A 144,179-nucleotide genomic window follows, 5' to 3' on the forward strand; every position below is an offset into this window, starting at 1 on the left:
CGAGGTCCAGTTGCTACAACTCTTGTTTCCCTTTGCAACCCACCAGACTCCGTGAGGCCTGGTGACCAAGGAACTCACCGTCTGGGGGAGGGAGTTAGGAAGGAGGGTTGGGAGGGCTGGAAACTTTGTTTCGTAGAGAACTATTTTTGTTTGTATTAACCGTCCCCTGCCGCTGCAGGGGGTTGATGGTGTATAATCCGACCGAGTAAAGAGTCTGCTCACTGCTGCCTCCTGGGCCTGTTTTCTTTGTGTTCGTCTACACCCCAGCTCACAGAGCACCTTGGAGTGTTCACCATGAGGGCCACCACTTCCCCCGGCTTTCTGTGAGCGAGATCAGGCAGCCCTCCTCCCAGCAGTGCGGCTAAGCCCTTCTTAGGGGGGACCCACACGTTAGCAGCTTCCACAGACGGGTGCCTCCCTCCTTTCCCTTGGGGGAAAAAAAAAGCAAAGTTTATTGGCACTTTCCCTCAGCTGTCTTTGAATTTAAAGACACATGGGGGACACTGGTGTCATTGCTAAGAGGTCCAAGGGGGGGGGGACTGATGATTTATAAATCGGGATGGAGGGGTCTCTCAGACCTGTGGGACCCCCCAGCCTCAGGCCCAGTGTCTGCTGCTGTAGCCTCCTTCCAGCACTTGGGGCTGGAATCCAGAGCCCACCCCCCTCTCCTTCCCCTTTCCCTCCCAAAGACTGCACAGGGGGTGGCCAAGGAGACCCAGGGGCAGCCTGGGAGTTGTGAGAGGACACTGAAGAATGGGGCCCATCCGCTGAGGCCCTGTGCCGTGGGAGCGTCCCCTACATCTCTCCCGCCCTTGGGTGCTCATACTTTGCCCTGCTGACTATCGAGAAGGTCCACATTTCTCCTAAAGATTCCCGGTGCCATGGGTCGGTTCTGGCTCCCAGCTGCTGCTGCAGCAACCACCCCCACCCCCGCCCCCGCCCACAGTCGCCTTCTGGAATCTGCAGCCACTCTTTCCAGGCTGGGAAGTTTAGACCTGCCTCCCCTCCCCCCACCCTCAAGTCCCCAGAGCAAGGCTAAGACCCAGCTCAACAGAACTTGGCCTTGAGGACAACAAGATTACAATGCAGCACGGGAGGGGGCGCTACAACTGGGTATGAAACAGGATTCAAGGCTTGTCGAGGCCAAAGCCCAATGCTGCCGGCTTCTCTCAGCTCCCAACCCCAGCACCAGGGGTCAGCTCCCAACCCTTAAAAGAAGTGCCTTCTGTCAGGCCCCCCGTGGCTTCTTCACCTTCTTCCTTACCGTCAGAACCCCAGTGAAAAGAAGACATCCCAGGGCTCCCTGTGTATAGGAGTGGGCTTGTGACACAGTTCTGGCCACTGAAATGTAAGTAGGAGGGATGGATGGGGCTTCTAGAAAGTTCCTTAAAAACCCTTCCCCTCCCTACTCCCTACCAAGCTTTAGTTGGCGGGTTTGGGGCTCTGGCCCTGCTCTCTTGCCCCTCCCCCTGGTGCTGAGGCTGTGGAAGTGACAGGCGCCCCCACTCCCCGAACCCCGCCCCCCACCCCTCCCCCACCGCCGCTGGTCTGGCAACCCCAGCAGTGAGGGCATCCTTCGCAGGATGGTGGAGCTGAGGAACCAGCAGAGGCAAGCACACCAGGTCTACTTGCCAACCTCTGTACTTCTTCATGTGTGAGAAAACAATAAATCTTGATGTGATTAAAACACTTGAATTAAGGTTTTCTGTCTGGTGCAGAGTTTCCAGTTCTTATCCCACTGGCTCTCCTCACCGGCATCTGGGCCCCCACCCCCTCGGCCCCCGAGTCCGCTGAGGACGGAGAGACTGACGCCCTTCCTCTCTCGGCTGTGGCCTGCCACCCCCCCGCCCCAGCACTGCCCATGAGGAGGACGAGGGTTTACAGCATTCGCCTGCAGTGTCCCGGCCGTCTCAAGCCACCTTCAGCCTGGTGTGGGCGGGCCAGAGCAAACCCACCGCTAGACACAGTACCCGGTGGCTACAATTTGGAAACAAGGGTCGCCTTCCTCCACCTCCTCACGATGTTAAATACAAAGGCATCACAGTAATATACGCCCAAACACACACACAAACACACCCCTTAGGTCCGGTCCCCACGTGAGAAGCAGAGCCTGAGACAGGGGTTCGGATATGCATTTGGTGAGGTAGTGAGGGAATTAGGGTGTGGGGCGTGGGGAAGGCCCAGCACCGATGTCCCCCATCAGCCTGGTCCACTGCGGGGACTTTGGAGCATAAATCACATTGTGAAGCAAGGGGCGTCTTCAGGTCCCGCAGTCATTGGCCTCCTGCTGCCTGGGGGGGGGGGGGGGCTACAGTCAGCCCTGCAGTACAGAAGGTAGGTGGCTGCGAGCTGTGAATAGGCCAACACAGCAATGCGGGGGGTGGGGGCCCCCAGGAAGGGTCTCTGGGCTGAGCACCAACAACTCTGCACGTGCACACACACGCTTTCCCCTTTGTGTCACCCTGGGCGTGTCCCTGGAAGGGTCCTGAGGGGTCTAGGAGGAAAGGGGCCTCTGCGGGCAACGCTCTGTCCTCCCCGACCTCTCTCGGCCAGACCAGTGCTGTGTTCGCCCCCCTGGGGCTGGTCTGAGTGAGGCCGGGGAGGTGGACGGCGTGTACATCAGAGCAGCAGCCCCAGTCCCTGAGGACGCCACTCAGACCCTGACCTTGGCTGGAGGGTGGACAGAGAGATGCCGGTGGCCATGTGGAAAACTCTGACATTTTCCAGGCAGCGGGGAGAAGGGGAAACAAGGTTAGCTGGACCCAAAGTCATAGCCCAGCCTCTCTTAAACAGTGCGTCCTGTCCCCGAGCTCAGGTTCGGAGCCCTGCCTCTAGAGGTCAAGAGGCCAAGGTCCCCATTCCGCAGCTTGGATAACGGCGTCCGTCATCGGTCATCGCCCGCTCCCGAGCATAAGCGAATGCCCCTCCTCGCCCTAGCACGGGTTTCCCACCCTCGATGCCTTTGACATGAGGACCAGAAACTTCTGGGAAGGCGGCTGCTTCCCGGGCCTTGGGTCACAAGATTCCAGGAGAAGCTCCTTCTCTGGGGTGAAAACCAAAAGTGCTTCTAGGCATTGTGGATCGGGAGCCAAACAGGCCCAGGTGGAGAACCACGGCCCCAGGCAGAAGGGACTGTCATACCCACTTTACAGACGGGGAAGAGGAGGTCCACCAAGGGAGGCTAGGAGAGAAGCAACTGGCCTGAAACCACACTCGCTGAGCCGGGGGGCAGGAGAGGAGTCGTCAGCCTGACTCCGGAGCCCAGCAGCCCAGGCAGGGGGGCAGCTGTCCAGGGTTGGGGTGAGGGGTGGGGAGGGCCCTGCAGCTGCTTCTGCTTCTGCTCCTGCCTGCTTTGTCCTTCAACCCTGTGCCCCACGCAGTCCCTATAGCAGGCTCCAGGCAGGCAGAGCAAGGAGCCCTGGGGAGCTGGGCTTCATCTGAATAGCTCTGCTGTCACGGGAAATGTCTCCCCCCGCCCCAGCCGCCCCTCTGCGGCAGCCTCAGCTCGCCCCCTGCCCCCACCCGCCCCCCTCTAAATAAGCAGGACTGCTGCGTTAGCATATCTGGCCTCCCCTGCCATGCGTCACACTTACGAGGCATTTATGGGCGCCTGGGGATCAGCCTTCGGCATCTCCAGGCAGGCCCGGGTGGGCAGGGCTCAAAGGGGGTCACCCCACGCCTGCACCCCTGCCCTAGGCCCCACAGATCTGGCTAGGCCGGCCCCCCTCAGCGGCCCCAGAGGGACGCCAGCACATCTCAGCACATCTCAGGCGGGAAGAGTTCAGGGCAAAAGCCCAGGGAAGGAAAGCTTTACTTGTTTATTTTTCCTTTTCAAAACACAAATCAGACCGTAGGGAAGTTAGCAAATACAGAGAAGCGAAATAACAATAATTTTGGAATTAAAATCACCCACAATCCTCCGTTCGGAGCTAATAACAGTTAATATCTTCTGATACCCATTTCTAGTACTTTTCCTTAAAGCAAACGTACGTGGACAGTTTGTGGGGGGGCAACTGTAAAGCCCATCGAAGTCGGGCCTGACATTCCTTATTTCCCGAATCCCGGCCGGGAAGCTGGGAAGTGGGCTTTGTTAGCATGACCAGGTGACTGAGGACAACGCGAGCATCCCAGAAGTGTCCTGCTCAGAGAGCTCAGGCACAGCACAAAACCCAGCTCCGGGGAGTTTAGGCAGAAGAGATTATTTGAAGGCACGTGTCCTGTGGGCCCAGAGGCTTCCAGGGACCCTGCCCGAGCCCCAGGTCTGCCTCCAGCTGGGTCCTCACCAGGTACGCCCGGCCTTGTGCCCAGCATTTCCCATTCCACCCAGGGAGATGGTCTCTCCTCCTCCGCAAGAAGAAAGGCACAAAGAAACGATGACCATCCGGCACAGAGAGGGTAAGGCAAGCGGCCCAGAGCCACACAGCCAGGAAGAAACAGCGCCTGGGATGCAAATCCAGACTCTCTGGTGCAGAACCAAGATTTTCACCCTGAACTACACATGGCCACCTTTACCCTCTATTTTATTTGTCCTTTTAAAACAATAATGGCCTGGCCTTGAATATTAAAGGGGGTGTTTGGCAGTGAAAAAGAAATGCAGGGGCGCCTGGGTGGCTCAGTGGGTTAAGCCTCTGCCTTCAACTTGGTCACGGTCTCAGGGTCCTGGGATTGAGCCCCACATCGGGCTCTCTGCTCATCGAGGAGCCTGCTTCCCTCTCTCTCTCTGCCTGCCTCTCTGCCTACTTGTGATCTCTCTCTCTCTCTCTCTGTCAAGTAAGTAAATAAAATCTTTAAAAAAAAAAAAAAAAAAAGCACGGCAAAGCACGGCAAAGCACGTCCTTTCATTCTTTGCTTCCACCTGCTGCCTCTTCCCAGCCAGAACCCGGGTGATCTCGGGCAGGTTCCTCACTCTCTCTGCTGTGCAATGGGGGTGTTACACTAGTAAAACCAGTACCAGCGTCTCAGGCCATTGGGAGGAATTCAGCAAGTTGAGACCGTGCTTAGAACAGCGCATGGCACCAAGCGCTGGCTGCTGTCCTTGCCCAGGTCCCCTCTCTCCCCCCTGACCCCAACAGACCTGCGAGGGGTGCGTCACTCCCCCCTTCTCCCGCTCTCTACTTGTATCTGAGTGCCTCCAGTGCTGGGCCCCGGGGCCCGTGAATCAGGCCGACACCCTGGCCCCGGCCCCAGCTCTGGCTCGGGCACAGCGACAACCCCCCTGTCCTCACTGCCATGTCCAGGACCAAGGCACTGAGTACGCAGGGGAGGGTCCCGCTCAGGGGCCCAGGGTCTGGTCTACGAACCAGCAGACTGTGAGGGCTGACGGTGCAGGCAAAGGTCAGGAAGGGACCCTGGAGATAGAGATGGGGAAGGGCTCTCATCCCGATTCCCCCAGGGACAAAGAAAGTCCGGGATGAGCCTGAAACCTCTTGTGTCACGAGGTACGGAGGGGCTCCGAAGAGGAAGAGGACCGATGCCCGGGGGTCACTGGAGTGGAATGAGGAGAATGACAGCGGCGGAGTTTACACACCGTTGCTTCTGTTTTAAGGAAATCCTCAGACCCCGGTCATATCAACAAGAGGAGTTGGGGGGGCGGTCAGTGAGGAGCTCTCCCTCAGAGAATGTTAGGATGACACGTTCAGGAGACGGCCACTGGAAAGTCACTGTTTCCCAGCCAGCAGGGGGACGGCGACGTGGGCAGGGACATCCGTGGCTGCTAAGGGCAGCGGGTGGAAGGATCGTAAGCAACAGGCCTCTCACGGCCTCAGGGCTTCAGCCTCCAGATTATGGGTCAGCCACAAAGAAGGCAGCTGCTGGCACCGTCTTAACCAAGTGGCCAAAGTCAGCATCACCAACAAGGCGAATGAATGCTTTGTGCCTCCCAGGCCAATGCCGCAGGAAGGATAAACCACCACCGTACGTTCTCGCCAAAAATATTTAACCCAATGGGGCGCCTGGGTGGCTCAGTCGGTTGAGTGTCTGCCTTTGGCTCAGGTCATGATCCTGGGGTCCTGGGATCGAGTCCCGCAACGGGCTCCCTGCTCAGTGGGGAGTCTGCTTCTCCTCTCACTCTCTCTCTCAAATAAATGAATTTTTAAAAAATAAAAATACATATTTAACCCGATGCTAATCACAAGGGAACAATCGGACAAATCTAGATTCTGGGGCATTCTAAAAGCTACCTGGCGCTTACTTGTCAAAAATGTCCGTACCATGACAGACTGACACAAAATAAAATTTACAAAGGAGTGGAACGTTTTACACACAGGAGGCTGAAGAGACCCGGCAGCTAAATGCAATGTGTGATCCTCGATTGGATTCAGAATTAAAGTCTTTTTTAAAAATGCAGCAATAAAGGACATTTTAGGATAACGGCAGAAATTTGAACACAAATTAGATAATTACCTCCAATTTTGATAACAGTACTGTTTTTTTTTTGGGTTTTTTTTAAGATTTTATTTATTTATTTGACAGACAGATCACAAGTAGGCAGAAAGGCAGGCAGAGAGAGGAGGAAGCAGGCTCCCCGCGGAGAAGGGAGCGCGATGTGGGGCTCGATCCCAGGACTCTGGGATCATGACCTGAGCCGAAAGCAGAGGCTTTAACCCACTGAGCCACCCCGGTGCCCCTGATAACAGTACTGTTACTGTGTTTTAAAAAGTCCTTATTCCTTGGAAATATGTTCTCCTGTATTTAGAAGTGAGATATCATGATTATCACAACACACTTTGACATTGTTGTGCGAAAACCAAAAGCAGAGACAGTTGAACAGAACAAGGAAGCATAACGTGGTAAGGTTTCGGAAACTGTGGAACCCGGGTACTTTACATCTTCATTGAATTTAGATCTTCGTTGCACTATTTTAATTTTCTTTTACATTTAAAAATTTCAGGACAAGAAGTTGGATGAAAATGATAAAAAAAACTTTTTTTTAAAAGATCTTATTTATTTATTTGACAGATAGAGAGACAGCCGGAGAGGGAACACAAGTAGGGGGAGTGGGAGAGAGAGAAGCAGGCTTCCCCCCAAGCAGGGAGCCTGATGCGGGGCTCAATCCCAGGATCCTCGGATCATGACCAGAGCCGAAGGCAGACGCTTAACAACTGAGCCACCCAGGCTCCCCGAAAAATGATAAAATTTTTAAAACAAATTTGTTAATAAAGGTGCATTTGTGAGAAGTGGGGAATACAACTGTATCCCTTCCTCATGCCATACATTAAAATAAACTCAAGAGGTTAAAGGCGAAGTAACCATTTTGAAAGCTTTAGGAGACTGATAAATTCAACCACATTACAATAAAAATCTTCTATACCATAAAAGACAAGAGGAAAAAAGCACAAGCTGTGATCGAGACAAGATACTGGAAACGCATGACAGAGATAATGGATTAACATGGAAAATACAAGAATTTCTAACAACAACAACAACAAAAATCAAGGGAGAAAACGAGCAGCCCAAGAGAACGAGGAGGGGAGGGCCAGAGCCCGAAAACCCCGGAGGAGGGAAAGAAAATGGTCAGCAAACCCGAGACCACCCCGGTGGCAATGCAGGAAATACAGATTTTACCCCCATCAGATGAGCAAAGAAGCTTTTTAAAAATTCTGGCAGCACCGAATGTTTGTGAGGACGTGGGGCAGCGAGATTTCCCATGCACTGCGGGCGGGAGTGTCCATCAGCGGACGATTTAGTCTAATGTGCCTTCGCCCGGCAGTCCCTCCGCTCCGCGTGGCCGGAGAAAATCCAGCACCGGGGACCAGCGCGCGCGTGCCGGAGTGACCCCTGCAGTACTGGACAGTGAGCGAGTAGCGGGAAAACCGGCCGCGCGCCACAGGAGCCCGGCTAGCGGCTTGCAGGGCAGCCCCGCCCTGGGAGAGCAGCCCGAGGTGGCCGTGGGTGACCGGGAGGGGCCCCTCAGCCGCGGCACGACTGACCTTTCGCACCGGATCGTTCCGCCTCGAGGGGTGTCTCTGCGCACCAGGCGGCGTCACTGCTGCTCGCTTGGCTCGCGACAGACGCAAGTGGCGCCCACCCATCCCCAAATTGCAACTCCCCCCCGCCCCCGCCTGAGAACCCATCAATCGGAGCTGTGTGCATCCCCACGGAGAGACCCTAAAAGACGGTTCAAATCACAGGAGAGAGGCAGCACCGTATCCTTCATAAAAACGCTGAAACATACAAAACACATGCATCTCCGTTACCCAGATGAGGCTCGGGTGGGGGGCAGGTGGCCCAAAATCCCCCGCTAGAGCCAGAGTAGGGCCGCAAGCCCCGTGGCAACGCACGTGTGTGCCACTCCGGTAAGTCAGGCCCTAGGTTTATAAACGGGATTTTTTCCCCGTGCCCTTGGCCATCTTCCCCGATGACGCAATGCATCCACGGTCAGCCCCAGCGCTGCTCGATGCCTCTCTACCTCTGGGGACACGGGCAGGGGCCCTTGTCCATAAAGGGCCCCAGGTCAAACCGGCTTTGAGAATGGCCGTTGCAGATGGGCGGTTTCCGCCCCTTTCCCCTAGACCCTCGCACAAATAACATTCATCGCTGCGCACCACCGCGCAGGGGGCGTCTCTGAGAGAAAACCTGCTCCCTCACCTGCGAGCTCCTCCCGGCTCTGCCCGGCTCGTTGCCTCTTGCTCTGCGTGCGCCGAGGCCGCAGGGCGGCAGCGCGGGTCACTGTCCCCACCGCCCACCCGGAGCTGGAGCCGAGCTGAGGGGCAGATCCCGAGGCCTGTCCCCTCCGCGGGCCCCAGGGAGCCTGGAGCGGGCCGACAGCGCCGCCCTGCCGGTGGCAAGTCGCTTCGCATTCGGGCAGCTGGTGCGCACCTGGCACGCGCACCTGGCACGCGCACCTGGCACGCGCACCTGGCACGCGCACCTGGCACGCGCACCTGGCACGCGCACCTGGCACGCGCACCTGGCACGGCGGGGATCCCTGCTGTTCCTGAAGTGGAGCCCACATGGTGCGATCCTGGCTGGGGAGGGCTGCTCGTGTCCCCTGTAGCACAGCTGCCCCTCTGGCCATCCACGCTGCGAGCCCCGGCAGTGCCCCCCCCACTCTGGGGGTCCTGGGTGGGAAGGCCCCAAGACCTGGTGGCTGTGGCCACAGGGGACCCCAAGAGCCCTGGGGGCGATGAGCACCTGTGCAGGGCGGCCACAGCCTGGAGCCCACCTCAGGGAAGTGGCTCACAGGGAGTGAGGAAAATATTGCTAACACAGCCTTTCTCAAAAGCTCTGGGACAATGCCGTTTGTAAGACAGAATGACCAGAAGAACTGGTGTTTCCTTTAAAATACAGTTAGTTTGGGGGCGCCTGGGTGGCTCAGTCGGTTAAGCAGCTGCCTTTGGCTCAGGTCATGATCCCAGGATCCTGGGATCGAGTCCCACATCCGTCTCCTTGCTCGCCCAGGAGCCTGCTTCTCTCTTTCCTTCTGCCTGCCACTCGGCCTGCTTGTGATCCCTCTCTCTCTGTCAAATAAACAAAATCTTAAAAAAAGTTTTATAAAAATAATTCACACTCACTGTACAACAAATAGAAAAATGAAAAAAAAAACCGTATATCTGAAATAAACTTGCATTTACTCCCTGGAATAGTTAGGGCACAGAGGGTTTCTAGGGCGGTGGGACCATCCTGTGTGACACTGGAATGGCCTACGGGTATCGTGACACGATCGTCCAGACCCATGGAATGCAGGTGAGTGAGCCCTAATGCAAACCATAGACTCAGGGACCACAGCAAATGTGCCCTCCGGAGACTGGAGGCGGTGGGGAGGCCGGTGTGTGGGGAGAAGGGTCTTCGGACAAAACTCTGTACCTTCCTCTCCTCTTGATGTGAACCTAAAATGCTCTATCAAATAAAACATTCTAAAAACCCCAAGTACCTAGTCCTTGTTAAACATACTGACAAATGTCTTTTTAGGGTTTTCTTTCCCCTATTAAAAAAATCTGTGTGTTGTATGTACACATGCATGCACACACACAGACACACAGAGAAGGAAGATATAACCGCCCCTTACCACGATATTATGAAGCTTTTCCAGGTCAAGAAAAACGACTGAAGGGCTGCTTGGGTGGCTCCATCGTTAAGCTTCTGCCTTCGGCTCAGGTCATGATCCCAGGGTCCTGGGATCGAGCCCCACATCGGGCACCCTGCTCAGCGGGGAGCCTGCTTCTCCCTCTCTCTCTGCCTGCCACTCCCTCTGCTTGTGTTCCCTCTCTCGCTGTGTCTCTTTCTGTCAAGTAAATTATATAAAAAAAAAAAGAAGAAGAAGAAGAAGAAGAAAACGACTGAAAACTGTACTGGGGTCTGTCACCATGCCCCGGAGGTGCCATCATTAGCCACGCCCCTGCTGATGGTTTTAACGTGGTGGCTCCTGCCGAGGGCCACTCTCTAAGCCCCGAGATGACCTGGGAGGAGAGTGCCGGCTATGGGGGTTCCGATCAAGGCATTTACGTTGCTTGAAAACCTTCCATGGCTCCCTACTGCCCTTAGGGTAAGGCTCGGCTGCTCTCAGCCTTCCCTTCCTCCCTGAGCTGGAATGCTGCTGACTGTGCACAGCATAACGCCGTGTGTCTTCTTTCTAGCTCATTCTTTTTTGGGGAAAAGCACTGACTTGGGGGGGGGGGGACTTGGGCCCACATTTAGGTCACGCGGGTTCTGTGTCGGGAATTCCAGTGCAGCTCAGCTCAGTGGTTCTGATTCGGGGACATTCATGAGGTGGTCGTCAGGGCATCGGCTAGGGCTGTACCATCCGAAGGCCTGACTGGGGCTGGAGGGTCCACTTCCAAGATGGCGCCCTCGCTGCGCATGTTGACGCTGCTGGCTGCTGGCACAAGGAGTTTCCTCCCCACGAGGACCTCTCCCCATGGAGATTCTTGAGAGTCCTCACAGCAAGGAGCTGGTTTCCCCCGGAGCAGAAGATCCAAGAGAAAGCAGGCTCCCCTGCAGCCCCGTGTTCCCACCGCACCCAACTGCTCCCACAGTCAGCCCTCCTCAGCACAGGAGGGACTAGCCACTCTGCTACTGGGAGGGACCAGGGCTTTCCGTGTCTGGGAGTTCAGTGAAGCAGAATTCCTGTCAAAAATCAACCTCAGGGGGCGCCTGGGTGGCTCAGTGGGTTAAAGCCTCTGCCTTCAGCTCGGGTCATGGTCTCAGGATCCTGGGATCGAGCCCCGCATCGGGCTCTCTGCTCAGCACGGATCTTGCTTCTCTCTCTCGCTGCCTGCCTCTCTGCCTACTTGTGATCTCTGTCTGTCAAATAAATAAATAAAAAATCTTTAAAAAAAAAATCAACATCAGGTATTATCTCCTGGACTTGGCCTTATATGGCCGCGGCGGTCGTGTTCAAGCCTCGGGCTGGAGCTCGGAGTCCACAGGCGCGGGTGGTTAGGGGAGGAGGAGGAGGGAGGGGAAGTGGGAGAGCGAGGGCAAGCTGAAGCCGTGAGGTGGACTGGAGCCCCTGTCGCCTGCCCGCGTCGCCGGAGACGGGGGTTGTCCCCCAGGAGAAGCTGGGTCCCTCTGTCTTGGAGCCGGACAGTCTCCCGGCCCAGGTGCTGGAGAAGCTGACCAGAGGCTGCGGCTCTTCTCGCCCCGGGTGTCACGCGGCGTCTCCCGCGCCCCATCCGAAAGCGACCCTGCAGCGAGTTCTGCCCACCCAAGGCGACAAGGTGCGGACTGCCGTGGGACGATGTTTGTGTCCCCCTCGCCCCCGTTCCCACGTCGACATTCTGCCCCCCAAGCGATGGTGACAGGAGGTGGCGCCTGTGGCAGGTGATTAGGTCCTGCGGATAGAACCTCACGAGTGGCGTCTGGGTCCTCATGAGAGAGGCCCCAGAGAGCTCCCTCGCACCTTCCACCATGTGAGGACACGGTGGGACAAGGCTGTCACCAGACACCTGGGACTCCCGGCCTCTGGAGCAGGGCGAGGACGTTCGGGAGGGGCCGGAACCTGGGATTTCGTTACAGCAGCCCGAACGCGCGGGCACAGAAACCCACCACGCGCTTAGCCTCTTCCTCCCCTGAACCCCGGGGATGGGGGCCTGATTTTGGAACCTACTGGTGAAAAGAATCAGAGAAAGAACTCAAACCCCAATTTCCACGTTCAGGTCGAGTGAAGGCCCTGGAGGCTGCCGGTGGCCAGGGTGGAGCTAAGGCCGCGCTGCTCCCGTCCAGTCAAGACCGAGTCCCTCTCAGGCCCGTCCGTGTGCGTGGGCTCAGCCTGGCCCTCGGTCCTGCGGGCACCTACCGTAGGGGTCATGAGCAAGGGCTTTCCGGTCACCGGACCGTAGCTCCGCTAGTTCTCAGCTCCAGCACCCCCGGCAAGTCCCCGCAGGGACAACGGCGGCTCGGATGTCAGCGCTTGGTGGGAAAACTCCAGCGATCACGAAGGGGAGTGCACGCGCCCAGCGGACTTGGCCGTGCGTGGCTTCGATCCCACGTGGAGCCCCGGCGCCAGGGTCCCCTCGCCTAAACAACAGCCACGCGGCCTTCCCGGCCAGACCAGTGCCAGACTGGCTGCCTTCTCGAGGCTTCGTTGGCCACGCGGACTCCCTCCGGATCTCCTCCCTTCTAACGGCCCAGAGTCCCCGGAGCGGTTTCCCGTTCTCCTTCCCCCCACCCCGGCCCCCACCCTGCTGTCCTCGGGAACCTCCTTCTGAGCGAAAGCGAAGGCCCCCTGATGGCCTTTCGTGGTGGGCTTGGCCCTGCCTGGGGCTCCTGGGGGAGACAACGCGTTGAGGGAGGCAGACTGACCCCCACGGGCCCGAGGACTGCTCCTCGCTCCTGACCGCTAGGAGCCAGGCTGCTCCGCGGAATCACCTGTGACGGAGTTTAAGACTTTCAAAAAACAGAAAGGAACAAAACAGGCAGTGAGCGCTGGGCCCCAGACCCGTTCTGTGACAAACCCTCGGGCAGAGCCCAGGAGTGGAACTCTTCCAGAGCTCCCTGGGTGACTCCCAAGTGGGTCCCCAGGTTGAAAATGACACGATAGAACACTGAAATTAAAAAAATAAACGCAAATTAAAAAATAGAAAGTGACACGTTAACACCTCTTTGCGGGAACGCGACTGCAGCACAAAGGTGGCCCCATCCACCAGCACGGCCCAGCTTGAGCGCCGGGGAGCAGGGCCCACGCGGACCGCCCGGCGGGCCTCCAGCACCCCATCTGTCTACGGATACCATTTATGCCCCTTGACGTGGCAGATGCCTCCCTACAGGGCAGGGTGGGTGACAGACGGGTCCCCCGAGTACACAAAGTGCTGCCGCGCGAGGCACAACGCGTAAATTCTGCGTAAGCCGAAGCTCAGTTTCAGCTTCCTCCCTGAATTATTTATTCCTCAAACAATGAATGGCGACCCCTGGGAGGTGGCGGGGACTGCGTGGGCGTCGGGCAGGAGGGCCTTTAAACATCCCTGCCACAGATGCGGCGGTAATGAATTCCATGGACGAAATGGCCGTCCCCCTGGTCTCTCACCCCTGCCCCCATCACTTCACCCTCCCAGGGACTTGCTCCGGCATCTGGAACGAGCAAACGCCCTTCGCTAGGAGCGTGGCCGAGTCCCACACCGCGCCTGCAGCCACTGCTCGTAGGAAGCGCGTCCCACTTCTGTGGCCGCCGGCAGTCACCCCGACTTGGACGTCTGCACCCGTTGTGCCTCTGGGAGCTCCGCTCGCGCCCGCCTGGCCTCCCCCACCCTCCCCAGCCTCCGCCTGGAGGTGAGCGGCTTCTTCGGTCGGGCCAAGCTCCCAAATAGGACTGGCCACCCGGGCTGGTGGTGACACACCTCGTGACCTCACAGATGAGACTGCATCACCCCAAGAGCTTGGAAGGGGTAGCAGGGGGGCTAGAGAACAGACCTGAATAAAGCAAATCCCCGCCACACGCTTCCTGCAGACAGACCACGTGGCTGCTGAGCGGCCGAGCCCGCTGCTGAGCGCACGGACCCTGAATCCCACCTAATTCAGGCCAGTTTTCTGGTTTCAATTTCACCAGTTTCTCTTAAAATGGAAGTTTTCACAAAGAGGGCTACTGTTTACCACATCCCAGCTGTGAACTCAGAGCATGGAAAGAGTCAAAGCTGCAGCAAAAAATTATCATCTGCGCAACTAATTTTAGAAAATAGTTTAGTACAGTTTTGTTATAAAATCCATTTATAGGAGGTTACTCATATGTACTTATCACATTCGCTCCTGGTGATACATGAAAACATAGAACCAAATAAACCAGCACATAAATCCAAGGAAAATTATATACAGAGCAGCAAAACAAGTTTTAAGCGGAACATCCTCCTGGTGAAAAATGACTAGTGGAGACAGGACGTGTTCTTAGCGCCGTGGCTAAGGACGGAGCAGACGGCCGTACTCCTCCCTCTGCAAGGAGGGCAACTACCACTCACCCACACTGCTGGGGACGGCCGCATGTGAAACGCTTTAGGCCAACATTTTCTTACCAACTGGAAAAACAAGCAGTTTTAAGTGCAGCGTCAGGTGGGCTGTGTTCGTGGGGCAAGGCTGGCAGGACACAGGCTCCGACGGGAGAGCGCGGGGAACCAGCAGATGGACACGGTGTGGGAGGACAGGCTCAGCGGGAAGGACCATGGTCCGGGCATGGCAGCAGAGTCCATGGCCTGGGAATGGGGAACTCCCTAAAGGGAGTTTAGACCCTTTAAACTGCTACCACCAAGAATTTGCTCAAGAGGAGTTAATAGGAAAGTCAGTCAAAAACAAAGACGTTTCTGGCCAAAGGCACAAGCAGGAAGCTCACAGGGGCCTCGGCTGGACAGGGTGCGGCTCGCCCTGCACTCACGCTGGCCGAAGACCCGCCCTCTGCGGGCACACAGGGAGCAGGGCGACCGTGGGGCTGGAGCGTGTGCTCCCTGAGGGCCGGGGGTGTCCACTCGACGTCACCAGGTGTCTGGACCCCCGTGGGGGCGATGTGGGTAATGAAGAAGCAGAATGTTTAAACTGTTGGCAAACATTTAAAGCTTTTAATAACAAGCTTCAGTAGAATTTGACACAAATCCCTCTGCCTAAAAGCAGACGGCAAAATTTCAAACGGTGCACACTGATCTTCGCGGTCTGTTGCCCTCCCCAAATCAGCTCACGGGCAGCACAGCCTTCCCCACAAACCACTAGTTCCGACAAGCACCACCTGTGGCTACGACATACTCTGTCTGTGTTTGGAAAGCTGGACTTCTCCACGAGAGACCACCCGCCCCGCACCCCGTGCACGTACTCAAACGTCCCCTTCCCCAGGGCACCACGTTCCACAGCACAAGCCCCTCTAACAGATGACCCTACAACAGTGGCGTCTTTCCCTCAAGGTAGCACAGTCTCCAAAGATCACAGGAAACCTGTCAACTCTCTTCCTGGCTCTCAACTTCCCATGTCTGCACTTCCCTTCAGCCCTCTCCCTGGAAGGGCTGTTTCTTTCCCGCCTACAGTATTTTATCTGGCAGGCCCTCCTGGATCCTAAGCTGCCAGGTCAGTGACCAGGTCCCTTCGGGAGACGTTCTAACATGCAGCTCCCCAGGCTCCCCCGCGGGACTCCGGACCCGGCAACCAGGGGACCTGTCACCCACCAGCTACGGGACACCCACACTACGCTGGGGGCATCTGAATGGTGGGTCAAGAATTATTCTTTTGTTTTGTCTTCATCTTTTTCAAGGGGAACTCGAATTTCAGCTGGAAAACCATGTGTTGCCTGGAGTAGGCGGCTGGCCTCGGCAGGGCGGGGTACGACCCTGGGCCAAGGAGCCTCATCGGAAAATGTCCAACGTCTGCAGAACTGCACCTAACACGACTCAGCTGCCCACAGGTTCCCCCAGGAGATGACACTTATTTTCTGAACCAGAACCGGAGCCGTCTGACCCCCCGCTTGAACTCGGCCCCCTCCAGAACCTGCGCTGCGCAACATCTGAAAGGGCCCGTCCTCCTCCTCCTGCCTTTTTTTGTTTTTGTTTTTTTGTGAATATAAAGTCTGCTCTGTTGAAAGTGACCAACATTTTAAGCAGGAGAAAGAAAAGCGGTCTACTAGATTAAATTTTAAAACGATTTGTTATTTGCTATACAAATATACATTTCAACTTCTACAACACCTGCCCCGTCTGACCCCTTATCTTAGGACAAGGGATCAACATCCGAAGTCTCCGACTTCAAGGACAATACTGCAGACACACAAAGGCCCTCAAAAGTGTCTGCAACTGACAGCTACGGCAGATGACCGCGAGGCTCGGGGGTCAGGGTGCACTCTCCATGTTTCCCAATGGCACACAAACTCCTTTAAGGAAAAAAAAAAAATCATCTCATCTGGACAGTCCCGTGAGCTGGTCTTCTTAAGTCTGCAACAACACGGCGGCTGACAGTCTGTGCCACGTGGCTTTACCATAAAAGCCTTCTTCTCTTTGAGCTGCCGTCCTCCTTCTCCAGTCCCCTCTTGTCCCAGCCAGGGTTCCTCTTCGAGTGGTGGCTCTCCGGGCTCCACTTCTCCTGGTCGCCCTCACTGAAAGCCCGCGTCTCTCTCCTGGAGCTGAGCCCTCCTTCCCAGTCACATCTTTTACTCTCGGAGACCTCGGTCCCAGCAGCTGGAGGTTCACAGTGCGCCTGAGGTTTGTGGTTGTTCAGAGCCGCCCCCCTGGCAGCGGACTGCTGCGCGCCTCCCAGATCCTGGGGACTCCCGGGGAAGCCCGGCTCCCCCGAGGGCGGTGTCGCCCCAGGATGCTGGGGGCTCGAGGGCTGCGGATCCCTGAGGCACGGCCCTTTGGCTTCGGGGTCCAGGCCCAGCCTCCTAAGCAGTCGTGGGTCCCGAAGCCGGTCCTGAATAAGGGGCCGTTCGGGGTCCTTTGCCGTGATGGTACCAGCAGACTCCTTGGAGTCCGAGGGCATGTGGTAGAGGGAAGTGAAGGACGTCTTGGCGAGCTCGCTGTCCAGCCTGCTGCTGGGCAAGCCCCCCAGGGGTCTGGACGCCTCCGGGGCGACGGCGGGGGGGTGCGTCGCGCTTCTCTGCAGCACGGGTTTCAGCTTCAGGATCTTGGCTGCGTCGTGCCTGTAGTTCCTGTCGCACGTCTTGATGATGGCGCCCCGCTTCTGGGCGTCCTGGATCAGGTGGTTCCAGTGCTGGTTCTCCTGGAAACAGAGAAGGGGGAACGTTCACACGCCCAGAACACTCAGAGGCTTGGGAACTGTGAGTTCCTGCTCTTGTTTCTGAGTAGCAACAAATACGCTTCACGAACAGATTCTCAAGAATCCATGAAAGAAAAAGCAAGTTCAAATACAGAATCATGAAGCCATGTTACCAGAAAAGAGCACCGGTCACCGCCTGGGACAAAGAATGTCCGCCGTTTCACCACGTGGCTCTCGGGGGCCACAGGTGCCTAGCGGTTCGTGTGCTGGATGGAGCAGACACAGGACAGCTCTGTCACCCCAGAAGTTCCCCCAGACACTTGACCTAGAGTCCTGCCTCTCTCGAAAGGCTAACACTGCGGAGCAGGAAGGATTGGTTTCAGAGAGCCCTAACTTTTGGGTGTGTGTGTGTGTGACTATTCTAGAAAGAGTCCCATAGCCTTCACTGAATTCCCAAAGGCCTCCCAGACTCCAAAGGGCTAAACCGTCTTCATCCACGGAGACAACTATTCCACAGAATTCTCCCACGGTCTGGCCTCTTTTCTGGAGGAACTTAAGTCGTGAAAGCATGCCTAAGGAGAAGGAAACCCCAGCTGCACTCATCTCTCCTCCTTCCCGTTAGTCTCCTCAGCAATAACCTGCTTTACAACCATCAGAACGGGGGCCTCTTCAGAAAGAAGACAACAGCGGCGCTCGTGGGGCCTCCTGCCCTATTCAAAAAACTGGGTGAGGGTAGCAGTACTTACTTGCAGCATGACCTTGGTCAAGTTAACCTCTCTGAGCCTGTTTCCTCATCTGTAAAATGGGCATAATGTTTTATTTAACTAACTCTAAAATGCACACTGTTTTCACATTCTACCATTTCCTGATTTGGGGCACCTCCCGGCCAGGCAGCACTTTCTGAGTAGCTAATCCTGGAGGAATTCATGGCGATGCAACAGCAACTCCTTGACTTTCAGTCAATAAACCACTTAAAGAATGGGTCCCAGCGCGCCTAAAAACCTACGCACAGCACCTTCTGGTGAGACAAGAAAGTACCAACACTAATGACTGGGAGAACGGAGACCAGGAATTGGAAGAGAAGCCCGGAGACCATGGGGGGCACCCTTGGGAAATGCGGAGTCCCCAACGCTTCTGACTGCGCAGGGAACAGTCTGTGGCGGGAACAGGGGCACGTGTGACTGTGACCTGGGGAACGATTCTGGAGCGCTAGACTCGGAAAGTGAAGTCCTTTCAGGGATCCTGCGGCCTACTCATCTTGTTTGTACTTTCTCTTTTCTGTGTGAACAGGGGGCGATAGGATAAAAGCCTGTCTTGTCAAAACAAGCCTAGAAGAGTTCTTTCAATAAATATAAAAATTCTACATGAAAATAAAGTATCACAGCTTAATAGCAGTACATAAAATAATGATTCCTCTCATAATGGCTTCTTGGATCGGATGGACTGGGATCCTATGAGGGCAAAAGGCTCGCATACAATGCACACGCAGAGGCCTGGGGAGCACCAGTCCGTCCACGGGAGCACTCCCGGGCCTGGGGCTCGGACCTCTTCCTCACTCTGGAGCGCACCAGAGTGTCTCCCCTGGAGGCTGAAACGTGGATGTGGAGTGAAGCAGACGGCCGTGCTGCTATTTTTGCCAAGTCTACAGCACCTCAACTTGGTGTTTAATCCGATCCTAGGATCACAAAAACAGTTTTGGCAACGGGCTGTTACCCTTGGTTTCTCAGAGAAAATCAAGTGCCTTCACCACTGATTCCGTTTCTATAAGGGAAAGTGGGGTAAGAATTAAAAAAAAAAACAAAAATGAAACAAAACAAAACACCACCCAAGGGATACACTGGGTGTTCCTACTGCTCTCCCTGTGCCTTCCTGTGCCACTGGCTTCCGAGGGTGCAGACGCCCCAGCTCCCTGCCTGCTCCTGGGGGCTCCCCCGCCCCGACTCTGTCCTGCACAGTCACGACTTGCGCATCCCCAGTCTCTCCACGGGGTGCAATGTGGCTGCCAGGGCACAAGCAGACTCCTGGGTGCCTGAGGGGGCAGTGAAAACAGGGGTGCCCAGGAAGGCTCCTTCAATCAGGGTGTCCCTAGGAGACACACAGCTCTAACCACCTTTTAACTCTCAGGTTAAAATATTACCAAAATTCAACTGTGTAAAAAAAGGAATTCTAATAGGTTCATCAACTGATAAGAAACCATTTTTTAACACTTAGATCCTCATGGTACAAGGAAAAACAATTCTACAAAAAGTCGGACCAGGGGTCCAATTTTCTCCAATGGATTCATTTAACAATGATGTAAAGATTTATTTTTAATAGTTTTATTTATTTTATAATGTCAATATTTGTAATATATTCAAAACAAAATCTTAAACAATACTTAAACTTACCGTAACAAATTTCTGATATCAACTTAAAAATAGGTGGTACGCAGCTTTTAAAGATTCCTTCAAGGGGGCACACAACAGAAACGGAAGACCACAGATGTAGGGAAAAACTGAATGAGAAAGACTGTGTTTGAATGCCCTCTGGTGGTATAAACCGGAAAACTAGCGGAAAAAATCTAACGCGTTAGCTCCACTCCTCTCCTAACATAACCACTGACTTTGTCAAATACGAAAATGAGAAGAATTCAAAGTTAACGACCCCTAATGAGGCAAGCAGCAAACACCGGCGCTGCTTAGCTGTGCTATCACCAACGGAGGCCGCACTCTCGGTCGGGTGTGAACCCGCCCCGCCTGCCCCCACCCAAGCGACGAAGAGCAGGCAGCACGCTCCAGTGCCAAGACAGAAAAGACCCAAGCTCCCTCGGGCTGGCGTTAAGCTGGGCCAGTACCAGCCACAGTAGCTGAGTGTCCGCTAAGTGCCAGCAACTGCGCTAGCACTTTTCACATATGGGTGGCTTTACAGAGCTCAACAGTCCTAGGACGGAGACGTATTTTTTTTTCAAATTGTGGAGAGTGTGGGCCCTGGACTGGGAAAGGGTTAGTGGCTTCCAACTACGAACGCTCCCAGGCAGCAGCCGCTGAAGGACGGGACAAGCCGGGGGAGCAGCTCATTCCTCTGTGACCCAGCATCAATTCCGCATTGATGGAAAATAGGAACAAAAGCTCAACCCAGTATCCGTCACGCTGGGCGACCTCTGGAGCACTCTGCTCCCAGAATGCACCTACCATGAGGGTCCTTAAGTGTCCGAGGATGAAGAGGCTGTACTTGGCTCGTGTGATGGTGACGTTCAGTCTCTGCAAACTCGCCAGAAACCTAAGCGACAAAAGCAAAGTTACTTCCTGCCGCAGAGTGACTTAGCGTGAGTGCGGGGACACAGACCCTGCCTCAGACGGCTGTCCTGGGGCTCCTTCTCCTCCTTTAACAGTGCATCGCTTTCTTCCTCTTCCCAACACAGGGTCCCCGGCAAAGCAGCCATTCCCATTAACACCTGGAAACAAAAGGCCTGCAGCTTTCCTTCAAAGGATGCATCTGTCTGCCCATCTCGTATTCTGCCTTGGAGGAGATACTGGGAAGTTTAACGGTGGCATTCTTAAGCTTTAGAGACGTCCTAAAAACACGCTACGAGTCAGTTATTCGGAATCTGTGTGAGGATCAGCAAAATGCCGTGGAGGCAGAGCAGAAGCACGCACGTATCAGGAAAATGTACCACCAGATCTGAGGAGGGCTCGGAGATAACAGAACTGCTGTGTGAAGAAGGCGACCGTTCTGCTTCACGGGACGCCCCAGACATGCCAGCGCCCCACCTGTCCATGCAGACGCTCTCCAAACAGGGGCGGAGGGAACTCACGTCGCTATTTCCTTTAAGAGCAAGGCAACACATTTCTAATCTGCAAATTTCACCCATTCCTCAAGAGCAGGAAAAAGCAGCCACACGAGGGTCAGGGCTCTGAAACTTGGGAGTTTCCTGTCACTTGCTATAGTGTCCTTGGCATCGTCAGTGAGTAAACTGACAGGAGTTAAGGTTTACAAACTTAGCAACGCACAAAAACACAGGGAAGATGAAAAGCCACTCCGTGACAGATCATGGAGAGGACAGGCAGACTACCCCGAGCCAACAGCTGGTCGCTCTTAGGAGGTCAAAGAACAGACTGCCCTTGGAGGCAGGTGACAGACAAGGTCCAAGAGAAGCAGACGTGGCAGTGGATCAACTCCACAAGTGAAACAAGAAAGTTTCATGATGCAATACAAGTTTTTAACAAAGGAAAATACCGCAGCTAATGGCATTCCCCAGCAGCCATCGGAAACAGATCTGACTCGAGATTACAGACAAGTGAAGAGCCAGCGACACTCACCCAATTGAGCCCTGCACGGTATTTGCTCTGACGCACGTGACAATGACACAATCCTTCTGCCGGCCCTGGAACCCATCCACGGTATCTACTTCTGCGGGCCTATTTACAGAACACAAACATGCTTATCGGAAACCGCTAAAATAATTACTAAACACGCATATTTACACAGTGGCATTTTTCAGCTTTTTTCACCCTATCTTTTAGCAATATGTAATTCACGTAACCTACACGTCACCACTCTCGAGTAGAACATTTGGTGGTTTTTCATACATCTGCTGGGCCATGCAAACATCACCACTGGGTACTTTTGCATTTCCTTCGCCTGGACCTACTAGCAGTTAGTCTCGATTTTTCCCTCTTTCCAGGCCTGGCATCCACGACAGACAGACTTCCTGTCTGGGAATGTCGTATGAATGGAACCATACATATGTGGCCTTTCCTGCTTGGCTTCTTTCACTGAGACCATGTTCAGGGTTCCACCCTGCTGTGAAACGGCCCTGCACTCCTCTTAGGACTGCGTACTTGACTCACAGACGCCCCATGGTTTATTTACACACTTAACAACGGATGGATATCTGGGCTGGTTTCCCTTTGTTACCGTTACGAACAACATTGCTGCAACATTCACGTCTGAGCTTCTGTGCAAACATTTTTTCAGTTCTTTCAGGGATATACCTCAAAGATACAGGTACTCTAGGCTTCACTTTTTTTTTTTTTTTTTTTTTTTTTTTTTGAGAAAGAGAGAAAGCACACATGTGGATGATGGGGCAGTGGGAGGGAGAGAAAAGAATCCCAAACAGGCTCCAAGCCCAGCACAGAGCCTGACACGTGGCTTGATCCCACAGCCCCGAGATCAGGCCCAGCCCAAGCTGAAATCAGGAGGACACTTGACAGAGCCACCCAGGTGCCCCTATGCTTTACTCTTTGAGGAACTGCCAAAGTGTTCTCCACCGTGATCTACCATTTTAAATTCTCACCAGCAATGCACAAAGGATTCTAATTTCTCAACATCCTTGCCCAAACTGGTCACTGTGTGGCTTTTTATTAGTCGTTCAGATGGGTGAAATGGCATCTCACTGTGCTTTTGATTTCCATCTCCCTAATGACAAACGATGTGGAACATATTTTCATGGACTTGTTGACCATTTGTTTACAACCTACTTTTGAGAAATGCTATTCAAATCCTATGCCCACTAAAAAAAGTAGACTATTTAACTTTTTGAGTTGCGTGAGTTCTTTATATTCAGATGCATGATTTGCAAGTACAGATTTTCCTTGACCTAGGATGGCGTTACATCCCAATAAACCCACTGCGAGTTAAAAACATTCTAAGCTGAAAACGTAATTTATTACACTTAACCTACCGAACACTGGCTTGGCCTGGCAGACCTCAGACAGGCTCTGAATGCTTACATCAGCCTACGGTTCGGCAAAGCCTGTTTGTAAGTCACGTAACTTGCTCTGGAACCAGGACAGAATGGCTGTCAGTGTTATCAGATGCACCCTCTTGACTGCGGTGCTGACTGGGAGCTGCGGCCGCTGCTGCCCACCACCACGAGAGAGGATGGTGCTGCCTACCACCAGCTGGGGAAAAGATCCAGATTTGAAATTTGAGGTAGAGCTTCTACTGAATGTGTACTGCTTTGCCACCATCATAAAGTTGGAAAATTCTAAGTCAAACCATGGTTAATCAGGAACTAACCATCTATTTTCCCATTCTGGGGGCTGTCTTCTCCCTTTTTTGATGGTGTACTTTGATATACACAAGTTTCTAAATTTTTACGACGCCCAATTTATCTATTTTTCCTTTGGCAACTTGTGCTTGGGAGTCATGCTGAGAAACTGCTGTCTCATCTGAGGTCAGACAGGTTTATAGCTTTGAATTTTATAATTTTACGCTTAGATTCAGTGCTCTAACCCACTCTTGAGTTCATACACTGTATGCTGTGGGAAAAGAGTCAAAATTCATTCTCACAGCATCTGGGTGGCTCAGCCAGTTAAGCTTCCCACTCTTGATCTCGGCATGATCAGGTCATGATCTCAGGGTGGTGAGATGGAGCCCGCGGCTGGTTCTGTGCTGGGCGTGGAGCCTCCTTCAGATTCTCCTTCTCCGTCTCCCTCTGGCCCTCCTTCACCCCACTTGCACTCTATTAAAAAAAAATTCATTCTCTTGAATATGGAAATCTGGTTGGCCCAGCACCATTTAAAAAAAGACTATTCTTTCCCGACTGAATGGTCTTGGCACCCTTGTTGGAAAGCAAGTGGTCATTAATGAACGGGTTTCTTTCTGAACTTGCAATTCCAGTCTACTGGTTTATAGGCCTATCCTTAGGACAGTTACCAGTCCTGACAACCAGCTCTGCCAGTAAGTTCAGAAAGAGCAAAGTGTGAACCCTCCAACATTTAGTTCTTTTTCAAGATATTTGGGGTGTCTTGCATTTCCACATGAATTTTAGGTTAAGCTTGTCCATTTCTGTAAAACAGGCAGCTGGGTTCTGCCAGAGACAACGCTGACTCTGTAAGATCAATCACTCTGGGGAGTGCTGCCCCCTTAACACCAGGAAGTCTTCTGAACCACAGACACAGACTGTCTTTCCATTCACCTCGGTGTTCTTTAACTTCCTTCAAACAACGTTTTGTATTTTTTTTTTTTTGATGTGTAAGTTTTATACACCTTTACTACATTCATTCCTATTTTGTTCTTTTTGATGCCATTATAAACAATTGTTTTTTAAGTTTTCTTTTCAGATTGCTCGTTACTACTGTAATACAAATACAACTAATTTCTGTATACTGATCTTGCATCCTTCAAGTTGGCTGAATTCATTAAAAATGAATAGTTTATGTGGTTTTTTGATATAAAAGGTCCTGCCAACTATGAGAAAGGGTAGTTTGACTTCTTTTATAATACGGATGCCTTTAATTTCTTTTCTTGCTCAATTATCCTGCTTAGAACCTCTAATACAGTGCTGCCCAGCAGTGGTGAGAGCAGGTGTCGTTCCTGATCCTGGGGGGACAGGACTCAGCCTCACCCTCAAGTATGTTAACTGGGGATTTCTCATAGATGCCTTTTACTAGGATGAGGAAGTTCTTTTCTATTCCTAGTCTGTTGAATGTTTTCATCACGAAAGGGTGTTGGATTTAAGTCAAATGCTCTTCCTACATCTACTCAGATGACCATGTGGGTTTTCTCCCATTATTCTATTAATAACGGTGTGTCACACGATTGATTTTTTTGTATATTGAACCAAACTTGCATTCCTGAGATAATCCCACTATGGTCTTGATGTATAATCCTTTTAATATGCTGCTGAATTCAGTTCCCAACATTTTGCTGAGGATTTTTAACATCCATATTCATAAGGGATACTGGCCTGTAGTTTCTCTCTTCTCGTGTTGTCTTTCCATGGCTCTGGTATGGTAATATTGGCCTCATAAAAGGAGTTAGAAAGTCTTCCCTCCTCTTCTATGTTTTGGAAAAGTTTGAGAAGGACTGGTGTTAATTCTGACCTTAATGTTTGGTAGAATTCACCAGTGAGGCCTGGTCCTGGATTTTCCTTTGTTGGAAAGTGTTTGATTACTAACGCCATCTCTTTACTTTGTACAGGTCTGTTCAAATTTTCTATTTTTTCTAGAGCCAATTTTGGTAGGTTGTGTGTTCCTAGGTTAAGAAATTTTTGAATTAATGGACTTCCAATAATTAATCTTTAATTTTATTGTTGAGGTAAGGAGGAGACAAAAACATGATCTTCACCCTATACATAAAGGCATGAAAAGGATTAAATACTTTATTCTAAGTGAAAGTGTTACTTTGTGAATCTTACTAGAATGAGAATTCAGATTAACAAGTCACGGAACTAAAGGAAAAGGCCTGGAGGGTTTCTCCGTCGGTTCCACTGCCAATGGTGGTGAGGACATTGCAACCAGCAGGAGGTACTCTGGCTACGGCTGGTCTGCAGGGCCGGAGTGTGAGTGTTCCCTACCCAGCACGACCAAAGCCTTGAGTCTCCTCCTGCTGTATTACCAAGACCATTTCCTAGAGTAAGGTTTCCTTTTATCCCCTCCTTCTTCTTTTTAATTCAACAGAAAAACTGGAAATATCTGTAAAAATATAGATGCCTCACCCTTTTCTATCAAATTCTTTGTCCAAATCCTTCTGAATCATCGTCTTCTGAGCCTTGTAATGGGTTATTATGCCAATGTTCCGGAAAGTAACATCCCTCCTTTTGTCTTTAATAAGTTTAATTATTTCCATTACCAGTTTTATTTCTTGAACATTTACATATGAGCTAAATAAGATGAAAAAACAAAACAAAACACATCAAAACTAATAGCAGTCCAACTGCTAGCTTCAGTCCTACTTTCTTTTCCGTTACAGTGAAGGGCAGGCAGGTTAAATTTCACCTTTATTCAGTCATCAGTGGCTCAAAGAAGCTGTTATAATGACCATTAGTACTGCATACTTGCAGACCTATAACCACCCAGTGAAACGGAAGACGTAAGAAAAAAAAGATTCTGAAATCAACCGAAGGTTACTCACCGATCTCTTCATTTGTTGTAACAGGGACAGCAACAGTAAAAACAAAAGCGTTTATGATAACGAAGATATGAATGATCAACAGCTAAAACTAAGAAATTTACTATCTTCCACACACTGAAAAAAGTGCTTTAGTCGTATTATCTTCCTTAATTCCCCACCGCTGGCTGCGTAAACCATGCACCACACAGCCGAGGTGATGCCGTCCACACAGACTGAACGAGACACGGCCCCTAGAGAACAACATGGAATCAGGCAGTGGGCTTGCCTCCTTACTGGCCTCGTCCTGCTCTCCCTACCCACCTCCTGAACTACACAGACCCCTCCACTACCGCTCTAGGAGCTACATGCACTGCACCTGAGGCCACCTTACTGGTCTCACTTCAAGGGCCTTTAATACCCACAATCTTAACTTCCGACTTAGTCTATAGAAAATCCTGTTGGGGCGCCTGGGTGGCTCAGTCATTAAGCATCAGCCTTCAGCTCAGGTCACGATCCCAGGGTCCTGGGATCGAGCCCTGTGTTGGGCTCCCTGCTCTGCGGGAAGCCTGCTTCTCCCTCTCCTACTCCCTCTCTCACTATCCTGTCAGATAAATAAATAAATAAATAAAATCTAAAAAAAAAAAAACAAAAAACCAACCCCCAGCCCCCCACCATTAGCCGGCTAGCTCTTCCATCCCTGAAGTCTAATTTACTTTCCTTGGTCACCTCTCAGGGCAACCGTCCTCTGTGGCCCTCACCCCCACAATGCTTATGATCAACTGCTTCTCTGTATCCCTAACTTCTTCACTCAACGTCTTCTCCCCCCACCTCGGTAGCTCAACTAACACGTAACCCCTTCCTGAGGATGCCACCTGCTCTACAGAGCGCTCAGTGACACCTGTATTTCCCTGTACTCCATGCTAGGACCCGTGCTAACCACTTCTTTGCATCCCTCACAAACCACATGAATATGTTCCCTTATTCACAATTCCACACATCAGGCACTGTCTACCCTCTGTCTCCCACCTTAATTCAAATGGATCTACACTGATCCTCACACCACGTAACCCAGCTGGAATAAGTAATAACCCTGGAGATTCCCAGCTGTGTCTGCGTCTCCTCTTAGATCACAAGAGCCATGCACAACAACCGTATGTTTTACGACAGCTGTGATCTTAGCATGTGTTTACTCAAGTGCTGACCATGCTAGGGATTATGATCCCCATTACATGATTAAGAAGAACTAAAAGGCCGAAATATATAGAGAAAGATATTAGTAATTTAGGGTAATAAAGGAAAAGCTAGTAGCCTAGCTACAGAATGCCTGTGCCCTGGCACAAGGCAAAGAGATGTATGGAAAATGTTTTCCACGTAAATATGAACAAAAATAACAACTCTGAGATCATCCCTGGGGATTGAAGAGAGGAGAACATACTCATTATCCCGTCTTTCTGAACCGTCTCCAACATCGAACACCAGGTAAGGTTGAAATGGCCAGTCTGATGAACACCGACTGGTTTCAGTCTGTCTACAAAAAAAGCAGCCACCATTCAGAATACAAGTTATAAGAAAATATTTTATTTTTATTAATATTTTTTTGTTAGGGAGGGAGCTGGGGATAAGAAATACCTACCTTATTTTATCAAAATGTGTTTTGATAAAAGGTAAAAAAGATTGTATTTCTGTTCTAGGCCAGGAAGAGTGATCTACGCAATTAAAGATAACTGTAATTAAAAAGTCACCCCTAATACAGTTAAGTGAAAAAGGCCAGCCAGAGAATATAGACAGACCCTGACTTAGGATGATTCAACCTACCATTATGTGACTTAACTATGGTGCAAAAGCAATACATTTTGGTGGAAACTGTACTTGGAATTTTGAATTTGGGTCTTGTCCGGGGCTTGCAACATGTAGTACAATCCTCTCACAAGACGCTGGGCAGCAGCGAGGCACCACTCCTGGTCAGCCCCACGGTCACGAGGGTAACCAACTTCTACACTAACAACCATTCTATTTGTCACTGTCAGTACAGTATTTGATAAGTTATATGGTAAGTTATATATAGGTTATGTAACCAACAATTATAAAGCAGGCTTTGTGTTGGAGGATTTTTACCTAACTATAGGCCAATGTAAGTGTTCTGAGTACACTTAAGTAGGCCAGGCTATGCCGTGTTCGGTAGGTTACGTGTATTAGATGCACTTTTGATTTGTGATACATTTATTGGGACATAACTCCGTCGTAAGTCAAAGATCCGTACTATGCTGAGTATGGTGTCATTCTTTTTTTCAAAAATTTAAAAACCAAAAAAGTAAAAAAAGATATGCATAGTACAAGGACTAGAAATAGATATACCAAAATGTTACTAGTGATTATTTCTGGGCAGCACAAATAAGGGCAATCTTCCCCTCTTCTTTTTTATCTGCATTTGCTAAAATCAACATGGCTTTTGTAACTAGAAAAAAGTACTAAACCTCTGATTTATGCTTTTTAGGACAAGACGTAAGAACACAGTAAAACAGCTATTCTTCCTAAGCAGCTAAGCCCACAAATAAGCTACAAAGCCACGAGCGGAACTCACCTACTCGTCTTCAAGCTTCTGTTGTAAACATAGCTGGAGGGGAAGAGACAGATGTCTGGGTGCATCCGGTACTGAACGGTGAGCTGCAGGACCGGCAGCCGGCCGACCACGCTGTGCTCCACGCTGTCTTCCAGCAGCTTGTAGAAGCGCGCCATCATTGACTGGTCATAGCCGTACTCCTGAGCTTTCTGGAAAGGGCGAGAACAACGATCTCCAAGCATTTGTTCATACCTTCCCCACTACTGTAAAAACAGTGACTGAGCGTTAATATGTATGCCCAACAAGCAGATTCAGAGAAAGATGTTTTCTGACTTCAGGCCTTCAAGAGCCATAGAGCTCGACTAACAGTTTATTTAAGAAAACCCATATACTGCTTATGGGGCACCTGGGTGGCTCAGTGGTTTAAGCCTCTGCCTTCAGCTCAGGTCATGATCTCAGGGTCCTGGGATCGAGCCTCACGTCTGGCTCTCTGCTCAGCAGGGAGCCTGCTTCCCCCTCTTTCTGCCTGCTTCTCTGCCTACTTGTGATCTCTCTCTCTGTGAAATAAATAAAATCTTAAAAAAAAAAAAAAAAAGAAAACCCATATACTGCTTATGAGAAAAATGTGATCTCAGGCACCTGGCTGGCTTGTGAGCATGTGAGCCTTTATCTCAGGGTTGTGAGTTCAAGCCCCATGTTTGGAATGGAGCCTACTTACTTTAAGAAAAAAAAAAAAAAAAAGAAAGGAAAAGATGTGATCTTGTAATGCCCACAACTAAAGCTATTTCGATGCTAACAGAGGTCACCTGAAAGAATCAATAATAAAAGAAAGAACTGCAACACAGATTTCAACAATTATATCTAAGGTGTTCTCTCACAAACAGAAATACTGGTTGTCATTGTACACAAGTCTTATAAAGACCAGTCTCCCCATGTATCCATCTGTCCGTCCATCCAACATAACACTGAGCACCTAAAAGTTGGGGTGCCGAGACTGCTAAGGTAAATTAGATCAAATGTCACCGAATTTGTATTTCAGTGGAGGAGAAAGACAAGTGACGATAATTACTAAGTTGATTTCATAAACCTATTAATGAGTTAAGACCTGAAAAATTAGTGACCTAAGAGACAAATGAAGAGAACAGTTTGTTTGTTTGTTTTTAAGATTTTTATTTATTTGACAGACAGATCGCAAGCAGGCAGAGAGGCAGGCAGAGAGAGAGGAAAGGAAGCAGGCTCCCTGCTGAGCAGAGAGCCCGATGCGGGGCTCGATCCCAGGACCCTGAGATCATGACCTGAGCCAAAGGCAGAGGCTTTAACCCACTGAGCCACCCAGGCGCCCCGAAGAGAACAGTTTTAATGTTGTTATAGCTGTGCCCTGGGACATACTTTTCAATGTCAACATCATAGAAATACTCAAAAAGTACTGTGTCTTACATAACCTAGAAACAAACGTGCACTGAAGAATGCACTAAGACAATGGAGATGGGATTGCCACACGTGATGCTGAAGCTGTGCACGTGAGGTTCAAAAACCTACTTCACAAATTAGGGGAGCGGGGGAAACGGCATTACTTTTTAAATCATAGGTTATTTCTATACGTGATTTTAAATAGGTCTGTGTAACTAAATAAAATGTTAGTAGTAGACATTCAACAGTTTCATCTACATCACCAGAAGCTGATCTACTCGTTAAGTTGGCCAAACGTATTTTGAATCTCTCTGGAGAAAAAGAAAAAGTAACAGTTCCACTTGTAGAAAAAAACTGAGTACATCCTATAAGATGATGCGGATTTCTATGTTCTAACATGGAAGAATATTCCTGATCTATTTACAGACTGGGAAAAAAGACAACTGGCACGGAATGCTTCTGCCCCCTTTAAAGCAAACCCTATATACATACGACTGCCACACACAGACCTTCCAGCCACCTGACATACCACATCTTAGCAACTTATGTACTGTCTGTTACCCCCTCCATGCAAGCTCCGTAAGGGCAGGGACTCTTGTCTGTTCTCTTCACTGTTTTAACACCAGCGCCTAAAACAGTGCCTGAATTAGGCTGGCACTCGATGACTACTGATGGGAAGAAAGAAATAAACACACAACAAATGCCCAGCAAAATCTGTTAAAATACTCAACTAAGTTGTTCCCAGTAATTCTTAGAAACAGGTGGACAGAAAAGCATGTTGAGAAAATTAACTTTGTAATTGTAATTTTCTAAATTTTTCTCAATAAGCCCATATTATTTCTATAATAATAATAATAATAAAAAGCCCAAGCAGATTTTTCTCACTTTTGCTGTTTTTAATCACCAAAGCAGTGAAGTTGGGGCCCATCAACAATCCGTTTTCACTACATGCTGAGTCCCTTCAAGAAGTTCAATCAGTAAATTTGCAAAACACCATGTTATTTAAAAGAAATGCAGTATGGGGGCGCCTGGGTGGCTCAGTGGGTTAAAGCCTCTGCCTTCTGCTCAGGTCATGATCCCAGGATCCCACGATCGAGCCCCGCAACGGGCTGTCTGCTCCGCGGGGAGCCTGCTTACCCCCTCTCTCTGCCTGCCTCTCTGCCTACTTGTGATCTCTGTCTGTCAAATAAATAAAATATTAAAAAAAAAAAAAAAGAAATGCAGTGTGAGTTGGTTCTTGATTATTCTCCATGAACGAAATCACTGACAGCTCTTTCTACTGACACAGGTTTTCACTCAGAGATGGGTGGGCTTCTAGTCCCAGTGTGAACACGTACGTGTGCTCAGATGTCAAAGAGCTGCACTATCATTTTCAATAATCCAAAGTCAAAACACAGTAATGACAGGAAAAGAACACAAAACGAAAAACAAACTAACCCACTGGCTTTCATTCCACAACTGAACAGAAATGCTCTGAAATGATCTGTTCTCTGGGGTCATTTATGTAACCACTATTCTGTACCAACAATCCACGGATTAGTGAAATATTCAACTATTATTACATTCAAAGCCATGGTCTACACCTATTCAGATTACAAACCCTCTACAAACGTCCTGATTCTGGTGTGCATTTCTAGGAGCTCTCTGTGGTGAGGGAGCAGCAGAGAGGGGCGGGCATATTTCAGGTGTGGACTGTTTCCTCCCACAAATGGGGTTTATGGCCCCTTTTCTCTTCCTGACACCGTACTTTCAGAGGACAGGAGAAGCACTTTTTTTTTTTGGTATGATAGGACACAAAATTCTAACACTGGAAATGTACCCTTAAGAATACATTTAAAGTACTCTTTATAATGTTTTCAAATTTGCATACATTTAAATATAAATCAGGAGGTTAGGAAACTTCTTCTAAAATTTTTCTTCTATTATTGTTTTGGTGTGTATGTTACTAAAATGGATTGGATACAGCCCTTAAAACAGCTGCACACTGCCTTTCCCCAAGAATGAGGAGGCCACACACTGAACACGGTCATTCTTGCCTTCGCCTTCTGGTCTTGGGCACACACCCTGCTCGCGTCACATGTGCACAGAAGCACAATAGGGAACAAAGGGACATTTTTACAGACTCTTACTCTTAAAATTCAAACAGTGGTTCTCTTTTCTTAGCCATTCCCTTCTTTTCCTTCCAAGTAAGAGATGATGATCCAAGAAAGACCCCTCCAAACACAGTAACAAAGAAGGCCCTTCCACTTTAAAACAATATGAACATGACACTAACTTACCATAGAAATGACCGTGGGAGGGAGCTGTTTCGGATCTCCCACGAGGATGAGCTTGTTACAACGATGGATGAGTGGAGTGAGGGTCTCAACTTCACAAGACTGCCCGGCCTTGGGAATAAAGTACAGCATGAGGAGGTGTTCTTAGTCATCTTTGCCATTTCTTTACTGTGTGCACTTTATCTAATTCATAGAAGTTCTAACATTCAGAAAAGTATCACTTTCTCTTTCTGCACTGAGTATCAAAATTAAGGATTTTTGAGTGTACTTATTGTGAAGAGCATCAGATGATTAAAATAACTTAAAAAAATAAGAAAAATAAAATTTAAAAAAGTGGGATTTTTTTGGTGAGTTTTTTTTTTGTTTGTTTTTTGGGGGGGGTTTTTTTTGGTTAGAAAGTAAAACAACAAAGAAACAAACACTCTCAACAGTCAACTAAGAACCACCACCACAGGGGCCTGTGAAGTCGGCACCAGTCAGGCACCATGACCACTTGGGAACCAGCCACCAGCTGGAAGGCATGTAATGCCCCAGTTCTATGTTCTTTGTTCCTTCTGGGCACATGCCCAAGGGATCTGCATGGCTGTGAGTCCCCCTCTCCCTGCCACCCCCTTTCTTCCTTGTCCCCCACAGGCCTCATCATCTGCAAGACTCAAGTTTCTCTTCAATGCCATTTTCTTCAATTATTTCATCACTTCCATGGTTTCTGTTCTTTCGTTTGGTGAAAACGGATCTTGGATTGATCCTCTGTATCTCATTTTCTGCGTCTTTTGTCTTCTGGCTCTACATTCTGGCAAACAGTAGGTACCCAACAAATGCTTGCTCAATGAATGAACTACGGATAAAGGATGTTAGCTGAAAATATTGTGGCTCAGAGCTGTCCAAAGTTATATTAAAACTGCTTCAAAAGGGAACCAGAGCTATTCCAAGCAGAAGCGAGATACTCCTTGGGAACGATCTGTTGGAACAGTCAGGGATTCCAGAATCCCAATTCTGGAAAAGCCGTTTTAACTGTGAGGGGCTGTCAGCAACACATTTCAACATATGAGACTACACACACACAGGACAGCAGGTAAACACTAGCCGCACAAGGAACCTGCTCTCCCTAGCTCAGTAGCAGCAAAGACTCAGCCCTCATAGCACCATCCAACTTGTACCACTGAGCGCCAACTGACCTCATCCACAATGACACAACTGAAGGGGACACCCCCTTGCCCACGAAAAGCAGACTCAAGCAGTAAGCCACCACTCGTGCTCAGTGTGCAGCAGATGACATGGGACTCCAAGATGATGATACTCTGTGTTTTTTGTGGGCGCCCTTGAACCTAAGATAACAAATAAAGAAGAATCAATATTTCACTGTATATAAATTCTTGCTTATGGTAGGCCTGTTTTTACTGTAAAACATCCACCATTTATTATACGATAAAAATATTTAGTGAGCACAGAGGTCCCAGGAACCTCAAACCTAGAAAACGGCACAAACACTCAAGATAATCAGAAACCACCAGAGACAACAACACTGTGCACTGCAGTGCAATCTAAGCTCAGAACAGGAGTTAAAGCTCATTAGGAAAAATTTATTCAGGCTTGATTTGGTCAAAGCAAATTATAATTCTTACAGCAGATGTACGTGGGCAGGTACAGAATGCCTACGTAGAGATAGTTGTGAAGCAATTATCGGAGTTAAACTAGGGTCAGAACTCAGCTTGAACACACATTTTTCTGTCAGTTTTTAAGTACACAACATTATTCCTTCTTTTACAAAGGCTTGTACCAACACCGCCGCCTGTGAGGAAGAGGAGGTCTGAGCTCGTGTGGGAAGAAAGCCCTCCTCGGTCCGCCACCACCGCACAGATCGTGCCATGGTGTGGGGCAGTGCGTGCCCCATTTAGGGTCCAAGCTGCTGACCCAGTGCTCTCATCAGACTCGTGAGCCCATTCCGGCTTCTGAACAGGGGCTCATCCCTGTGCATCTGGTCAACCACAGACGTGCACTGCCAACCACGTGTGGAAACGTCAGGGAGATGGTGGCAACCGTGGCCCTCCCAGGGGCACACGTGAACGCACTGTCACACACCTCTCCTCTCGGCCACCTTTTGAGGAAAAGTGCCAAGTACAGTGAATTCCGTGGGCCACAGAACACGGTGACAAGCAGCAAACCCACAGTATATGCAAAAACAGACTTCAATAAATACAGACTTCAGCCTTAAATTTGGGAAGTAATTTTGGGCTCAGTTTACAATTTAATAAAAATCTTTCCACATAACTTTTTATTTAAATGAACCAACAGCTAATGGAAATATGAATTAAGTTCAACTGTTACTTATTTAGCTCTACCAGGAAGGGAAATACATTCAAGAGAAAAATTTCAGCTTAAAAATACTAGTAATGGGGCACCTGGCTGGCTCAGTGGGTTAAAGCCTCTGCCTGCGGCTCAGGTCATGGTCCCAGGGCCCTGGGATCGAGCCCCGCATCAGGCTCTCTGCTCAGCAGGGAGCCTGCTTCCTCCTCTCTCTCTGCCTGCCTCCCTGCCTACTTGTGATCTCTGTCTGTCAAATAAATAAAATCTATTTTAACAAAAATACTAATAACATCAGGCTCCTGGGTGGCTCAACTGGTTGTGCAACTGCTTTAGGCTTAGGTCATGACCTCGGAGTCCCGGGATTGAGTCCCACATCGGGCTCCCTGCTCAGTGGAGAGTCTGTTTCTCCCTCTGACCCTCTCCCCTCTTATGCTGTCTCTCACTCGCTCTCTCTCTGAAAGAAATAAAATCTTTAAAAAAAAAAAAAAATACTAATCATGTCACCAGTTGCTAGAACCTGCTCTCCCTGACCCCCACTGGTTTATTAGGGCTGCAATCTGGTTATGACAATATATATCTGGCTCATCCTTGCTTTGATCAATCAAAATCTTGTTCATTTTTTTTTTATTTTTTAAGATTTTATTTTTAAGGGTGCCTGGGTGGCTCAGTGGGCTAAGCCTCTGCCTTTGGCTCAGGTCATGATCTCAGGGTCCTGGGATTGAGTCCCACATGTGTCTCTCTGCTCTGCGGGGAGTCTGCTTCCCTTGCTCTCTCTGCCTGCCTCTCTGCCTACTTGTGATCTCTCTGTCAAATAAATAAATAAAATCTTTAAAAAAAATTTTTATTTTTAAATAAGTTCTATGCCCAACGTGGGGCTCAAACTCACAAACTCACAACGTGGAGTCACACGCTCCACTGACTGAGCCAGCCAGCTGCCCCTTGGTGGTATTTTTACATCCAAAGAATACTGGGGCAGGAGTTACACACACTATAGGATTCTTATGATCAAAAACAAATATAAGTTAATACTTCCAGTCAAGAACTGTAGAACACTTGTTTGTACTCTCTTTTGCCAAATCCCCAGCCAGTGTCACTCTACTTGAATCCAGACACGATTTTCCTTTTTTTCCCCCCTTCTTTTTTTGGTGTCCCTGGGTGGGCACTAATTTTATTTTCTTTTTAACATGGAAAACATCTTCAAATCTACTTTTGCTAATTATTCATCTATGACAGTTATCATAACCGCCTTTGCAGTGGCTCGGCGTGGAGAGCACCTAACAACGGAGTTTAATGCTTACCCAGACCTAGAAAAGGAAGATTACTCTGTATAACTGCCTCTTTCTTAGAAATCTTAGTGAGGATAAGAATTATTAGGCTAAAGCAAAAAAAGCAAATGTACATGTAATTGCATCATTTTCTCTACTTTAACATTTAAGGAAGTTTTTCATAATAAATTGTTTTTGGTAAAGATTTTATTTATACACTTGACAGAGATCACAAGTAGGCAGAGCAGCAGGCAAAGAAGAGAGGGGGAAGCAGGCTCCCTGCTGAGCAGAGAGCCTGATATGGGGCTCGATCCCAGGACCCTGAGACCATGACCTGAGCCAAAGGCAGAGGCTTAACCCACTGAGCCACCCAGGTGCCCCATGATAAATAAATTTTTAAATGTAATTGAGAAAAGCCCATCAGTTGTGTGAAATAATTCATAATAAAGAGAAAGAGAGAAAAACCTGGAAAATGCTGCACGTGAACCACTTACCTCTTTAATTTTAGAAGCTAGTTCTTGCCTCTCTTTTGAAACTTTTGCAATTTTTTCATCTAATTCTTGCCTCTGGAAAAAGTGAGAATGCAATCATTAAAGTTAAAAAGAGCATTTTCAAATGCTTTCCAGCTGACTGTCTTGCCTTTCAGGTGACACTAATCTGCCCAAGAGAGGCTCGCTCTTCACCCAGTTCCTCTCTCTTCCCCGGAAGTCCTGACACTCGGGCTGTGCCTCGGGCCACACTGGCTCACACTGGCCCACATGCACACCATCCAGCCAGGCAGCCTGCAGAGACCCTCCACGGACACCAGCCCTCACACGAACACAGGTCCTAGGTAGGAGAGCAACCAGAGTCCCAAATGGAAGCCCCAACAGCACTGCCCTTGTGACCAGCAGTCCCTGCTGCCTCCAGCGCCTGTGTGCCTTACGCACGCCCATGTAGCTTATCCAAGCCCTGCTCTTTTGGTCCGAGTGGCCCAACATGGCCCTAGCCCAGGACCCGGAAAGCACTCCCCCCGCAGACCCTAACGAAGACACGCACCCCAGGTCCTGCGTCTCTGTCCACACTCTGCCTTGACCTCCCTGTGTGGCCCCTGGAGAAGGGACGTGTACTTCCTGCAGGACTGAGCGTAATGAATGTATCTACTCAGTTTCTCTAGGGTCTGGCACCCTGAGCTCTACTTAAGCATAGTCTGAGAACAAGCCTTAACACTGTGTGAGACGCTGTTCTGCCCAGTCTGTCCCGTGTGTGCTACTTCTGTCTGCTGAGCAGTCTAATCCCTGGGGCTCACTCCTCCATTAATTTCTGGGTGGTTCAAACAGGTTATTCATCAGAACCCAGTCATTCCTCTAGCCATAGTGATGGGCATATAACACAGGCCTGGTAAACTATGGCTCACATTCCCTTTAAACAGGGATCAGACCTGTGTGCACACCCAGGGACTAATCAGACAACCGCCATGGAATTGACACATGGATCGTGGGGAAAGCAGCCCCTTCTCTTCCTATGGGTTTTCTTTCCTTCTTTCTTTCTTAAGATTTATTTGAGAGAGAGAGAGAAACAGTGTGGGCAGTGGGGGAGTGGGGAGGCAGAGGGAGGAGGAGAGAAAAACAGACTCCCCGGTGAGCACAGAGCCTGACATGGGGCTCGATCCCACAAACCAAAATCAAGAGTCGGATACTTAGCTGACTGAGCTACCCAGGTGCCCCTCCCATGGGTTTTTCTAAGCTGGGGTGGTGGTACCCACAAATGCTGGCACTTGTCTTCTGCAAAATGAGAAATGCTTGACACACAGAATAATAAAGGCATGAAAAAATGGCATCTGAGCCTCTGCATCAGCCATGCTGAAGCTAATCCCTCCCAGAGTTCCTAGGTATATGAGTGAGTGAATTCCCTTTTTGTCTAACTTGGTTTTAACTTGCAACTGAAACATATCTAATAAATTCACTACAGCTTTAATACAAGCCAGACAACAGCAAACTACAGCCTGTGGGCCAAATTCAGCTCACCATCTGTTTTTATAAATAAAGTTTTATTGGAACACAGCCACATCCATTTGTTTATGTATTATCTATCACTACTTTTATGTTACAACAGAGCTGAGTAGCTGAAACAGAGACCATATGGCCTGCAAAGTTTAAATTATTTCTACCTTTCCTTTCTAGAGAGCTTTTTAATCCCTAATATAAGGCATATCGCTTTTGTATACATCTTTATACACAAATTATGCTATTCCACAATAAAACAATGGTATCAAATACTCATCACTAGCTTCTGTACTTATCAGCTATTTAAAAATACTCATCAAGAAATGTTTAGGTACCTGCATTTCCCTTCCACCTCGGCATAAAGCACGCTGGCGGGACAGTTCATCTAGTTGATGATCTAGAAATTCCTTTCTTCTATGCATTTCCTGAACATGAGAAGGTAAGTCTTTTTCTAAAAAAAATAGAATGATAAGACAATTCTCATAAATATACACATATGCATACGCAATGAGAAGAAAAACTAGTTCGCAAAGCAAGGCTATTTCGAGTTTCTCCAAATTACCTTTAATGCCCAACACATTACTGATCACATAAAAGGAAACAGAAGTAACGTTAGTTTGTGCCTTAATGGTACTTACTCATTCTGTGGTTAACTTGGCTATCCAAACTGAATTTTAGGACCTCATTATTAATAGACTTTTCTGGACCAAGACGTACTAAATTTATATCTCCACAGTTTCCTGTTGATAAAAAAATCGTACTTAGAGATTAATAAGGACACTGCCAATTTCCACACATAGTATCTATTTCTCAGCAAGCATATTAACAATCAGGGAAGGGAACCAACATTAATTATCAAGAACTCCACACCTGAAACTACACTAGAGGCTTCACACACATTAGATATTCACAATCACCCTACTGGGGGAGTACTTACCATTTCCACCTAATAAAAGTTATACAGGTTGCATAAACAAGACATTACGAAGTTGAGATTCAGTTATACCAACATTTCTCAAACTATGTTCTGAACACTATTCCATAGTAAAGTACATTTGGGGAAGGGGAGTTAAATAAGACAGATTTCTTAACCACAGGATATATCAGGTATATAAAGACTTTCATTTATGAATACATACTTGAATTCCCAAGACAGAATCATATTTTACTATCAAATCCTTTTCTATGGAGCAGTCACAACAAAGTTTCTGAAACTCTATTCCACATCGTGCTGCTACTCCAGAATCTAAGGGACACGAGGGGCTGGAAATTGTGGAATAGATAATTGCAAACAGTGGAAATGTCATAGAAGTGGCAGCTAACCACACCTTTATTTTAGGTCGCCATATTTGCTATGTTATTTAAGCTAAACATCTCTCACTCCCTCCATCACTGGGCTAAATTACAGCAATCAGCACTTATCCCAGTCTGACAGATCACATACTTATTTGCTTATTGTCGATCTCCTTCCCCAGAATAGGGTTTTGTTGTGGTCACTGGCTATGACAGTGGCTGGCAGGGAAGTACAATCAATGTGTACTGAATGAATGAATGACTTACTAAGCAGCTGTCTACAACATATTTTTGTTTCTAGTTCAGCTCAATCTTCTAAATTTGAAGCCACCTTCTCTGGTCAACATTTACTTGAAGGTTTCCAAACTGCTAACTTACTTGTGTTTCCACGAGAAAGGTAAACAAAATTACCTGGACACTCACCCCCTATAAATATCTAGAAATGCTCCATAAATTAAAACAGACTCCTTTAAACTGCAGGGTAAGCTCACAGAAATGGAAGAGAAATTCCTAGCGGCCAAAAACAAAGAGAAAGCTCAAAACCAGAGTTGAAAGCCCACAGGCTGCTGAGGCTTCCCCCCAGGGGAACAGGATGAGTCAGGGCTGGCACTGTCTAGGTGCTCAGAATTTTTTTTTTTTTTTACTGTACATTCAATAAAATGCAGATACTTCAAAATCTTTAGTCCTACAGAGTTTGACAAATGTCTACACTGGCAAAACTACCATTCCAGTGAAGACACAGGAACTCTATAATGGAGGCCTGGATTTTAAAACCCAATGGAAAGGGAAAGGGCCTGGGAAGAGGTGGGAGGATAAAAAGGAAATGAATCTATCTGTGCCTGGGCTTAGCTGGGAAAAACTAAATTCTCTTCCAGGACTTTCCAACCCTAGTCCCATGCCACATGTGGATTTAGGGACTAAATATAGAATTCAGGGAATGACAAGGATGACCCAATCAAAATACAATTGAGAGTTTTAAAATGAGAATACAATGAGCAACTTTATGCCAATATACTTAAAAACCTAAGAGGAGGGGCGCCTGGGTGGCTCAGTGCGTTAAGGCCTCTGCCTTCGGCTCGGGTCATGATCCCAGGGTCCTGGGATCAAGCCCCGCATCGGGCTCTCTGCTCTGCGGAGAGCCTGCTTCCCCCTCCCTCTCTGCCTACTTGTGATCTCTTTCTCTCTGTCAAATAAACAAATAAAATCTAAAAAAAAAACAAAAAACAAAAAACAAAACCTAAGAGGAGTGTTGATTTTTCTTGAAAAACAACAAATTAGCCAAACTCACTAAAATACAGATACCCAAATAGAAATTTAACAGTTAAGACATTCAGACAGTAGATTAAAACTTACCCATCTGTCAATAAACAAAGAGCAACAAACAAAACAACACCAAAAACAAATTAATCTTCAAGGAATAGATGATCTCGGTCATATATAAAACATTGCAAAGAATAAACAAAAAATTACCCCCAATTCCATTTTCAAAGTCAGTCTTATAAAAACTAGACAAAGATATGACAAAGAAAAATCACAGGCTGGCCTTATTCATGAATACTAATTTTAAAATACTAAATTAAACATTAATAATCTAGCAACGTGTTAAGAAATAATAATACATGACCAAGTTGGCCTTATTCTAGGAATCAAAGATATTTTAACATTAGAAAAACACTGCCATTTACCCCATTAACAAAGTCAAGAAAAAGATTTCATTATCATTTAAATGCAGGCAACAAGAAAAATGCATGCAATAAAACTCAACAGCCCTTCATGACAGAAACCAATGACAAGGGAACTTCTTTATCCCGAGGAGGGTAAACACCAAAGCCCAGAAATCAACAGCATCCTTAATGGCGAGATGTCCAAGGCATTTCTCTCAGGACGCCCAGGACAGCTGGAAGTAGTGGAAAGAAAATGCGGTACGAAAGACCCAAGTTCTCTTCTCCGGCCAGAAGACAGCAATTTTTCTCTAACGAAATGGAAGCTCCAACCCGACGCCCGGCTGGCCTGTCCTGATCCCGGCCCAGCTGCGCGGGCAGCACACGCCTGAGCGCTCACCTTCCCTCAGCCCGCAGGGAAAGGCACGTTCAATCCACAGCACTGCGGAGGCCTGGGGGCTGCTCCTGGGCGTGTGAACTGCTATGCCCACTTCTGAGGAGAATTTGGCACTATCTCGAAAACCGAAGATGCAGGAAATCCTTCAGGCCAACATTTTCACTCCGAGGTCTACCTGTGGTAGGCCAGCGTGTTTATAAACTCTGGACCCAGCACGTGAAGTACACTTGACGTCAAAACCCAATACAGAACTCACATGCCTCCCCAAGGAAAGAGCAGAGTCCCCGCGCCCTCACTGCCTGAAGCTCCCGGGGGAGGGCGGCAAACCAATGCGCAAACCCCTGCCTTTGTGGGGCTTATCACATTCCAGCCTTACCGCATGGAGGATCTCTCTTGCTTCCGGTCCTTTTTGTTGATAGAAACTTCTGCTAGAGTTCCCTACACCCTACCAGTACTTCCCATGGCTAACCCCTAACCGCTCTTCTCCAGGCCTCGTCTTAGACATCATCTCCCCCAGGAGCCTTCCCTAACCCTCCCACGACTGAACCAAGCACCACTCTCAGGTGTCTGAACGTAGCCACATCTCCCTGCTCTTCCGGAAAGTCCAGCTTTATACTCTAACTCCTCACTGATCCACTTCCTCACTAGCGTCTCTTGGAAGGTTTCACTGCTGAAACCTCAGTACCTAGCACAGGGCCTTGGCAGAGAGTCAACGCTCAAGAAAATTTGCTAAATGAATTGAGGAGTATGTATGGGCCACAGCCCCAAGCAGAAGTTATTATCAGAACTGGCTTGCCCTCCGGCATTCAAAGCTGCCAACACTAAACGCTGAGAACAAAACCAAAAACAAATGAAAAGCCATGTAAGTATCATACCCAAAGGATTCTTCTTGTCTTTACATTTTTCTTTAAATTCGAGGATGATTTTTTTCATAAGTTCATCAACAGCCGCGTTGGAAGGCGCACACACAAGGACACGGTTTTGTTTGATTTTGGCATTGGAGTTTTCATCTGAATGCCCCTTCCTCTGGTTCTACAATTTGACACACACACGCCAAACAGACAGACAGACAAAAGATACTGATGAGCTCTATTACAGAGTTTTCCAGTTTTCTTCTACTTCCATGTACGTTCGAGAGTTCCCCTTATAAACACTTAAAAATAAGTAACAGCACCTACAGCTTACACTGACATTGAGATGGCTCTAGCAGGACATTTTATCACGGCTTCTCTGAGCCTCACCTCACTATCCACTTACTTTACTGCATACTCAATCCAACCAAAATGTAGCCCTGGAATACATTCCAGACAGTTCTAACATTCCAGACCATTCTAACCCTTCAGATCAGTGTCACACAGGACAGCATTTTCTGTTTGGTTTTGTTATCTTTTATACCCTTCTCTCCTTCTGCTACCTCTTTCTTGGACACAGTTCCACAAAGTATCGAAAAGCTACACAGAAGTGCAGGCGGAGAGACCTGTAGTAGTTATTCACATGTGTCAGTTAATTCGCATGAAGCGATGCTCTCAGCTAACAGCACTGACGCCCTCACATGCTCTACCTCTGTCAGGAGGCGGTACAGGAGGCCAACAATAGTTTTCGATTTTCCTGTTCCAGGTGGTCCATGTATCAGACAGATCTTGGCAACCGACGGGGAATGCTTGACCATGGCATATGCAGTTTCTATGGCCTTCTTCTGGTCTTCGTTGAAATCTCTTAAGTAGGTGATCTATGTAAAAGACATTAGTGACAGTGAGTTGCTCTTCCTGGAGTGGCCCAGGAGAGGAAGAAGAGAAAAACTCCATTTGAATTTCTTCTAGCCTTTATCAGACAGAAGCTTTGGTTATGATCAGGCAAGACCCCAAATGATCTTTAATCGACAGAACCAATTTCACTACTATAAAGAAAGTTATTTGTGAGTGTCTGTAGGCTTCAGCCCATCTACAACGACTACAACTGCATTTTTATTTGTGATTCTTACAAAGAGGATCACAATAAACTGTTCTGTATGTTTCTACTATTTATTCTTTACTTAGACAGTAAAAAAAACATTCCAAGATTTTCTTTCCTAACATTCCAAGATTTTGGATCAGATCTAAGTTTAAATCTCAGCTTCACTCGTAAGCTAGGTCTCCAAACTCCTAACCCCTCTGAGCCTATGCCTTTCTCATCCATTCAATCCGACACTCCTGGGAGGATGAAAAGTGAATGATACTGCACGGAAAACCCTCGCACACACCACAGTCCAAATGCCACTACTTTCCTCTTCCTTCCTTGGAACGAACATACACAGCTCTGACAGGGAGAACATGTGCCCAAGTGAAATGGCAACTTCACCCGTCAATTCTCCATCGATCCTTCAAATGCAAAAATAACTCTATTAACCTACTGCCTCCTCTGAATTGTCACCACCTAACAAGCATTTAAGTAGGATGCTCATTTCACATTTTAGGGCTCCTCTCTAACCATATTTTCAATTCTTTATTGCACTATGCCTTTTTCCTGAGGTAAGCTGAGTAACAAAACACAGACTTTGCCACATCAAAGAAAATGAAGCGCCACATGCTGTTGCTGTGCGTGCACAGGGACGCAGCTCTGTCCCACACGTACGGGAATGTGCGATGAAGAAACACAACATGAGGCTGTCACATTCTCACACAGAATTTTCAGACTTTTCATTCTCGTTTAACCATGACTCACAATTCTCTCAGACGTTGTAGTTAGTAAATCTTTCGTACAGAAGTCCATAGGGTTTGGATTCAGAACAGCTCTGGCCAGTTGGTTCCGTCCACTCAACAAAGACATGGCTTTCAACTTCCTTTGCGTAGTTACCAGAGAACTGATTACGATGCATTTCACGAACTCATTTAAATTGACTGGCAAATTATCTTGAGTCTGGATGGAAAGGGAACACTCAGATTTCCCATTGCGCACTATTATCAAGAAGGAGAAAAAGCAATTTCAGTTACCAGTGAATAATACTGTCCAGCTAAAACAAGGTTATTCAGAATTATGTATTTTATAATTCATGTCTTTTGTATGACATATTGTTCAAGTAATTCACTCAAATGCTTACTGAATGCTTCCTAAGAACCAAGCAATTCTTTCCTAGAAGAGGGAAGCAGATAACCAAGCACACATGTCAGCAGTGAGGAGAAGCGTGAAGAAAGAAGAGAAAATGGGGCGCCTGGGGGGCTCAGTGGGTTAAGCCTCTGCCTTCGGCTCAGGACATGATCTCAGGGTCCTGGGATGGAGCCCCGCATCAGGCTCTCTGCTCAGCAGGGAGCCTGCTTCCTCCTCCCCCTCTGCCTGCCTCTCTGCCTACTTATGCTCTCTTGCTCTCTCTGTCAAATAAATAGATAAAATCTTAAAAAAAAAAGAAAGAAAGAAAGAAAGAAAAGCAGAGAAAGGGGATGACAACGTGATGAGGATGTGTAGTTACCATCACGGGCAAGTTATCTTCCTGGTAAGACGGCGCCTGAGCAGAAACTTGAAATAAATGAGAAAACCACGCCCTTATCCGGGGAGAGGGTATTTCATGAAGCAAGGGTGTGACTGGAGTATTCTAGGACAGGGACAAGCCTCACACGGCGGGGTGGTGGGGGGGGGTCGGGGGGGGAGGTGGGGTGCGGCGGAAGCAGGGAGACGAGTGCTGTGAGAGTCAGAGAAGAGAATGGGGCTCCATTTTACAGGGCTCTGCAGACCACGATACCAACTGAATGTTACCTCAAGTCAGGTAGAAAGCCCCAGGGCAGTGCTGTACCAGGGAGGGACACGCTTGAAGTCACACATTAACAGAATCACTCTCACTGTGGGGGACGATGGCATTGCAAGGGGCAAAGCACAGAAGCAAACAAGCCACCAGGAGGCAGTGCAGGGGACGGCTGCGCGGACCAGGATGCAGGAGCAGACACGAGGCTTGGATCCTGGATACTTGCGAAGAGTCAACATGATTTCCTGATGAATTACACGCAGGGTGTGACACAAAGAAAGGATCAAGGATGCCTGGGGTTTTGGGTCTGAGCAACTAGAAAAACGCAGGCCCCACTTGCTGACATGGGAAAAACAGAAGGAACAGTAGACGTCGGGCAGAAAATCAAGTGCTTCCTTTGGTTTTTTTGTCTAACAGATTTGCAAATGGAGAGGTCAGACAGTTGGATGCTTGAGCAGCTAGGAGGAAAATACTCAGAAATAGAAATCTGGCGCATGTCGTCATTTGCAAGAGTCAAAAGCACTTACTGAGCTATGTACCCCTCTGGCTACTCGCCCAGATGCAAATCTACGGAGAGCTGGGCTGGACCACACTCGAGGTGCGGCACGCCCGTTACAGTGCGACATGACGCTGAACTCCAAGAAGCTTTGTTTTTAAGACTAGTTGCAAAAAGGCGAAGGAATAACAAACTCATGTTCTCGTGACATAATTGAGACTAAGAAAGCATCAATGTTAAAAAGGCCGCTTGGCATACAATGAAGAATGTGGGCGACCCTGGGGTCAAGCAAACGCAGGTTTCATTTCCGGGCCGACCACACGATCCTGAGCATGTCCCTGGGTGAGCACGGAAGCCCTGAGCCTTCCTTTCCTGCTGAGCAGAGAATACACAACTCTTACTGCTTTGGAAGGCTTTGAGGAAGGCGATAAGAGAGCAGAGGAAGGACAGGACATGCGGCCGGGCACACAGCAGGTGCTGACCTTACTTCTATGATGCTACTCCCCAGAAAACAGTCCCTACAGCACCGGGGATGGGAGCAATGGAGACAGCAAAACCTTCAAGTTGCCTTGCAGTGACTTACGTGTTTGCTCTTCTCACTGATACTTAGCCACGACACCAAGGTTGTGATTTAAGATACAAAAAACAGCTGGTTTGCAAACTGTTGTTTAATAACAAACCCAACGACAGATGAAGGAGTGTGTCAGAAAGAGAGGACATTACAAAAGAAAGCTTTTAAATCACAAGTCTAGCCCAGTAAGTACTGGGCCTTTCCCAGGTAAGTCTAGAAAAACTAAACAAGGACTCTGGATGGCAAGTACCCTGGCAAATACATGTCTCGAATACGCATAACAAGTATGTGGCTGGTAAAGCACAGTTCCGAGGGAAATTAAAAGATGAGCTTATATCTCACAGATTCCTCTTCACAGTCTCGTCATCTACTTACTGACTGAAGTGCGGCGAAACTTGTGAACATAAGCGCAATGGTAATCACGGAGCTCTTCCACGTAATTTCTCTCTGTATCTTTATTCTCTCCGTTTTGTCTTTCAGGAATCAAAAACACCAAATCATTTTCCTTTGGATGAAGTTGTTTAGCGAGTTCACATTCCTCAAGATGAACTATGAAACGATAAGAAGTTGGCATTGATTCTAACAGAAGTATTTTATTTTATTTATTTATTTTTTTTTTTTTGACAGACAGATCACAAGTAGGCAGAGAGGCAGGCAGAGAGAGAAGGGAGGAAGCAGGCTCTCTGCTGAGCAGAGAGCCCGATGCGGGGCTCGATCCCAGGACGCTGGGATCATGACCTGAGCCGAAGGCAGCGGCCTTAACCCACTGAGCCACCCAGGCGCCCCTAACAGAAGTATTTTAAATGAGATTAACTTAAAGGATACCAAACCCTTGTACTAAGTTCAACCAAGTATACAGCATAAGACGTTGTAATACACTTCAAAGTAATACTCTGAGTCAGTCAACATTCTCAAATACAGATTATACAGTATTATAAAATGCTTCTTAACAATGGCTAAAAAGGGGACGCATGGGTGGCTCAGTGGGTTAAGCCTTTGCCTTCAGCTCAGGTCATGATCTCAGGGTCTTGGGATCGAGGCCCCAATCTGGCTCTCTGCTCAGCGGGGAGCCTGCTTCCCCCTCTTTCTCTGCCTGCCTTTCTGCCTACTTGTGATCTCTCTGTCAAATAAATAAATAAAATCTTTACCAAAAAATGGCTAAAAAGCCAAAATAAAATCATAATATTCAAAAGTAGCTAGTAAATTTCCTTTCCTTAAAGTTTTAGTTTTTAACCAAGAAATTCTTTTTTGTTCCTCACTTTCAAAATCCCAGAAGAATACCCCAAAACAGATCCAAGGACATATAAGAAATTTGAGCCTACCTGTGGCATTTCAAACAAGGGGGAAAGGCTAGTCGTAAACTACTGGGGCTGGGAAAACAGCGAGTATTACAACAAAAAAGCTGAGCACCAACCACCAGATCCGGTAACAGTATAGTGAACTAAAACATGAGGCACTGGATTTATGTAGACAGAACCAGTAACTTCAGACAAGATTTTAAAATGTAGCATGTATGGAGCGCCTGGGTGGCTCCGACTCAGGTGATGACCTCAGGGGTCCTGGGATGGAGCCCCGCATCCGGCTCCCTGCTTAGTGGGGAGCCTGCTTCTCCCTCTCCCTCTGCCCCTCCCCCTGCTCATGCACGCGCCCTCTTTCTCAAAATAAATAAAATCTTTTTAAAACAAAATTTGGCAGGCAAGAAAGATCTATGTGAAGATATCAGAGAGCAATTACAACAGTGAAGAACTACTACGCTGAGATGCAGAAGAATGTGGAAATCCAGTGGAGGCAGCCCTGTCATTTCCCCCTAGAGACATGTGAACCGTCCTTGGAGTGATAGTCAAGAGGCCAGGCCATACCTGGGACGGCCTTGTTGGACTAAAAAAACAAAAACTGGAGTCCAGGGCCTGTATAGAGTGGGAGTGGGGACCCAGGCACCTCTATATGCTTCACACTGGGACTATGAAGGAGGCCTCAGAACTACGCCCGAGGATGAGGAAGCAGCAAACCTGCTTGACATGGGCGAGAGCCCAGCTTCCAAACACCTGGGCACTTTAGAAAAGCCCAATCCCAGGGCGCCTGGGTGGCTCAGTGGGTTAAGCCTCTGCCTTCGGCTCGGGTCATGATCCCAGGGTCCTGGGATCAAGCCCTGCATCGGGCTCTCTGCTCGGCGAGGAGCCTGTTTCCCCCCACCTCTCTGCCTATTTGTGATCTCTCTCTCTCTCCCTCTCTCTCTGTCAAATAAATAAATAAATAAATAATCTTAAAAAAAAAAAAGAAAAGCCCCATCCCTTAAACTAGATCTAGATGATCCCACATCACAGGTACCCCCAGAAGTCTGGCAGAAACAAAGGAAAATCCTCTTTGGAGGAAGACAGTATTGTCCCAGGCCTCAAATTAGTTGTTTGTTGTTTTTTTTTTTAAGATTTTATTTATTTATTTGACAGACAGAGATCACAAGTAGGCAGAGAGGCAGGCAGAGAGAGAGAGGAGGAAGCAGGCTCCCCGCGGAGTAGAGAGCTCGATGCGGGGCTGGATCCCAGGACCCTGGGATCATGACCTGAGCAGAAGGCAGAGGCTTAACCCACTGAGCCACCCAGGCGCCCCTCAAATTAGTTTTATAAGTAACTTTCCAAATGACCAACACTCGCCAGAGATAAGCAAGGCACACGGAGAGAAGAAACCCACCAACTGGTGGGATTCATAAACAACCAAGGACTGTCCCGGCAGCTATAGATTATATCTCACACAGTTTAAAAGGTTTTGCCTCACCTACCGAGACACTCAAAAGAGCTACTAAAACTATAGATTTTGGGCGCCTGGGTGGCTCAGTGGGTTAAAGCCTCTGCCTTCGGCTCAGGTCATGATTCCAGGGTCCTGGGATCGAGCCCCGCATCGGGCTCTCTGCTCCGCAGGGAGCTTGCTTCCTCCTCTCTCTCTGCCTGCCTCTCTGCCTACTTGTGATCGCTGTCTGTCAAATAAATAAATAAAAATCTTAAAAAAAAAAAAAAACTATAGATTTTGATAACTCAAGGGTGCATGTCTTAAGTTTTTAATCTTACTGTTCTAAAATAGCAAAAGATATATAAATTGAGATACAATTTCCAAACAAGAAGAAAAAGTAAAATTTTAAAATGAGAAAAAAAGTAGAAGTATTCAACCGAAACAAAAGGTAATACATGTAATAGACGATTAGGTTCACTTACTTCTATTGTGTTTCATTTTATGGTGTGATTTCAAAAATTCACCTGTGGTAATTTAACAGTTCCAAGTCTCATATGTGTGTAAAAAGTATACTCTAGTTCTATCAGTTTTTTTTTTTTTAAGATTTTATTTATTTATTTGACAGAGAGAGATCACCAGAGAGCATGAGCAGGGAAACAGCAGAGGGAGAGGGAGACGCCGCACGCTCCGGAGCCCGACACGGAACTCAATCCCACGACCTGAGTCAAAGGCAGGCGCTTAACTGGCTGAGCTATCCAGGCGCCCCTTAGTTTTTTCTTTATATATTCTGTTAGGTATGTAGACATTGAGAATTGTCATCTTTTCTGCTGAACTAAACTCATGCAAAATTTCCTTTGTACGTAAGGTTTCTTCTTGTCTTAAAATCTATTTAGTCTGATATTAACAAAGCTAAACATCTTTTTTTTTTTAAAGATTTGAGAGAGAGAGAGAGAGAGAGAAAGAAAGTGTGTGCACATATGGGTGACTACCTGCTGAGTGCGGAGCCAGACATGGGGCTGACCCTGTGATCCTGACGTCACAACCTGAGCCGACCTCAAGAGCAGGATGTCCAACCAACTGAGCCACCCAGGCACCCCTAAACACATCCTCTTTTAATAGGGTTTGTGTGAGTGTCCTTCTCCAAACTTTTATTTTTTCAACCTTTCTGTATTCTTATGTTTACATGGTATTACTTGTTCATACATATAGCGTATTACTGTATCAATCATATTATTCTTGAAATACCGTTTTCTTCTACAGGATTCTAAGATTACTTAGAAAATTGCAAGTTCAGATACGGGATAAAAGAATACAGATGATACTAGTCATATCAGACAGTAAGTCAGCTCTCAAAGACTTGTAAGGGTACTATCTAAAGGGCTTAAATTATACTGGATAAAGTATATTTAAGTCCATGAATTTATGAAATTAAAAAGAAAAAAGCATATTGGTCAACACCAGTGCTTGCAGTGAATTAACTCAGGTTAATTCACTTTTTTAAAACTGGTCAAGAGTCAAGTACTTTTCTACCTTTCTTTATAAAGCACACTACAGAGTAACCAAATAATATACAGAAATTCCCTTATGGAATTATTCCAACTAATAAATGAAGAAATGATCAAATAAAAATATCACCATTTTGTACCTTTAATAAACTTATTTAGGTATTAAGCATCCACAGCTACAAATATTACTAAAAGAGAAATTAGAGATCACTCACCTCCTGATAAAGGAATATATACCACCATCTATGAGACAGTTTTGCCAAAAATTATAAATCAAACTTGAATTGGATCATATCTCTGGATACAACTATCAATTTCTAAGAAATGCAGAGGAGAGAAAAACATACCACCAAACACCAAGGGGACACAATCAACAAGTACAGACAGTAATTCTAAAGGATCAACAACTCAGAATGAGAAAATGACAGTTCAAAAAGACATCAACTAGTGTTAATGTGTGGACCTAACTTGGACCTTATTTTAAACTGGCTGAGAAAAATTGTTATTTATAATGAAAATGGAAATTTGAACACTGACTAGCTATCTGACATTAAGGGATAACTTAATATTTTAGCAATAAAATGTTATCTTATTATAAAATCTTAGAGGTCTGTATCTTTTAGATATTCACTGAATTGCAGATGACGCTCCAGCCCCACAAAAATCAAACCAAAGAAGATCTGTGAAACCTCTCCAGAGACTCTAAAACAGACTGAAAATAAACCTATTTTGAAAATAACTGGATATAATTCTTATTCACAAATTAGAAAATTATTAGAAAGATGTCAATTCTCGGGGCGCCTGGGTGGCTCCGTGGGTTAGAGCCTCTGCCTTAGGCTCGGGTCATGGTCTCAGGGTCCTGGGATCGAGCCCCACATCGGGCTCTCTGCTCAGCCGGGAGCCTGCTTCCTCCTCTCTCTCTGCCTGCCTCTCTGACTACTTGTAATCTCTATCAAATAAGTAAATAAAATCTTTAAAAAAAAAAAAAGAAAGATGTCAATTCTCAAAAAAAAGATGTCAATTCTTGCCCAATTTCCCCATTTTTTCCTCTAAAATTTATATGGGAACTCAGATAGACAAGAAGAGCCAAAGCACTCTTAAGGCAAAACCAGGTAGAAGGAACTATTCAGTGGCCTTTAAAACTCATTATAAAGCTGGACTAAGTAACTAGGCAATGTGATGTGGGCACAAGGGTAGGCAAATGATCCAATGAAGAACGGAGTCCAGAAAAGAAATCCATGAGTAAAATGGACACTAGATTTACGGCAAATATGGCACTGCAGAGCATGGAGAGGATGGTTTTTTCAATAAATAATATTGGGATAACCACAACTCCATTTGGAAAAGAAAATGAGACATGACATTCATGTGTAAAAATAAATTCCAGGTTGACAAAACAATGAACTCTCTAGAAAAGGGGCTGAAAACTTTTTCTGTGAAAACTTCTTTGCAAGCCACATACAGGGTCTGCTGCATATTCATCATCTTTTTTTCAAAGTTCTTTGGGGCACCTGGGTGGCTAAGTCGGTTAAAGCATCCCAGGGTCCTGGGATCAAGTCCTGCGTCGTATTCCCTGCTTGACAGGGAGTCTGCATCTCTCTCTCCCTCTGCCCCTCCCTGGCTCATGCCTGCTTCTCTCTCTCTCTCTCTCTCTGCCTGCCTCTCTGCCTACTTATGATCTCTCTCTCTCAAATAAATAAATAAAATCTTAAAAAAATGTATCTTTAAAAACATAAAAACCTTACTCTAGGGCAGTACTAAAACAGGATATGGGGTAGATCTGCAAGCTGGAGTTTGCGGACACCTGTTCTAGATGTTAAGATAATACATTTATGATCTGCAGCAGGGAAAGGTTTCTTTTTTTTTTTTTTTTAAGATTTTATTTATTTGCCAGAGAGAGAGAGAGTACACACAAGCAGGCAGAGAGGCAGGCAGAGGCAGCGAGAGAAGCAGGCTCCCTGCGGAGCAAGGAGCCCGATGCGGGACTCGATCCCAGGACCCTGGGATCATGACCCGAGCCGAAGGCAGCGGCTTAACCAACTGAGCCACCCAGGCGTCCCTCAGGGAAAGGTTTCTTAAATGAGGCACTGAACACTAACCATTAAAAAAAAAAATAAGAGAGGGGCATCTGGGTGGCTCACTCAGTCCACTGAGTGTCCAACTACTGATCCAGCTCAGGTCTTGATCTCAGGGTTGTGAGTTAAAAAAAAAAAAAAGAAAGAAAGAAAGAAAGATGCATTTGCTATGTTAAAAATGAATTCTAGGGGCATCTGTGTGGCTCAGTGGGTTAAGTCTCTCTGCATTCGGCTCAGGTCATGATCTCAGGGTCCTGGGATCAAGCCCCACATTGGGCTCTCTGCTCAGTGGGGAGCCTGCTCCTCCCTCCCCCTCTGCCTGCTGCTCTGCCTACTTGTGATCTCTCTCTGTCAAATAAATAAATAAAATTCTTAAAAAATAAAAAATAAATTCTAGAGGTGCCTGGCTGGCTTGTTTGGGGGAGCATGCAACTCTTGATCTTGGGGTCATGAGTTTGAGCCCCACACTGGGTGTACAGATGACTTACATAAGTAAATAAAATTCTTAATAGGAATAAATCTTTTAAAGACATCAGTGAGAGTCAAAATGCAAGCCAAACTGAGAGAATGGCGTGTATCCAGATCATATAAGGAACTCCTACAAATCAGTAAGAAAGAGGTAACAGAAAATTAACAATAACTTTGAACAGGCACTTCCCGAAAGAGATTGCTGAACCATCTACTAAATCATAAAAAGGTGCTCACTCTCACTGGAAACAAGGGTATGACAAAATAAAACCACAAAAGGCCATCAATACAAACATGGCACAATGGGTAAAACTAACATGGCAGTCAATAAAAATGTGCTGGTGAAGACCTGGAACCATGTGACTTCTCGCACACTGTCGGTGGGGTGTGATGCTGAACAGGCCGGGCGTGACCCAGTCAGCCTGAACACACACATACCCACAGACTCCACGATCCACCTCTGGACAGGACTCAACAAAATGCCCTCATACCAACACTGAGACAGGAACATCACAGTGGCACTGTTCATGAAATGCTGTGTCACAGACTTAACATAGCACACCCAAGGCTGCTGTCCTTAGAAAGGTCTGCATATAATGGTGGCCCCTGGCATGTGGGATCCTCAATCCTGGGATTATCATTTGCTAATGAGAATGGCTCGCTGTGCCTCAAGTGTTTGCAAAAAGAATAAGGTCTGGGTGGCTCAGTTGGTTGGGTGACCGCCTTCAGTTCAGGTCATGGTCCAGGAATCTCGGGATCGAGTCCCGCAACGGGCTCCCAGCTCCATGGGGGGTCTGATTCTACCTCTGACCTTCTCCCCTCTCATGCTTTCTCTCACTCTCTCTTTCAAATAAATAAATAAAATCTTTTAAAAAAAGAAACAAAAAAAGAATATGGTCTATGCCAAACGCCTGCTATCCTTCTGAAGTCAGGAATTTAGGCCGGGCAGAGGGTGTTTTGGGCACTGAATCTCCAACAAGCTTCCCTAGTAGGTAACATTCTGCAAGCCATGCATTGTGCAGCTCATTACTAGGAAGTAAAGTACAATGCATGTGACTCTACTGGGAGAGGACTCTCAGGCTTACTCCTGGTGTCGTCCGCCCTTCATCCCAATGTGCTTCTCGCCTTGCTGATTCTGCTTTGTAGCCTCTTACCATAACAGTCACAACCATGAGCATGAGTATATGTTAATTCCTGTGAGCTGTCCTAGTGAATCATTGAACGTTGTGATGCCACACAAAACTGATCAAGTTTACACACAGGTTAAATGAAAGAAGTTAAAGGGTAGATACTATGATCAAGATAATGCCAGATAAATTCGTGATTTAAATATTTAAAAGAAATACAAAACTACTACGAGAAATACCAGACTCAGGCCTGGGTGGCTCGGTGGGTTGAGTGTCTGCCTCTGGTTCTGGTCAGGATCCCAGGGTCCTGGGACTGAGCCCCACACTGAGCTCCCTGCTCAGCAGGGAGTCTGTTTCTCCCTCTGCCCCATCACCACCCCCACCCCAGTGCTCGGGAACACTCTTTCTCTCTCACAAAAATAAATTTTAAAAATCTTAAAAAACAACAAAAAACAGAAACAACAAAAACCCAAAGTCAGAACCATAAAGAAATTAGTACAGTTTTAAACATGTGTAGAAACTATGCCTCAAAATCAGTAACAAACTACGAAAAGCAATTTACAACGCACATACATTAAGAAGAAATCAACATCCCTAACAAAAAAAAGGTGGGGGGGGGCGCGCCTGGGTGGTTCAGTAGGTTGAGTGATCAACTTTGGATTTTGGCTTAGGTCCTGATCTCAGGGTCATGGGATGGAGCCCTGCAGAGAAGGGAGTCTGCTTCTGTCCCTCTTCTGCTCCTCCTGCCCCTCCCCTCACTCTTGCACTCTCTCTCAAAATAAATAAAATCTTTACCAAAAAAAAAAAAAAAAAAAAAAGGGAAGGAGGAGGAGGGGCAGAGGGCATGAACAATTATCCCCACATTCCCCTCACTAAGAATACTCATGATCAAAAAAGATTTGGGAACAAAATTACAACCTCAGATGAGATACACTTTACATACATAAAACTGGAAAACAAAGTTGAAGCTAGCAAATGAGGGAGATGTAGGCAGAGTCAATATGGAACAAGTCTTAAAATATGCCCGCTGTTTGACCTAGTGTTCGTAACAGGGAAAACTATAAACAATGTACATGTCTAACTAGATAGGACTGGTTAAGTGATCTGTAGAATATACTTAAAATGGAATAACCACAAATATTAAATATATTGTTATTTAGTAACTCTGAAAAGACATGATATATTAAATAAAATTAAGTAAAATGTAAGTTTCATGAAGGCAGGAATCTTTTTTTTTTTTTTAAAGATTTATTTATTTATTTATTTGACAGACAGAGATCACAAGTAGGCAGAGAGGCAGGCAGAGAGAGAGGAGGAAGCAGGCTCCTCACTCAGCAGAGAGCCCGATCCCGGGACTCCAGGATCATGACCTGAGCCAAAGGCAGAGGCTTTAACTGACTGAGCCACCCAGGCACCCCTGAAGGCAGGAATCTTATGTTTTCTTCATAGCTATACACCTAGCATCTAAAATCATATCCTATTAGGTACTATAAAGATAATAAGCATTTACTGAATGAATGAAAAATGTCATTAACATATAGGTAAAATGACCCTACTACATTCACATATATACAATTCACACTGGTGAGTAGACAGTCTTGCAGTAAGATACACACTACTATTTTCATAGGACTATCTTGGAATGATTGGAAATGGTGATATTTATTTTTCTGCTGACTAATATTATTTCAGTGTCCTACAATGAACATATAGTACCTTTCCCCCAAAATATACACACATGTGCTTTTTATCTTAACTGCCTCTATGGCGCAGGACGGATTGGGGGTGAGTGGGGGAGGCAAAAGAGGATTTATACTTTTTGTTTTAAAGAGTTCTGAATGTTTGGCTGATTAATAACTAATGCCTAAGTGTGATATGTGTTTCAGACCAATGATGAAATGAGAAAATAGACAGGAAGATTTACTCAGAATCTATAAACACTATTATTTGGGGACGCCCTCCCCCAACCAATCTCATCAAGCTCCCTTCACTCACCATCTCTTCCATGTCCAGCTTCCACTCTGGCCTGTGCTACTCTAACTACAGAATGGTTAAAAACATGAATTTTATATTCATAACTGTCCCAGTAATTATTCTAATTATGACTTCTTTTTTCCTTGAAGATTTTATTTATTCATTTGACACAGAGAGACAGTGAGACAGGGAACACAGGCAGAGGGAGTGGGAGAGGGAGAAGCAAGCTCCCCGCTGAGCAGGGAGTCCAATGTGGGGCTCAATCCCGGGACCCTGGGATCATGACCTGAGGCAAAGGCAGCCGCTTAACGACTGAGCCACCCAGGCGCCCCTCTAATTAAGACTTAAAACATTCCTTTTAAGAGGTTACAAATTTAGCTTAGGAAACCTATGTCCCAGAAAATTCAAATGACGATGAGGTTTCCTCAAACAGAAATCTCCAATTATTATATATTTCAAATTACAGAAGAAAGAACTTACCCACAAACTCCCAGTATTTTTTATAATCAGCAGGAAATTTTCGTAAATGCAACTGATAGAATTTCTCTTTGTTTGGAGAGCTGATCCACTCCTGTGCCACCTATACAAAGTAAAAAGGCATATTAAGAGAGCAAACACATTCTGGAAAGCCAATTCTAAACAGCAAAACTTCCCCAAACAAGTAACAAATAAAGCCCAGAACCTAAAATCCTAAGTGGCAGAGCATGAAAAATTCATTTGTGACTTCTGGTTTCCAGTTTGGCATGTAAGGAACTTAGAAGTCACTACTTGATCCTAATGAGTAAAAAGCAAGCTAAAAACTCAACCCTTCCCATCATCACAAGTGACAGGAGCACAAAGCTCAGGGCCAGGAGAGGAAACACTGAACTGGAACTGATGGGCTGCTGCAGGCTCAGTGTGGACAGCTCTGAGAGATGACTACTCTAGGGGGAACACGTCTTAAGGGGGACCCCCACACTTTGTTGAGTTCTACCTCTAAGGAGCCCTTCTGGCCCTCACAGCGAGTAATGGAGAAAATCCATTCATGCTTCCAGCACAAGGAGGAGGAAATAAACCATTTTGAAATATACCAGAACATTTCGATCTTAACGAGGCATGATCTTGGAGAAAGTCTCTTATTACCAGAATAGAACTATTTGAGGGAAGAAAAATAACCAACTACAGTCCTTTCTGGCCATCCTGTCCCCCCTAGGGAGGTGGGGGGAACTGAGAAGCATGTGTATGGTTCATAGTCCAGGGGCCAAACCTCCCCCAGAAGACTGAGAGGCTATCACAGGATTACAGAAAGGACCCCCTCCTCCACAACTCACCACCACATTACCAAAGGCCTACTTACTGCTGACTCTCCCTTTCACCTACATCATGTCCACCTTACAACAAAAACTGTAAGGCACACTCAGCAAAGGCCAGAAACAGAGACTGAATAAGCATCAGAATCAGAGGTAGATACGGCAAGAATGTTGAAATTACCAGACCAGGAAATTTTTTAAAAACTGTAATTAATATACTATGTTTAATGGAAAAAGTAGAGCATGCAAGAAATGATAATGGGGGCGGCCTGGGTGGCTCAATCATTTAAGCAACCAATTCTTGATTTCAGCTCAGGTCATGATCTCACAGTTGTGAGATCAAGTCCTGCCTTGGGCTCCATGCTGGCCATGGAGCTTGCTTAAGATTCTCTCTCTCTACCTCCCTCACTCTATTAAAAAAAAAAAGAATAGATGATAATGTAAATTCTAAGAATCAAAAGAAATGACAGAGATCAGAAAACACTGACAGAGATGAAGGATGATGTCTCTGGTGGGTTCATCAGGAGACTGGACACAGCTGAGGCGAGAACCGCTGAGCTTGAGGATCTGGCAACAGGAACCATCAAAGCTGCGAGGCAAGGAGAACAAAGACCGGGGGACGAGAACAGAACACCCGAGAACTGCGGGCAAGGGCCAAAGAAATGGGACAACCAGGAGCAGGAGCGAAAGGAACAGAAGCAAGACCTGAAGCGATCATGACTGAGAGTCTCCCCCAAATTAACGTCTGACACCAAATCACAGATCCAGAAAGCTAAGAGGACACCAAGCAGAACAAATGCCAAAAACTATACACAGGCGTATCATACTCATACTTCAGAAACCTGAAATAGCAAAGATAAAAAAAATCGTGAAAGAAATCAGTGGAGAAAAAATCCTACCTACTGAGCAGAAAAGGTAAGAATAAGAATTACATCGAACTTCTCAGAAACCATGTAAACAGGAAGAAAGTGGAGCCAATATTTAAACTGCTGAGAGGAAAAAACCTACCATCCTAAAACCCTGAACCCTACAAAATTATTCACCGAAAGTGAAGGAGAAATAAAGGCTTTCTCAAAGAAAAATGGAGGGTATTTGTCACCATTAAATTTATCTTGCAAGAAATGTTAGGAAAGATCTTGAGAAAGGAAAGCATATTGGTCAGAAACTGGGATCTACAGAAACAAAGAGCATCAGAGAATAAGTGAGGGTGAAATTAAAACCTTTATGTTTCCTATTCTTAACTAATCTAATAGTTTATTCAAAATAATAGCAATGATTTATTCAATTATGTATGTTTACGTGTGTATATATGTGTATGTATGTTTACACATAAGTGAAACAAACGCCAGTAATGATGCAAGGGATGGGAGGGAAGAATTGGTAATATTCTGTTATTACAATGTACTTACACACCCATGAAGTGTTACCTCAAAGTGGACTCGGATTAGTTGTAAATACATATTGCAGGCTCTAGGGCAACCACTAAAAAACGTAAAGAATAATTGATATGCTAAGGAGAGAGAGAAAATGGCATTATATAAAATGCTCAGTTAAAACCACAATGGCAGGCGCGCCTGGATGGCTCAGTTTTTCAGCATCTGCCTTCAGCTCAGGTCATGATCCCAGCATCCTGGGATCCTGCATGGGGATGGGGGGGCCTCCCTGCTCAGTGGGAAGCCTGCTTCTCCCTCTGCCATTCCTTCTGCTTGTGTTCCCTCTCCTGCTGTCCCTCTCTCTGTCAAATAAATAAAAATCTTTAAAAAAAAACAAAAAACAAAAAACCACAATGGCAGGGAGGCACACGGGTGGCTCAGTTAAGTGCCCAACTCTTGACTTCAGCTCAGGTGATAATCTCAGGGTTGTGAGACTGAGTCCCACCTTGGGCTGCACGTGGAGCGTGCTTAAGATTCTCTCTCCCTCTGCCCCTCCCCACCCCTGCTCATGCGCATGCTTATTCTACAAAAAGGAAAATACGGTAGAAATTAATCCACTTATATCAATAGTCGCCTTAAATGACAATGATTAAATACACCAAATAAAAGATAAATTGTCAGAGTGAATCAGAAAACAAGACCCAACTCTATGCTGTCTACAAGAAACTGACTTTAAAAGTAAAGACACATTAAGGATTAAAGTAAAGGGATGGAGGAGCACCCGGGCGGCTGTCGGTTAAGCATCCAACTCTTGGTTTCAGCTCAGGTTGTTAATCTCAGGGTTGTGAGATCGAGCCCCACATCAGGCTCTGTGCTCAGCACAGACTACTTAAGATTCCCCCTCTGCCTATCCCCCACCCCATTTTGTGTGCTCTCAATAAATGAATCTTAAAAAAAATTTTTTTTAAAGTAAAGAGACAGAGAAAGATAACCATGCTAACAGTAATAGAAAGGAAATCACAGCACACAAGGCAATTTCCATGTACTTCTTTTTTTTTTTTTTTAAGATTTATTTATTTATTTATTTGACAGACAGAGATCACAAGTAGGCAAAGAGGCAGGCAGAGAGAGAGGAGGAAGCAGGCTCCCCGCTGAGCAGGGAGCCCGATGTGGGGCTTGATCCCAGGACCCCGGGATCATGACCTGAGCCAAAGGCAGAGGCTTTAACCCACTGAGCCACCCAGGCGCCCCTCTATGTACTTCTTAGCACCACTGCACCTGCTAGTAGATGCCATTTCTAGTGGAAAAAACCAATATTCAAATAACATGCCCAAAGCAATATCGCTAGTAACTGGTCAGATAGGATTTTTAAAAAAACTTATTGTCTACATTTTCTAACAAACACTTGAAGAACAAAGAGAGAAAAGAAGCGAAAGAGGGAGGAGCTATATGAACTTCCAGCAGAGCAGATCTCAAGGCAAGGAAAGTTCTCAGGGATGAAGGGGGGCATCATGTGAGGGACAAATAAGTCACCACTCCAAGATACATGGGTCCATACTCTTAAGAAGACACAATAAGCCTTCATATGTGTGTGCCTAGCAGAAGAAAATCAAATAAGTGAGGCAAAAACTGACAGAACTGCAAGAAAAAAATTATCTATTTTTACACTCTTTTATCAGAAATGGACAGATCTAACAGGCAGAAAATTAGGAAAGACAGCTGAACTCAAAAGCACCACCAATCAACCAGATACAAATGAAATCTATAGACTACTCCACAACAGTAGCAGATCATACATTCTTTTCAAGCTCACGTGGCAAAACAGACCACATCCACTTTAACAAATTTAAAAGGACAGAAATCATACGCTGTCTGTTCCAGACTATAACAGAATTAAACTAGAACTCAACAACAGAGATAACTGGAAAAGCCCAACGTATCTGGAGATTAAACAACGCATTGTTGAGTAACACACGGTCAAAGAAATTCAAAAGAAATTTGAAAAATATATTGAACTAACTGAAAATGAAAAACACAACTTGTGAAAAGCAGACGCAGTGCTTAAAGGAAGTTTATCCACACTGAATGCATATATTAGAAAAGAAGAAAGATCTAAAATCAGTAATCTAAGCTTCCACCTTACGAAACTAGAAAAGAAAAGCAAATTAAATTTAAAGCAAGCATAAAAAGAGAAATAATAAAAGAGCAGAAATCAATGAAATTGAAAACAGGAAATCAGTAAGAAAAATCAATGAAACCAAAAGCTGGTTCTTTGAAAAGATCATAAAAATGATGAGCCTCTAGCCAGGCTAAGGGAAAAAAAGACACAAATATCCAGTATCAGAAATGAAAGAAGAGATATCACTATAGATCCCACAGACACAAAAATGATAACAAAGAAATATTATGAATAACCCTATCACCACACATTTGACAACCTAGGTAAAACGGACCTATTCCTATAAAGAAATAATCTGCCAAAATTCACACAAGAAATAGATAACATGAACAGGCCAACATCTACTAAAGAAATTCAATCAATAAAAAAAGGAACCTTCTGAAACAGAAAATACCCAGGCCAGCTGACTTCACTGGTGAATTCTACCAAATTTTTGAGGAAGAAATTATAGTAATTCTCTATGATCTCTTCTGGAATACAGAAGCAGTAGAGTAGTCCCTAACTCATTCTATGAGACCAACACTTTACCCGAATACTAAACCAGACAGACATTACGGGGGAAAAAAAACCATAGCTCAGTATCTCCAACAGAAAAGTAAAAATCCCCACCAAAACATTAGCAAATGGAATCCAACAATGTATAAAAAAGAATTACACAGTACAACAACAAAATGCAATCAATCCCAGGCATGTAAGACTGGTTCAACATTTGAAAATCAATTAATGTAATCCATACCACCAAGAGACTAGCAATGCTGTAGGATATAAGCTAAAGTACAAAAATATTTCATATGTACTAATAATAAATAAGTGGAGTCTGAAATATATAAACATGCACATTAGCACTCCCCAAAATGAAATATTTAAACATAAATCTAACAAAATACATGTAGGAGCTATATGAGAAAAACCACAAAACTCTGATGAAAAATATCAAAGAACTAAATAAACAAAGATATTCCATGTTCAAAGGTCATAAGAGTCAATATTGTCCAAATGTGAAAAATTCTTCCCAACTTGTGTAAATTCAATGCAATCCCAATAAAAATCCCAGCAAATTACCAACAGATTTTTAAGTTTATATGTAGAGGCAAAACATCCAGAATAGCTAACACAATACTGAAGAACAAAGGACCCAATTTCAAATTTTACCATAAAGCTACAGTAATCAAGATGTGTGGCACTGATGAGCCAATAACCAAGGAGATCAATGCAACAGAACAGAGAGCCCAGAAACAGACCTGCATAAATGATGTGACCCTAGTCAACGGGTCAAAGGAGCAAAAAACAATACAACAGAGCAAAGACGATCTCTTTCAACAAACAATGCTAAACATCTGGGCACCCACAAAAATGAAAGTAGACACAGATATTACACCCTTCAAAAATTATCTTAAAATAGATCAGAGATCTAAATGTAAAATGCTAAACTATAAAGCTCTAGAAGGTAGCACAGGAGCAAACCTAGAGAATTTGGGGTATGGTGACGACTTTTCAGATGTAACATCAAAGGCATGACCCATGAGAGAACGAACTGATGAGCTGGACTTCATTAAAATGTTCTGCTCTGAGGAAGACAATGTCAAGAGAATGAGACGAGAAGCCACAGACCTGGAGAAAATATTTGCAAGAGATACACCTGATAAAGGACTATTACCCCAAATTTATAAAGAACCCTTAAAACTTAATAAGAAAATCACCCAAAAACGGGCAAAAGACATGAAGAGACACCTCCCCAAAGAGGATATACAATGGCAAGTAAACACTGGAAAAGATGTCCACAATCCTATGCGATCAGAGACTGAAGATCAAAATGAGATGCCACTAAATGTCTATTAGAATGGCCAAAATCCAAAACCCTGATACCACCAAAGGCCGAGGAGGACACGGAGCAATGCAAACTCCCGTTACTGGTAGAGATGCAAAGTGTGTGCCTTAAGCCACTCTGGAAGGCAGTTTCTTCTTTTTTTTAAGATTTTATTTATTTATCTGACAGACAGAGATCAGAAGTAGGCAGAGAGGCAGGCAGAGAGAGAGCTGGGGTGGGGGCGGGAAGCAGGCTCCCTCCTGAGCAGAGAGCCCGATGCGGGGCTCGATCCCAGGACCCTGGGATCATGACCTGAGCCGAAGGCAGAGACTTCAACCCACTGAGCCCCCCAGGTGCCCCTGGAAGGCAGTTTCTTAAAGAACCTATAATACACCTTTATGCAGCAACTGCACGTGACATTTACCTAAATGGACTGAAAACTTATACACATTAAAAACCCGCACATGTTTATAGAAGCTTTAGTCCTAACTGTCAAAACCTGGAAGTGACCAAGACACTGTTCAGTAGGTGAGCAGATAAACTGAAGTACATTTAGACAAGGGCTATGTTACCCAGCACTAAAAAGAAGTGACCTGTTAAGCCATGAAAAGATCTGGAGGAAACTTTAAATGTGTATTAAATGAAAGATGGGCAGCCTGGGTGGCTCAGTCAGTTGAGCTTCTGACTCTTAAAGTTTCAGCTCAGGTCATGATCTCAGGGTCATGGGACTGAGCAGCACGTTAGGCTCCATGTGGGCACAGAGCCTGCTTAAGAGTGTCTTCCTCTCCCCCTCTTCCCTACCCTCCACTCACGTGCATGCATGTTCTCTCTCTCAAAATAAATCTTTTTTTAAAAAGGCACAGTAAGTGAAAGAAGCCAGTCTGATGAGTGGAGGATTCCAACTCCATGGCATTGTGGAAAGGCAAAACTATGGGAAGAGTGAAAAGGGGGGCGGGCAGTGATTAGGGAGGAGGGAGAGAGGAACATGCAGAGCACAGATTTTTAGGGCAGGTAACTATTCCATACGATACTATAATGGCAGACACAGGACATCACACGTTTGTCAAAACCTGCAGACCAAGAGTGAACCCTAATGGAAATCAATGAGTCAATGCAGATTTGTCAATTCTAACAAATGTACCAGTCCAGCACCAGATGTTGATAACAGGGGAGGGCATGCATGTACGTAGAGACAGGAATATATGAGAACTCTGTACTTTCTGCTCTGTTTTGCTGTAAACCAATTAACTACTCTAAAAATAGTTTAATGAAAATAGTTACTTTATGGCAGTTATGAGTAAAGCTGCTATAAACATGTGCAGGTTTTTAATTTCCAAAGCAACCTTAGGAGCCAGAAATAAAGAGGATCTCTGATCATCAGGCTACTAGAGGCCAAACCTCCTGAGAGATCACGGAGAAACTCAAGAAAGTACTAATGAATATACTCCACATACCATATATACACGGGTTTGTACATTTGATGAAGTTACAATTTTATCTGTTTCATAACCTTCCGGACTTGGAAAATTGAAACATCACGAATGGCATGTGCTAATATTTTCACACTAAGTGAAATAGTAGTCAAAGGTACAAGTAAGTGAATGCTTGTGGTCCATCAAAGCAGTATTAAGTTCGTAAGAAATCACCTAGGGAGGACAAATAATCATGCATATAGTTAGAAACTAAGCTCCCTGGGTAGAACATTTACAACACACTGAACAGAAACTAACACTTATAGAACATTTACAACACACTGAACAGAAACTAACGCTGGCTCTTCAAATTATCACAGAACAATGGAAATGCTGTAATATCATCCAACACACTGTAACTTCAAAAACATACCGTGTCCCTTTTCTTTACACTGGGTGGGGGGGGCGACATGGCCAGTCAGGCCCTGTCCTCAGAGGACATACCAGTCTTTTTTCCAATAAATATAGAGAATGGAATTACTCTATAAAACTGTAGGTTTCTAAAAACTTGGTAATTTTTCAGATCAAATATTCTAATATTACATTTTTATAAAAATGTTACCACTACATACGTTTTCTTTGATTATAATGAGATGGTTAAGATAATTCTCTTGATTTAAAAAAATCCCACTAAGTAAAAAAAGTAAAAAAAAAAAGTAACAGCTATTTCACTGCAGAAAAGGAGTTTGTGCAATGGTGGCTCCCAATAACGAATGCTGCTCTTGCCTTACAGGTTACAAGAAGATAGAACCAAACCCAAAACCTACAAAGCAACTGCCATTCATACTCGTACATCCTGTCTTCCCTTTCTTTACGGAGTCAAAGGCAAACCCATTAATTTTGTTCTGAATCCCTCTTTTCCTCCTTAAGACTCAATTTCTGAAGTTATCCACTGTCTTACATCGATTTCTTCCTGCCCGTTGCTTCTTCCTATCAGCATACACCTTGACCTACTTCTTAGAAAACAAAAAACCAACCCAAACCATGTGGAGACCGGGGGGGGGGGGTGGTAATGTAGGAACTCTGTGCTTTGTCCTCACTTTTGCTGTAAATCTGAAAATGCTTTATAAAATAGTTTATTAAGAAAAAAAAAAAAGAACCACCATGAAGCAAACAAAACAAACCCTTCTTTAATTCCCGAATCACCATTCAACTACTGCCCCATTTTTCTGCTCCCCTTCCTTTTCCCAAAACAGTCCTGCTATTCCCGTCTCTTCTACCTGGCTTCGGTCCTAACCAACCCACCAAAATGGCTCATCCAGGTGGCATACTCCACTTTCAAAGATTACTTCCTTGCCCTCTTTTTGCCTCCTTGCTTTTGATGTCAGGTCAACAGAATTCATCAAAACCTCCAGTGCAAGATGTACTCCCATCAACAGTCTACACAAGGCCTCTCTTCCTCTACCCCCAAGCCCCCCAAGGCCCCAACTTCCACCCTACACACTCACTGGGTGTCTAGAACTAGCATCACTAAAAAAATCCAGTGCAGTGTGTGTTTCCCCAAAGGACACTGTGGTGTAAACCTGCCTACTTGTTTTCAGTCAGTACTTAAAGAGTCTGTTGCCACTGACTGCAGTTAGAACTGCCCTATTTTATTCAACCAACCTAGTCGGTTCCCACTCTGTAAACAATCCTTTTAATAACATCTTTAGGCTACAGATCCCCAGGGACGGACATGTGCATGTTCTAATGCGTACACCTCAGTCTGAAACTAAGAGGTCAGCTGGGATCACAAACTTCGGCTCACCACTGTTAATGGCCTTTTCTTCTCTGTGAGTTCGAGCAGCACTACGTATGTTCACCATTTAGTCTTCCCTTTGATGGATGGCTCGTTTCAGTTTTTGTCCATCTTCTATTGATTTCCCCGTCTTTTTTTTTAATTTTTTTAAAAAATTTATTTATTTGTTAGAGAGCGAGCGAGCGAGCATAGGCAGACAGAGTGGTAGGCAGAGGCAGAGGGAGAAGCAGGCTCCCTGCCGAGCAAGGAGCCCGATGTGGGACTCAATCCCAGGACTCTGGGATCATGACCTGAGCTGAAGGCACCCGCTTAACCAACTGAGCCACCCAGGCGTCCCGATTTCCCCGTCTTTTTTGTTGATTTACAAAAGCTTTTTGTATATTCTAGCTGTCTCTTGTCACTTTTGGAATATTTTAACTCTTCTTCCTACCTGTTAACTATGAATATGGGGTCCTTCACTGAAAAATTCTTAACTTTGACAGGGTAAATCCCAAATTTTTCATCTTGTGCTTAATACTTCTTGGGTTTTGGGGTGCCTGGGTGGCTCAGTGGGTTAAGGCTTCTGCCTTCAGCTCGGGTGGGATCGAGCCCCGCATCGGGCTCTCTGCTCAACAGCGAGCCTGCTTCCTCCTCTCTCTCTCTGCCTGCCTCTCTGCCTACTTGTGGTCGCTGTCAAATAAATAAATAAAATCTTCAAAAAAAAAATACTTTTTGGGTTTTTAGGACTTCAGTCACCTAAACCAACATGTGTTTTCTGATATTGTTTATTCTCTCATGTAATTCTTTCAAATACACGTGTTAGTTGAAGGTTATGTGCTGTAAGACAGTAATGTAGACTAATTTTTTCCCACTAGAGTAGGCCAATTTTCCCAGTACTATCTAACGATTTATCCTTTCCCTGCTGACTTGTGGCAGTCTAGCATTCTTATCCTAGGTTGTCATATAGGCCAGGGGGCGGGAGCCGGGTGGGGGAGAGACAGGTCTCAGGAGCCAAAGGATCTCTGTTCCATTTCAGTGAGTTGTCTGCCTATTCCCGTGCCCTCCTATTACAACGCTTTGAAATATGTCTTCATATTGAATAAGGTGAGTGTCCCCTCTCCCCATCACGCTGTTCTTTTTCAAAATGACTATTAAAATATTTTATTCTTCACATAAATTTTAAAATGCTTATAAAGCTCTTCAAAAAAGTCCTGCTTGGGGGCACCTAGGTGGCTCAGTTGGTTAAGCATCTTCCTTCAGCTCAGGTCATGGTCCCAGGACCCTGGGACAGAGCCCCAAGTTGGGCTCCCTGCTCAGTAGGGAGTCTGCTTCTCCCTCTGCTTTTGTCCCTCCCTGCAGCTTGTTTTTTAAAAAATCCTGCTGGAATTTTAACTCAAACTATATCAACTGTATAGATTCCAAGAGAAGTCATATTTTCACAATGTTAAATTGTCTCCTCCATGAACATGGTACCTCTCTTCATTTATTCACTCTTTCTTAATGGCCTTTAAAATAGAGTTAAGACTCTTAATTGTTCTCCATAAATACCTCATGCATTCGCTGCTAAGCTCTTAACATGTTTGCAGTTTGGGTTTGATTATAACTGATACTTCTTTCATACATTCTAGCTAGTTATTACAGCTATAAAGGAACATCTTTTCTGCACATCAACCTTGTACCCAACTATTGATTCTACCGGAGTTTCTATGTAGATAGCGCTACCATCTGCAAATGATCAGGATTATGATTCTTCCGATTATTCACTGCTGTTTTCCTTACCTTCCTAACTGTATTACGGAATATTAGCTGGAGTAGCTGTCATCGTCCACAACCACCACTCTGTCAATTGCTGCTTTGAATATTTTGAGATTAAACCATTGCGTCCATACATGCTCATGGTCGGTTCTATGTTTTTGGGTTATAGTTCCTTCTGTGAGTACCTACTGTCTTTGTGTTTCTGAATTATTTCACGTTTAATTTTGATTGTAAAACTGCAGTCCTGCTTTCTTTTGTTCATGTTCTTCTGTTACCATCTTTTTCCATCCTTTCATTATAACTTTTCTAGCTCTTTTTAACGCATGCCGCTGGCAGAGAGTGCTACTACTGGAACTTGCCTCTTCAGTACATTCCAGCAAGACTAGTACATCAAGGTCTTGCTGCAACTGTTATGGTATATGTGTGCTTAGTTATATTCTCTTGGCACACTAAGAGCCCTCTCAATCCAAACTCTTAAATCCTACTTTATTTCTGGGAAATTTTCAGTTTTATCATCTCAGCTCATTTTTTCCCTCCTGAGATCCTTATTACACACAGAACTGTACTGTACCCAACCTTTATCTTTTCTATTTCCCACTTCCATCCTTTCCTTATTCCTCAGGTTGTGTATATTTATTATTTATGCCACTTTGAATTCTTGATTTCAACTATTATCTCTTTCAGCCACACTATCTTCTCTGCATTGTTAGTTTCTCCTGCTTCACGTTTCATGTTCTCTCCTTTATCTCTGAAAATACTTAACATGCTTAGAACTAAAATCTTTTTCTGTCTGCTCCACTACTTTTGCTTTATCTTCTCTGTATTTTTCAGTTTGCTACTTTTCCCTTATAGTGACTATACTCCAAGGAGACTCATCTCTCCCCCTGTTGAATTCATACTAGGCACATCAGTTGGAAAGGTACATGGGGGAGGGGAGGAGGGGAAAGGGCTAAATCCCAGCACCACTCTAGCTTCTGTGCCTCTGCTTATGAATGGGGTAGGGAGTGATGGGAGCACACCTCATGGAATGAGCATGGTAATATTATTATCAGCAAATCTACCCCAGCACTTACGTTTTTCAAACTCTGACTCCCTTGGTTACAATAACCTAGCCCTAGGGATGAGAACTTTCAAGAACCGAGGAATTCAAAGACTCTTACTGTCCGCCATGCCTCATATGGGCTGGGCTATAGAACAACCCTAATGCTACCTACTACTTCTGGTGGAGATGAGCTAGCTGCAATTTTTCTGCTCTGCACTACATGGTAACATCAAAGCAGTGTTCCAGCCCAGCAAGATGAGAGGAAGGAAAAAGGGTAAACTAAAAAATCCACTCTAACTCCCATCTGTGGCAGTTCTTCCAGTCTGGTCTATCATTTCCTTCCCACTCTGAGACCCACATCACGTCCTACCTGCCCCTAGGCTTTCCCACAATATATATTCGTCTAACACATTCAACTACATCCCTCTGGCTTCTATAATGTCACTTCTAGAAGAGACAGCCATTAGCCCAATGCATGTGATGCCCAGTAAACAGCATCATCACCTAACCAGATGCTTAAGCCAAAAGCCTCAGAATCATCTTCTCTTTCCTTAATTCCAACATCCATTCCATCAATACATCTCCAAAATTTACCCACAATGAATTCACTTCTCTTTACTTCCACAGCTGCCACCGAAATCAAACTACCATCATCTTTCTCCCAGGCTACTGTAACAGCCCCTTAACACATCTACAGCATCTATGCTTGCCTTTCCAGATTATTCTCCATGGAGCAGCCATGATGGGTAAAAAACTGCAATCTACTGCATATTGCTACTCCCCACCCTAACACCAACTAAACATCTTCCAGCACTTTCTCACTGAACTGAGGATGAAACCCCAACCCAGTTTCCAGGGCCATATACCATCTGGCTCCTGCCTACTTCTCCAATCTTATTGTATTTCCCTTTTCCCCTCAGTTCCTTCACTCCAGCCACACCAGCCTAATCTCTCTGCTCATACATGCTCAGTTAGTTCCCATCTCAAAGCATCATGTTCCTGACATGCCCCTCCACCCGGCACAGAATGCTCTTCTTCAGCTCCCTGCCAGGTCTCAAGAGCAGCTTCCCAATGTCATTTATATCAACCTGTTTTGCTTCCTTTCAGAACAAATTACAATCTGAGATGAGCTAAAGAAATGAAGCAATTTCCCTATAGGGGATTTAGGTACTGACAATCAAAGTTAAGACCCAAGAAGAGCACTTTCTTCCTACCTGCTCCCTATCCTACAACCTACAATGAGCCTGGTGACAGGAGAGAACTGCAGACAAGGACAGCAAATACAAACATTAAGATAAAAGAGCATTTGCCACAACCCCCCAAAAAAGGGGAACCTGCCAAAATGGCATACATATATCTAATACTTTTATGCGTTAAATGTAAGGATTAAAAAACAAATGTATCTTCTATAGGGCACATCAGTATAATAAAAGACTCATATTGCTAGAAGTTGAATTTGCTCTCATTTGTCTTTTGCACCAAGTGTTAATTTACATAATGTCATTTCACCTGCAGTAAGACATAGTGACTAAATATGCTTTATGTCCTAAATAAGATACCAAATAGCATTCTATGAAGTCAAATTTCATCAGAATGAGGATGATGAGCCTTGGTCCAGGGCTGTGGTTGACGCCACATTCTGTGGCTCATTAGAATAAAAATTAAAAGTAATCAAGGCATCTTAATACCACCAATAACTGTTGGCCTGAATAAACACAAGAAATTCTTTAATTTCCACAGTGCAATAAAAAGGATCATTTTAGCACAGTAGGAGTTTCAGGTATTCCTAAGCATCTCTTTTAACCCATCACTATTTAAATTCATCCCCCCCCCCTCTTTTTTACAGTATTTTCACAAACTGAGATGTATTTCACACAATATAAATTTCACCATTTTAAAGTGTACCCTTTTAGTGGTTTTTAGTATATTCACTATTTCATGGAGCTATCACCATTACTTAAATTCCAGAACACTTGCATCACCTCAAAATAAACCCTATACCTATCGGGAGTCTCCTTCCCTCCTCCACCCAACCCCTGGTAACCAATAATCTATTTTCCGTCTTTATGGATTTACCTATTCTAGACATTTCATATAAATGGAATCTTATAATACATGGCCATCTGTATCTGACTTCTTTCACTTACCAATATATTTTCTTTTTAATTGAAGTATACCGGACATGTAATATTAGTTGCAGGTGTCAGCATAATAGTAACAATAACAATATATATTATATAATATTACATTATAATATATAATAATTTTTCAAGGTTCATCAACGAACATGTAAAAGTAGCAGATAATGGCTTCCTCCTTTTTAGAACTGAATAGCATTTCATTGTATGGACATTAATACATTTTGTCCATTCTTCAGCTAACGGATACCTGGGTTATTTCCCCTTTTTGGCTACTATGAATAATGTTCCTATCTGCTTTTCAGTGTCCTGTTCTTAACTGTGAGTAGATCACCCCAAATCATTAGCTATCTGAAGAGTTAATGTAAAGGGTCTGTATACACTAAAATAAACAGGCAAAAAGCAACTGGGGGAACAGGAACCACGCAAAGAGAACTTTTTAACTAACTTTAAAACTATCATTAACAAATTGCAGACAATAAAAAAATGCCATGCCCATGAAAAGAATAGGATCCTATAAAATAGAATCCTTAGAGACCAAGAGTCCCATGAAACTAAAAGTATGTTTAAAAAATTCAACAGGTGAGAAAGCCTCCAATAAAGTAGAAAAAGAAAAGTGAGATGGAAAGTAGAAAAAATGAGAAAATTAAAGACATTTTAAGACATGAAAGGTGTCAAAACTTTATCATCCACACATCCTTTTCTCAGAAGCTGGAAGGCTGTACCTTCCTAATACGATGGAAAAACTAAGAAAGAGAACTAGGGGCACAAGAGAAAGAGCCTACACAGGAAAGAAGGAAACGCAAGGCCCAGGATGAGGATGGTGAGTCCTCTGGGATAACCACCATAAACCAAGAATATGAAACTTACAGATTACTTCATGTACCTGATCATTAGAGGTTTAAACATTCAAGAGAGTCTGAATCTAGTTTAGTTTTAAGTATACAGAAAGTTAAATGAGATAATAAACCCAGAGAAAACCAAGAGTTGAGAAGGAAAGGAAAAGTAGTTACAGCATACTGTATGACTCAGCTGTAGAAAAGGATACCTTTTATAAAGTCAAAACAACAACAAACACTGACCTAAAAATCATAAAACAGCTCTGTAATGAGGATGAGGGACCAGGAAGGATGTGTGCGAATGCAAGGTTCGAAGAAGGGTACTTCCTATAGCAACAGAAAATGCCTAGAACTGAAAAATTAAGATGTCACACGAGTGACATGTTTTAGAAATATGGAAGTAGAAAGCAGACATCAAAAGGATCCATTGAGAATAAAAAACGGTTACTGAGGGGATGAGGGGTGCGTGCCATTTTTTTTACAAAAGTTATTTAACTATTTCAAACTTTGTATACGTAAAGAGTGCCTGGGTGGCTCAGTCAGTTAAGTGTCTGCTTTCAGCTCAGGTCATGATCTCAGGGTCTGGGGATCAAGCCCAATGTCAGGCTTCCTGCTCAGTGGGAAGCCTGCTTCCCCCTCTCCCTCAACCACCCCTTCTACCAGCTTGTGCTCTTTCTCAAATAATAAAAAATAAAACATAAAAAATAAACTCTTGTGTATATATAAATGGAACTTGTGCCTATTCTGTTTTGAAAAGGCTAGAGCTACAAAAATGTCCTGAAAGGAAGAAATCATATCAGGGAATATAGGATTGCTCTTAATTTATGGAGGAGTAAATAAAAGATACATCTGTCCTAAATTTAAGGGCTCTGAATGGCTTCTCGGCAAATTTTCCAGGAAGCATAAAGATTAAAGAAAAAATTACTTTCAAAATGAATAAAATTTATTTTCCCAAGCATATTTAACTACATATATTGTTCACTGAGCTAAGAATTTTTCTATGGGAAGAAAATAATTCTCCTAATACTACATCAGTATTTCACTTTGCTATTATGGAGATATTAAAGATCCTTTGTCAATTAGTTGTTTCTAATGCTTTTGAAATACTCTTAAACTAAATCTTAAAACAATGGCTAAAATTGAGGGCATAAATTGATATAAAATGTATTTTAAGGATGCTCTGATTCAAGTTTTGTAACAAATATTCACAATTTCCTTGATGATCTTACGTAGCATACTTGCCCCTTCGTGTGATACATTCCCTTTTCCTTCAACACACTAAGCGGGATCCCCCCCTTAGTATCCGCCCTCAACTTGCCTGGAATATACTTCCCATGCTAGATTCCTTCTGGTCCCAGTGTAAACACTATTTCTTGTTGAACCTTTCTGTCAGAAATGCCCTATGCCCTTTGTGCTAGATCACACTAGGGCCCTTCTCCTAATCTGAAATGACCACACTCAGAAGGCAGAGGCCTGTAATAAAACTTGACACATATTGGCCACCCAAATATCTTGCGGGGGAATGAGTACACAAATATTTACCTCAGTGTTCTTGGTTATGTTTTTAAGAAATTCAGGTTGTTACACACTCATTTTTATTTTTTTAAAGTAATTTGAAAAAGTAAAAATGTAACTTCTCACCCCAACCTGCTCTGTTTTCAAAAGGCAGTTGGATGCTTACACTTGAAAGAATCATTCGCTGTTTTTCTGAGATTAAAATTTAACTGGGAATCTTGTATTTTACTTGGCAATCCTCACCAGGGGGAGTAAGGAAGACAGAAGAACCAGAATATGCATTGAGACAGGAGAGGCAATTCAAGGGAGAGAGCAATTGCCAGGATGAGTGAGAAACTGGGAAGACAGATATATAAAGACAAATTTAGGATTTACTGCTTTGTGTTGTTCAGTGTAATTTACCCCATGCCATCTCCTCAAGAAAACTTCAGTAAAGGTCTGTTATTACTTAAAAATAAGTGGAGAAGGGAGACCATCTCCTCTGAGAAGTCTTCCCTTACCTCTGTATCAAAAAACACTCCTGTGCTACCTCTGGACTTGGTTCATTAGCACTCTGAATTGTGTCTGGAGGCCCCAGAAGGGCAGAGGTTAAGAAAGCACTTCCTCTGTATCACCAGCAACTAGAACAGCATCTGGCATAAATGTCCGTTCAACATATAATCTCAAAGCTCCATCTAAATCAAAACTAGGTCAGTTATTTTAACTGTACTCTAATCCCTACCAAAATAAAAAAAGAAGCAACTTCAAAGTCTCGGCAAGTATACATTAAAATATACTTACTGTTTCAAAAGTATTCAATATCATCAAAGGGAAAAAAACATTAAAATAATCGCCACTATCTTGAAATCTGATAGGCACAGGTCTTGAGATGGACTGACAGAGGCTTGCTGGGGGCCCGCACTGATCAAAGTTCACAAACATCTCATATTTCCATTTTAAGACCTCTTTGACAAAGGTGTCAGAGATGGACTGTGATGACAAAAGAATGTTGACTGGAGTGGAAGCTGAGAAGGATTTGCTTTCACCAAACGTCAGTTTGTAACCTTGCCTGTTGGAATTATTTGGAGTCTGAGGATGAAGAACATTGCACAGACTCTTCACTTCACCCGCCGGCTTTGGAGACAACACGGAGGCTGGCTGCGGGGCTTTCGAAACAGCCTGTGTCCCACTTGACTTATTTTTTAGAGCTGGTGGAAGTGCAGAGGTACTTTCCAAAGACTTGGAAAGATTAGCAATTCGTGAAGTACTACTTGAGCTAAAAATCTTAGCAGTGGTAGGTCTCGAAGGCTTAGATGCTGAAAGAGGCAAGCCAGGTTTACGAAACACATTTTCATCTGCTGCTTTGGCTTCACAGTGTTTTGCGCAGTATTCACCCTGGTCTTTCGGTGTTTCAACACAATCTTTGTACTTACATTTTGTGCTACTCCAAGATTCCAACTGAGGCCGACTTACAGAATCTTCTTCCGCCGGTGCCGTATCTTTGCCACGAATTACTTCAATGAGTTTCTCGTTACCGTTCTCCATCTGTGAACACAAATCCATATCTTCAGGATTGTGCTGTGTCAGAAATATATTCTCATCTTCTGTATCACTGTTGGAGTCCAGCTCTCCGTCTTTCAAAGTTGCCAACTCTAAACGAGGTACTGTTGGGTCACCTCCACCTAAGGGGTCGGCTGAAGCAGAGACAGTTATTTCATTCGTTGGTATTCTTCCGTTTAACACAACAGAAGCGCACGGGCTCAAGAGGCAAGTATCATCTGTCACTTGAGAGACATACTTTGTTTTCACGGGTTCTGGTTCTGAAGACACACATTTTATTGACTGTTTCCCAGTGGTGTTAGCAACCACTTCAGTTCCTCCTTTGTAACTATAATTTGAACCATCTGATTCTGGGACAAGTATGTCAGAATTCTGTGCTGGACACGGCCTTGCTCTTGTAGTATCTTTACTTTCCGAAAGTCCTCGTCTATTTTGTTGTGACTTGGATCTCATCTGCCTTCGCAACTGAAGATCTTGACTTGTCAGCAGTTTCTTATTATTTTTGACAGAGAGAGTCTGAGGGGAAATTAGCTTAGTCTTTTTCCTAGTATCAACCACTCCAACAGTTTTGCCATGGTCGCGTAACTGAACTAAATACTCTAGAGATCGCTGAGACAACTCAAATGCCCTACGAGGAGCCTTCTTTAGACCGAGTTTCTCAACCTTTGAAGTTGGTTCAGGGCACTGGCGAAATTTCTTTGGTGGAACTATAGCAGGAGTTGTCCTACAACTTATGTAATTTGAACTTTTATTCTGCCCTTTCTTGGTATCTGAATGCGTTTTCTTAGGAGTTTTAGAAAGTGGGACTCTCCTAATGGGTTTGGAATAAGTACGAAGCTTTGGAGAAGACTTCTTTAGTGAAACTGTAGTGTCTTTGTCTCTCTGAACACTTGAACTGGGACTTGTCCTTAGGTCCTCACTTTTAAAATCATTTTCAGTCAGACTTCTCTCATTAAGAGTATCAGGCTGGTCCTCATTTCTATCAGAAGGTGAAGGTCTTGGACGATCTTCAGCCATAGGTTTTTCAAATCGTTTTCGCTTACGTTTTTTTACTTCAATTTCACGAAATTCCCCAACAGAAATATTGCTCTGCGGTTCTGTGTGTTTTTCAATGCCCTCTGCTACTTTCTTAATAACCTCTTCAGATACATAATCTGTTTCATAACCCCAATCATTTGTGGTATCAGCTATGTCAGCTGAACAAGAATTTTTCTCTTTCTCTTGAACTGAATTCTTGTCTGGTTCCTGATCTTGCCAAACAGAAAACACTTCACATGGACTTTCAAACTCAAAAAACTGAGAATCCGATTCCTCAAACTGCAAAAGGGACTTTGTCTCTTCTTCCTTTATTAGCTTCTTTTCCACATTCGCACTAGCTATTGAAGTATGCTGCTCCAGACATTCTTTCTTGATGCCTATTTTATCTTGCTTAATATGTCTCTCAAAACCCAGAATTTCATCATCATCGTCATCATCATCAGAATCTGAAATAATAATAATCTGGCCCCGGCAGGCTTCCCCAGTATTATTCTGGTCAGTCAGGAAACACCTTCTGTCATCTTTCACTCTTCTTTGTAGCTGGGATGAGCTTTTTTGAGTTGAATCGGATGGGAACTTAATAACACTGGCCTGAGCTATTAAAGATAACTTGTGGAGGTCTCTGTCTACCTGAGAATCTGTTAAGGTGTCAGACTGAGGACTCAGGCCAAGAGCCTGTTCTCTCAAGTGAGAAGACAACTGACTAGTGTTCTTGCCAATTTCCTTATCTCTTGATTCAAGAACAGTCAGAGAATCTTTGAAGGGAGAAGGTTTCTTCACAAAAGTGTTGGTCACTTCCGTAAATGAGACCAAATCTTTGTCATCGTGACCTTCCTTTATTTGATAGCTGTTTTCATGGGAAGAGAAAATATCTAACTCTTCACTCTTCAGTGGTTTCTTTTTCAGCAATAAACTGTTTTGAGATTTTTGTTCCCCATTTTTATCATCCAGAATGCCATGAGGGTCTAAAGAGAGATTGTGCATGAAGCCATCCCCTTTCTGACCTCCTGAATCTCTCCTTGAATAGAAACTGTCAATGTTAGACACAGCCAGGTTTTCCTCTAGATTACCAGTGTTACTGACCAAAGTACCTTTCCTGTGTTGCTTCTTTATTACGTGTGATAACTTAGCACAGATTTCATCTTTATGTGCCTTAGTTTTTGATTTTGAGCTTTTGCCAAGAGCATCATCCTTGAAAGAGAAATCCTCAGTTGATGTGGATGCCTTCTCCAGAGACTCAGTGCTAGAGCTGGTTAACAAACGTGTTGACATTATTATTCCTCTGTCACATCCCCTTTCTGGACCATTCCTTGAAGTACAATTCTCTTTCACAGACTTCTGCTTCCCTGTACTTTTTTTAACTTGATCTTGAGCTCTTTCAGTGAAAAGGTTTTTACTACTCTTCTTTATGCATGACTCGGCTGGGACATGATCTTCCAGTTTCCAGTCTTTTATAAAATTTTGCTCATTATCCTTTTCTATAGTGTTACTTGCTTTGACCAATATATTCTCTTGCATCTGATATGTCTCCGCTTTCATTGGTTCTTTAGGAAATGTTGGGCTGGAGCTTTCCAGACAGGGCAGGTCTTTATGAGACTTCCTATCCATTTGTTCATTTTCTTCTTTACTGTAAGATGCCGGAGAGCTTTTACATGCAGGACTCAGATCCACAAAAGTGTTACATTGAGGTACTTTGACTTTTATGTTTTTAATAATTTGCTTTAAACAAGTTTGTAATTCATGGGTTTCCTGAGTAGTCAACTGCCAACCTAGAGATAAATTTCCACGTAGAAATAAGTTGAGCTTATCCCAGAATCGCTTACATAGAGTTTGCTGCCCAAGCTGATAACCTTCTTTAAGGAGACTTCTAATCAGCTGCACACAAGCCAACTGTACAGAATTCGATGGCATTGAATGCAGTGACAGAGATGATATCATTGATGTTCCTTTGGAGCAATTTCCAGACGACTTCTCAGAACTCCGCGCAAAGGCAGTGGTAGGAAGCTTGGCACATTTTACAACGGCTTCTACCCATTGCTGGGAACTAACCCACAGCAGATGCAGACATTTTTTATGTCTATGCAGCTCAATCACGGACACCAGAATTAGAAGAAAAAATTCAGTAACTTTGTCACACACAGCATCTGTTTGGTTGAGGACATCTTTGACTTCGGAGTGCAGATGATGAATAACCTCCACTATATACGCCACACCCAAATCCTTGAGATCCATGAGGGACTGAACAAAAGGGATGAACCACAGAAACGTGCTGTTATGAACACGCATGTCTTGACCAATATCTGACTGAAGCACACTGGCTAGTGTTTCCATCTCTTCATACATGTTAGGACAATAGTCTGGGCAAATGGCTGATCTCCACCCCGAATCCTAAAATGAAAGAAATGCAGACGTTAGATAAGCAAACAGAATTCATGACGGATTTAATACCCAGCTATAAACAAGAAAATATATCGCCTAGTTTTCCCACTTTGGTTCACATATACACACATGCCCCCCCAAAATGGAAAACACAGTTCCATGGTGAGGTCAAGGGTTCATGAGTACCCCTCCATGCACTCTGGTCTTCTTCCCATTAGCAGGTTTTGATGGCAGTCATGTCACTTATCTCCCTCATCCGGTAACCTTTCCACCCTTCCTAACTGCCCTTCATTTTTCAAAGTATCACCCTGTAGTGAGAGTCCATTTTCCCCACCTACATCTGTTCAGTCAGAAACCCCTCACGCAGCAGTGGATTCAGAACAGCTATGTATCGTAAGATCAGTAATTCAACTAATTATGTACAACATCGCCTACACAATACAAAGGCAATACGGGATCATCTGAATTCTCAAAATGCTTTATACCTTTTTGGTCTTTTCGGGATTGTAATTGTATACAATCTGGCTGCAAGTCACCATATCATCCAAATATGATTCCGGTTCTAACTTGGTCCTTAAAGAGTAAGAATATATAGGAATTACTGAAATGAAGAAAAAAAGGAAAAAACCCTATTGCAAGTCAGCTACAACAGACTTCCTTGTTGAGATTATATGACCGAACGAACCTCACGGAGCTGTTCCGTATATTCTGGATCTCTTTATTGTAGCTCACATTGTTGATAATGGTTTGAAATGCCTCAATAGGATCGATACGTTGACCCCAAACCTTGGATCCGAGGCGATCCAGAATCACCATGAAACAGTGTAATGCTGGCCAGAAAGGGTCCACACTATCATCTGAAACACAACGGAGTGATTGCTGGATTACAAAACCATCAGAAAAAGATGCTAAAACGTATGAGAATGAAGCATTCTTTATCTGGGAAGCAACAAATTTAAAATAAAGTGCTGCCAAACACAGGTTTTTAAAAGCCTGATAAACTTTAAAGTTAATTTTGAATTTTTTGCAAGCCATATATATACACTGCTAAGAAATTTTTAAATGGGGAACAAACTGAGATAGTCTAGGTAAACTCACCTCTCTCACCCTGTTTGCATACCTGAAGCAATTCTTCCTACCGAGCAAAGCGCATGATACAAGAAATTCTGGTTTAGCAGGATCTGAATTGTGTGTGCCATGTGACCGCTGTAGACACACCCTTCATCCATCCATATCTCAATGTGGCTTTGCTACCTACTTTTTTTTTCTTTTTTAATTTCTTTTCAGCGTAACAGTATTCATTGTTTTTTCACCACACCCAGTGCTCCATGCAATCCGTGCCCTCCCTAATACCCACCACCTGGTTCCCCCAACCTCCCACCCCCCACCCCGCCCCTTCAAAACCCTCAGGTTGTTTTTCAGAGTCCAGAGTCTCTCGTGGTTCACCTCCCCTTCCAATTTCCCTCAACTCCCTTCTCCTCTCCATCTACCCTTATCCTCCATATTATTTGTTGTTACCTACTTTTCATCCCAATGGCAGGAATTCCCATTACTGAGAAGCTCTTGCCACCAGTCCTTTCCTTCTTCTCTATCAGATATGCAGTGGCAAAAGACCGCCCCACTCAAAGGCTTTCAACTGCTCTTTAATGTCTTCCAAGAATTCAAAGTCCTCTGTCATGTCCTTACTTTTAAGACCCTACTCTACTGTTTCTTTCAGCTTCATTTTTCAGATTTCCATAATCATACCTTATCTACAGCAAAAACAGCCGGCTTTTTCCCAAGTAAGAACCAGAATGCCTTCACTATTAGCACCACCATCAGAATCGTCCTTCCTCAAGCCCAGCTCAAATGCTCCTACTACATCAAACGTTCCCTGGTCCCTTCCTCCTCTTTAGCATTCTTCTGACACAGGTGCTCCCTCTCTATCTCACTGATAGCTTATCTGGTCACCTAGAACTTTCTGCTTTATTTCCCTCAGGACTCTTAAACTCTACCTGCTTCCTTTCCTGCAGCTGACACAATGTCTCATGTCCAGTAAGCTCTCAAGTAAGGAACAAAGTCATCAGTTGAAGACCATTATGAAAGGCTTCTTAAAGAGAGGACTCCCATTGTGAAGAAGGGTAGGGGAGCTGGATTAACGGAAGACAGAATTGTATGGGAAAGGCACAAAAGAATGAACTACAAATGTAGGAAATATTGGTAAATGAAATAGTAATAACTTTAAGAATAATGTAGCAAGGGGCGTCTGGGTGGCTCAGTGGATTGAGCCTCTGCCTTCGGCTCAGGTCATGATCTCAGGGTCCTGGGATCGAGCCCCACGTCAGGCTCTCTGCTCCACGGGGAGCCTGCTTCTCCCTCTCTCTCTGCCTGCCTCTCTGCCTACTTGTGATCTCTCTGCCTGTCAAATAAATAAATAAAATCTTAAAAAAAAAAAAAAAGATTAGAAACATTCAGTACAGATCTTTCCTCATCAGCTTGACACAACCATAAGCACAAGAAAATGAGGGTATAATAATAAATATTACTACAAGTTTTACACTCTGTTTTCTAGACTATCTGAACAGCACTGTCCAAGAGTGCTTTCTGTGCTGATGGAAATGTCCTTGACCCACACTGAGCAATACAGTAGCTACCGGGTATATGCGGCTACTGAGCACTGGAAACACACCTTGTGGGACTGCAAAACTGAATTCTCTATTTAACTGTAATTAGCTTAAGTTTAAATAGCCACATGTGGCTAACAGTTACCATACTGGAAAGTGGAATCCCAGAGAACCAAAGTGAAAGGAAGAACCAGGAAAAAGGAAGACAGTGAGACAGGGAAGGCTTTCTCCACAATTTTAACTACCATGTCATTAGAAATGTATCTGCTCGGGGCGCCTGGGTGGCTCAGTGGGTTGAGCCTCTGCCTTTGGCTTGGGTCATGATCTCAGGGTCCTAAGATTGAGCCCCGCATCAGGTTCTCTGCTCAGTAGGGAGCCTGCTTCTCCCTCTCTCTCTGCCTGTCTCTCTGTCTACTTGTGAGCTCTGTCAAATAAATAAAATCTTTAAAAAATATATATATATATGTGTGTGTGTGTGTGTGTGTGTGTGTGTGTATATCTGCTAGTCTTGACTCTAGCACTAACTGGGCATTTCAACATGAAACAGTAAATTAACTTTCCTGGGCTTCAGTCTCCACTTTTATGAAGGTAAGGTACTGAAATTTAAACTCTAAAGGCCCCTTCCAATTTAAAAATCTGAATCTGTGACTTAACCATACAAACATTCACTCTTCTTTTGTCCACACCATACACCCAAATTCTTGCAATGACACTAACATTTTACATCCCAGTATTCAAAAGCATTTCGCAAATAAAGGTTATTACCATCTGCTTGCCTCTCCATGGTGTGAAGTATTGACTGCATGAAATCATTCTGTTTGTCTGAGCCTAGCAACAGTGAGTCCATGGCCTGCTCCTCCAGAATGGTCAGCAACATGCAAATACCTGTAAGATCATTGACAGTCTTCTTGATTTGATTAAAAAACACAGCGCTCATGCCTTCTCTGGCTTAGTTGGCAAAAGAGTAACAAGGTGGTAAAATGAAGCAAACCAGTATCCAGTTCCTCAAACACTTAAGTCTGAGATAGTCATACCCAACTGCTCCCAAGTAACAGGACTTTAGACTGACTTGAAAGTAAAAGGAGGAAATGGTACAAACCTGGTTAGAAAACAATTCCTAAGATGACTACCACACAATTTTTATTTCCTCAAATCTAAGGTGCCTTCAATTTTAAGATCGCCATATCCTGAGTACTCATCACTATCAAATATGACATACGACTGTAAGACTCAGAGTAAGTAAGTAGGGTAGAACTATTCTGGGTCAGTGTAAAACTGAAAACCAAAGCTATTATCTCTTTCAACCAGGAAATATTTTACAGATGGGAAAGTCTCTTTAAAATATATCAAACCCCGGCAAGCTCTATTATTATTATAAGTTTCATTATTCTTATTCCTAATACAGAGATGATAGTGATGATAGAACATCTACCCCATAACTGTTACAAGGACTAAATCAACAGGGCATCAAAAGTAAAAAAATAAATAAATAAATAAAATAAAGTAAAATATATCAAACCCCATTAAAATCAACTGCTATAATAATGTTTCGTTATATGCAGTATCGTTTTAAATAAAAGATTTGCCATACTTGAACATATACCTCTTACAAAGATGGTTTCTAGGATAAAGAGTGTTTAAGAACAGGATGTGTAATGACTCAGTTAATTTTAACAACAGAACAAAAATTGGGAACCACGAAATCCTTGATCAGATCACCAAGAAATCACTTCCTTTGCAGGATACTCATTAAGAATTATAGAAAAACAGCGTTGTATTTGTGTAAAACAATACTTACCTAACCAATAGTTTTTGTAGTTGGTGGTATCATACATGTGTGAGGGCAGAAGAATCAGTTTACCCTTCTCGAGGATAGAAGAAGTATAAATGTCTGGACTTTCCAAAAGCCCCAACTCAATGACTTTAAAAAGGCAAGTCAAAACCTCCTGCAAGTCATAATAATCATCTCTGTCCACTTTTCCCAAATTTCTTGCGGTCAGGATAGCCCAACGCCGAACCTAAGAGCATAACATGTTCACTACTTCATTCAACAGATAATTGTCTACACGAAGCAAGAACCTAATTAAGAAAATAGGATTCTCTACAGATTTTTAAAGACCTGAGATATTAATACATGCAATGCTTGGACCTTATTTTATCCTGATTTGAACAAACTAACCCTAAAAAACCATTTCTGAGATAATCATTTCCATTAATTTAAATAACGATCAGAAATATATTAAGGGTGCCTGGGTGGCTCAGTCAGTTATACGAGATCAAGCCCCATATCAGACTCCCTGCAGGGAGCCCGCTTCTCCATCGCCCTCTGCAGCTTGCCCTGCTTGCACTCTCTCAAGTAACAAATAAAAATTTTTCATTAAGGGCGCCTGGGTGGCTCAGTGGGTTGAGCCGCTGCCTTCGGCTCAGGTCATAATCTCAGGGTCCTGGGATCGAGTCCCGCATCGGGCTCTCTGCTCAGCAGGGAGCCTGCTTCCCCCTCTCTCTGCCTGCCTCTCTGTCTACTTGTAATCTCTGTCTGTCAAATAAATAAATAAAATCTTTAAAAAAACAAAAAACACCAGTTCCCCAACTCATCACAATTCATTTAAAAAAAATTTTTTTTTTCATTAAAAAAAAAAAAAAAAAAACCAGGGCGCCTGGGTGGCTCAGTGGGTTAAGCCGCTGCCTTTGGCTCAGGTCATGATCTCAGGGTCCTAGGATCGAGCCCCGCAACGGGCTCTCTGCTTGGGGGGAGCCTGCTTCCCTCCTCCCCGCCGCCTGCCTCTCTGCGTACTTGTGATCCCTCTGTCAAATAAATAAATAAAATCTTTAAAAAATATATATATTAAGGAATTATTTTAGGAGTCGTGATTTTTTAAAAAGTCCTTGTCTTTAGAGAGATACTGAAGTATCAGAAATTATAACGTGAAGAAAGTGGACAACACCGTGACTAGCTGATCCAAACTACCACAACCACGAAGGGCAAATGCTATGGCGTGCGTCCGCACAGGACACTCTGAGAAGGACATCACATCACTTTTACGGAGCACCCCAGCTGGGAATACACAGCCTGACTCGAACAACAAGGAAACAGCAGACAGACCCAAAACGAAGAGCATTCTATTTTTTAAAAGGGGCGGCGGCAGGGATGACGGCAACTTCAGAAATGTCACAAAAGACGAAGGCTGGGGGAACAGCAACCCAGATGAAGGGAGATTCAAGGAACCTAACTGCGTGTAAGAGCTGATCCCAGACCAGATACCGGGGCACAGCGCAGACACACTACGAACAACACTGGAATGCACGGTACGACAGGGAGACGGACATGACCAGGTCAGTGCAAGATTCACTGAAGCCTGTAACACTGTCTTTACAGAAAGAGAAGAGCCTCTTCTTAGGAAACACGCATGACGGATTTAACGGTAAAGCACACTGAGGGATGCAACCAACTTTCAAATGGCTCAGGAAAAAAAGGCCACGTCACTTGAAAGCAAATGATAGAGCAAATGGAGACACTTAACAATTCGTGAATATGGCTTAAGGCGATACAGGTATTTTCTACTTTATTTATTCTCGAGATTTTTCTGAAAGTGGGACTTTCCAAACAGTTAAAAAACAAAACCAAACCTAGGGGCTCTGTGCGTACCTATACACCCTGGTCACCACACACTAGTCTAACAACTGTGGACAAGTCTGACTCCGTTTCCTCATCTAAGAAACGTGGGCTGTAAGGTTTTAACGAGTTAACATCTGGAAACCATGCAACACTGCACCCAAAACACAGCAGACCTGAACATTCACAGTCACGAAGAGCCTTTATCCAAGAAAGCAGTATGCCACATTAACACTAGGGACTGTCCAGACGACGCGAAAAGGCACAAGCCCACCCTGCACAGAGACTGTAGGTGGTAAAGGACCCCAGCTGTTTGAAAGGTCTTTGTTTCGCCTTCTCTCTTGGGCACGTCTCTAGATGGACAGCCACCACTCTTCAGCACGGGGAAGATACCGTCCGGCTGATCCGGTTTTACTCCTGTCACCAAGCAGCTAACTGCAGCTCTCCCGCAAGGAGTCTTTTCTCCGGCTCCTTTAAAACCTTTGTCTGTAGTGTCCTGAAATATTACTACAGTTTGCGTTGGTGTGGCTTTTTCTTTCATTTTTCCACCTCAGAATCTGGAGAATGCTTCTGTGTTTTTCATGGACTCTGAGAAGCAACGCACCATCATCTCTTCATTCTGATTCTTTCCTTCGCCAACACGGGGCAAACGGAGATGACATCTTCCCACTATGCCTGCCTCCAGCTTTCCCTCTCCATCCCTTTGTCTGTCTGCTTTCTAAGCAGCCTGCTTGTCTTCTAAATTCATTAATTCTTCAGCCACACCTAACTAGCCATTCAATCCATCTAAAACGTTTAATTTTATGTGTTTCATTTGTACATATTTTAACCGAATCTTTAAAAACTATTACCGGTCTTTGGACTGTGAGTTTTCAAGTCTCTTTTATTGAAGCACTTCATATTCACTGTCTGGTCATTCTAGTAAAGAGTTCTTTGGGTCCCCTTTCTTGTTTTTATTTCTACTCACACATAGTGGTTTTGCCGTTTTAAAATTTTGCCATCTTCAGTGGGGATGTGTCTGTGGGAATCTGGCAAGGACTCAGTTGACGATGTATCCCTCTGGAAAGATCTGCAATGGTTTCCGCAAGCGTCGAGCAAGCAAGCAAACAGAAACTTTTCTTACAAAGAGAGGGCTTTGGTTACAATTTTCACGGAAGCCTTTTTTCCTCAACCAGATTTCAGAAATAGACACATCTCTGTCACCTGTGAATTATTTTCTACTACCTTTTTGACTGAGGGATGGACCATCAAAAGTCTGTTTTATGGTAGAGCCTCTAACTCCCTATCCCAATGCCTTAGTATACATCTGTTAAACCCAAATTTCATCTAAATTTGAATATTCCTTTGTTGAATGAGGGTTAGGGAGTAAGACCTCAGAATTAAGACTATAACCTTTCATTCACGACAAACTTTCATCTTTGGTCCATGCATAGCTCATTTTTAATTTTTATTATTAATGCAACACGCATCCATAAACTCCTCATCCAACACAGAAACTAAGGTCCCTTCACTCTAACACACATCTAACTATATGGGGCCCTCTGCGCCCCCTATTCTTCCTGCCCCTTCCAACCCGAGGTCACCGTCATCTCCAATACCACGTCCTTCATCCCCTTGCCTATTTTTTTATACAGTTATGGTACCTACCTGTAAACATCGGTTTTGTTTTTAACTTTATAAAAAGAGTTTCCTCCGGGGCACCTGGGTGGCTCAGTGGGTTAAGCCTCTGCCTTCGGTTCAGGTCATGGTCCCGGGGTCCTGGGATCCAGCCGGCATCGGGCTCTCTGCTCAGCGGGGCACCTGCTTCTCCTCCCCACCCCCTACCCGCCTCTCTGCCTACTTGTGATCTCTGTCAAATAAACAAATAAAATCTTTTAATAAATAAATAAATAAATAAATAAGTAAAAAGGGTTTCCTCCTATACATCATCTTTGGAAACTTTATTCCGCTTACAACGGTCTATTACCAGGATTCACCCATTTTGTTCCGAGTTGACTGTCTGAGCTGCTGCGTGATAGTCCCATGTGAAGACCCTTCACAATTTATTCACCGAAGGTTGCCTGCAGGTTTTGGTGAACTCCGAGGAGTGTGCTATGGAATTTCTTCTGCACGCGCCTGTTACAAATGTTCAAGAGTCTGTCTCTCCCATATACACTCAGGTAGGAAACTGCCAGATCACAGGACAAAGCAACGTGCAAATGCAGATGAAGCCGAACTAATCTCCGAGGTGTTGCCCCAATTTGCACTTGCACCAGCAACGAGGTCCTGCAGATCCACATCCTAATACCTACAGCCCCAAACTAGTGCACGCTACAGAACTCTCACTGTGGTCTTACTATTTCTTTGTCGTTAATACCAAACTGTCCTTCATATGTCTATTAGCCACAGAAATTCCTCTTCTGGGAAATGCCTGTTCAGGTCTTCCTCCATTTTTCTTTTGGGGTTTTGTTAAGTGTCGCTTATAGTTTCTCCCAATTTTTAACTTGTCTTTTCACTTCAAGATGTCTTTTGATAAACAAAAGCTCTTCATTTTGATATAGTCACGTTTGTCAGCCTTTCTTTGTAACCAAAGCCCAATGCTTTTTCCTTTCCAAAAAAAAAAAAAAAAAGGCAAGCTTTCCTTTCCTTAAAATCTCAGTTATACCTTTATTTTCTGCCAAGAGTTTGGCCATTTTATTTTTGACATTTAATCTATAGAGTTTTTAAATACCTGATTTTTTTTTTTTTAAGGATTTTGTTTGTTTGGCAGAAGGGTCACAAGCAGGCAGAGAGGCAGGCAGAGAGAGAGGGGGAAGCAGGCTCCCTGCTGAGCAGAGCCCCCGATGTGGGACTCGATCCCAGGACCCTGAGATCATGACCTGAGCTGAAGGCAGAGGCTTTAACCCACTGAGCCACCCAGGTGCCCCTTAAAAACCTGATGTTTTAAGGATAGGATTTAAAAATATGATTTTCTCCATTGAGATACCTTTGTATCATTTCCATTTCAGTCCTTCTTTGCCCCATTGATCTGACACATCACCTCTATCAAATACCAAAAATTTAAATATGAATGACTCTGTCTGAGTCTCTATTCTATTCCACCTGCCGAAGTGTCTGTTTGCAGATCAATATCACATTGTCTTAACTATCAGAGCTTCGTAGCAGGTCTCCCTCATTCTCAGAAATGTCCTGGCAACTTTGGATTCTTCCTCTTCCATATATGTATTTTAGAGACATCTTAACATGTTACATTAAAAACCCTGCTGGAATTTATTTAAAAACACTGAATCTATAGATCAATCTGGAGCAAACGGACAGATCTAAGTTTTCTTATTTATGAACACAGGGTCTTTCTTAAGGTCTTTCATGTGTTAATTCAATTTTTTAAAAAAGATTTTATTTATTTATTTATTCGACAGAGAGAGAGATCACAAGTAGGCAGAGAGGCAGGCAGAGAGAGGGGGAAGCAGGCTCCCCGCTGAGTGAGAGCTTGATTCGGGGCTCAATCCCAGGACTCTGAGATCATCACCTGAGCCGAGGGCAGAAGCTTAACCCTCTGAGCCACCCCGGCACCCCTCTTTCATGTGTTAATTAAGTTTAATAATTTTCCTGTAGAAGTTTCATATCTTTGTTAGATTTATGCCTGGGCATTTAATATTTTCTGAACCTGTAATCAATGGAAACTCAACTTTATTAATTTTTGAGTGGCTGTGTACAGAAATACCACCAACTTCTATAAATACTTTAATCACCTTGTTAGACACTTATTTCTTAAAACTTGTAGATTCTTTGGGGTTTCCTATGTAAATAATCTTACTGTTGCAAATTATGTCATTTTACTTCTTCCTTTCAAATTTTAATGCCTCTAATTTCTTTTTCTAATTTTTACTGCATTGACCAGAACTCCAACTTGACACTCTACAAAAAGTCATGATAGTGAGCACCTTTGTCTATTTCTGATTTTAAAGGGACTGCTTCACTAAAAGTTAGTCAATCTGGATAATGTTTCCTTTAGGTTTTTTTACAGATACAACTCATCAGCTCATAGAGTTCCCTTCGATTCCTAATTTGCTAAGCATTTTAAATCTGAATGGTTGCTGAATCTTATCAAATAGTTTTCCTGCATCCAATCAACCATATGAGTTTTTAAATTGTCAGTAAGGTAAAATGCTATTTACAGATTTTCTAATATTTTAAGATTTTTGCATATTAATGACCATAATTTACCCTTAATGTGTTAGGTGTCTTATTTTTGTTATTATGTCTTATTATGTTTTTATGTTATTATGTTTTTGTTATTTATATGTTATTACTGGCTTCCTAGAATAAATTTAGGAGTATTCCTTTCCTGGAAAGACATACATAAAATCAGGATAATCTATTCTGAATAATCAGCTCACTAATTTTGAGGCTTTCTTCTTTTCCATAATTATTTCAAGTTATAAATTTCCCTGAAAGCACTTCTTTTACTACATCCTATAATTTTTTTATGTGGCATCGTCATTATGATTCAATTCTGGGTATTCCTAAGTCTTGATTTCTTCTTTAGCGTGTGTTAATTTCAAAATGTGGAAACTCATTTATCTTTTCATTAACTTCTATCTAAATTGTGTTATGATCACAGATCATGGTAGTCCTTGAAATGTGCTGAAACATTTATCATGGTTTGGTACTGATTCCTTTCGTCATGTTCAACATAAACTTGAAAAAACGGTTAGATGCCCAGTTCACTTATATACTCATTAGGTTACATATGTAAACTACCTTGTATTCATATTCCCTTACTCATTGAGGTCTTTATTGGCCTACTAATTCAATACTGAAGATAAGGACATGAAAATCTTTTACAATAATGAGTCTACTATCCCTTCTTGTAGTTCTACAAATAAATGCATCACTTATTTGAGCCCATTTTAACCAGCATATTACTTGTTTAAAAATGCTCTATGATCTTGAACTGAATTATTTTATTATGTAATAACCTTATCCATCCTTATCCAAATATCTATTTTATTTGATATTACAATAGCTTCACCACTTTGTTTAGGTCAGTATTTGCCAATTAGCTGTTTCTCTAACTCCTACATCAACCTTTTTCACCCTATGTTTTAAGTGTTTGTCTTAGGAGCTACGTGGACTTTGTTATCCGATCTTTGTCTTTTAACTGACAAATTCAGCCCACTTATATTAAAAACTGATATGTTTAAACCTGTTTGTATGTATGAAGTTTTTCTATTTCTTTTAAAGCATTTTCTATATAAATTCATTATTTAAGATAATTCACTACCTAGCTCTGCCCTTAAGCAGATGAGAACCTAGCATGCACGCTCTCACCTCTTTAGTCTCCTTGCCTGCCTCATCACACTGATACCACCTAGTCCAAGTTTTCAGTTTCCTTGAACTTAGTTTTTCTTTAAATAATAAACTTTATCACAATATTCAATCAACTTCATATATTCCTGACATCTTCTGAATTCTTCTTTGTTAAGGATTTCATTCAACAATCTCACACCAGCAGCTCAAGACTCTCAACCACTGTCACTTGCAGGACACTGCAGACTCGGTCACAAAGCCCATGAGGGCTTCGCCCAGGTCCTGGGGGCTTGGCTGAACCTGCTTCCTCTACTGCTATGCAGGTGTAAAAAAGGCCAGGCCCAGAGGGTACCTGACTGTACTTTCTGTCCCTTTTCTTTCACAGGCAGGGAAGTCTCAACTTTATGTTGAGCACAGGCCTTGTCGCTGGTCCTTTGCCTTGCCTGGAGTACACGTGGAATTCTGTTATCCTGACAAACTATCTCCGGCTACCTAAAGCCACCCAGGCCTACAGACTTCCACCATCTATCGCTCAGTGTTTCTGCTCCACTGCTGCTCCACAGAAACATTTACCTTTTGAGGGGCGTGATTATACATTTTTAACAGTTTAATATTTTAAACAAAATATATACCCAAACCCTCTATTATAGCTACTTAAATATGCAAAAATATGTCCTTTCATTGCCCACCATTCATACTCACCATTTCATTGGGATGGACCAAAAACAAATAGATGCCCGGATGTTTGTCAAAAACCTGAAAGGAGCAATTAGCTTGTTCCATCCGACAAAGTGCTTCAACACATAATTCATCTAAAAAGAAAAAGTAACACAGTAAATATAAAGACATAGATCTTAGCTTATCAAGAGTTCCTAAATCTGGCTCTTTTGCTTGTTCTCTGAGTAAATAAAGTTGTTCCTTTTTTTTTTCCAAACGAGGCATTAAAATTGCTGATCACGTAACAGTATTTACCAATCTAAAAGACTAATCCAGTGTGACTGATCGTGTGTTCCTATAAACTACCCTGACTTTACTGATATACACTTCTTTTCTTACACTTGGCGTAATTATATCCACAGGCTATCTTCTTAGAAGTATGGATATAAGCCCAGTTCCATTAGGATTCTACATTTTGATCCACACGGACTTTGTTTAGTACTAGTGATAAAGTGAGCTTTCCCCCCAAATGACTATTTTGTCCTATTCTCCTTTATTGAATAATCCATTTTCTTCACTAGTTTGAAAAGCTACCATCATCAAACAAGCTTCCCAAAACATGGCTGGTTCATTTCCGGACTCGATGCTGTTCTACAAGTCGAGCCATGCTTGCACTGTTCTGATTCCTGCTGCTTTATGGAAATCTCTACAGTACCTTTCAGAAGTGTCCTGAATAGACTCCTACTAATTTACCCCACCTAATGAATCAACTCTACTTCCTCAAACTTCAAAGAGTATTGTTAGTGATGAAGACTAGCTTTGGAAAACAGTGATGATAACAGGAAAAGCATGAAGGAAGCATTTGGGTATTGATGGCTTGTTTCTTTATCTGGGTGCTGGCTACACAGGTGTGTTTGGTGAAAAATCAACATTTATGTACTTTCTTGAACAGAGTACCCATTAATAAATGCTTAAAAACAATTTTAAAACCTAATTATTTAGAACTTATTTAGAAGGAATTGATGTATCTAAACAAATCTTTAGATCTACTTTTCAGTTTACTGAAAATACAGAGAATAAATAAGTTAAATAACATTATAAGGAAACAATCTAAAAAATCCAAAAAGCGCATTATACGTTACAGGGTAACTATATGGTCTCAGTAAGTCAAGGTTATGGCAATAAATAAATAAATAAATTTGTGTATGTGTATAAGTAGACTGTTTTGCATTCAAAGAGATGTACAAAATATGAACCAAGGCAATATATGGTCCCTGAATGGATTCTTATTTAAACAAACCAGCCAAAAACCCCACTTTGCAACTACTGGGAAAATCTGAATATGGACTAGATACTAGGTAGCTTAAAGGTATTGTTTTTTGGTGTGTGGGGGGGAGGTATGGCCATTTTGTTAGATCACAAAAATATCTTCATTTTTATGAGATTCATATTAAGAAATGCAAATATAAATGACCCAAATATAGGCAGCCATAACATGCCACACGTAGAATTAGTGAAAATTACTACAGATCAGTAATTCTCAACCATGGATAGTTTTGCCCTCAACGCTCAAGGGACATCTGGCATTATGTGGCAACAGGCCGGTTGTCATCACAACAGGGGCAGTGGGAAGAGCGGAGTGCTACTGGCATCTAGTGGATAGAGGCCAGGGATGCTGCTAAACATCCTACAGCGGGCAGCGCAGCCCCACAATGATGAAGCACCCAATCCAAAATGTCACTATGCCAACGCTGAGAAATTCTGCTAATGACAAATTACAAGAATGAAAATTAACTTAAGGACAGATGAGTAAATGTTTGATAAAGCGAATACAGCAAGACTTTAGCAACTGTAGAACCTACATGATGTACACTCGATCTTAGCCAAAAGGCCGAGAAGAGATCCTACATGATGTATATACGTGTTCACTATATCACTCACTTTTCTGTATGTTTGGAAATTTGCATACTAAACTATTGGGAAAAAGTATGAAGTATCCTAATTATGTGTTTAACAAACAGATTTTCAATACAGATAAAACTAAGCCTTTACAATTCTTAAAAAAAAGACTGATAAAACTGGTAGAACACTCATGATACTCACTAACACGCTCATGTAAAAGCAGGTAAGGATATTTCAGTATTTCAAGAAGAGGAACTCGAAGCTTATTTTCAAAGTCTTGGCCAGTAAAGTCAAACAGCTGTGCCTCTCCATTGTTGTCTACTATATACAATTCATCATCGTCTCCAATTTCTGCCTTCATGGATTTTTCAAAGTGATTTATGAGACGTAAGGTTTCTAATTCCCATAAAACCTACAGAAAAAGGAAAATGGGTAGTGTGCTTTATATGTTATTACTGGATGTCATGATCTTTTTAGAAAGCTTTCTAAGTATAAAAATGCAGAAGTTTATGGATGCCTGGGTGACTCAGTGGGTTGAGACTCTGCCTTCGGCTCAGGTCATGCTCTCAGAGTCCTGAAATCAAGCCCCACAACAGGCTCTCTGCTCAGCAGGGAGCCTGCTTGCTTCCCCCCTCTCTCTCTGCCTGCCTCTCTGCCTACTTGTGATCTCTCTCTCTCTGTCAAATAAATAAATCAAATCTTTAAAAAAAACACAGAAGTTTAAAGAAACAGTAAATATCACATTAGATTTGAAGAAAACAGTCATTAAACAAGGCCACTTTTAAGATATGAGTACACACAACATGAGATGTGTAAACACTGAGTTTTGCTATAAATATCTCAACATCCCTTATCAAAAGGGAATGGTGTGGAGCCTGCATGGCTCAGTTGGTTAAGCCTCCAGCTCTTGATTTCAGGGTTGTGAGTTTAAGCCCTAAGGTGGGTTCCACGCCCACTCCCCCAAAGAGGTGGGGGGATGAGAAGTTGAAGCGTTCTCTGTCAAAGGCATGATCATGCCTTCTCTATCTTCGCTTCCACGGTCCAGCCATAGGTACCACCTTAAAATATTAGCTGTAGCATAAAGACACTGGTTAGGTTCATAACTAGGAAACTGTAAATGCAAAGGTTTTCTCAACAGATTCGTAAGTAATCAACTTCTCCTCCTTTCTATATATCCATACATAACTCTACAATCTGGCTGTGCTTTTCATGTAATAAACCAAATAGTCAAAGCCACATGTTTTAAATTATAACGTTTCACTTTGGTTACTATGACCAGCAAACACACTCTTAGAAGTTTATACCATTTACCCATTAAAAAATGAAAAAAGAAAAAGGAATCAACCAATAAAATAACCCAAGCCATTCAGATACATGAAAGTAACACTGCCGAATATACAGACTTAAAAACATAAACTGAAAAAAACCCATACGTCATTTCTTAAGGCTGTTTTATATCATAATGACTAAAAGTGAAGGATCCTAAAATTCTGCTTTAGGTTTCCATTCAATTCCATCCGTCAATCCTGTCTCCTGAATGTTTCCAAAAGAGTTGAGGCCTCTCCTCTTCGTTGTTACCAAGCTCTGAAAACTACTGTCCATCGGATGTAAATTACCTCATGCAGGAATGGTAAATCGTCCCTTGCTCTGTGGTATTCGGCCACACACTCTAAGCAGTAGCAGAGGTCTTCATCAGCTGTTTGAAACTCGCCAGAGTGGGTCCTGGATGCATAGCGCTGCAGGAAGTCAACGGTGGAACTGCCACCTGGCGTACACCAACAACATGTGCTCATTCTGCACCTGCATCCAGAAAAGACAACCTCTAAACACTAAAGAAAAGTAACAACACTTCAGGCCTCTTCTGTGGGACTCCCCTCTCCAACTTAAAACGTGCCTCCACCACATCGAGAAAGTCCTGCTGCCCAGCTTATCAATTACTGCCCAACCTCAAATCTGGGCCCACTCTGAAAAACTTTATCTTTGACACATAAAAAATATGATGAAACAAAAGCACTTTGTTACTAAAAAACATCATGCAATACACAACTGTACTATAAAGCAAGCTCAAAACTGTGTGGTACGGATAGAAAATTACAGAGACAAAAACTTGTCAATGCCTTCAACGTATAGATTTTGGAATTTTCTAGTGATGTATTGGAGCCAAGTCAGAAGTTCAGGGAACCTTTACATTCTCAAAAGACATTTTTCCAGAAATTCATGGAAATACAAATATCCATTAAGTATTAATCCATACCAATAACAAAAACACAAGAGAACTTTCTCTGATTTAGAAAGTACAGATACAAGAATCTGCATACATTGTGTATGAACTGCTGCCCATAACCCACTGTAAGCTGTATTAGCTACAAATGTTAACCTATTGCTACTAAGTTTGATATTTAACGATTTTTGACTATCTGCAACTTTCGGTTTGTATAATACCATCAGAGCCTCCACCATCCAAACTCATGTGAAAGGGTTAAGCTAAACTAATTTTCCAAATCCTAGCAGTCTCACAAAGAGCAAAGTAACAGGACAGTACCAGGAACAGGAGGAAATCCCAAGAACCAAACGCATCAAAGGTTTTCATAAAGATACACAAATGAGGAAGGTTTATCAAAACTACAGACAGCATGGAAATGAGTGGATTAGCAAATAGTTCAATGGAGGCCAAAATCCAAAGAGATCTCCAATTCCAATAAAATGTAATAAAAATAAGATACTATGTTTTTATCCCTAACTAAATGCATATAAAAGTAAATACGAAGCTCACCATCTGTAAACAGTGTGTCATGGCTAAACATGGCTAAAAATACAAGGGAGCCTCCAAATACCATAAAGAACTCAAAATCCAAAAGTTTGTGGGTGTGTCAAAGAAATAATTGCAGCCAACCTGAAAGAGCTCTGGATGGCCAAAGCTGAAACAATTTGATCAACAAAACGAACAATGTAATTGTGGATTATAACCCATAGCATAGATGCACCTGAGTCTACAGGGCTATCAATAAATGACTGCATGAATAAACAAAGGTGGGAGACCAACCCTGTCTACAGAAGAATTCCGAATAATACCTATGGATACTCTCCATTCCAAGAGGTGGAGCTTAATCCCACCCCATCTTGAGTGTAGGCTGGACTTGCTGACTCACCGCCAAAGGAGAGAGTATGGAAAGGGAGATACTGTGACATTACAGTGGAGACAGCTGGCAAACACACTTAACCAAGTAATCAAGGCTCACCTCACTGTAGTTGATAACCCCTTACCTAATGTACTGAGGAAGGAACTTCAATTGTAGGATGCAGTCTCCAAACCAGCCCCCGCTTCTACACATGAGAAAAACATCAGACAAACCCAAAGTGACAATTGTCTACACAGCTATCAGCCAGTCTGCAAGAAGGAAGAAAACCACACCCAAGAATGAAGCAAGTGTTCTTTCATATGGAAATGATTTATTGGGAACTGGGCCAGAAAAATATCCAAGCCTGATCTTCAGAAATTTGACCTTAAGGGAATACAAGCTGGTACAGCCACTTTGGAAAACAGTGTAAAGTTTCCTCAAAAAGTTAAAAATAGAGCTACCCTATGACCCAGCAATTGTACTGCTGGGTATTTACCCCAAAGATACAGATGTAGTGAAAAGAAGGGCCATCTGCACCCCACTGTTCATAGCAGCAATGGCCACAATAGCCAAACTGTGGAAAGAGCCAAGATGCCCTTCAACGGATGAATGGATAAAGATGTGGTCCATATATACAATGGAATATTACTCAGCCACCAGAAAGGATCCATACCCAACATTTGCATCAACATGGATGGAACTCGAGGAGATTATGCTAAGTGAAATGAGAGAAAATGATCATATAATTTCACTTGTTTGTGGAACATAAGGAATAGCATGAAGGACATCAGGAAATGGAAGGGGAAAATGAAGGGGGGAAATCAGAGGGGCAGACAAACCATGAAAGACTATGGACTCTGAGAATCAAGCTGAGGGTTGTAGAGGGGTGGAGATGATGGGTATTAAGCCAAGTGATGGGTATTAAAGAGGGCACGAATCGCACGGAGCCCTGGGTGTTATATGCAAACAATGAATCATGGAACACTACATCAGAAACTAAGGATGTACTGTATGGTGACTAACATAATAATAAAAATTATTAAAAAAAGGAAATTTGACCTTAAATTAACTATCCAACGAATATAAGATATCATCCTATATAAGGTGAATCAAGTTGCAAACCCAACTGTAAACTATACACTAACAACTAAGTCCATTTCATAACTGGACATGACATCTTCCTCAAGGAGATGAAAACTGGTTAGCAGGACATAAAAAAAAGTCCTACCTTTTTTAATGTGTAAAGCACAGACATGCATAAAGTCCATAAAGAGATATATAATGTATTGGTGGTTTAAAATTCATGAGATATTCATAGGAAAGAAATGTCTAAAACATTTCTTTTCAGGGAGGGAAAAGGAACAATAAAAGGTTAAGAAACACAGCCAAGTCACTGAATATCTAGATATGGAAACCTGGCAGTGTGATGTTTTTGAATGCATTATTATCCTAAAACTCAAGAGTGAAAAAATCTCTGCTAACAGGAAATCAATGACATCTTGATAGAAAGTGTATTTCACTGCTGAGGGTTTTTTGGCATAATGCCAATTCCTAAAATAAGCTGATTTTTAAAAATTTCTTTCCTTATTTTCTTCTCATATTGTTAATTGAAAAATTATATATAAATACATAAGTAAAATCAAATACATGCATTTGTCTTGTGAATTTTTTTAATTTATTGAAGTACTAACTGTATGCTTTCTTCATGCTTCTGTAAAGAACTCAGGGTGACTTTCAACATTAAAGCTGAAAAGGACATATAAAAAGGGACATTTAGAAAACATACAGAAAAGGACACTAAAAAGGAGAAATCAAAACTCATTTAGAAGAAAATTTCACTAAGTCCTAAATTAGGTGCTTCCCAAAAAAACAGAGCAAAATAAATAAAAATAATGTGAGTTACACAGTCCTCACCTGAAAAATAGAAAAAGTATGCTAATTCAGCTGGAGAGTCCTACTCTTCCCTGACCTAATTCTAATTCAATTACATCCTACATCCTGCCCACGTGTGCAGCAAACTAGGGAATACCAAGTAACATAATGGATACTGTGGTTTTGCAGAATATAAAATTATTTTATTCAAGGAAGGGTTCCTTATATCTAAAACGCCAGTAACATAAATACTATGAAATTCAAAGTCTGCAGAAGCTGTTTTCTTCTGGTGATCTCATTCAAAGTGGGGCATGGGAACTTAGAAGATCTAAGATCTGAGAATAGAAAGTGAAACTCCTTGGAAATTTCTCAAACATCATCAGTTGTGTCAAGCAGGATTTGTGCAGTTAATCAAAACTCTGGAAAAATTAAGGATGTGAAGTACAAATAAACTAGTATAACTTTAAAATAATTAACACTTAACGACGACAAAAAAACCCTTTCTGCTAAGAAAATTAAGGAGTCTTAACTTCACTCACTCAGAAAGCTAGCCTACTTCCATACCCCAGAAAGCAGAACTAAATTTTCTTGCCTGTCATGTAAGAGATGAATGCCACGGGCTCTAGAATACAGAAAACAGTGCAACAAAGCATGTCAACAACAGAAACAGTTTCTAGGATTCCTCTCAAAAGGCCATAAATAGGTGGTTATGTCGACAAATTTAAAATCATCACTGGCCTGATACTTTGGCCAAAAAAATCTAAATGAGGTATACCGTGTTTCTTTTAAAGGAAAATGGCAGATGGGTGACCATAAATCCTGTTAAGTTTTTGCACAAGTCAGGTCTTCTGAAAGTCAGTCTTGTTGATTTTGTCAGATTTTAACTGCTTGGAACCATTACTGGGTCAGACACGGTGGTGTCCAGGGACCCCTCTACCTGCAGAACAGAACTAAGAGCCACACTCTGCGCACCACCAGAAAGAGAGCGGATTTGTCAGAAATACAGGATGCTTCACCGACTTTCCAGACTTGCCCTGAGGATACCTTTCTCAATATTAGCTGGCCAGAAACTTCAAAGAGCAATCCCTTCCCTCTACCCTTTTCAGCTAAACTTCTTGAAAAAGTCATCTCGATTCAGTTCCTCAACTCCTTGGCAATCTGGCTTCTACCCTCACATTTCACTGCTTGTCTTCCCAGAGTCCCTAATAATCTGTCTTGGCAAATCCCAGACGGTTCTTTACTCGCCTCCCCTGAAGCATACGGAATCCCCACCATCCATTCTTCCGCTAGGACGACACACCAATCTCCTCTCACTTCCTCTACCTCATCTCCTTCACAATCACTTCCTTTTTTCTCCCGAGTTTCCAAAGGCTTGCCTCAGCACTCCTCACTCGACACCCTCTTTCTCACTGACCTAATTCAAACCATGCTTCCATTACCACCTGCAATGAAGGCACCCAAGGACGGAGCATGCAGGTACCACTCTCTGTGTGACGATTAACCCTAACGGAGCCACTCAATCCGTGACAGCCTAAGCTAACAGTTTCTAGTCAATATCCAACCCCAGGAAGCCAACCTCACCTGACAGCCACCTCAAAGTCAAAGCAGAGTGAGACCCTCCCCTTAATCTGTTATTCACCCTGTGTGCTGACATTAGGATCCCTTCAGTGCTCAAATCAGTTACCTGGTAATTATCCCACATTCTCCCTCCCTTCACCCCCATCTCCATGAATTCCGTAAAGTCCATCTCCCTTATTGTATTTGCACTTTATTCTCCGTGACACGGCCACCGCCTGAGTAGAATGAATATATTTTCACATTCTGTGTGGATTACAGAAGCCTAAACATCTCTGCTCTGGTTTTATCCACCACCAATTCTTCCTCCAAAATGCGGCTGAAGGGCAAACCAAAAACCGAGTTTTGCATTCTTACAGTCCGGGGATAAAGTTCTAGTTCCTGACCTCCCCAACAGAAGGCCTCCCTAACCTGGCTTTGGCATTTCCTGCCACTCTCCCTCCCTTGCTCCTCCGAAAACGCTTCGTGGTATGTGGCATCCCCTGCCTTTGCACAAGCTCCTTCAACTGCCTTCAACATCCGCCTTTCATCCCTCTGCCTGGTTCTTCACCCGAAATGCACACCGGAGTCACCAAAGGAACTAAGAGAGGAGATAAGTAAGATTCAGATTCCACTTGTTAAAGGAAACGTCCCAGTGATTCTGATAAAAACATATGAGAGCTTCCTGCGCGCCGGGCGGCCCTGAGTGTCACCACAGCCCTGGGCTTACAGTCCCGTCCTCTCCCGTCCGCCAGTGAGGGCTCCGCTGTCCTCTCGGGCCTGGCACGGGTTTCCATCCCGGCGCTCCCAGCGCTCCCTGGGGCGGTTCACTTTGGTCTCCCACTCCCCACCCCCACCGGCTCGGTCCGTTAGGGCAAGGGCCTGTCGGGTAGGTTTACTACCCCAGTGCTTCACACACACTAAGGCAGGGAAAGTGTCCTAAACGTTTCTTTATAATTACCTGGGCTAGTGGCCTACAGAGAAGTGATCCTCAGCCGAGATTCCGAGGCTTACTTGGGAGTGGGTGAGGACTTGCGCTCACACACACCCAGGCTCTGGCCCCACAAGAGCATTTCTGGAATAAGACAGAAAACGTCCTCATCAGTCCTGGGAAGTGGAGGCAGCCGGTCAGACGGCTCGGGCTCGGGGAGGTCAGCCGGCCGGCCAGGGGGCAGCGCTCGGAACACGGTGCGTGCGCTTCCGACTCCGCAGGGGAACGGCGGGGCACCGCGTCCGACACCCCCCAGATCCGGGGAGCAGGTAACCGAGCCCTCGGGCCGCCAGTACTCTTCCTCGCCGGGGCTTCTTCCCCCTGCCAGCCCCGCGCCCGGTTCCCGCCGGGCCGAGCGCGTCTTCGGCCCCTCGCAGCCCCGGCAGGCGGGGAGGCGGACAGAGCCCCTCCGCCGGCCGCCGGCGCCTCCAGGCCGGGAGGGGGGCCACCCGGGAGCCGCACCCTCTCCGGAACAGGGAGGCGGTCTCCCGCGAGCCCCCGACGGCTCCCCGAAGAAACTACGCAGTGGCCAGACCAAAGGCAGCTCGCACGAGACCGCAGAGGAGACGACGGCGAGGGAGGGGCGGGGGGTCCGGACGCCCGGGACCCCGGGCTGCAGGCGGCGCCCGCGGGCTGCTCCCGCCTCCCGCGCCGCGGCCCTCCTGAGGGAAGCGGCCCCGCTCGCGCCGCCCCTCCCCCACCCGCCGGGCCTCACGCGCCGCGGCGGTTACTCCACGCGGCCCCGCGCGCACCAGTCGCGCACGAGAGCTGACGCCCGCCGGGTCGCGGCCTCGAGCCAGTCGCTGTCCTCACCCCGCTCGGCCTCGCGTCAGCCGCTAGCCCACCTCCATGCCTCGGCTCCACAGTCGGCCGAGAGCGGATGCACCGGCCCGCACCCGGGCACCTCCGTCCCCACTCAGCCGCCCAACCCGGGGGCGCCGCGCGCGAAGGCCCCGCCCCCCCCGCGTGCGCGCGGCGACGGCCCAACGCAGGCCCCGCCCCGACTGCCGCGGGCTTGTTTTGGTGCGCCGAGGGGCGGGGTGGAGGAAGAGGCGCACTCCGGCTCCGCCGCGAGGCCGAGACCTTGACGCCACTTCCGGGCTGCCGGGCTCGGCCAATAGCGAGCGTCCGTGTTGTGGAGGGCGGGGCACTGGCTGCGGAGCAAAGAACGCAGCCCCGCCCAGGACTCGCTTCCGGGAAGGGCCGCACGCCTGCCTCCCGCCCCGAGGGGCTCGGGCTCCGACGCTCTTGCCTTTTGGGTGCCGTCCCTCGTCTTCTCTTTTCAGCGCCTCAGGGGCTTCAACACGGTGTGCTACAGATCGAGAAGGATTTTTTTCCTTTTTTGATCGCCTTTAAATACCTAAAATATAATAATACGTAATCAGCACCTACTCTGGGGGCTTAGAGACCCCTTGGACTACGGAAAAAGGATACCCGAAGCGCTGTAGAGACAGCAGCAACCGCCACCGGGAAGGCCGCCCGGTTTTGACCGCCTACCCCGGCCTCGGAGGGCGAGGGGGCGTCCACCTGCCTCCCCTCCCACGGCGGAGGCGGGAACGCGCCGCAGTGGCCGAGGCCCGACGACGCTGCGAAGGGCCGGAGCGGCGGCCTCCGCGCAGGGGCCGTCCCCGAAGACTGAGTGGGCGCGGGGGGCGTGGGCGGCCGGGGAGACCCGCCCGGCGGGGGGCGTGGCTCGACGGGGGGCGTGGCTCGGCGGCCCCGCCCCCCCCCGCGCGGCCGTTGTGGCCCCTGAACCGTCTCCGAGTCGCGCGACGGCGCGAGGCGCGGCCGTTACCCGCCTGGATTCTCGAAGCTTCGTGCCGCCCCTCCCCCGCCCAGAACCGTTACACGGTCGCAGTCGTTACACGCGCGAGCGCGCGTGCCCCCGCGAAGGGACGGCCGGGATTCCTTCGGCGCCGGCGTCGCGTCTGCGGTGCGGCCCTGGCTTCTCGCGGAAGGCGCCGCCCGCCCCCCGGCGCCGGGGCGGACGCGGGATCACCCCCGTGTTCCCCCGAGTCCCGAGCGGGGCCGGGGCCCCAGACGCGCCGGCGGCTTCACTTGCAGGGCGGGAGGCTGGGCTGGGGGCAGGTCTGTGAGCGGCTGCGTGGGGGTCGCGAGGCGGGTTTTCGCGGATTGAAGGAGGCACCTGCTCGCGGAGGCGGAAAGTTCCCGATCCACGGTCTCCTCCGCCTCCGAGGCTCCGTGAGCCTTTCGGATCGGCCGCCGCGTTCTTGCGGCCCGTGGGCGGCCCGCCGGCGCGTGTGCCCGCCTTCCGGCTTGGCGACGTCCGCTGAAGGCGTCTTCCCGAAGGTTCGGACACGCGACACTGTGTCCTGTGACACCCTGACCCGGGGCGCGCTCCGACGCCCGGAGCCTGAACGACTGGGCGGGCTGCCCCTGCCGTCGAAGGACCCCAGTGCGCCCCGTTAGGAATACAAAATTAGGAATAAAAGGAGTATTTGCAGTGACTTGCACGAATTATATGTTCTTTAAACAGACAAAACCCACTGATATAAAAAAAAGTCCCTCCCCCCAAAAAACAAACTTCAAACACAGCTCTACTAAAATTTGTGTATTTTTGCCTCACGCACTTTAATTGCCTCAACCATAAGGTCGAAGCTCCTTTTCAACAGCGAACACAAAGGGAATGCAGTGTTTTTTCTCGCAAGGGTGGTAAAATTTTATTAAGAATTTATGAAAGTTTTGGGGCGCCTGGGGGGCTCAGTGGTTAAAGCCTCTGCCTTCAGCTCAGGTCATGATCCCAGGGTCCTGGAATCGAGCCCCGCATCGGGCTCTCTGCTCAGCGGGGAGCCTGCTTCCTCCTCTCTCTGCCTGCCTCTCTGCCTACTTGTGATCTCTGTCAAATAAATAAATAAAATCTTTAAAAAAAAAGTTTATGAAAGTTTTGGGGCGCGGCTGGCTCAGTAGAGGACACAACTCTTGATCTGAGCATGTGACTTTGGGCCCCACGTTGGGTGTTGAGATCACGTAAAATCTTAGGGGTGCCTGGGTGGCTAAATTGGTTAAGTGTCAGGCTCCTGATTTTGGCTTAAGTGGTGATCTCAGGGCTGTGAGATCAAACCCCAAGTCAGGTTCTGTGCTCAGCAGGGAGTCTGCTGGAGAAAAATTTTCTCTCTCTTCTTCCTTTCCTTCTGCTCCTCCCTTGATCTCTGTCTCTCCCTCAAATAATAAATAAATCTTTTTTTAAAAAGGATAGCGGTGAGTGTCTGGATGATTCAGTCAGTTATCATCTGCCTTTGGCTCAGGTCACAATCTCAGGGTCCTGGGACTGAGTCCTGCATGGGGCTCTCTGCTCAGTGGGGAATGTCTTTCGCCCTCTTACTCTGTGTGCAGGTGCACTCTCTCTCTCTCAAATAAATACATAAAATCCTTTTTTAAAAAGAATTTCAGTACTTCTGGCATGGCTGGGTGGCCAGATGGGGGTCTGACTCTTGGTTTCAGATCAGGTCATGATTTTAGGGTCCTGGGATCAAGCTCCACATGGCGCTCCATGCTGAGAGTGGGGAGTCTGAGATTCTCTTTCTCCATCTAACCATCTCCCTGCTCGAATGCTCTCTCTCTAAAATAAATAAATCTTTTTTAAAAATTTCAATACTTTCTCCAGTTTGATCATACGACTCATCCTTCTTCATCATTTACATTTTCAACAACCCGAGAATCTCTTGCTCATTATTTCTATTTGAAATTGATCTCTTGATGAATTATTGAATTTTTTATTATAATTTCTACCGATTTCAACATCATTCATCTTCCTTTTTCCCTCATAATCCTTTTTTTTAAAGATTTTATTTATTTATTTGACAGAGATCACAAGTAGGAAGAGAGGCAGGCAGAGAGAGAGGGGGAAGCAGGCTCCCCACCGAGCAGAGAGCCCGACGCAGGGCTCCATCCCAGGACCCTGGAATCACGACCCGAGCCGAAGGCAGAGGCTCCAACCCACTGAGCCACCCAGGCACCCCTTCCCTCATAATCCCTTAATTTTTGTCAACTTTATGTAGTTTATCTAGAGTTATACACAATAAAATGTCGCGGCCAGCGCAACAACACTACCAGGGTCGAGAGGATAAGAGGATGGTGAAGAACGAAGTCACAAAGTGATGAGGACGGGAGGGGCAGGTGGATGATGTCCAAGCAGTGCCAGTTTATTCAGAAGAGCGCTCTGATATCTATATCCTACAGAGACAATCACAAGGAAGAAGTGATCCATTACATTATTACAATAGTTTCCACCGGTTCCCCTTAGAAGGTTTCTTAAGGCTCATGTGCAAACATCCTGATGCGAAGAGGGCTGCTTGAAAATGAGTTCTCTATAGATCAGTAGACAGAGAAGAGCCAAAGGGCATCCGGTGCGGTTTGTGGCCCCTGCAGGGACAGCAAGTCAAGTTACTGATTCCCGGCTTTAGGCCTACATGTCCTTTTACAGATAAGCCCCAGAGGGTGGTTGCGCAGGAGAGCGTGAGACCCATGGCACAGGCCCATTCTCAAGCACCTCAACTTATTAACCATGGGATTGCTTTAACCCTTAGGTTTCAAAGAGGCGCGAGTCAGGGGCTGGTTTGGTTCTCTCTCAAGCGACTGCGCGGCCTCCCACAATAAAATACAGAGATTCTAAGTGCATGGTTTGAGGACTTTTAACAACTCCATAATTTCACCCAACTCCAAACATGATATAAAACGTTTTTTATTTTTCATCCCAGAAAGTGCCCTTGGAACACTCTTTAGTAAATCCCCTTCTCCACACTCACCCAAATGGAACTGGAGAATCTCATTTATATCACCTTACCTATCACCATAGATTCATTTAGTCTTTTTCAAACTTCTTTTGGGGGGGGGCAGAGGGAGAGAGAGAATCCTAACCAGTCTCCAGGCTTGGCGACGGGCTTAAAGTCACAACCCTGAGATCATGACCTGAGCCGAAATCAAGATTCAGACACCTAACTAACTGAGCCACCTAGAACTCTAGGTGCCCTTAGAACTCTTTTTAATGGGATTACAAGTTATGCCCTCTTTTCTCAGTCTTCTTTTGTTCAACATAAAGTGTGTGAGGACCAGAGATGTCACTGCATGTATCAGCAATTCATTTTCCCTGTAGAGTATGATATCGTTAAGTGAATATACCACAATTTTTCTCACTCATCTACTGATGGCTACTGGGTGATTTTAAGTTTTCTGCTATGATGAATAAAATTGTTATGAATATTACTGTACAAGCCTTTCAATGGACATGTTTTCATTTAACTTGGATCATTAACCAAGGAGTGGAATTGCTACATTACAGGATGTGTCATTATAACTTTACGAGAACTTACAATCCACTTTCCAAAGCGATTTTACCTCCTTACATCCCTATAAGCAAGTGTAAGATTTCCGGTTTCTCCACTGAATCTTTTAAACTTCAGTCACCCCACTGGGTTAAAAGTGTACCTCATTTGTTTTTTCCTGATAACTAATGATGTAGACTATTTTGTCATGTGCTTCTTGGGAATTAGTGTATTTCTTTGGGAATTGTCTGCATGAGTTCCTTTGACCATTTTTTTTAAAGGACTTAATTTTTTTAGAGCAGTTTTAAGTTCATGGCAAAATTGAAAGTGCAGAGATTTCCAATATACTCCCTGCCCCCAAATATGCATGGTCAGCCTCCCTCCCCAGAGGAGTACGTTTGTTACAACTGATGAACCCACATGAATACATCATTATTACCCAGAGTCCATCATTAACACTGAAGGTTCACTCTTGGAATTGTCCGTTCTACCCAGTTTGGACAAATGCATAGACAGATACGCACCATTATATCCTAGAAGGCTTTCACTGCCCTAAATATCCTCTGTGCTCTGCCTTCTCATCCCTCCCCAGTCTCAGCCCTGCCAACCACTGATATTTTTATTGTCTCCATAGATTTTCCTCTTCCGGAATGTCAATAACTGGAACCACACGGTATGGAGCCTTTTCAGATTGGCTTCTTTCACTTAGTAACGTGTATTTAAAGTTCCCCCATGTCTTTTCATGTCTTGACAGCTCTTTTTTTTTTTTTTTTAAGATTTTATTTATTTATTTGACAGACGGAGATCACAAGTAGGCAGAGAAGCAGGCAGAGAGAGAGGAGGAAGCAGGCTCCCCGCCGAGCAGAGAGCCCAATGCAGGGCTCAATCCCAGGACCCTGGGACCACGACCCGAGCCGAAGGCAGAGGCTTTAACCCACTGAGCCACGCAGGCGCCCCTCTTTTTTTTTTTTTTTTTAAGCACTGAATAATACTCCATTCTCTGGATGTACCACAGTTTTACCCATGAACCTCATGAAGGGCCTCTTGGTTGCTTCCAGGTTTAGGTAATTATGAATAAAGCAGCTACAAACATCTATGGGCAGATTTTTGCATGGACATAAGTTTTCAGTTCATTTGGATAAATATCAACAGCGCAACCCCTGGATCCTGTGCTAAGAGCTTGTTTAGTTTTGTAGGAAACCACCCACCTGTCTTCCAAAGTGATAGTGCCGTTCTCCATTCCCACCAGCAACAAATGAGAGTTCATGCTCCACATCCACCAGGATCTGGTGGTGTCAGTGTCCCAGATTTTGGCCTAACAGATGTGTAACAGCATCTCATTTTAATTTGCACTCCTTTGATGACATAGGATATGCAGCCTTTTTTCATACATTAATTTGCAACCTGTATATCTTCTTCGATGAAGTGTCTGCTCAAGTCCTTAGCCCATTTATTCATTAGGTTGTTTTTTCTTATTTATTTGTTTGTTTGTTTAAGAGAAAGAGTGACAAAGAGCGAGAGTAAGGGAAGGAGCAGAGGGAGAGGGGGAGAGAGAGAATCTCAAGCAGACTCCCAGCCGAGCATGGAGTCTCACAGCTCAATCCCTTCACTCTGACATCGTCACCTGAGCCAAAAACCAAGTCGTACGCTCAACTGAGCCACCCAGGCGCCCGTTTGTTTTTTCTTACTGTGGAGTGTTAAGAGGTTTGCATATATGTTGGATGACAGTTCTTTGTCAGTTGTGTCTTATGCAAACATGTTTTCTGAGTCTGTGGCTTCTCTTCTCACTCTCTCTATTTTTTTAAAGATTTTATTTATTTATTTGACAGACAGAGATTATAAGTAGGCAGAGAGGCAGGCAGAGAGAGAGGGGGAAGCAGGCTCCCCACTGAGCAGAGAGCCCAATACGGGGCTCAATCCCAGGACCCCGGGATCACGACCCGAGCCAAAGGCAGAGGCTTTAACCCACTGAGCCACCCAGGCGCCCCTCTCCTCACTCTCTTGGTATCATCTTTCACAGAGCAGAGGTTCTAATTTTAATGAAGTCCAGATTATCAATTATTTCTTTCATGGATTATGCCTTTGGTGGTGTATCAGAAAAGTCATCACCATTCCCAAGCTCATCTAGGTTTTCTCTTGTGGTATTTTCTAGGAGTTTTATAGTTTTGCATTTTACATTTAGATCTGTAAGCCATTTTGAGTTAGTTTTTGTGAAGGGTGTAAGGTCTTTGTCTACCTTCATTTTGGGGAGGGGGGAATGTTCAGTTGTTCGGCACCACTTGCTGAAAAGACTCTCTTTACTCGATTGTGCTGCTTTTGCTCTTTTGTCAAAGATCAGTTGATGGGTCTGATCATTTAGGAGGATCTCTTCCTAGGCTCTCTATTCCGTTCCATAGACCCACTTGTCTATTCTCGTACCAGCATGATACTGTCTTGATTACTGCAGTTTTATAGTAAGTCTTGAAGTTGGGTAGCATCAGTCTTCTGACTTTGTTCTTCAGTATTTTTTTTAAAATTTTATTTACTTGTCAGATAGAAAGCACGCACACACAGGGGGATTGGCAGGCAGAGAAAGAAGCAGGTTCCCCGCTGAGCAGGGAGCCTGATGTGGGCCTTGATCCCAGGACCCTGGGATCATGACCTGAGCTGAAGGTAGACGCTTAACCCACTGAGCCACCCAGGTGTCCCTGTTCTCCTTCGGTATTGAGTTGGTTATTCTGCATCTTTTGCTTCTCCACATAAACTTTAGAATCCGTTTGTCAATAGCCACAAATAACTTGCTGGGAGTCTCAATGGGACTGCATCGAGTCTATTGACTGAGCTGGGAAGAACCAGCATCTTGACAATACTGAGTCTTCCTATCCATGAACATAGACTACCTCTCCACCTATTTGCTTCTTTGATATCTTTCATCAGAGCATTGTGGGTTTCCTCACAGAGACCTCGTACATATTTTGTTAGAGTTATACCAAAGCAGTTCACTTTTGGGGGTGCTAATGTAGATGCTGTTGGGTTTTTATTGTCAAATTCCACCTGTGCATTGCTGGTTTAAAGGACATCAATTGACTTTTGCATATTAACCTGAATACTGCAGCCCTGCTATAATCTCTTCTTAGTTCCAGGGCTGTTTCGGTCAATTCTTTTGGATTTTCTAGATAGATGATAAAGTCACATATGAACAAAGATGGTTTTATTTTTTTCTTCCCAGTCTGTATACCTTTTATTTCCTTTTATTGCCTGAATGCATTAACAAGGACTTCCAGTATGATGTTGAAAGGATAAGAAGGGACACCCTTGCCTTGTATCTGATCTGAGTGAGAAAGCCTTGAGTTTCTTTCGTTTTTTGCCTATTTATTTATTTATTTATTTGAGAGAGAGAGAGAACAGGCACAAGCAGTGGGAGAGACAGGCGAGAGAGAAGCAGACTCCCCATTGAACAGGGAGCCTGACGCAGGGTTCAATCCCAATGACCCAAGCCAAAGGCAGACACTTAACCTACTGAGCCACCCAGGTGCCCCAGCCTTGAGTTTCTCACCATTGAGTGGGAAAAGCTACTTAACTCTTTCCTCTGGCTTCTTTTAAGAACTTTTCTTTATCTTTCATTTTCTGTGATTCAAAAATAATATACCTCGTTGTAGTTTTTTGGCATTTATTTTCTTGGTGTTCTCTGAACTTCCTGGATCTGTGATTTGGTATCTGTCATTAATGTGGGGGAAATTCTCCATCATTATTTCAAATATTTCTTCTGTGCTTTTCTTTCTTCTTCTGGTAGTCCCTTATGTATACGTCATACCTTGGTAGTTGTCCCGCAGTCCTTAGATACTGTTTTTCAGCCTTTGTTCTCTTTGCTTTTCGGTTTTAATAGTTTTTTTTTAATTGCTATATCCTCAAGCTCAGATCCATTTCCCAGCCACGTCCAGCCTCCTACTAAACCCATCGAAAGCACTCTTCATTTCTTTTACAGTGGTTTTGCTGTTGTTGTTGTTAGCCTTTCTTCTTAGTTTTTTCTTAGGATTTCCACTTCTGTACTTACATTGCTCACCTGTTCTCAAGCTGTCTCGTAGCATTTTAATCATAGTTGTGTTATTTTTATTTTTGTAAGATTTTATTCATTTGAGAGACACAGAGAGCATGGTGGGTGGGAGGAGCAAAGGGAGAGGGACAGACTCCCTGTCAAGTGGGAAGCCCAACATGGAGCTCAATGGGGCTTGATCCCAGGACCCTGATGATGCAAGATAGTAGGAAGGGAGGCAGACAGAGACAAGGGCCCTGCCCCCCACAACACACACACAAGAAGAAACCACCATTAAAAGTATTTTACACCACCCTGGAAGGAGCCCTTTCTGCAATGATAGATAGGTGACAAAAATCTGATTGGATAACAGCACAGGGAGGGTTAATCTGATTAAAACAGCCTGCCAACAAGCCCATACAAATCCCTAGAGCAGAAACTCTGGTGGGAACGGGTTCGGGCCCCCTCCCTCCTTAGGAGCTTTGTACTATCATTTTGCTATCTCCCAGTAAATCGCTCAATAAACCTTGCTTTGCTGCCCAGCACTCTGTCTGGTCTATCTCTTCATTCTTTGAAGCAGGTTGACCAAGAGCCATGAGCACCAACAGAGTAAAATTCTGTAACACAAATCATGCCAAAGTCAGATGCTTAACTGACTGAGCCACCCAGTGGCCTAATCATAGCTTTTTTAAAATTCCCCATCTGTTAGGTCCAAAATCCTGGCCATTTCTAGTTCTGAAGTTTGCCGTCTCTTCAAAAAATTGTGTTTTTCCCCTTTGGTATGCCTTGGATTTTTTTCTTGACACCGGGGCCTGATGCACCGTGTATGCACAAGGGCTGTAAACAGGCCTTTAGTAACGTGATGGCAAGGTGTGGGGCAAGTGTTCTAGAGCCTTGTGTTTGGGTCTCAGTCTTTTACTGAGCTTCTACCACTGACTGTTAACTTTAAAAAGTGTTCATCATTTTTTTCTTCCCTTTAGGAGAGGATGGCCAGAGTGGGCTGGAGTTGGGCATTTGCCTCCTCCCAAGTCGCTGGAACTGATAGAATTTGGGTCTTGTCCTTCTCCCAGGTCATTTAGGTTCTGGTACTACCCAGGGCAGATTAGGCTCCTACAAGTTTCCCCTGAGGGCAGGTCACACGGGAACAGGATGCTCTAGTGTATTTCCTTTTCCCCTCTGCCTACTGGAAGAACAAGGGGGTTTTTCCTCTGATACTTAATGTGGAAGCCTGGTCAAGCTCCTGGAGGCCAATCTCATAAAACTCTGGGGGAGCCCATGAATCAGTGCCCAGGACTTTGTAATCCTCAGTCGTCCACACCGAGCCTCCGGCGTTTCTTCAGTCACAGCGGCCGTTCCCACTCCGCGCTCGCTCCCATGGTGCTTTCTGTTGGTGGTTGTGGGTCACGGAGGCTATTACTCTACTTGTCTGTCTCTTTAATCTTTGAGGCAGCATGTTGCCTACGTCTTCCTCTCTGTTCCAGATCCCAGAAGAGCTGCTGCTTTTTCAGTCGGTTCAGCTTTCTACTTTTTGGATGGAGCGGTGGTTTCCAAGCTTCTTACGTGTAGAGCTGGACTTCATTATACGTATTTGCCTCTGGGGTTTTCTCCCGCCTGTGGCTTACATTTTTGTTTTCAACAGTATCATCAGCGAATATAAGTTTTAAATTCTGATGAAGTCCAATTTAGTGCTTTTTGTGTCCTACGAATGTATAAAGATTGTCTTATGTTTTCTGCCAGAAGTCTTGTAATGTTAACTCTTTTTTTTCAATGTGTATGCAATAAAGTAAGAGTCTAGATTTCCATTGTTTCCAGTGCTCAGAGGGGAAATTACAGCTGTAGATAACATCGTTTAAAAAGAAAAAAAAGGCTCAAATCACTTCACACTTTAAAACCTAGAAAGAGAAGAGCAAAGAGAAGGGCGCCTGGGCGTCTCTGTCAGTTAAGTGTCAGCCTTTGGCTCAGGTCATGCTCTCAGGGTCCTGGGATCGAGCCCCACATCGGGCTCCCTGCTCAGTGGGGAGTCTGCTTCCCCCCTCTCCTTCTGCCCCTGCTCCTGTGCTCATTCACTCTGTCTCTCAAATAAATAAATAAAATCTTAAAGCAACAACAACAAAGAAGAGCAAAGAGAATCCATGGTTAGTAAAGGAAGGAAATAAAGATAAGAGTGGGGAGAAATGAAAAAGAAGAGAGAAAAGTAACAAAAGCAAAAGCTGATTCTTTGGAAAGGTTAACAAAATTGGCAAATATTTAGCTAGCCTGACAAAAAAGATGACCCAAATCATTAAAAGAAATGAAAGTGGGGACATTAACACTTACCTTACAGAAGTCAGAACGGTGCATGAGAATACTAAGAAAATTGTAGTAACCCTGATGCAATGAACAAATTCCTGAAAAAAAAAAAAGAAAAGAAAAAAAAAAACCCAAACCCACAAACTTATCAGAACTAACAAGATAAAATAGAAAGTCTGGAAGACCTTTAACATTAAAGAGACTGAATTAGTAATTTAAAACCTCCCAAGAAAGAAAAGTCCAGGAACAGATCACTGGTGAATTCTACCAAATGTTTTTTTTTTTTTTTAAGATTTTATTTATCTGTCAGAGAGAGAGAGAGAGAGTGCACAAGCAGGGGAATATGCAGGCAGAGGGAGAAGCAGGCTCTCTGCTGAGCAAGGAGCCTGATGTGGGACTTGATCCCAGGTCCCTTGGATCATGACCTGAGCTGAAGGCAGATGCTCAACCCACTGAGCCACCCAGGCGTCCCTTTATCAAATGTTTAAAGAGTTAACATCAATATTTCTCCAAGTCTTCAAAAAACAGAAGACGACGAGATCATTCCATGAGGTCAGCATTACCCTGATATCAAGGCCAGACAAAGACATCAAGAGAAAATAAGACTATAGACCAGTATCTTTATGAGGAGACACGTAAAAATCCTCAACAAAATACTAGCAAACCAAACTCAGCAGCATATGACAAAGATTGTATACCATGACCAAATGGGATTTAGGAATGCAGCGGTTGTTCAAGACAGGAAAAAATCAACCAACGTAATACCCCACATTAATAGCATGGAGGGGGACAATGTATGATCATCTCAACTGACACAGAAAAGAACATCTTTCACAAGATCCAACCTCCTTTCATGATAAAAAACACTCAGGAAACCGGAAATAGAAGGGAACTTCCTCAACATGATAAAGGACATACATGAAAAACCCATAGCAGACATCATACTCAATGGTGAAAGACTTTCCTTCTTCTTAGATAAGGAATCAGAAGAGGGTGGCTACCTTCACCACTGCTATTCGACATTGCTGGAGGTTCTACCTGGAGCACCTGAGCCAGAAAAGTAGCAAAAGTCTTCCATACTGGACTGGAAGAAGGACGACTATCTCTAAACACAGGTGATGGGATTCTGTATACAGAAAAACCCCAGAAAACACCAAGAGACTAGAAATAATACCCTTCAGACATCTCCAAGGCAAGCACTTAAAATTCTCAGTCATGGTATTAAAATATTCCAAAGCATCTTTTCAAATCCAAAAGTTGTATTTCTTTTCTTTTTTTTTAAGGAGAGAGAGAGAGAATCTCAAGCAGGCTCCACGCTCAGCACGGAGCCCAACACGGGGCTCAATCTCACGACCCTGAGATAATGACCTAAGCCGAAATCCAAGGAGTCGGATGCTTAACTGACTGAGCCACCCCCACTCCAAAACAAACAAAACAAAAATACTTACCAAAAGTAGTAGTTCTACATGAAATCCCCCCCAAACACATCCCCAAACTGTCTGCCATCCTTCCAATGCCACCTGCCCTAGAAGTGACAGAAATTTAAATCAGCTGAAACTGAAATATCACACTTATAAAAATGTTTTACCTCCTTTTTTTTTTTAAATTTTTTTAGAATTTATTTATTTGTTAGAGAGAGAGAGCGAGCGAGCACAGGCAGACAGAGTGGCAGGCAGAGGCAGAGGGAGAAGCAGGCTCCCCACCGAGCAAGGAGCCCAATGTGGGACTCGATCCCAGGACGCTGGGATCATGACCTGAGCCGAAGGCAGCCGCCCAACCAACTGAGCCACCCAGGCATCCCTAAAAATGTTTTACTTCCTAATGCAGCAACTTCAATAGAGTTTTTTCCAGTATTTGGTGGAAAACTTGGTCCCGGGCAAACAGGAAGTGAGGTATTACTATAACGACTGAGCTGAATTTCAGTCCCATGCCCTTCCATTCCTTGTCCCCGAGGCCCTCCGCATACTCTGCACACCTCTTCCAAAACCTTCTCCTCCCAAGCAGAAAGCAGCGAGAGTTGGCAACTGGGCCATTTAACCCTTGGATCCGTGAACACAGAGCCTGCGGCTTTGGAATTTGCAAGAGTTAATAAATGTTGCCTTTCTGGAAGGAAGTTACTGAATGACGCATTTAAAACTATAATCCTGATACCAATACGTGTTGAAGCTTTTACAAAAAAAAACATGTCTAACCATCAGCTGCAATTCATTTCAACTCAACACAGTTTTATGCAAATGTCCTCAGATGGGGGCCAGAGGGTATCTGATACAATGTGAGAGCCGTAGGGCTTCCAAGAAAGCCGGAGGGCTTGGAGCTGGTAGGGGCCTTCTAGCAGCTGTAGCTAGACTGTAGCTCCCCTCCTCCCCTTAGCTAGACCCGCAGTCCTGAAACCAGGCTGCCCAGCCTCCTCTGCTTGCAAACAATGGTGACCCCCACAATGGGCCAGCCTGTGCTACTAGACCAAGCCTGAGTGTGACAGGTATCCTTCGGTCCCAAGGCGGAAACTGCTCAACAGAACCGCATTTTCAGGAAGGACGTCTGTGCTCCGCAGAGGCAATGACCGGTCTGAGACAGAGGAGAAGTACACGCTTCATCCTTCGATCTGCTGAATGAAAGACGTGTTCTCAAGTGAGGAGGTGCAGTACCCTGGGACTCTGTTACTGAGCTTGGGAGGGAAAATACAACACACAAATTAAAAAAAATTTTTTTTAACCTTCTGCATACATGACTGGTGCTTCTCCCAGCACCTGAGAAAGGGCCCTTGCAAAATGATGGCCCCCGGAGCTGGATGGGCCGTTTTACCAGCTTCATGGGCCGTTCTCCTCTGCATCCATCAATCCATTCGCTCATCACATACTTACTGGTCATCTAAACTGGGGGCGGGATCAGCGATGAAAATATCATTGCCCACAATTCTGTGCGCTGTTGCTGTCATAAAGCATTGGTCTGGCTTCCAGCAGTGCTACATTGTAGATTTACGGTAACTCTCGAAAATATCCCCACCTTATTTTACTCCAAGATTGTATTGGCTACGTTTTGCTTTTCCGCGTAAGTTTTAGAATTATCTTATTCATTTCATAGCAAATCCTGTTGATGTTGTTACTTTATTGTACAGACTCTATAGATCAATTTGGGGAGAATTAACATCTTTACAATTGAGTCTTCCAATCATTAAATATACTGTATTTCCCCATTTATTTATTTATTTATTTATTTTTTAATAACTGAATGTTATTTCAGTTACAAAACCCATCTCCTGTTACAAAAAATAATCAAAACCTTTACTGGATTTAAGCCATTTTTTAAAAAGTCTTAAATATTTTTTTTTCTTCTTTTTTTAAAGATCTATTTACTTTATTTGGGGGGAGGGGCAGAGAGACAGGGAGAGTGAGAAACCGAAGCAGGCTCTGTGCTGGGCCTGGAGACTGACACGGGGCTCTCCATCGCACACCCCTGAGATCATGACCTTGAGACGCCATACCAAGAGTCAGGCACTTAACAGACTGAGCCACTCAGGCGCCACTAAAGTCCTAAATCTTAAGGTAAACAATATTTTAGGTAGAAAATATGCTAATTTGGGGCACCTGGGTGGCTCAGTTAGTTAAGTGACTGCCTTCAGCTCAGGTCATGATCCTAGAGTCCTGGAATCCAGCAGCATTGGGCTCCCAGCTCAGTGGGGAGTCTGCTTCTCCCTCTGACTCTCCCCCATCTCAGCTCTCTCTTTCATTCTCTCTCAAATAAACAAAATCTTAAAAAAAAAAAAAAAACCCAACAAAGCAAAGTCCAGCCTCTGCGGAGCTTAAAAAAAAATGCTAATTTAAAAGTCTGGTATACTATTTCTATGGTTTATTAACATAAATGATGTACCCATAGCTAGCTGGTCCTATTTATAATCTACCTGGCTAGGTTAGTCACTTATACTAAACATGTAAAATAAAGACCAGAGCAAAATGTTTTTAGCAAAATACTCCGTGTGAAAGAACTGTGAGTATCAAAGATACTCGTTAGTGGTTGTTATGGAGGGAACTGTGTCCCCCACCTTCCCCAAACTCCTATGTTGAAGCCTAATGTCCAGGCCACTGTGTGTGGAGACAGCATTTAAGGAGGTGATTAAGGATAAATGAGATCATAATGGATAAGGAAAGGGTTAAGGTATAGGCAGGGAGAGGAGGGCCCGGCTAGGCTCTGAGACTCTCGGCCGCAGGCAGAAGCCCTAAGCCGAGTGAGCACAAGATACGGAAACAGACCACCCGGCCCAGGGTGACAGGAGGACCTTTCTTTGGTGGCTACAGTGTAATCACAGAAGATGACCAAACCTCAAAGGACTCACGAAGGATGTTACCAAGAGTCCGTTCTCCGACCAAGACGGCACAAGAAGCTCCCAGTCAGTTCTCCAGAGAAGACTGCCCCTAAGAGCCCGCGGTGGCAACCCACTGGGGACCCCTCTCTCTCTAGAGAGTTTCTTTGCTTTCTGCTCTCTGCTTCACTTGATAAACTTTCACTTTGCCGCACCCTCTTGTGTCACAAGATTCCTTCTTCCGCTCCGTAAGACAAGAACCTGTGGTCCTGTAACAATAAGGATGAGTCCCTAAAACCAACAGGACCGGTGTTCTTACAAGAAGAGGAAGAGAGGGGCGCCTGGGTGGCTCAGTGGGTTAAGCCTCTGCCTTCAGCTCAGGTCATGAACTCAGGGTCCCGGGATCGAGCCCCGCATCGGGCTCTCCACTCAGCGGGGAGCCTGCTTCCCCCTTCCCCTCTGCCTGCCTCTCTGCCTACTTGTGATCTCTCTGTTTTTCTGTCAGATAAATAAATAAAATCTAAAAAAAAAAAAAGGAAGAGACACCAGGAGGGCCCGCACGGAGGAAAGTCCGCAGAGGACACGGGGAGAAGGTGCCACCTGCCAGCCAAGGAGAGGGCTCATCTGGAAGCCACCCTACTGGCACCTGCACCTGGGTATTGCAGCCTTTCGAACTGTGAGAAAGTAAGTTTCTGTCCTTGAAGCTGCTCAGACTGCGATATGCTGTTATTCACGCTGTTACCGTAGTGCCAGCCCATGAGTACAGCGGTTGGTAATTTATCTGCGACAAAACTCGTCACAAAATATCTTCACTGAATTGTCTTCCAGATTACAGTTGCCCTTTAGCATCCGAGAGGATTTCCCCTAAAAATATGCTGCAGTGAAATGCACTTAATGATTAGTTTCCATCAATCTTTTTTAAATTCTTTTTTTCCCTCCCGCCTCCTCTCACTGGGGCACCATGATATTGGAAGTATGAAGCACCTGGGGTTCATGCCTTCTATGGAGACGTTATTTGAGTAATTTCAAATGATGCATAGTTCTTTGTGTTAAAAAGCAGCTTTGCGGTGACAACCACTTCAAAAAGTTAATTATATTCAAACAGCCTGACATAGCCTGCTTCAGCAAGGACAGAAGCATGGTTTGGAGACGTGGCAATTTTCTTTGTTAGGCAAATGTGAAATGGTAAAATATGGGATCAGTCTTGCCTCTCCTTAAAGTGTATAATTCTGCAAAACTCAGATAATGACCTAATGTCTCCAGATAATATCACCAACCCACAGTACAGCACACTAAATCAAGACCTTGGGGAGCACAATTCCAAAGGAGGGAATACCTTTACCAAGTTATAACATTTCCCTAAATCAATACACTAGTGTTTAATAAAATAAAGTCATACTTCTTCTGGAGTCACATGCTACTGTCAAGATAATCTTCAGTCTCTGAGTATGATTAAATACCAAATTAAAACAATGTAGACGCCAATGATGGATTTTTTTTTCTAATGATGGATTTATAATATTGCAAGATAGCTCCCAGAAATTCATATGGCTTTTATTTTTTTTTTTGATTTTATTTTTATTTATTTGACAAAGAGAGATCACAAATAGGCAGAGAGGCAGGCAGAGAGAGAGGAGGAAGCAGGCTCCCTGCTGAGCAGAGAGCCCGATGCAGAGCTCGATCCCAGGACCCTGAGATCATGACCTGAGCTGAAAGCAGAGGCTTAACCCGCTGAGCCACCCAGGCACCCCTCATATGGCTTTTCAAAGAACATATTTCTCCACTTAAATTTCCTCAGAAGAGTCGTTGACGTTTAACACAGAAGCGCAATTGCATGTATATAAAATGTGGCTTTTTATTCTGGGGTTGGTCCAAAAGCAGGTAGCGTTCCAATGCACAAAAAGCCTCAAAATTCTACCTTAAGGAGATTCCACAGCCTTTAAAATTTTTCCCAATGATATTTTACACTTCTTTTTTTTTTAAATAATTTTCTTTTTTTTTATAATTTTTTTAAAGATTTTATTTATTTATTTAATAGAGATCACAAGTACACAGAGAGGCAGGCAGAGAGAGAGGAAGGGAAGCAGGCTCCCCGCTGAGCAGAGAGCCCGACGTGGGGCCCGATCCCAGGCCCCTGGGATCTTGACCTGAGCCGAAGGCAGAGGCTTTAACCCACTGAGCCACCCAGGTGCCCCGATATTTTACACTTCTTTTGCCCAGAGAACTTGCACATTCATTCCTTAGAATGTGATACTTTTTCATGTAATTGTAAATGGTGACTGTAGCAGGCAGAATACTGGTCCACCAGAGGTGACCGTATCCTAATCCCTAGAGTCTATAAATCTGTCATGACAAAAGGGACGTTAGCTTTGCAGATCACAATTAAGGCTGCTAATCAAACAATGTTACAGCAGAGAGATTATCCAGAAGGGCCCAATCTATGTAGCTTAACGCTAAAGACTGAGGCAGAATGGATCAGAGGGAAGCTACATGTGGATTCGACCTCTTTGTTAGCTTTGAAGATGGGGGAAGCGGACCACAAGCCAAGGAATGCAGTAGACTCTAGAAGTTGGGAATGACCTTGAGTTTACATCCAGCAAGAAAATAGCTCTCCAACCACAAGGAACTGAATTGTTCCAACAAAGCCGAAAGAGCAAGAGGCAGGTCCTCCTAGAACCTCCGGAAGAGTGCAGCCCTGGGGACATCTTGATCTCAGCCTTGGGACCCATTCCTCTGAAGACACTATGACAGAGTTTGACCATTGCCCACAGTGCAGGGTAGCCCCCAGGGAACCCACGTCATGAATTTTAAACAGGGTGGTGTGATGTGACCGATTCTGCAGCTGTGGGAGGAGACTGGAGAAGGGCCAGTAGCGGAAGGAGGGAGATCAGTGTTGTTCAGAGGGGATGATGTCTGAGACCATGACGGAGGGTGGCAGGGGTGGACAGATTCCAGAAGACTGACTGGAGGTGGAGTGGACGGGTTTGCTAAGGGACTAGATGTAGACGGATGGAGGCAGCTATAGTGGATGGTTCCTGGGTTTCTGATGTGAGCTCCGTGAACGTGATCCCACCGGCAGAGATGAGAAAGCCTGGGCAGATGACGCACTTTGAGGTGTCTGAGGGTGACTAAAACCTTGTTAACGAGTCAGACTTGAGATGTGAGACACAAGTCAGCAGATGTGGTTTTCATTTAAAAAAAAAAAAAACTTTTATTTATTAAGTCATCTCTTCCCCCAACATGGGGCTCAAACTCACAGCCCTGAGACCCACAGTGCACGCTCTACCGACTGCACCAGCCAGGCTCCCCACCCCCCACCCCCACACCTGCACATGTATTTTTTAGCCTGGAGTTCAGGGGAGAATCTGACCTCTAACCACACAACCGGAAGCCATCAGCACGGCTGAGGTTATCCCAAGGCACTGAGGATGTGAAGAGAGCTCCCAGAAGTCCCGAGGACCACGGACATTTAGAAGTTGGGTGCGGTGAGGGGGAGCACAGAGGAAAGCACTGATTCCACACTTACATGAACACACACACACACACACAGATGCATGATTTGGGAGCATGTTTATGGCGATGATGATCCAGAACAGGAGAGAATGACAAGTTAGGGGAGGGATCAGCAAAAGATCAAAATCTCTGAGACAAAGTAAGGGGCAGGGCTTCCGGCAGGAGGAGCGCGGCAGACGGAGGCAGGTTCGCCGGATAGGTGCAGGGAAGAGGGAGTTGATGTCCACCGCCTTCAACTTGCTCAGTGAATAATGAAAAGGGCAGAAGGGTGTGGGACGGCTGAAGGCATAAGGGCTGATGTGGGGAAAGAACAGCAAACGTATCAGACAATCAAAGCAGATCCTCTGGTGACAGTGTCTGAGGCTGACAGTCATTAAAGTGAAACCAGCCAGCTCAGCTGTTTTCCTCCCCCACCCCCCAAAAGATTTTATTCATTAGGGAGAGACCGAGCATAAGTGGGGGAGAGGCATAGGGAGAAGCAGGTTTCCAACTGAGCAGGGAACCTGATTCGGGGCTTGATCCCAGGACCCTGGGATCACGACCTGAGATGAAGGCAGATGCTTAACCACCCGGCTGCGAGGTTTTCTTCCAGAAGTAGTCACCTGTTGGGGGCAAGGAGGCGGCAGATGGAAGGGCCCACCCCGGTTTGGCATCTTGAACAGGGAGGTGCCACCAAGGAAGAGGATACAGAGCAGAGGGTGTTGGGAAGAGAGAGTCGGTTAATAACAGACTTGGTGACAGCTTGGTCAGGCTCTGAGCCAACTGGTGGATGGATGCGCTGTTTGATGAGGTCAGAAAATTAGGACCAGCGTGTATTTCAGGAGATGAATGGGCAATGGCGTTCAGCAAGCGCCAGATCGTGTCGCCTGCAAGTCTGCACGGTTCCCTCTGGCATCTTCGGCTCCTAGCAGAGCCCGACTCGCTGTGTGTGGTCAAACCCGTGGAACCGGAAGTGGCGTGGAGGAGACCTGGGGTCTTGGTCTGACATCCTCCCAAGTACGGCCCTTACACAACTTTCCCTCTTTTCAGACTCTAAACTGGGGTGGTCCGCTTCAAGGCTCAGCCCTCACCCTCGCGGGGCTGACAGACCCGCCTCTCTCGCCGGGCTGCCGCGTCCCTTCCGCCGCTCCACCTCGTGCCGCAGACCATGGGTCTCTGCAAAGCCCGCAGAGCCCAGAGTAAAAGCACGGTTTCCCGCACGATCTTCTCTTCGCCTGGACCTGCATTTGACATGCACAGTCTACGACCCTACCCTTCCTTTCCTTCCATATTCCTGGACTCTTATATGTAAAAAGCGTTTGGCAAAGACTAACATTTGTACGGTGCAGTTTTTGGGGGGGGGGTAGGCATGGAGATTTCGATGAGAAAAAATTACAAAAATAGAACTTTTACAAAAAGTACACAAGTTTATTGGGCGATTCACAGCACCTGCAGGAGCACACCCACAGTCAACGCACACCTGTGGGCTGCTTCTCGGAGTGCCCTTCCCCTCCTCTGCTGATGGGACCCTGGTTTCCTACTGGGGTTTTTACCCTCTCAGCCACTCCAGGCGTGCTGTGCTCAATCCCAGCTCCAGAGCTGAGCCCAGACCGGTTGAACACAGTCCTGCCTTCCAGGCTCCAGTGATGGTTCAGAGCCGGGCACAGACCCTAATTTGGGCACGGGGAGCAGAACCCCGGGCTTAATCAAGAGCCATTGGAAGAGACCTTTTTCCCTTCCTCTGGAGGGGCAGCAGGTCTGCCAAAGCTTGTGACTATGGGAAGGGGCCCCCGTGTGTGGACAGATGCTGAAGTGGACGATGGCGAAGGGGGAGCAGAGAACCCACCAGAAACCCCATTTTTGGTGACCACGGGTCGCTGTGTCAGTCCTGAGTCCCCGGATTCCTTAGATCCATGTGGGTCCCATTTTCTGGCACTTGCAAATCCAAAATTCTACCCTATAAATTCATAGTCCCACTGCCCCAAGAGAAACACTGTTGACATTATGGTTTTAATTTCTCCCGTACATTTTAATGCATCTATGTATACACCATTTCCTCTCTCGCTTTTATAAAACTGAAAATATATATTCTTCTGAAATATTTTAGTTGGTAATATTGTTTACTTCTTTTCATGTTGACCCAATCTATCATAATCATTTTAAATTATTGGATAATATCCCATTCTGGAAATATACCATAATTTAACAGATTTCCATTAAGGAACATTTACATTTTCGTCTGCCTTTCAAACTAGAAAGACGCCATTCTTATACACGAGTTTTTTTATTTCTGGAAAGTGAATCTGCCTTATCTCTGTAATGAAATCACTAGATCATAAAATACATTCTTAAGGCTCTGATGTATTTCACCGGGATGTCCTCCAAAAGGAACTTATGTTCCTGTCTGCATGGGGACAGGAAGGTTTGACAGACAGGAAGTGACTAAAGGTAAAATGCTTGCTAAAAAGAAATATCCCAGTTGTTTGCTGCATCTGTACTGAGTGTCTCTTACGCGTGCAACCAGGGTGACAGGTGCTGGGGATATACTGCTGGCCAGCCTCCTAGACTTGTCTCTGTATTCTTTGGAAAAATGTCTAGCTTTGCGGATTACATTAACTGACGGCACACACATCATGATGTGAGATAAACGACATCAGGCAGAACACTCAGGAGACGGTGGAGTTCTGTCTTGGCACAGATGGTGACATGGCTGCCTGGGATCTCGCTCACCCATCCTTCCTTCCATATTCACGTGTGGCCAGGAGCCTGGAACGCTCCTTCCCCTTGCCGGCAGGGTTCTGCTGAGGGGCGGCCCATGGGAGGCACTCGGGAGAGGCCGGAAGGCAGGAGGGAGGCAGGAGACAACCCAGAGATGGCAGAGGCAGCAGTGGTGGCGGGGGACTGGGGGGGGGGGGGGCACATCAGAGGCTGCAGCAACTCCCCTCAGTTCCCCAGGGCTCGGGAAGTCAGCCTTCCCATGTGCGCTCAATCCTGTTTAACAATTTTGTAACCTAATTCCTACACTAAATCCTTCTCTGCTCGAAACACCTAGAGTGGTTCGCTTTCCCGACTTGACAGAAGAGCCAACATGCAAACCATCCTTGCGATTCGCAATTCTGAGAGGTGTGAGCTGTGCCTTAGACCCACGTGGCATCTTTCCACAAGTGTAAGAGAGCCAGATTTTCTGGAAGTAGTGGAAGAGGCTGCTGGGTTTGTGGTTTGAATTTTTTTTTCCAGCTGGAACACCAGATGAACTCAGCGACTGGCTTCGAGAAGGCATCTTGTATGCAAAACACGTGAGGAAGAGGAGCTCCGCGCACTGAGTCAGGGACGCGCCAACGGAAGCCAGTTTGAGAGACCAGTAGGTCCACGCCCTCCCAGTGCTTATCCCAAACTCACATCCTCTGGGAACAGAGATAACAAATGGGAAAACGGAAAGGAACCTGCTGGTGTGCCTTACTAAAACTGTCAGTGGTCCCCCTTTTGGGGAGCGTGCGGGCGGTGAAATCCACAGAATGAACGTTCACGGGACGTGACTCTACCCTCTGCTACAACGAGAGGGACGGGGGATGCTGTTCTATAAAATCCGCCAGTTGTCCTTATCTTCAGTGGTCCAGCCATAGCAAATCAACTCCGAGGCTCCCCTTTCTTTGCGCGCGTAAACACACCAGAGTCCGAACGGGTGAGTCACTCTGGAGGCTCCGTAACACGGAGCATGGCCGTCATCCCCTTCCTCTGGCCACGGCCCCTTCTCTACTAAACACCAGTCCTGCAAGTAGCTGCTGTGCTACTTGCACAACACAACACAATGCCGTCCCCTACCTCCTCTCCTCCCCGTCTTCTCCCTCGCTGTCGTCGTCAAGATAAAAGATGTCTCTGAACAGGAAGACTTGCCTGGGCGCTGCGGGACTCTGGATTTCGATACCCGTTTTCTCCATCTTCTTCTCTAACTTCTCCTTAAGCAGAGGCAGGGTGGTCTCATAAAGGTAGTCTATAATCTCTAAAAAAAAAAAAATGTAATTTTGACATTATTGGTACAAAGCCTCCTTCCCAAGGTCAAAGGGCAGAGGGCACGGATGTGCGTGGCCTGCTGCTGCTGTTACTGTGTGCGTGGTCCTGTTCTAACCGGTTTGCCTGTACTCACTTCACCAGTCCCCTCAAAATCCTAGGAGGCAGGCCTTACTGTCAGCCCATTCTTCAAATGAGGAAACGGGTGGAGAGACGTTATGAATCATGGGCAAGGTCATGGAGTTAGTAGGGGCAAATGTGGCCAGATTCAAACCCAGGCGGTGCTGTCTCCTGAGGGTCAGAGGTAGTCATCACACACTCCGGGGCAAAGCATCACCCAAACTCACGGTTCCCAAACGCTGGTGCTAGGCAGACCGCTTGAGGCTCTCCTGGGAGCCTGTTCAGGAAATCTGGCCTCTGGATGCAGCATGGAGGTTAGGATTTGGGATGTATGGGATGAGGCCCGGGTATGCATGTGTTCAACAAGGTCCCCAGAGGACTCAGAGGATCTGAGTTTGGGAATACTGAAACTACCCACAAACGGCTGCCGGGAAGGAACTGGGTATCTCAGGTTCGTTCTGGAACCGTGTGTGCCGGCGCGCAGCAATCCAGAAGCACTCCGTCATTTACCGAGGGCTGACCGTGCCCCAGCACCCTGCCGACCACCATTCACCTGTTATCTGGTTTGGAACTTCTCAAAGTCCTGGTTGGGAGTGGGGGGATGAGTAGGTGATGATTTCCCCCATTTTATAACCGAAGAAGCCGAGACTCCCAGAAGTCAAGTCACCACCCAGGGTCACACTGCCAGCACGCCGCACCACCTGCTGTCCTCTTAAGTATTTAAATACTGGAAATACTGACCTGGAAAAGTCTTCTTCTGCCAAAAGGGAACACAGGTAGCTTTCAGCTTATAAAATTTAGTTTGAACATAGGATGGAGGAACATCACTTTAGAAAGGAAAAGAAAAAAAAAGTATCGGTTTTAAAACGGGTCATTTCACTACATGTAGTAAGTACACTGATTCAGGGGAATCTACAGACATCAGTAACTTTCTTAATCCTGAACAGGAAACCATCATGTCCACAAATGCATGACAGAAATAAGACACATATGAAAATATTGTTGTTCATTTCGGTCAGAAGAATACACACCAAAAAAAGAAAGCGAAAAGCACAAGACAGATCCTGTTTAAATCACGACACTAACATATGCTGACGTTCACCTTGTACTTGGCCCTACCCTAAGGGTTTCCTGTCTAGCCGAAAACAACCCACACAGCAGCTCTATGAGGAGCTACTACTCTTATGCCTCATTCTAGAGATGGGGAAACTGAGGGACACAGAAGCGGCCCAAGATCTTACAGCTAACAAGGGATAGAGCTGGGACTTCAATGGGGTGGTCTGACCCCAACTCCGCACACTGTTTACCACTGCACTTAGGATAAACGCCTATCTGTCACAATCCAGAGGCAGATGTCCCCCGATTTCTTATTTTGCAAAACTAAAGAAAAACAGATGCTTATGATGTTTTAGTGAGTTAAATATACTTGCAATTTACCATAAGTAGGATAGAAACCACCAAATCTTAAGGTTTTTTTGAAATGAAAATCCCTTCACTTCCTGGCCACTTTCTCTTAGACGACAAAAGCATGACTTGTTTGTTTCATTAATTAATCTAGTAGTTAAAGTAATTCATGTGAATACATTTATTCTTACTGGGTTCTTTCTAACACTAACCACTAGCTGAGTGTGCACTGGGCTACGTGTCCTCCACGTGCGATCTCCTTGGTCCTCGCGATGGTCCCATTAAAATATTTTGTGGATGAAGAAACTGAGGCTCAGACACAAGTTAGGAACAACGTGCCCGAGGACGGCTAAATGAGTACCAGGAGTCAACGCCAGGTCAGTCCGACAGCAGAGGCCAAGCTCTAAGGCCCCCACGCCCTTGTGGGACCGGCCACGGACCCAACTAGGGCTTGAAGTCATGACCATGGATCTGGACATTTTCAAACCAAGCAGGCATTATAACTCCTAGCCGGACACGCTTTCTTTACATTTTGCCTAAATAATTCCCAAGGCAGGCTTTAAGACTCCAAAGAGACTGAACATATCGTTTTATCATTTTTCACTCTGTTGATTGAAACTTGACAACATACTCTTTCAAACAGTATTTGAATGACACCATAATCGCCGTTTTATAAGATTAATAAATCTTAAGTGAAACAATCTGTTCTTAAATATATAATTTTACTCAAAACTTATTAAAGTTTTAAACTTTAAACGTTAAAATTAAAGAACTTGTGATCTGAAGCAATATCACAAAATGCACAAGAATTTACTGGAAACATCCAATTTTTCAAAAAGTGGTCTGCTATTACAAAGGGAGGGCTTCACAGCCATGGGTGCTTCTCAGGATGGGAGCTGGTGGGTCCAGAGCAAGGTCCTCTATTTCAAAAGCACCTGCCACCCTCATCTCTCAGGGACCCATGATTCTGAGCAATGGGAGCCCCACCTCTCACTTATGTCAACTGGAAAAGGGAAGGGTTTGGAACCATGAGCATGATGTCTGGGTCGTGACAAACTTCCCATTCTCCAAGTTAAAAAAACCAAACTGATTGTTCTTTGTCCCTGATCCCCAGGAGCAAATAACCACCAGAACCAGCTTAAGCCCTTCCTCGTGCACCAAGGACAGCGTCACACTTCTGAAGTCAGCCAGGTGGCAGCCGCCCTGCCCCACTATCCACCCTTCCAAAACTGAAGGCCAAACAACCCCTAACACCCCACTTCTGAGAGCCCCCCAATCCCCGCACCCCACAACCCTCAATGATCTTCTCTGTGTACAGGGGCCGTGCTTTGCAAGCAATAAATTCAGATACGGAGAGTGGTGGCCTCGGTCTTCGGTAGCAGGAAGGGATTCAAAATGTAAGGACCTTGTGCAACAAAGGTTCCCAGCGAAGGCAAAAGGAGGCAACTCACAAACACAGGAAAGTTCAACGTCACCCCACAGATGAGAGATGCAAATGAACCCGCCCCGAGAGCTTGAAGAGGAAGAGGATCTTTACATGGTCTCAAAATATCTCCCACGGGCCCTTCTTATCCCCAAGAGAACGACGGCTACTTTCATACAGTGGGGGACGCGCCAGATGCCACCGGAGTCAAAGGACTGAAATCAGAATCCTGGGCCTCACGATGTAGCACCAAACCACCGGCCTGTGCTCGCCCACAGTTTCAAGGGCATCAAAGACAAAGGCGGAAGAGCTCCACCGACGGAAGGCCACCGAGGATGAGGGACCCTTCCATGTGTGGCGCCGGACCGGATGGCACACTGGGGGAAATGCTATAAAGGCCATTACTGGGATGGGATGCCTCGGGGAGCTCAGTTGGTGAAGCGGCTGCCTTTGGCTCAGGTCGTGATCCTGGGGTTCTGGGACCAAGCCCTGAGGTTGGGCTCCCCGCTCGGTAAGGAACCTGTTTCTCCCTCTCCCGCACTCCCTGCTTGTGCTCTGACAAATAAATAAAATCTTAAGGAAAAAAAAAAAGGGCCATTGCTGGGATATCATTAGTGGGGACATTTGAACGTGAGCTGTTTTAGAGCACAGAGCTGTCCCGGCATCTGATGTCCTGAATCTGACAACTGTACTGTGATTACGCAGAATGACATTCCCGTTTAGGCCACGCTGCCCACCACCAACTCTCAAGTCGTTAAGGAAGGAAAATGACTTTATTCCCTTAGACACGGGAGTGGGAAAGGGAGGGCGGACGGTGGAGCTAAGGTGAAGGCTTAAGAAGAAAATATGAATTGGGGCAAAGGGTGTGCGGTGTCTCTACTGGTCATTCAACTTGTTAGCTCCTTGAAGCTCTCAAGAGACTCTGCACACATTCCACTCACCATCCCTACGTGTCCTCAGGGAGGGAAGGGGAGGAGGGAGGGTCGCAGCCCAAAGTACCCAGAGCGGAGGCTCCAAACACACACGCACACAGGACAGTCTACACGTGAGTCCTGTCCAATCTGTCACTCATGAGGCCACGTCTTACCTTTTAATTAGCCTCACACTGAATACACAGCCTTACCCTATGGCGCTAGCAAGGTCTTCCCAGTCTATCTCGTTCGTGTCCTCCACGTTGATCTCATACAGCCTACGGGAAAAAATAAACACAAGGTTTTCAAGCACAAGTCAGCACGATGGACACCTTCATGGACTCACACGTGTGAAACGCTCGGGGGCACCAACGTGTTCACCCCTGTCCCAGCTCCCTCAGGCCCGGCGAGGTCGGCATGCCAGCCCGAGGTTAGCCCAAGGTCATTCAGTGAGCTGCAGCCCAACAAGAAAAGCCATCTCTCCTCCTTCTGGGCCCTTGGCAGCTCCCACCAAACTGCGCTGCCTCCCCACCGTCAACAGTGAGTGTAGACACATCGTAACGGTAAGCATGCGCTCAGCGTCATGGTGGGACAGAGCTGTGTGCAAAGTTTCACAGCTACTGAGGTCAGGCGAGTATCTCCAGTCTACGGGGGAGGAACCAGCGGTGAGGGCCCGAGTCACTGGCTCAAGGTTTCACGACTAACAGGGGCTGCCATCACTAGAGCCCAGGCTTGCCCGACACGATGGCCTCCTCAGGTCTGCTGGTCCACGTTCTGCCTCTGGGGGAAGACAAGTGGAGGCTCCACGAGCCAGGCCGGCGTGGAGAACTTCCAGCGGGGCTCGGGTCAGCAAGCGGGAAGAACGGAGCCATACGGGGGTGGCCAGAATCCCGCTGTTACTCATTCGAGCCGAGCCCAGCCCACGAGCCGTGCAGGCTTTGTGAAATGGGCCCGCACCTCTCTGCCTTCCGCGGACGGAGGACTCTACATGGACCAGGGACCAAAGACAAAACCAAAGACCAGGCCACAGCGACTGCACTTTGCCGTGCAGCAGAGTGGCGGGGCTCAGCCCGAACTACGTCACCTCCACCTTCCAGTGGACAGAAACAACTTCTACCTACCCAGAAACTTTCAAAGACTAAAATCACTGTTATTTCGTTTCTCCTCCCAATAACCCCAAGAGGCAGGTACTATCATGAACGCCCTCACGGGAGAGGCACACACCGAGACCTAGAGAGGCAGGGAGCGTCCCCAGGGCCATACGGGCGGGCAAGATGGATCTGAGCCTTGGCCACGTGGATCCTGGTGCTCAACAGCCACTCTCTGGCCCGAGAGAGGAGCAGCCCCCGCAGCACTGCGCTCGAGCTCCCTACCTCTCGATGAGGTTGATTTTGGCCTGCAGGGCGTTAACTCCGCGGTACACGTCCCGACCATTCGTCATCCTCTTGGTTAGGATTTCCGTCCTGTTCAAAGAAACAAACACATAATGTACTTTAAACTTTCAGGGGTGAAGTTTCCACTGTGATTTCCTGCACTTTTCTCACCTACGACACCCCTACTCAGAACCAGTCTCTAACTTGTGTGACTCATCACTGCTGACACTGACCACCATGGAGAGTAGGCTGATTTTTTTTTTCTTTTAAAAGGCAAATGAGGGGTGCCTGGGTGGCTCAGTGGGCTAAAGCCTCTGCCTTTGGGTCAGGTCATGGTCCCAGGTTCCTGGGATCGAGCCTCGCATTGGGCTCTCTGCTCGGCAGGGAGCCTGCCTCCTCCTATCTGCCTGCCTCTCTGCCTACTTGTGATCTCTGTCTGTCTAATAAATAAATAAAATCTTTAAATAAAAAAAAGGCAAATGATAAATAAGATGAAAGAAAGTTGATGGTTATTGAAACTGGATGAGGGATACAAGGAGTTCTAAATCTGTGTGTTATGAAATTTCCGTACTACGAAGTTTTACGGAGAATAAGCCCTTTAGCAAGTGCTAAGGGGAACTGTAAACTCTGTTTCTGACTGTTTAGAAAACAGGGGAACACTGCTGTTGAGACTGTCACCAAGGGAGATTTGATACAGTCATAAACGACTCCTCTGACGGCCACAGCTAATGGCTGAAGCGAAGGGTGGCCGGAGCTCCTAACGAGAACAGCAACCCAGCTCGAAGTTACGTTTTAAGTACTCATCTCAAATCGCAAAGTGTGTCGCGATCTGACGGCAGATCGCGAGCTGTTACATTCTGGAGTAGGGGGTCCACACAGGCGAGGACTTTGCTCTTCGTACCAGCAGCCAATGCGTTCGTTCGAAATGCAGCCTTTGGGGCGCCTGTTGGGGGCAGGTGAGCATCTGACTCTTGGTTTCAGCTCAAGTCGTGATCTCAGGGTTGTGAGATCAAGCTCAGAAAGGAGTCTGCTTTGGACTCTCTCCCACTCTCTCTCTGCCTCCCCGCTCCCCCACGCTCTCTAATAAATCCGTCTTCAAAAAAAAAAAAAAAAAAAGGAAAAAGAAATGCACCATCTGCGGTCATTTCCATGTACGTGAGGGAAATCTACATTCAGATTTTAAGTTTCTTGCTTTTCTCTTTTCATTAAAAAGCAGTCACCCTTACACGTTATCTGAATTATACTGCTCCTGATACGTGGTTTGTCTGCAGCACTTCCCTTTCAAGCATCGATCTATCATCTCTGACTGATGCTAACAAACACTCCCTTTATAAACTCCAAGGGCAGAAAGCACTCTGGTTCCTCTGTGTTACACTATTCCTTCCCCAGCACGTTATCTGTTCTGTGGAGTTCATGTCCCCGACTGTACTTTTCCATGGAAATAAAGATAATCCCACAGCAGATTTCCAAGGTAAGGATAAATGGTGTAATTCAGGAATGTGCTTTTAATATAAAACATACCTACTGTGGCTCTCTTATCTGATGCTGATGATGACCGCACCCACTTTCTGCACCAGACATGGGTCGTGAGCTGTGGGACCTCCAGGGGCTTCTGTAGCAGCGGAACATCCCGCTCAGAGACCCTCTGGGGCTCAAAAAAGCCATGTCAAGCAAAGAAGGCGCAGCGAGATCAGGCCTTAAAATGCTTCTGTGTGACTAGCGAGTCTCAAGAAGTTCTGCAGTGAACACAGCCACATCGTGTCAGTGAGGCTAGAGGAGTCCCCAGACGAGACAGGCTCGCGGGAGGGGCAAGTTCCTGCACTTCAAGTGCTTGTGATCTCTCTGCCAAAGGGGAGTTTCCTGTTGTTTTCATTTGTTTTTTAATGCTGCAGAGAGAACTGTTTTGTTTTACTAAAGACTTAGGGAGGGACAGAGTGAAGAAACCAGAACTCAAGGAAGAAACCAAAAGCCAATATTCAGTATTAAAAAGGTTCAAGCTCGGGGCACCTGGGTGGCTCAGTGGGTTAAAGCCTCTGCCTTCGGCTCAGATCATGATCTCAGCGTCCTGGGATCGAGCCCCGCATCGGGCTCTCTGCTCAGCGGGGAGCCTGCTTCCTCCTCTCTCTCTGCCTGCCTCTCTGCCTAGTTGTGATTTCTCTCTGTCAAATAAATAAAATATTTAAAAAAAAAAAGGTTCAAGCTTTGGAGGAAACCCCACGCTGAATCAGGGTTAGTTACGTGCTAACTTAGATCGGATGTGGACACTGAAGGGGCTGGGACGGCTGCTGGAGATGATCCTTCCTGACATGAAGGCTTTGCACACGGTACTCACACAGCTCTCCCTACTAAGCCCTCTCATGTACCCACTCTGGGCATGTGCGAGGTGGGGGCGGGGGGGAGGGGGGGGAACTATCTTGTGGAAATTTACATAAGAAACCTTAAAACTTACCACTTACTTTTACACTGCATCCAATTTCTGGTTTCTACTTTGGCTTCTACTTCTACCCAAGATATGCCCTTGTAGAGTTTCTCCCTCACGATGGACAGGCGGCCTTCAGGGTTTTCTTGGAGTTTAGAATCCACTTCTTTTAACTCATGGGGAGACATTTTCTTTAGAATCACTTCTTCGACGGCCTTGATTAGTTTCTGGGTTTCCGTCTTACTCCAAGCTCCATGATTTCTCGCTATAGACCCAAAAGAAACGATCTTAGAGTTGCTAATCTATTTGTTTTCAAGCACGGTATTAAAAAAAAATGACAATGATGCATACACGTCATTACACACTTGTCCAAAGCCACAGCACAGACACCACCACCAAGGTGGGGGGGGGGGCTCTGAGTGAACTATGGACCCTGGAAGATGATGACGTGGCAGTGTAGGGTCACGGGCTATAACCAAAGTCCCACACTTGGGGGCAGATGCTGACAATGGCAGAGGCTGTATGTGGGGGCAGGCTGCTATGGGAAATCTCTGCACCTCCCTTTCAATTTTACTATGAACCCAAAGCTGCTCTAAAAAAAAATAAAGTCTTAAAGGGGCACCTGGGTGGCTCAGTCGGTTAAGCGTCCGACTCCTGATTTTGGCTCAGGTTATGATCTCGGGATCGTGAGATCCAGTCCTGCGTCAGGCTCTGCACTGAGCGTGGAGTCTGCTTGAGATTCTCTCTCCTCTCCCTCTCCTTCTGCTCCCCCCCTCATGCACTCTCCTTCTCCTTCTCTCTAAAAAAATAAATAAACCCTTGAAAAAAATAAGTAAATAAGCCAGGCACTTTTCAGATGACGGAGCACAACATCTTGATGACACATACAGCTATCAAACACAGCTACATGCAAATTAAAGCAGAACCACTTCTTTTTAAGAACCAATGTGAGGCGCACCTGGGTGGCTCAGCTGGTTAAGCATCGCTCTTGGATTTAGCTCAGGTCCTGAAATTACGGCTCATGAGATCGAGCCCTGCATCGGGCTCCACTCAGCAGGAGTCTGCTTGGCTATTTGCTCCCCCTGCCCACCACCCTCTCCGCTTGTGCACGCTCTCTCTTGAATAAATAAATCTTTAAAAAAAAAAAGAACCGGGGTGCCTGGGTGGCTCAGCAGGTTAAAGCCTCTGCCTTTAGCTCAGGTCATGATCCCAGGGTCCTGGGATTGAGACCCACATCGGGCCCTCTGGTCTGCGGGGAGCCTCCTTCCCCCCGCCCCCCCGCCTGCCTCTCTGCCTATTTGTGATCTCCATCTGTCAAATAAATAAATAAAATCTTAAAAAAAAAAAAAAGAACCAATGCCAGAAAAGTCCTTTCTTAAAGCAATGTTTGTTTTTTAACTTCAAAAAAAAATGTTCTTCTCATTTCTGACAGTAATGTCTCTTGTGTGAAACTGGTAGATTCTCATTTAACAGGGACAAAAATAACTGAACGATTGATTTCACGCTGCCACCCTAACTCTCCCCAGGAACTCCCAGTGTGGCACTGAGCACCAATGGGACCTCAGATCACAGGGACGAAGACCCCTGAACCTCAAATTGGCCTCTGAGAGGGCATCAGACCATCGGTGGTTCGTCCTCCACATCTAGGGGGTCACCATCAGGCAAAGGAAGATGCCTCAAACCAGCAGCCTACGACTATCTGATTTGGCCCACAAAGTGGTGTTATTACTTTTTCTCAACAATTTTGGTGAAAATTTAAAAATCAAGAGTTCCGAAGGAAAAAAAAAATACGTAGATCACCCTCCCCACCCCCCCACAATGCAAACTTTTGCTTTACTTCCTGGAAACCGGAAGTACTGGCCACACCGAGCCCTCAAGCGGTGCCAGTGGCTGGACGTGGGAGCACAAAAGGCACGGCCCCCAGTCAGGCCAGGGCCCCGGCCGCCCGGCTGCTCTGCCCCACGCGCGGCTCTGCTACGTGACGGAGCACATCCCCCCGGGCTGACGGAAACACTGCCTGTGAGCTGTCTTCTTGAAGTAGCTGCGCATTTTATGATGCAAGGAATATGCCCAAGGAAATTTTCCTTTTTAGGAAAAAGGAGAAAAAGACACACGAGGTTTTGGAAAAGTCCCTGCCTAATAAGCCGAATGAACTGCACTCTGGCCCCCTGCAGCCTCCCCTGCCCTCTGGGGGGGGGGGGACCTCCTCCGCCCGGGCTCTCTCCTCCGCAGCTCCCTAGGGTCTTGGTCAGGCTGGTGGCGAGAGCTTCGCTAAAAGTGAAGGACCTCAGGTGCGGCCGCCATCGATCTTGGGAGTGAAGGCCGTGTGGTCTCACTAACACGCGGGAGGAAATGCAATGAACCAACCAGTACGGAGCGTGGCTTAAAACACGACAGCTCTCTCGGCAGACAAGCCAGCAAGGAGGCCTGCACTGGGGCGGGGTGGGGCAGGGTGGGAAGCAGGGGCTCATCCGCTCACCCGGGGGGGCACCGAGACCACCACTTACGACTGCTGATCTGGGAGAACTTCAGGGCGACAGAGAGGCTGCTCCGAGCGACCATCTCGCCGATCTTTTTCCAGTCGTTCCCATGCAGGGAGTGGTATATCTTTAACTTCTCTGTGTCTCCTTTGCTATACCTGAAAAAGCGAAAACGTGTTACAATTCCCAGTGAAGGACAAAGACTAAAAACTACTTTCATGGCAGTTCTCAGCGGTCCTGGGAAAAGTTGCCGGGCAGGCTGGTCCCATCAGTTCCTGTCCCGGCGCCTCACTATGGTCATCCTATAAACGAGTCACTGCAGTCCCAGGCCAGGGACCCGGCTCAGCTAAACAGGGTCCAGAGCAAGTCAATGGGTCACATATTCCCCATCCAAACCCCAAAAGCTTTGCACTGCGCGCACCAAACACAAGCTCCTCCATGTGCCCGCCGGGTCCGGCGCTCCTGACGGTTCAGCCCCACTGGCCTGCAGGCCTGTTTCCTCTCAGGGCCTCCTGCCGCAGTGGAAACGGCCTTTCTCCACCCTCCTGGACGGCCCCTACAAACCCTGCAGGTGGCCTGTCGTCTGCGAGGCTGCCCCAATACCCGAGCGCCCTGTCCCCCCCCCCCCCCCGCTCTCCCCCGGAAAAAACCCTGTCCCTCTCACTGTATCCCCCAGATGGGCGGTTGGACATCGAGGGGTCCCCTTGTTGGCCCGTCTCTGCCTCTGGACCAGCGCTGCCCAACACAAACGTAGTATGAACCATACACGTCACCTAAACCTTGTAGTGGCCACATAAAAATGACTTTTATTTCACTTTAATGAACCTCATAAAATATTTGACTTAACCCATTCTATTAAAAATGCAGCCATTTCAACATGCGATCAGAATCCAAACGCATTAATGAGGTATTTTACGTTCTTTCCCTCCAACTCCGGCATGGACATCACCCTCATGGCGCCTCTCAACTTGGACTGAATGTATTTCAAGGGCTCCCCGGCCCCATGAGGCTGGTGGCCACCGTGATGCACAGCACAGCTCTGGAGGGGACATCCTACAAGGGCTGGAGCCCTAGTGGTTTTCTACACCACGGTATGTGCAAAGCTTGACAGACAACAGACACTGACTTCACATGAGCGCACAATTATTTAATAAGGAATGTATGGCGCACTCGTCCCACATGAAAACAAATGTACTGGGGGCACCTGGGTGGCTCAGCGGGTTAAAGCCTCTGCCTTCGGCTCAGGTCATGATCCCAGGGTCCTGGGATCGAGCCCCACATCGGGCTCTCTGCTCAGCAGGGAGCTCTGCTTCCCCTTGCTCTGCCTGCCTCTCTGCCTACTTGTGATCTCTGTCAAATAAATAAATAAAATCTTCAAAAATTAAAAACAAAAACCAACAAATATACTAAGGAAAAGCTCCGGAAAACACTATCTGTGGGTTTGGAGATGAAACACAAGTGATTAAGTGAAGGGCAAGCAATCCTTAGGGCATTATAGAATTTCTTAATACAGGGGGCTGTAAGTGTCCCTCAGAGCAATGTATTATTTAAAATACAACCCGTGAGAAATTACACTAGTTACCAAGCATATTTAGATACGGCCTTAACAAAAACACAAGCTGGCGACAGGCCTCTGGGGGAGAGGACGACAGACGTCCTCGAAGCCGATCATCTGGGGCCGCCAGCGCGACAAAGGCGGATGCTGCCTGCTTCGTTCTCCGTTATCTCCCCTTCCCCGGGGAGCACCGGTGGCTAACCAGACGAGCCCTCTGAATGTGCTTGCTCAGCTCTAAGCTTTACTGCTAGCCCAGATGTATTTTGCCTTCCTTCTTGTTTATCTACAAGGCATATGATTAATTGTAGCCTTCATCGGCTCCTTTGTTGATTACTGTCTGTATCGAATAACTACGGGACCGAGGAGCTGTTCGGGGCGACAGTCTTTTCTCCTGTCGTCCCCTGCACCCCTTCTCTTGCCGCTGACTCGCTTGTGCCTCGTTCTTCTCCTGTGCGCCCTCAGGAAGGGGCAGGGGGCGGGGAACGGCAGTTTCTGCTAACTCAACCCAAGAGAAGCCCTAGCAAAATCCTAACCGTTCCCGATGACGGTGACGCAGAATTACGTCCGACAGTAAGGGCCTAGCACTCTCAGAAAGTCATCTACAAATGCAGAGCGTGGTAAGTAGAGACCTGTAATCCTTCACTGCGAAGACTCATGCTTTCTAGTAGTTTCCTTCTCGAGGCGAGCAGGGTCTTTCCCGTTAATTATTTTTAATATTTTATTTATTCGTCAGCAAGGGAGAGAGAAAGCTCGCGCACGAGAGCACAGGCACGGGAAGCAGGAGGCAGAGGGAGAAGCAGGCTCCCCGCTGAGCAAGGAGCCCGATGAGGGACCTGATCCTAGGACCCCAGGATCATGAGCTGAGCTGAAAAAAGATGCTTAACCAACTGAGCCACCCAGGCGCCCCTCTTTCTGAGATTAAACTTAAAGGCACCCTTGAAGCTACAAGAAGGAGAACATCAGAGAGAGAGTGAGAGCATAAAAATGAGGAAACAGGTGTACTGATGTCTGACATCCCCCAGAGCCTCAGAATTCTTTGATTTTTGGCTTTCTGTGTGTTTTTTTTTTTTTTTTTCAGTTAAGAATTCCTTAACTTAGGAAGGATACTCTAGGGGCAAACGGTCACCACACACAAATCATGTGGTGCAAACAAATGAACTTTCTCATTGGAATGACAGACTTGTCTTGCTCTAAAACTTTCATTCCCACGCTTATGTCACAGGTAGAAAAATGTCACCTCAGCTGCCACCATTCATTTGCCAAAAGCATTCTTTCAAGTCCCACTTCACATGACACCTTAAGTGAATTTCCTTAAGGCTCTGTCCACAGATGCCCAAGCCCGGGGCCGGGGGAAAAGGGGAGGGCAGGTACCAGTTTGTGGGCAACCTTTGCCTCTGCTGACGGTTTCTTTCTTTTGGTCAAAACTTAAGAAACCAAGATGGTGTCAGTGCTTGGAGGTCAGAGGAAATGTATGCATTTGTTTAAAATCATGCAGCTAACTGGAAGGCAACTGGGCCTGTGAGATTTACTAAATCCGCCTCTAGAGCGAAAGGAGTAGCTGAGCCGCTGCTTGGGGGGCTGCGCCCTCAGAGGGGGGGGGGAACGCTTTGCTGCCTGCCCTCTGGCCTGGAGCAGAGCGCTCACCCACAGCTGACACCTGATCCACACTGCTTTTATCTGGAATGTTCGGAACAAGATACAATTGGGTATTTTGCTTGGGGAGAAAAGGAGAATGACCATCACCCCAGGACACTCTGTATGGTCCGTTCTGACCTGCTCCTACGTGACCTCCTTACCTTAGTGCGCACCCGAATTTCTAATATTCACTAAGAACCCAAAGAACTGGGCTGCGCGGAGGGAACCACTGCACTGAAAGGGAACGTCTGATGGGCTTCGCTGGTTAAGCATCTGCCTTCCACTCGGGTCAGGATCTCAGGGTCCTGGGATCGCGCCTTGTGGCAGGCTCCCTGTTCAGCTGGGAGCCTGCTTCTCCCTCTCCTGCCCCCCTGTGCTCTCTCTCGCTATCTCAGTCTCTTCCTCTCAAATAAATAAAAGCTTAAAAACAAGACAAAAGGAATGTTTGGGTACACAGGGAGCTCACAAACTAGCAAAGCAAACCTCATAAATAATGTAAGCGCCACGGCAGGCTGGGGGCCAAGGGAAGTATAAAGAAAAGCCAAGGGGAACATCATAAACGTTTACTCAAGACGCAGAAACCGAAACAGGCTTTGAGGACATACCGCTGACAACAGACACACAGTCTACCTCACACGCAAAAAGTCTTCATGGTTTTTTACCTTTCATCTGTTGTGGACGTTTTAATTTACACGATCAGCAGAAATGTTCTGTCTCAAGCAGCTAAGACCTTTTCTTACCTGCCTTTGTAATTGTTGACATCAAACATCTTCTTTGCTCGATAGTAAACGAGTTTCCAGGGCCGGGCAATGCCCTTTCCTAAAGCCAGAAAAAAGGCAGTCAGAGGGGCCCCCAGGGCAGAGCCTGAAATGGAGGCACAACCGGAAAAGGAACCCAGCGTGGCTCCCGTTACCGCCACTACCCTAGACCCTGTACCAAGCCTCGGATCTCACACATGCCGCACAGAATCTCCAGTCTCCCCGGAGAGCTCTGGAAACGACACACTTAATACATCAAGGCTCCAGCTTCCGGTCTACTAAATTTCAGGGAAGAGCCCTTACACAGCGAAGTAATGTTAACGAAATTTGAATCAAGAGGAAAGGATGCGAAGGTGGGGGACACATGCCAACAGTTCTCCGTAAGACGAAGAGCTTTGTAATCGAGCAAGACTGGCTTTCTTTCTCACTCTAAGGACAGAAGAGCCCCTTGACAGGGGGCCCCTGGCCTGTTTCCCCTAGCACACGCCGGAGAACACCTAAGAAATCATCCTCTTTAAATTCACAGATTTTTTTCAGTCCAGTCCCATGTTGCTGCAAGACTCTCTCACTTTCCAAGCGCGGCTGCAGGAGGAGGGTTCCAGGGTTCCAGCACAGATAAGACTATACCCCGAAAACTTCGAAGACCCTGGTGCATATCAGAACATGCTTTGGGGTGCCTTGGTGGCGCAGTCGGTTGGGCATCCGACTCTTTTTTTTTAAATTTTTAAATTTATTTTTAAAAAATATTTTATTTATTCATTTGACAGACAGAGATCACAAGTAGGCAGAGAGGCAAGCAGAGAGAGGGGGGAAGCAGGCTCCCCGCGGAGCAGAGAGCCCGACACGGGGCTCGATCCCAGGACCTTGGGATCATGACCTAAGCTGAAGGCAGAGGCTTAACCCACTGAGCCACCCAGGCGCCCCTCTTTTTTTTTTTTTTTTAAAGATTTTATTTATTTATTTGACAGACAGAGATCACAAGTAGGCAAAGAGGCAGGCAGAGAGAGAGAGGAGGAAGCAGGCTCTCTGCTGAGCAGAGAGCCGGATGTGGGGCTTGATCCCAGGACCCTGAGATCATGACCTGAGCCCAAGGCAGAGGCTTAACCCACTGAGCACCCAGGTGTCCTGGGCATCCGACTCTTGATTTCAGCTCAGGTCATGATCTCAGGGTCGTGAGATCGAGTCCGGCTTAAGGCTCTGTGCTTAGCACAGAGTCTGCTTGAGATTCTCTCTCCCTCTGGCCCCTCCCCGCACTCCCTAATAAATAAGTAAATAAAATCTTAAAAAAAAAAAAAAAAAGTGTGCTTTGCGCAGCATATGCGAAACAACACGTAGTCCAGAACAAACTGATAAATGAAGAGAAACCAAAATGATACTTATTACCAAGTAGGAAAGCTAGAAGTTGATCGTGTCACTTTTTGTAAAATCTGTAAAAACACTACACTTGGGAGACACGAACACATTCCAAATCTTCAAAAGTGCAGGCCGCACGGCAGCAGGTGGCACGCATCGCGCACGCCGGCTGGGCCAGGCGCTGTGCTAAATGCTTCCGGTGGGCTCTGCGCTTAGGGCTGGAAGGCTGTGGAGGGTCAAAGAGGAAACGGTTTGAAACTTACCAATATGCAATCGAAATGCGTATTTTCTTTTTAAGTCGGTGATCACAGATTTCTCCTCTGGGTATCTGTCTGTGTACAGCAGCTTGTCTGCATTCTCAATTCCTGTCAGGGACAGAAAGTCTTGCACGTTTTTCTCTAACTGCTTGTTTTCCTTTACAGAAAACTTGCCAAATCTAATAGCGACACCTAGGATTTGGGCGGGGAGAAAAAGTATGCATTGTCAATAACGGAGAAAGAGCGAACCTACCACCTGGTCTTCAGCAGTTGACACAGTGGCTTGGCAGCTTCCCCCTGCTGGGAACAGCCCCAGCTGTGCACTTGACCTCAGCTCCCCTGCCCTGCACCACCCCCCACCCTTCTCTCCCAAAGTCTTCCCAAGTCATCCCCTTCCAAAGCGACCTTCCCCATTTATCAATCAACTTTTTGAAGCAGTTGTTCTTTATATTAAAAAGGAATATATGTTCATTTAAAAATTCAAGCAGTACGGAAATAAACTTTTAAAAGAAGCCTCTTGTTTACTCGCTTCTGCCTCGCTCCTCCCCCCAAAGCCATGGTAGGATCTGGCCAGCAAGGACTCGAATATTCGCATATGTTCTCTGTGATTATGTATGGAGGGTGGGGGTAGTAATGGGATCCAAGCTAGTCCTCTTTGTAATTCAAATCAACCAAATTTTATTAAGCACTGAGGATCTTACACACTCTTGTTTTTCTATCCTTAGACTTACTTCAAGAGTATCTTTTATAAGATGCACACTCACAAATGTTTGCACAGAGAATACACAAATAGAACTGGGACCATTCTATAGCTACCGTTCTGTGCATTACTTGTTTCTTCCCTAACTTGGCTATTTTTTAAAACCAATCTCTTCACCATGATTAACTCCCTAAGGCTCCACATTTTACTTTTCACAGTGACCAGCCGTACCGGGCCTCACACAGCCACTCAGTAAGTATCACTCGTTCGGAGCACACAGCCTTTAATGTGTAGTTGACTCTAATTCCATAAGCTTTCTGGGAGGTTCTTACAACACAGTGAAATCAAGGAGGCCATGCTGGGTCTCGAGGGAAACCAAGGCCACTACAACTGGCTTAGCCTCCACTCGATGCCTCGGGGAGAAGCTATAGCTCATCAAAGCTGACCATACTGTTTTCATTCTTTTATTCCCGCATCTTCCCCAAGGGCTCAGCCACTCGGCCTCTTCCTCTTCCTTCCTACCAGAAGCCAGGGGGAGAAGAGCAAAACCAGGGCCCTTCATTTTGTGCATTTTATGGCCCGGACAACAATTCTGGAAGGATCCTAGAGGATGCTTCCTGCGACTCTAGAAATCTACAATATTCACAGAACAAAGGGGGAGGCGCATCAGGCGGACAGGCAAGTTCGGCAAATATTAAAGTGCCACCAGCTCACCCTGGGCTTTAAACTCCTTAAACCGCCCCAAGTCATCCCGGTACATCCGCTTGATGGTGGTGGCGGCCCTCTCCTTGATGTCCGGGATGAACTCCTGCAGCTGCCTCACGGCGGAGTCCAAGTCCACATCCGAGTCACCCGAATCTCTAGAGTCTTCCGATAAGTATCTTGTTTCGGAATCTTTGGCCAATTCCAAACGGCTTTCCTCTTCATTTGTTGGTTCCGACCTGCGGGGAAAACGGAGTTGACTCACGTTCACCTGTCACCTGCCCTGGTGGCTTTCCAGTTCTTTTCTGAAAAGGAGCCTCATGGAGACGAGGCCGCCGCTAACGCTAGGAGGGACGATGGAGCGATTCGGTCTGTGATGTGTGGACTCTGAGATAACGTGACTGACGGATGCAGGACTCAGAGGTTGCCTACAAGGGACCCGTGTGGCCTGAAGCCCGATTTTCAGCATGTATTAGTTCTTGGGTCAATACTTCCCAACTTTTCGGGCTTTAGACACTGACTTCCTAATGAGCTAAGCCTTCTTCTACCCCATGGACACTAAAGACACCTCCTCCTCCCCCCCCCCAGCCCTTCCAGGGATTTTAATTGTTGTGATAATGGTTACTAATTAATTAAATCACCATTCAGGGTCCCTATGGTTAAAGTTGCTTTGCTGCAGGTAACAATGGCCACATTTTCCCCCTCTGCTTAGTTTTCTATGCATCTGTCACTAATTCATCCCCAAACTTTCCACTAGATGTCCGAATCCCCTTACTGTGCTCAATCCTATCAGCTAGCCAGACAGGCAGAAAACTTTAAAAATTAATATGCATTTGTCTGAACAAAGGGTCAGCAGCTTTCATAGAGCCCACAGCCCAGTACAAGTTCAAACCACAGCCCTTGACATGCCTGCCTCACAGCAGCATTACCCCTGATGAGAGGAGGTGACTGAGTGGGCTGCTCTGATACCACCAGAGGAAGAAGTGCCATCCTCTCCCAATGAACTTCTTGGTGGAACTATTGTAGGCCAGGACAACCTAACAAATGTTCAAAAAAAAAAAAAAAAAAAAGCCATCGAGTAAAAATGGGGAGAAAATCTGTCCCAAGTCCTAGGAACCCATAATGACAAAGTGGCTTAAAAAACTGCTAAATTGGGGGTGCCTGGGTGGCTCAGAGGGTTAAGCCTCTGCCTTCGGCTCAGGTCATGATCCCGAGGTCCTGGGATCGAGTCCCGCATCGGGCTCTCTGCTCAGCAGGGAGCCTACTTCCTCCTCTCTCTCTGGCTAGTTGTGATCTCTGTCAAATAAATAAATAAAATCTTTTAAAAAACTGCTAAATTAAAAAAAAAAGTGCTTATTATATCGGCAGTTAACTTAAACAGTAATTATATAAATAATGACATCTAAATTTTTTTATTATGGAGAACCCTAATTCAAGGTTTTCTCGGACTCTGTAAAAATTCTATGTAATTCTTTCCTCTATGTATATGCATATGGACAAACAAAGGTAATCCGGGGGCCTTAAAATGCCCTTTTAAACTTATTTGTAGAATTTCAGGGCTGGAATAGTTCTCAGTAAAAACCTGATCTAACTGTCCTACTTTATATATGAAGAAAAGAAGTTCCTGCCAAGTCACTCAGTTACAATGTATGCATGGTTCTGTCCAACTGACCCATCTGTGTCTATGAATCCCGCCATCTACTACAAGCGTGCTGGATAAAGAGGTCACAGGCAGAATTCACACAGAAGACGAACACACCGGAAGGCACAGCACTCTCACATTACCTCTGCTCCTCTCCCAAACAGGCCTGGGTTTTCTCCTCCTGTGGCCTGGGTTTCGCGCTTTCTTCAATTAGGGCCCTGCTACGTTCCAGTGAGTCAGAGTGTGTGTCCTCAAAGCTTGAAACAGGCACTGCAAAATCACCCCCAGGAGTTAGAGGACCTTCAACAGAAGCCCTTTGCTTCCTTTTCTTAGACTTTTTCTTTACCCGGCCGGCCTCCTCACTGCCTTCTGCAGTGCCGACCTCGCTGACCCCTTGCCATCCCTCAGAGTATGCGGCCTCGAAACTCTCATGCCCGGGCAATGCCTCCAGTTCCTGGTCACGTGCAATTTTTCGCTTTTTTTTCTTAGACTTTTGTTTATGAGCTGATCCTGGCTGCTGTGGGATTCCGCCTCCTGGGCCCACAGAAAGTGGGGTTTCCTGCTCCCAGGGTTCTGACTCGGGCAGGGCGGCAAGGCTCTCCTGCTCGGCACCCCAGGAGGCCATGTGCCTCTGATGTTTCCTACTCTTTCTCTTCCTAACTTTATGATGCAGCTCTTCTGACTCGTTTTTCTGTGACTTTGGAACTGAATGCGGTTCGTCTGCTTCAGACTCTTTTGTTGGCTTCTGTTCCTGGCTCACATCAACATACACGACGTCAACGTCCCTCCTAAAATTCTTTGGCGTGTTCTCGATATTTTCTTTATCCACCACGACATACACCACACCTGTTTCCTCATCCATCTCCGAAGACTTATGTCTTTTCTTTTTATTCTTTTTCCGTTTAGAAGTGGCTTTTTTCATCTCATCACAAATTTCTGATTTTTCCAAAGGGGGAGGAAGGAGATGCTGGCGATCCTTTTTTTTTTTACTCTTGGTTCCGTGAGACGACTCGCTTGCCAGGGGGGAGTCTCTGACACTTTCATGGGGATACCTCAGATGGCCTTCCTTATATACAGAGTACTTTTTCTTTTTCTTGTCAAAAACTGGAGTGTGAATTTCCAGTCTGCTCGACTCTCCTTCCATTCTGTTCCTGTGGGGCAACTTGACGACAATGGCTTATTTTGGCAAAAAGTTTTTAAACACCACCTTCAGGAGAAAAAAAAAAAATCACAGAAAGATGAGACTGCATGACAATTACAAGAGTGGAGTCACGATTATAACTCTGAACGCTCAGGAGGCTCCCTGTAATTTACGGTCTGGTCCCGCTGCCTTTACGATGCTGTAAAAAACAGTTCACGGTGGGGTGGGGGGCGCGCCTGGGTGGCTCAGTGGGTTAAGCTTCTGCCTTCAGCTCTGGTCATGGTCTCAAGGTCCTCGGATCGAGCCCCGCATCGGGCTCTCTGCTCAGCGGGGAGCCTGCTTCCCCCTCTCTCTGCCTCTGCCTGCTTGTGATCTCTCTCTCTGTCAGATAAATAAATAAAATCTTAAAAACAAAACAAAACAAAACAAAACAAAAAACAGTTAACGGCGAACAGTGCCCGGCAGGATCAGGCCTTGTTCCCGTCCAGCCTCGTCTCTAACCTCTCCCGTCCAACGCTGTGGTCTGGCCACACAACGCGTTTTTCTGGGTTCCTCAAACGTGCCACCATCCTCCCCTGGCTCAAGGTCTTAGAGCATACAACTCCACTTTCTAGAAGGCTCTCGGCTGCCTCCCCACCCTGGAGACCTCCGCCAAAGCCGGCTCTGCGAGGCGAAGACACCACCACCCACCTGGGACGCCACACGCGCATCAAATAAACCCCAACACCCGGAAGCCCGGAAAGCGCTTTCAACCTACCGCGCCAAGCGCCGCCACCTTTCTCCCAATCCGGAAGTGCTGCCCTGGTGGAAGCGGAAGTAGCCGTGCGTCGCTTCCGGCCCCGCCTCGGCGTCACGCTGCCATGGCAACACGCCCGCCGCCGCGACGTGACGCAGGCGCAGTAGCCCGCGGGTTTCGTTCCGGGCGTCGTCGGGGAGTCGCGTGAGGGTGGGGTGGAGCGTGATCCCGAAGCCGAGAGAGGGGACCGAATCCCCGCCTGGCGTCCTGGCTCGCGCGCGCGCCCCGCCGAGTCCCGTGTTTGCGGAGCCCTGTTCCCGCGCAGCCCCGAAGCCGGCGGGGAGCTCCGGCCCTGGGGAAGACGTGACACCGCGAGCGGGACCGCGGCAGGTCTCGGGCAGGGAGAGGAGGAAAGGGCGACAGCGCTGTGCGGGAGGGTGACGGCGACAGCGCTGCCGCTGCAGACCGAAGGGTAGGCTCTTGGAGGAGTAGCCCTGGGGCTGAGCTGCAACCAAAGACGGCGAGCGGAAGTCCGGATGGAAGGTTGTTCCAGGCTGGGAGCAAGGGCCAAGGCTCTGCACTTGGTCGCCGGAGGAGCTGGAAGCCGGCCAGGGCCGCTGGGGCCGAGCGGGCGCCGCGGAGGGTGCCGGACCGGGAAGGCGGCGCTGGGCAGAGGCTGCTGGGTTACGCTTACGTGAAGCTAGAAGGAGCCTTGTATTCCAGTCCTCCCGGTGCAACTGCGCCCTGAAGAAACTTGGCTTATGATTCAAAGTAAA

General features: G+C 45.8%; 2 protein-coding genes across 6 annotated transcripts; both read right to left on the minus strand.

Annotated features, from left to right (window-relative positions):
• Nucleotides 1-16,025: 16,025 nt before the first annotated feature.
• On the minus strand, nucleotides 16,026-101,055 carry SETX (senataxin). The gene is made up of 27 exons (XM_080819219.1): nucleotides 100,912-101,055; nucleotides 100,667-100,774; nucleotides 99,385-99,498; nucleotides 93,495-93,678; nucleotides 92,080-92,290; nucleotides 90,022-90,131; nucleotides 82,213-82,432; nucleotides 81,180-81,299; nucleotides 78,497-78,668; nucleotides 78,297-78,384; nucleotides 73,636-77,820; nucleotides 56,210-56,309; nucleotides 46,232-46,405; nucleotides 43,778-44,010; nucleotides 42,639-42,806; nucleotides 41,953-42,109; nucleotides 38,365-38,466; nucleotides 38,062-38,177; nucleotides 36,236-36,307; nucleotides 33,348-33,497; nucleotides 32,176-32,283; nucleotides 28,508-28,695; nucleotides 27,362-27,454; nucleotides 25,532-25,696; nucleotides 21,408-21,506; nucleotides 20,280-20,367; nucleotides 16,026-17,112 (listed from the first exon to the last, which is right to left on the minus strand). The coding sequence occupies exons 4-27, from the start codon at nucleotides 93,669-93,671 to the stop codon at nucleotides 16,369-16,371; spliced, it is 8,040 nt and encodes a 2,679-aa protein (XP_080675345.1). The 5' UTR covers nucleotides 93,672-93,678; nucleotides 99,385-99,498; nucleotides 100,667-100,774; nucleotides 100,912-101,055; the 3' UTR covers nucleotides 16,026-16,368.
• Nucleotides 101,056-120,180: 19,125 nt separating this feature from the next.
• Nucleotides 120,181-143,468, minus strand: TTF1 (transcription termination factor 1). Of its 5 annotated transcripts, none has more exons than XR_013967721.1 (11): nucleotides 143,425-143,468; nucleotides 141,670-142,733; nucleotides 139,897-140,123; nucleotides 138,489-138,674; nucleotides 136,855-136,933; nucleotides 132,952-133,082; nucleotides 130,482-130,709; nucleotides 128,026-128,115; nucleotides 126,865-126,930; nucleotides 123,656-123,741; nucleotides 120,181-122,786 (listed from the first exon to the last, which is right to left on the minus strand). XR_013967721.1 is itself a non-coding variant. In XM_080819559.1 (11 exons), the coding sequence occupies exons 2-11, from the start codon at nucleotides 142,668-142,670 to the stop codon at nucleotides 122,605-122,607; spliced, it is 2,199 nt and encodes a 732-aa protein (XP_080675685.1). In that variant the 5' UTR covers nucleotides 142,671-142,733; nucleotides 143,425-143,468; the 3' UTR covers nucleotides 120,181-122,604. The 5 variants fall into 5 exon arrangements, 4 of the variants coding, with proteins under 4 accessions (XP_080675685.1, XP_080675684.1, XP_080675682.1 ...); XM_080819559.1 differs by having other exon boundaries at nucleotides 130,475-130,709; nucleotides 138,489-138,590; XM_080819558.1 differs by having other exon boundaries at nucleotides 120,181-122,777; nucleotides 130,475-130,709.
• Nucleotides 143,469-144,179: the final 711 nt, after the last annotated feature.

Source organism: Martes martes (assembly GCF_963455335.1).
Source record: "Martes martes genome assembly, chromosome: 12".
Taxonomy (NCBI): domain Eukaryota; kingdom Metazoa; phylum Chordata; class Mammalia; order Carnivora; family Mustelidae; genus Martes; species Martes martes.

What these genes read in the sequence shown, in the direction of transcription:
- SETX (XM_080819219.1), bottom strand. Translation starts at nt 93,671, where the DNA reads ATGAGCACATGTTGTTGGTGTACGCCAGGTGGCAGTTCCACCGTTGAC. An exon ending in AGACAAGAAGAATCCTTTGG is followed by an intron (nt 38,467 to 41,952) that starts GTATGATACTTA and finishes TTTTATCAACAG; the next exon opens with GAAACTGTGGAGATATAAAT. An exon ending in GACACTTAAGGACCCTCATG is followed by an intron (nt 17,113 to 20,279) that starts GTAGGTGCATTC and finishes CTCTGTTTCCAG; the next exon opens with GAGAACCAGCACTGGAACCA.
- TTF1 (XM_080819556.1), bottom strand. Translation starts at nt 142,670, where the DNA reads ATGGAAGGAGAGTCGAGCAGACTGGAAATTCACACTCCAGTTTTTGAC. An exon ending in ATGCAGTGTAAAAGTAAGTG is followed by an intron (nt 128,116 to 130,474) that starts GTAAGTTTTAAG and finishes TTCTTTGAACAG; the next exon opens with GACGGAAATCCTAACCAAGA. An exon ending in GCAGAAGAAGACTTTTCCAG is followed by an intron (nt 122,787 to 123,655) that starts GTCAGTATTTCC and finishes TTTTTTTTTTAG; the next exon opens with AGATTATAGACTACCTTTAT.